Source organism: Phaethon aethereus, assembly GCF_964289735.1.
Source record: "Phaethon aethereus genome assembly, chromosome: 5".
In the NCBI taxonomy this organism is placed as follows: Eukaryota; Metazoa; Chordata; class Aves; order Phaethontiformes; family Phaethontidae; genus Phaethon; species Phaethon aethereus.
The window spans coordinates 19,142,001-19,286,179 of NC_138579.1; the positions used below are offsets into that span (position 1 = coordinate 19,142,001).

The following is a 144,179-nucleotide window of genomic DNA, read 5'->3' on the forward strand; positions in this document are numbered from 1 at the left end:
TATCTGTTGCTTTGATCCTAGCTGGCTCACGCCTGCCTAACCATACCGCAAGCAACATGACTAACCCAACAGCTGTTCCAAGAAATTCAACATTCCTTGTAATTTACTTATCTGGTGAAAAAATCATACACTGCATAAGCCTTTTAAAGGTGTCCATAGCAAATAGGATGTGCAATGGTCTGTAACGGTGCTAATCAACAAGCACCCCGCTCTATTTGAAGATGTCCCTGCTCATTGCAGGGGGGTTGGACTAGATGGCCTTTGGAGTTCCCTTACAACCCGAACTATTCTATGATTCTGTGACACCACTTTAAACGTTTACACAAGCCTATAACCCACCCTCCTGCTTGCTGGGTCAGTGGGCCTGAAGGGACCCTCTGGGGGTGGTCAGTCACAGGCAGAACCACCTGGCCTCCAGGACGTTTTCTTAATGTAATTGATTGCCAGTTAACACCAACTTCTGATCACTGACCCAAGTACTGGGGAGAAGCAGGGAAGTGCATAAACACACTCATGAGCAGCCCTCCTTCCCCTTTTTAGTTACAACTTCTCCTGCATCTGCAGCTGGTTACGCTGGGCCCATCCCAACCCGCCTGGCAAGGCGATGGACAATGCAGGCAGTTGGGGTAGCATGGTAATGGTCTTGCCACAATCCAACCATCTTGCCCGCTGCTCTTCGCTTCCTATTGTTTTTCCATCGCCACTACGTGTCTTTCTGTCCCCATCCCAGTGGGGCACCCATGGCTGCCAACCCTCACGGGTTACGTCCTCTGGGTGGGTCACCTTCTTCCAACAGCAGCTGTCCCCTCAGCATGGTGTCTCCGGCCCCTCATGCTCAGATGTGTCAGTGCTGGTGGCCATGGGCTGCCTGCACCGGTCAGAGCCAGCCGGCACCGGCACGGCACAGGCAATGGCTGCCTCCCAGCAAGGGCGGCCCGAAGTCCCCGCTGCCCAAACACAGTACACGGCCGTGCAGCCACAAGCTGCTCTGCATCACACAGCTTAAAAGCATTAGAGTCAAACTATCTAAAAAAAAAAAGAGTCATCTCAGTTTATCCTTGCTCTTACACCACTAGATAAGTCAAAATATTGAAATAATATTGAAGTAGAACAGCGCTAATATTCCAGCCGTCTTTGACATAAAATTGTGGAAAACCCTCTCATGATTTACTTCATGTTTATCTGTTCTAGCTTTGGGATATTTTCCCCCCTGCTGATTTCCATTTATTTCAGCGTATATGCCCAAAACAGGTGCCTATTGCTACGCAACTTGTTTCATTCAGCTTTCTTTTAATAGCTGCTTTTGTCTCAAAGGCTTGCATAACTTGCTAAGGAACTCATGCTTTAAAAATATACATACTGAAAACAAATGAACATTTTCAAATATTTGTACAAAGGGAAGTTAATAAAGGAAAAGGCTGTGGATGTTGTCTACCTGGACTTTAGTAAAGCCTTTGACAGTGTCTCCCACAGCATTCTCCTGGAGAAACTGGCGGCTCGTGGCTTAGACAGGTTTACTCTTCGCTGAGTGAGGAACTGGCTGGATGGCCCAGCCCAGAGAGTTGTGGTGAACGGCGTTAAATCCGGCTGGCGGCCGGTCACAAGCGGTGTTCCCCAGGGCTCAGTTCTCTTGTTCAATATCTTTATAGATGATCTGGATGAAGGAATTGAGTGCTCCCTCAGTAAGTTTGCAGATGACACCAAGTTGGGTGGGAGTGTGGATCTGCTGGAGGGTAGGAGGGCTCTGCAGAGGGATCTGGTCAGGCTGGATCGATGGGCAGAGATCAACTGTATGAGGTTTAATAAGGCCAAGTGCCGGGTCCTGCACTTCCGTCACAACAACCCCATGCAACGCTACAGCCTTGGGGAGGAGTGGCTGGAGAGCTGCCCAGCAGAAAGGGACCTGGGGGTGCTGGTTGACAGCCGGCTGAACATGAGGCGGCAGTGTGCCCAGGTGGCCAAGAAGGCCAACAGCATCCTGGCCTGTATCAGAAATAGCGTGGCCAGCAGGAGTAGGGAAGTGATCGTGCCCCTGTACTCGGCCCTGGTGAGGTCGCAGCTTGAATACTGTGTTCAGTTTTGGGCCCCTCACTACAAGAAGGACGCTGAGGTGCTGGAGCATGTCCAGAGAAGGGCAATGAAGCTGGTGAGGGGTCTGGAGCACAAGTCTTATGAGGAGCAGCTAAGGGAACGGGGTTATTTAGTCTGCAGAAGAGGAGGCTGAGGGGAGACCTTATCACTCTCTACAACTACCTGAAAGGGGGTTGTGGCGACGAGGGTGTCGGTCTTTTCTCTCAAGTAACTGGTGATAGGACAAGAGGAAATGGCCTCAAGTTGCGCCAGGGGAGGTTTAGACTGGATATTAGGAAAAATTTCTTCACCGAGAGGGTGGTCAGGCATTGGAACAGGCTGCCCAGGGAGGTGGTGGAGTCGCCATCTCTGGGTGTTCAAAAAACGTGTGGATGTGGCACTTGGGGACATGGTTTAGGGAACATGTTGGTGCTGGATTAATGGTTGGACTTGATGATCTTGAAGGTCCTTTCCAACTTAGTGATTCTGTTAAAAAATTACCCTTTTAAGTGGGGTATCAGCAGTGAGGCTTTTTAAGTTACTTAGAGATTATAATGGAGCAGTTTGTTCAGACACAGAATGCAATTTCAAACACAAAAATATCATTGGTTCAAATTACGTACTTTCCCCGAAAAGAGACTTTAGTTTGGACACAGACACACACATACATCCTGCTTTTCCAAAGAAGCTTCTTTATGACCACACTGAGCTGCACCATCGATGTCCTGCTTTGGCCTTCAAAGCTCCAGCCTCAGACCACCGCCGAGATCCATCGTGTGCCCCGCGCCCGCAAGCGCAGGGGCGGAAAGGAACCTGAAACTGAGGAGATGAACGTAGCAGGCAAGGCACCACACCCAGACATGGCAGACGGACAAATAAGTTGGGTTTGTATGACAAAGGATTGGTTTTCAGTAACATCAGCCACATCGGTTTTTATTTCTGCCCAACTGTAGAGTTGGTATCACAACACCCCCCCCCCTTGTTTTTTTAATCAAAATGGCTTGCATTTGCAGTCATTTATATTGGGATTTCTTTTCAAACACAGGAAAGCACAGAGGAGGTGTTTGCACTGAAATTCTTTGCTTACTTTCATCTGACTGTAGCAAGAGAATTTACTTTTCATCTCTGAATTATAATGCCTTTTACCATATTATTAAATGATGCGGCTAGTAGTAACTAGCAAAGAAGATTCTGAAATTAGTTATTTCTCCAGCTACTGGATAGGATGAAGAGCACTCAAAAATATCAAGGATATTCTAGATGGTTTATCACTCAGGATGGCAAAAGACGATTCCACATTATCATTAGGAATGCTATGTTCTGAAAAGACTGTTCGTTTTAACAGTTGCACAGAAACTGGCTTTCCAGAAGCCATGGAAAACAAGACATGTTTCTTCTTCAGTTACGTTTTTCTAGGACTGAAAGACTTCATGGTTCAAACACTGCATGATAGTCTTCATAACTTCTACAGATTTTGTGACTAGGTTACTGGGATGTTTATTCTATGAATTGCACTAGTTTAATCAGACAGCAAGGTTAAAGAACAAGCAGCGATGCAGAGGCAGACAACTTCCATCAGCCTAATATCCCATTTCTTGAGTGAAGAATTCAAATTGAGAACTGCCTTGCCCCATACAGGCATCCATACCTCCCTGAAGAACAGCAACTCCTCTCTCAATATGAGTCAATACACTGCAAGTGTTAAGTGATAACCCCAAAGCTTTCTGAGCTACTGAAACTTTACATCCTAATTTAGGCTTGATTTCAGAACTACCACTTCCACAAGCTGAAAAGCCTAGAAAAGTGGAAGCAACAAAGCATTGTTGTCTGACTAATACAGCTCACAGAAAAAACATAAAGCAGAGCTGCAGAGCATCCCAAAGGAACCAACAAGGTGTCTGAAAAAGCCAGAACGTATGGAACTGTGAACTGGAGTAAGAAATTCTGGGATGCTGCTCTAATGTACTCTTCTCTTAAGCTTAGCCCCCTACTTTAAAAAAAAAAAAAAAAATCATTTAAGACAACCGTCCATCCACTGTATCCACGAGTGATTAGAGACTCCTAAGGGGAAGAAATGCACAAAGAACTCAGGAGACCTGGTGCAGAAACCTAGTTGATACCAAGAGAAGATTTCAGGTTCTTATGTTCTGAATCTCATCTTCCAGTTTCCATAGGCAGCATGGGAACAGTAGGCTCCTATTCACCTAAATGACATACCTGGTGTTAGTAAAAGAATAACTGCTCTTCTCCCTGCACAGTGTAGCAGATCAAAGAGTGGAAGACTTGTACAGTTCCAACATAGAAAAGATAAGGTGGCCCTGCACTTCAGAAGATGGTTATGCTAAATCAGAGTATTATAAATCACAAATAGAGTGAAGCTGATGATCCAGAAAGTAATTCTTAGGCCTATTTCACAAAAGTATAATTAGACAACCAAGTAGGAGCCTGCCTGTCTTCACCACTTCCATCTTTTCCCCCTTGTCTTCCCTGAAGCATACCATTTTGTCAGCATAGACAGATATCCAATCAGACCAGACATTAAAGGTACCTTGCTAGCTAAATCTCGGTTGTGTGCATAGAGCCATAAGCTTGTCACCAACGCCAGGGCTACAAATTTGCTAGACAATGAAAGAAAAGACCTTGGAGTCAAAGCTAAGCAGTTGACTTGGTAATTTTCAAAACAACATAAATAATGCTGTACTTCAGCATTTCTCATCAGTCACACAAAGGAAGTCAAAGCTCTGTGCAGTAAGAAGTGTGCTGCAATACTGACAGGAGAGAGGTTTTACACTTGTATACACATCGGTAAGCAGCAGACTTTCACATGCAATACTCTGTTCAGAGACTTCCATGCATCTATACTTCTAGAGCCACAATACACAGAAGATGTGGCAGAGCACTTGCAGTAAGAAATCAAGGCTTACAGAAGTATACATTTAGGAAATTAGTATTGAGCAGGGGGATGCCCAAAGGAGGCTGTGACCCCATGGGAAACCTGTGCTAGAGCAGGCTCCTAGCAGGGCCTGTGGCCCTGTGGAGAGAGGAGCCCAGGCTGGAGCAGGTTTGCTGGCAGGACATGTGACCCCATGGTGTACCCATGCTGGAGCCATCTGTTCCTGAAGGGCTGCACCCTGTGGCAGAGACCTAGGCTGGAGCAGTTCATGAAGAACTGCAGCCTGTGGCAAGGACTCACACTGGAGAAGTTAGTGGAGGACAGTCTCCCAGGACAGGAACCCCACGCTGGAGCAGGGGAAGAATGTGGAGTCCAGCCCCTGGTGGGGAGAAGGTAGAGAATTTGGGAGTAAAGTTGATCTCAGGAAGAAGCGAGGGGTGGGGAAAGTGTTTTTAAGATTTATTTTTTATTCCTCATTATCCTACTCCGACTTGATTAGTAATAAACTAATTTCCTCAAGTTCAGTCAGTTTTGCCTGTGACAGTAATTGCTGACCGATCTCTCCCTGTTCTTATCTCAACCCATGAGCCTTTTGTTATACTTTCTCTCCCCTGTCCAGCTGAGGAGGAGAGTGACAGAGCACCTTTGGTGGGCACCTGGCATCCAGCCAGGGTCAACCCACCACACAAGCAAAGGAAAATTCCATCCACAGATCAAAGAAATAGCTTCCAAATTATACAGTTATTTCTTTCTTACAAAGCAATCAGCTAAATAGTCCTGCAAATGCAAAAGTAAAATCACCAGAACTGTGAAGCACTCAAGTTCTGTACTCCTAAGTATATAACTATTGACTCTTGTATATACAAGCTCACACAATGCACTCTCTAGCTGGTTTTGAGATCGTGCACACATGCGTTAAAAAAATAAGCTTCGACTTCATATTAAGAAACCCACCATGTTAATTACCCATTTCTGTACATCAGTTTAAAAGCACTCATTTTCATATATAAATAGCAGCAATGCTACTAATCAAATGTTCAAGGAACCCATTGGAAAGACTGAACACAAAGCTCGTAACTTCCTTCACTATATATTCTAATACGTCAATTACCAATGCAGAGTCTTGTTTTTTAAAGCTAACTTTTTATGACAAGCTGGCAGGCTAAGACATAAAAACTTGTGCACATGTGAAATTAAGACCACGCATCTTAACTGACCAAAGGCAATGCACAATATTGCAGAAAATAAGGTCCTTAATATATAATGGCACAACTTCATGGCTTTTTCATAATAATTAAGTTGTTAAAACAGTAAGAACAGGCTACACAGAATGAACAAACAGGTGTAGTTTTGCAGGATGAGGCTGTCATTCGGGTATTTTACAGCTGTTCAGTCTGGAAGGTACAGACTTCTACTTTTTCCAGTTTAACATTTCTTTTTGCCTCCTCCATACAAGAACCAGAAGAATTTAACACAAGTTAGAGTATCAGCAGTCCCCTCCTCCCAACCAATGGAGCAGTAGCCTATGGGCTACTCAAATAACATTTTAAAAAGTCAAGAATTAATGAAAACAATGCCCAAAAGTAATTAAAATCACATTTCACACAAGAACAAAAGTAGTATTTTGGCACTTCTGCAAGAGTAATCAGAACTCTGAAAAGTCACTACTGAATTTCTATGATAAACATGATGTTAACTATTCAAGTCATCAGTACACAAAAACAAAAAAGCTACACTGAAGTTGCCATTAACTCCAAGAGGAAGCAGATTAGGAGCATGGTTTGCAATACCGGAGTGTTTTTTCACTGCAACAGAAACTAAATTTAGACCCAGTTACATAAAAAATACTAATAGCCTTAACACTTTTAATCAGCATAAGAGGGTTAGAGACACACAAATGATTTAGAGTCTGTTGACTAGTTTTATACTGCATTTGCAATATTGTGCATTAGTAAAATCAGGGAGATTATGAAAGAAATACTGAAGCATAATAAAATTACATAAAACATCAAAAGCAGGCTATACAGAGTGACTCCAAACTTTGATACTAATATAAATTTTACCAGAATACATCAAGAACATAATTCCTCTATAGATTCCTGCAGCATGGGGACTAACGTACCCAGGTAATGCAACACAAGCACCTGGTAGGTTCAGAAAACACGTTGGACTCCTCCTAAATGGTGCATTAAGTCGGGTCATCCAACAAAGGGCAAAAAATAAAACGCTTACTGTCTTCATACTGATGCACACTGCTGATCCATGGCTAGCGCAATAGCACAAAGCAATCTGGCAGGCTTTCAAATGCCAAGTCTGGCATGGTGATGGGCAATATGGCCTGCCAGCTTTGCAACTCCTTCAGGGAAAAAAAAAAATTCCCTGATCATTTTTAAGGGTATTTCCCTTGTGTTTGCTTGTAGAGCGCCTGCCAATAATTTATGAAGTACTGATCAGACGATGCTCAGGGTTTTTTCTCTTCATAGCAGTTAAACAAGTTCCCTGAAAACAACAGAAGACACAACAATATTGCCCTAATACAAATAATTACTTGGATAAACTAAAACTGTTGCCCCAGGCATGTGGTAAAATTACAGAACAGGTGGCAATGTTATGTGTCCCATCTCCCACTTTTTGATCTGTAATCCACACCATGAAAATGTTTTCAGGTTCACATCTTGAAGCATCTGCAACAGACCAATTCGCTAAATGCGGATCTTTTTTTTTTTAACTTGATTAGTTCATTGCACAACGTCATCAGAAAGTATTCCTTAAAAGCCTGTTTCTATCACTACGTACTAGCAGATGCAGAAATTAAATAGTTGACAATTCTACTGAGTTTTAGTAATGACTAAGTTCTATCTATGTTCTATTTTTTTCTTTCAAGGGTCTTTCAGAATCCTCTCGTACAATTTTTCTACACAATTTGAGTGTTACTACTGATAAAGACGTATTACCTACCCCCTTCAGAATTATTTCTGAGTAACACTGGTAGTAAAAGCTGAGATGAGCATACTGTAAAACTTATCCAGATGGATTTAAAAGACGAAACAAACCCAAACTACTAACTTTAAAGCAATTACTGTAAAATATACCTTAAGGCAAGTATTATCACAGATACTTGGCCAGTCACTTCTGAAGCCAATTGCTCTTTCTACAAAAATATACAGATCTGGAGAGGAAGCCAGTTTCTCCAGATTAGATTAACTGCAATGGCTTTACATAAAATTACAACTTTAAACAAACCCCAGTAAAAGACTAGCTTTCAACTTCTAAGCTGTTAATCTTTTTTTCTTCACAGGAACTCATTCTCAGTGATCACTCAAGAACTCTAATCTAGTTCCGATTTACATAGCTGTAAAGCAATCTAGAAACAACTGTGCTCTATGCCTCAACACTGTGGTTTAGAACTGGTGAGACAACTAAACCAGACAACTAAATTGACTTAACAGACAACTCTGAGAACTATCAATGACAACACCATCTTGAGAAACTGATCACTCCAAGTGTTGTTGCTTAACAATTGTACTGCCAGGAGTTCATTCTTCATAACTGATACCTAGCTATTGCTATAAACTCACTAGCCACAAACAAAGAAAAAAGTAGTTTTGGTCGTATCTAAAAAAAATCCTTTAATACACTGGAGATAAAACAGTTACACAGCTGCAGAAGTTCTGACATTGTTACTTGACATTAAAAACTTTGCTTTATTTTCTACATCTTAAATACCAGAAGGGGCACCACATGATGAACTCTTTCCATTGATTTCCCTATGTAATTTTACAAAGTCAATTTTATGAAAACCAGTATCAACCTTGGGCTGAGCTGGACAGAAAGTTCGTAGCTTGGATTTTTTTTTAAAACTGAAATTACCCTCACTGCAAATTTCTTTAGAAGTTTGTCAAAAATACCATTTAGAGAAGTTTTCAGCACTTCAGAAAAACTGCACTGAAAATGAGAAACATCTAAGAGAAGCCTACAGAAGTGAAATAATGTATTTGCTCTTTATCAAAATTTGTGCATCCCAGATTGCAGTTACAAACCATACTTTTTGGCAGATGTTTAGCTCATTATTATTCAGCTGCTAAATCACAGATCCAGCCTACATCACTAATGGGATTATGCAACAACAGGCAGGTTATTACTGCTTAAAGCTCATATATTGAACTTGCTTATTCGTAACATTTTGAGCTTCTATGGATACTTCTTTTCAAGGAAAACAGCTAAATGGCTTATTTGGAAGTTCCACTCAAAAATGCAGGTTTGTTTTGGTTTTGGTTTTTTTTTTTTAACTTCATATCACAGTGGTAATATATAATCTATCAAAAAGAATAAAATTTAAAGTGCAGTGCATGAAACAATCTAGCTCTCCCATATCTTTGTATCTCCCGTATTTATCAAACTTCCACACTCTCACTATGCATAAGAAAACATACTTGTCAATTAATAAATATTTAAAATACTACATCTATATTCCTCTGCTACCACTGTGAGCAAGTGTTACTGAGCTGAAAGGAGTGGTCAGTTCACTTACCACTGAACTGCAACCATTCTTCAGAATTTCTCTGCCAGAAACACTAAGACACCTTTTAGGACAAGGAATTAAGAATTTTACTGATGTAATTGAAGTAATTTAGATCAATCCAAAACAACACGCTCTTTCATCCCCTCGTTAATATAAGTCAAGTGCTGTGATGTTTACTAACAGTTCACAACATACAGTGCTTACCATGCAGGCAGGACTCAATTTTAGACCACCCAAAAACATCCGATGAAAAAATTGCCCTGCTGGCAAACTCCATGGAAGATTATTTTCTACAAAAGCTTGTGTTGTTATAATGGAAGCTTTCAACTTCACTGGAAGGAATAAAAGTACTCTTTTTAAGATGAATACTGCTGACATCAACTTTGACTAACTACCCCTGTTCTGTATTTGCAGCAAACAAGCCATGCAACAGACTCCCATTTACAAAATAAATCCTAGTGATGCAAATTTTGATCTTTGTGTCGTATCTCTTTTTCCAGTCAGAAAGAATCTCAGAAAGGGCAAGACTTAAGACTATTTAAGGCATTATTTTTTAAAAATAAATTTCAACAGGCAATTTTAAAGATTCTTTTGATCTAGTTTCGTTATCCCATTTTGAACTACCATTGCTTCCTTAGTTTTCAGATCAGGACCTAAAATTCTGTTTAATGGATAAATTTCTTTATCAGATTTGACTGCAAGATCATCTTCCCCAGCACCACTTTTTTAAAACTATGAAAACATACATAAAAGCCACAAAACAGAATATTGTGCAATGTTCAGATCCTTACAGTTAAGATTCCTTTTGCCAGTGTCTCTAAAAATTTTAATGGTTTAAGTGTTTTCCCCAGGCATTACACTCCCCTTTCCTAACTGAAACATTAATATATGTCATGCCTTACCAAAGTAATTTTGATTATACACACTGTAAGTGTTTTAGGATACAACCATCTATATAACAATTACTTAGATTGGGGGGGGGGGGGGGGCCACGGGTGTTTGTAGGGTGTCTCTTTGCTTGTTTATTCCAAATGAATAGTGTTTGACCACAATTAAAAGCTAGTACAGATGCAGGAGGGTTCTTACCTTTCCAAGCAAGTATTACCAGCAAATAGATCTCAAATACTGTCATGAGACCATCACTCTGATTGAATGCAGGGCACATTACATTTCCATTAACAGCATGTTTTGATAAGTGGATCTGGTTTAATCTAAATATTGCTCAGTGAACAAAAAGAAGAAAAAGGTTTTCAGCTTTGCCTCACCTCCAGTACATACTATCAAAGTAAAATGATTAAAAATGAGACTGTCACCCATATAACATTATTTAACTTCAGGGTAAAGCTGTGTTTAGACAATGGGAACAGCTTAATAATAATAAAAAAGAAAATAATTTTAGAACTAATTGTTAAAGAGTTCTGCTTCTACATTCCCTTAGTCTTTGAAGCATGTCTTCATATTCTACTACATAGGCAGAGGACAAAGAGAATACAAAAGCTAGGATTTACCCACAAATACTATAGACTTTGGGGATGGGGGAAGGCAAGTTTCTGCCTTTCTGATGTCTCCACCCCCCCTTGGCTCTTCCTAGCTGAGGAATCTGAATTATTCCAAGATCCTTGGAAAGAAATATTTTTAAATGGTCACTAAGTACCAAAACTAGGTTTGACCTGAAGTTAATATCCTTGCCCTCAAGAGTAACAGAGCAAAGAGTAAGAAATGGTACTCCTTATCAAATTTTCACTGCTAATGAAGAAAACGCAGAAGTCAGAAAATACAGCTTACAGTCCATGGCAGCACTGACATTTTGCAAAGGTAAGGGGAAATAAATCTTTCATTTCAGACACAAAAAAGAACCACATTAGTAACTCTGAAAATTACACAGATAAATTCAATTATTGATTAAAGTGCATCACAGTTAAGAACAACAACAAAAAAAATCAAATAGAAAAGAACAGTAATCTATCAGAGAACTGATTGCAGACTAGGTAAAATTCACAGGAATTTGCTCCAGTTGCACACTGCTTACAAGTAATGAATGCATAGCTGGGGAGCACACCTGCCCCACAGCACAGTTGCAGCCTGTGATATTTTTACTACAGATTTCCTGTATTCCTCTTCATCCCTCTCACCACCAGAATTGTCCACAAACCCAGCTTTTTCCAGTCCCAGCATTCAGATGACTATTGCCCTGCACATCTGCTTTTTAAGTCTGATTTCAAGCCATGCTCATGCTGAACAGTCTAAAAAAAATGTTAGCTGTTTTGCTCATACTTGAGCCTTTTCCTTAGTGACGGCACTACTTTGAGGTCCTCCTCTTTACCAGAACACACAGGAATTCAGTGACTGATAACATTAAACTTTTGTTAAACTTAGCTGAATTTGAATCAATAGGTTAAAAAACCAAACAGAACTGATAAGTTTACGATCACACTATCTTCTCTTTATCCCTTAAAAACAGCACTATTTTTAACTTGATTTCCTAAGGGTTGGGTTTTTTTATTAGTATATTCCATACAGGCATGTGTGATCTCTGCCCACCCTAAGCCCTCAAGTTAAAAGTGCTAAGGCCAATATGATTATGTACAAAATAACTCACTTTTATAAAAGTTCATTAGTATTAGCAACAATAGTAATACAATAGTATTCACCAACAAGCATCCAGCATCATATAGCTTTACATAGCATTGCTACAGAACAGCTACAAACACAGAGCATTCTATGAAGTTCTAGCTGTCAATATAGTGGAAAATAAACATTTTTCTATGCTGTTGGGGAAAAAAAGGCATTGAGACATTCAGTCATTTCTAGCCAATATTTTCTTTGTGTAACAAAATACATTCTCACTCAGAATTAAATTTTCAAGTTTGTACATTTTTAGTATATAGCTCTAGCACATTGTTTTGTTTTTGTTTTTAATACAGACCAGTTTTAAGTTACTATTTTAAACAGAATAAATAGTCTGTAGATCAGATAGAAAACTATTTGTCAAGAATGAATTGCAAAGTAAATTATCTTTCCATTGACAGCCCACAGGGCTACTTTTTGCCACTTTTTCATGAGGTTTTATTTAAACATAGACACAGAGAGCACATATTACATTGCTGTTGTATGTAAAAACAAGCAAGCAACCCTCCATCATCAAAGCTGATGGTTCATATGTGGATAGGGGAAAAAAGGATTAAATAAACTCTCAAGAGGCCATTTGTTTGCATAAGTTGATTTCTGAGAAACTAAGGCGCCCAAAACTGCTCACCTTCACCTAAAAAGTAAAGTCAATTCCTACCATCAGCAGCTACAGTAAGTCCACTGTCACCTAGAATGAAAAATGGCATGAAACATGCAACTAGAATGAAACATGGTACAAAAGCATTAAATACATCACATGAACTCAGATTTCAAGATAAAGGACCTTCTTGAACTTGGCTCATAGCACTCTGAACAGCAATGCATGGATAAAGGCTTTATACCTTGAAAGTCTTAAAATCAAAACTCAGAAAATGTTTTGTAGTTGGCATGATTTTGCAAAAGCTAGAATTTACAAATTCTGGAAGTTTTACAGAAGTTACTCTGAAGCAGTCAGTTACTAGATTTTAAACTGCCTGACAATATCATCCAGTCTTCCCAAAGTACCTTTCCAAAGTAATTTTTTGATCCTGCAGATTAGTACTTTATATAGAATATGAAATGCTATTCTGGAACAAATTGGTAAGATGGAACAGATACAACATTAAGATGCAGCCTGGGGAAAAGTTTAGGTAGTCTAGCTTTAGGTAGGTTATTTAAAACGTACTTTACCTAAATTCCATTAAAAAAAAAAAGAATTAAGACTGTCCCCTAAATCAAAGTTATTAAAAAAAAAAAACACCCCCACAAAAAACCAAAAAGAACAAAACCAAAGAAACCCACAGTTCCCTATGTAATCTTATTTTAGAACAGAAGAATGACTTTGTATATTTTGTACTCTTTGGCAGGGAATCTATACAACCAAAACATGTCCTGACAAACTGAACCTTTCCTGAGAAGGGTCCATAGCCATAAACTCATTTGCAATATGTTATGGGGGAAATGGCAAGTGAAAGAAGTTTGGAAGTCAACAACATGGAATGTACCAACAGATTTATGAAGAACAGCAGCCGTTATTTACATGATCAGGGTAGTTACTTGTTCTTTATGAATTAGGTTTTCCATGTATAAATTAGAAAACTACAAAAAGTCAAAATTGGGATAAATCTCCCTGGTCTTTAAAAGTTCAAGTACAAACATCTTTGCAGCATCTTCCTCAGACAATAGCATATTGCTCGTATAAAAGGTCTCTTATCCTATAGAAGTCCTGACAGAGACAGCCTTCCAATCCAATGCGCCCTGTTTCAGTCTGAAACAAAAGACATGTTTCATTTTATTATCTTTATATTAATGAGAAACTTAATTTTCATTTAGAATATTATTTCCCAAAGAGTTTAAGACATGGAACACCTACCCTGCGAACAGCCACCAGATTGTTGCACACGAGCACTCCTCCTACAAATTCAGCTTGTATACCTTCTCGCAAGAGAACTTGCTTGAAGTCAGACAGTCTTGGCTCATTCATAAATACAGACTGATGTCCAAGAACCTTTAAACAACACATGCAATTTTAATATTTCTGCTACTTTAATACCTTCCATTTCTCCAAAGATCTCCTCAATATTGTGCTGGCAGCAGTGTGGCCTAGACTACAGGACTACAAATGTGAAGACTGGTTCCAGTTCTGTTCACCTGCAGCAAGACATTTCCAGGATAGGAAGGCCTTAGAAGTTATCTGTCAGGTAAGGAAAAGTTCCCCTTTTTGCTCACATATTGAAGACAAATGGAGAGCTGTCATTGAAGATCCCTCTTCCAAGCCATGTTATGCCAGGGATAGAGCTGCAGTAAGCTGTACTGCTGATCAGTCCATACTTCTATGACAGTTGTCATGACTCTGACCAGAATTTTAGCATTGTCTCCACATTTATCTAGCTCCTAGAACAGACTACATTTAGGACTGTGCAACAGTATCTTAAAAAGCAATTCTAGGATTAGGAGGCATCGTAATCATTCATTGAAAAGATAAAAATATCTACCTACATGCAAAGTATTTTAATTTAAGAGTAAAGATAAATGTATAGAAAAAGATTAATTTAATGAACTCTCAAATCACTACTTAGTAACAGAGACATATGAATTTCAAAGATCTGTATCTCAAGTATATGAAGTATTTTCCATAGCATCAACAGGACATAATAAAATCCAAGAGTGACTAAAGGCCAAGTGATTGCCAAATCTGCAAGTACTAACTACAAGTACGAAACACGCTAATTAAAATCTTATCTTCACATATGGATGGTAGCTGTATGCTAGATACTGTTAGCAGATGCAAGAGATCATCCTTGCTGAAAAGCACAAAAACTGAACAAAGAACAGCACCAGGTTTAATAGAGAAAACCAAACATGAAACCCCAGTTTGAATTAGGCTTTCATTTAAATAAGACGACAGTATCAACCTCTAAGCACTAGAAAAAGACAAATTAATACAGAGCTCTGCGAAAAAGCCCAGATCAGCATAATTTCTGTACCTCATGAGGTGGCAGAGGTTCCAAAGTAGGAATGATCTCGCTCTCCTCACAAATCTCCTTGTCATCGTCACCAAAGAGGCTTTTCATGGCCTTCTGTTGTGCAATGACACTAGAGTCTGAAGAAGGCATATCCACTTGCATCTCTAAGTCTTCCTCTTCCCTCAGCTCTCCCTCTTCCAAAATAACTCCAGTATCCACTTTTGAAACCCGCATGTCCAAGACACCATCTATCCAAGCCAACTCAGCATCTTTGGCTTTACAGAACTGAAGGGAGCTGACAAGTGAATCTTTTAACCTGACCTGGGTTACATAAAAATGAAAGTACTATTAGTTTGATGGAAAAAACAGACAGTTCTTACTTCAAGCTTTAAAAAAAATGGCAGTTTTCCTTTCACTGTCTCTCCACATAGGTTTGATTCATATTCTTTTGAGGATGGAAAGGAGGGAATTGGTATCACCAAAGCAAGATGTTCTACACTTTCAAAATATAAATTTGTATAACCCTTATGTCACTACTCAATTTAAAAAGCTGCAGAGATCAATACCTTTCTTGTCTTGGTTAAAATAAGAAAAAAGAACCTGTACGACTGCAACCTTGAGTTAAACTTACAGCAAGAGCAATCAATTCCTTTTAAAACATCAGAAACCTTTTTTGAGGCCAAGGAGTTCCTCAGCTGGCCTTAGTAAATTTAAGGAAACTTCCTATAGATACATGTAGGTTACTGAACAGCAGTTCCAAATTTAAACTCTCTAAAAAAATTATTTTATTTTAAGAATGGATGTTGTAAACATCAGATTTTAAAGTAACCAAAACATTACCTTACCCTGATTCCTCTGGTGCATTCCAGGACTTTAATCCATTAAATAAAGCCCTACTCTGCAAGACTCCTATCCACATGAGACTATGCATGATCCCCATAGCGGAATCAAGGCTGCAACTGTATGAAGGACACTGCAACTACCTACCCATCCGCAGCAGTCTACTCAAGAGACTGGGATTCTGATGCCCACTTACATCTATTATTTTCTAATTCAATGTCTCTTCATCTGTTCAGAAAGCTTCAAACAGAAAACCAAACTACAGTCTTGCAGAAGACTGAATTTCCCCATTATTAAAAAAAATTCAAATTAAATACAAAGTGATTACAATTTTATTCAGATAAATATTCTGTGAAAAAAATCACAATTGTGTCATTTCTTACACACTAGCTATCCTCATAGCTTTAAAAAAGCCAACAACTAACAAACCAAACGCAGAAAACACCACTGTTTTAAAACTGTTAGAACTGGATAGTTTTGAACAACTGGAACTTTCCACTTCTACTGGGTAACAATTTTCTCTGGAAAGAAGCAGAAATACCTCTTTCAACAATTCTACTGATATTTTTCTATTAACTTTAAAAGGACAGAGGAATAAAGGGCTAATGCCTAAACGGCATGTGAGAGACTTTCCTCTAAACAACTTCAAAAGTTGAATTAGGACCATACAGGATTTTCACATGCTTCATACAAGTTACCCAAGTTTTGTCATTTAGACCTTAACCACAAAAATTAAATGCAATATATTAACACAGTGCAACACATTATCATAGCCTCTCTTTCCAAGAGCCATCAAGTTAACTTTTTTGGGGGGTAGGGGTATCTTGTTTATTTTGACCATTAACTTGCTCCTAACTTTACATGTTCATTTGTAGGTACAAAACATTTTTTTTCCCCTTTGCTCTCTAAGGCTCCCCTTCAGATTCCAAAAAGAATCCTGAATTGCAACTTAGCGTACAGTGGTACTCTAGACATAGGCATTATAAATCCATTAAGACTTAAGTAAAGTAAACTGATGTTCTCATGGACATGAACCTTGTCTTTTGCACCACAGGTAAAAACGTACTGATCTCATGTTTAAGCTTTTAAATACTTCTTATGAGTAATAAGCATAAAGAGAATGCTTACCTAGAAGACAGAAAAATGCTACTAATGTCTTGATCACACAAAACCAAGTGTACACATCAGTAGTATCATCTCTCCTCTCCCAAAGGACAAAGGGCCAAATCAGAGTCTGCCAATACAGGTCTACTACAGTTCACAGTAGTTACTCAGCTAACAATTCCAGGACCTTACCTGGTAAATGTGAGTTTCACTGGTTGCATCTACAGTTTCATGCAGTTTTGGCATGTACACTTTAATATCTTTTCCACCAAAAGCTCTGCAACATTCTGCAAGGTCCTGACTGGCCTCAGGTGGTCCATGGACAATGATCAGTTGTCTTGGTTTCATTTGGTTAATAATTTTTTTAATTGAGTCCCCATCTGAACGTCCTTCATAGTCAATGTATGTAACTCTGGCTCTAGTTTGAATTCAAAACCAAAGAATAACATTTCTTAGTTTAAAAGATTAAACCTTTGTGTGCTCCAAAACATTTCATTTAAAAATGTAAGACATTTTGAAATTATTCTACATTAGCAAAAGCTGTCACCACAAGGTATATTATGGATCAGTAAAATACAGAACTGTGAAATATCAGCATGTATGTCTATTCAACACTACAAATTCCCAAAATTCACTTACATAGCTATCCAAAGCATGAGATAAGCATACCTGAATAAGTTCTTTTTTGAACAAAATACACATTTATTATTATTATTTTTATATATATAAATTATGTAATTATTACCTACTGTATCCATTTTATAATAATTGTTATATAATTATTATTTGTTATTATTATTTAACAAGCACACACATAAATACACATTTCAGTATGCATGCTAACACACTATTATATTGTTTGTTGTTCCTCTTTCACTTGTCTCCACCAGACAGGGAGCAAACTGTGAATTTCTTAAGAGTGGGAGCCATAAGACTGTACTGTGTTCCCGGAAACACGAGTAAAAACTAACTTTGGCAGCTTGGGGAAAAAAAACACAACCAACCAACCTCAAAGCACAAGTCCTTTCCCACTTTCTTAATTCCAAGCTAGCATTTTGCTCAACTTGCACCATACCCATGCCACCATTCTAGCAGAACTGACAAGAACAAAGCCACTCACTTAATTTCCATGGATTCTGTTGCAGAAATACATTTGGTAGGAACATCCGATAAATCCTGGTCCATAGGCTCTTCTCCATTTGTCAAACCAGATTCTAATTTGCTTTTTTCTTCTTCTGTTGCTTGAAGTTCTGGAACTAGAAAATCTTCAGGTCTAAAGAATAAAAGGCATTTTGCTTTTAATAGTCTTACAGTAAAACCAAAGCACTACATAATATAAAAACAAATGATGCTGACTACTACTACTGAGATGTTTTAAAACTGCTATTACCAACAATTTTATTATACTTGCCTTCAATATTTCCACATTTGAACAGAGCTCATTTGGAAAATATCACCTTCCTATCTTAAAAAAGAACTTTGATATCTTGGGAAATACTAGCAAATTGAGTTTTTTCTAGCAAGTATTCCTTACGCAATAGGACAAGTATTGCTAGATTTTTCTCAGATGAACAATGCTCTTTCCCCTCATTATAAATTTATCAAAATTATGTGTAATTTAAAGCAGAAAAAAAAGAGTGTGGTAAAAAAAATAATTAAGTCTTCTATCTTACAAGATAAAAGCAAAAAAAAAAGAAACCCACAACCAAAAAACCTGGAGTGGAAACACATCCTAAGGAGTATGAACACAGGTCAAGGATCAGCACTCTGCAGCCTCAATCCTATCATAAGCTTCCCATGAGACCCAGCGCAAACCATCCTAACTGTTGAAAAGTTACTGCGGTTGGAAGAATATATGAGTGTTGCAAAAGAGACAAAATGATGACTTTTATTACTCCTATTTTTTAATTATTTCATAGCTACTGCATGTTAGTATAAATTACCACCACATACTTGATAATCTCGCCATATTCATCCCATTTAATTCTTTCTTCGGGGGCTGGAAACATTGGATAAGATTTCTTTGCCTGTTTGAAGAAGCTTCCTTTCCGGCTACCTTCACCTTTCATCATCAAATCATGTTTGGTCTTATGTACAGTTGGCTGATCAATATCTTCTTCAGCATCACTCTCATCACTGGAATCAATATCTGCCCTGAAATGACATTCAAAAAAACCTAGCATTTTCTTTCTTTCTTCAGGTTTAATATTACATACACACACTGACTGGAAAATAACAGTTGCTATAACAGTAACCAAGGATAAGGGCAGTTTGTGTATCTGAGAATGAGCTCACAGTCAAACAGCAGATGAAACGGGTCTGTCATAACAACAGATTAAAGACAACCATTCCCAACTCCTCAGTGCCCTCAGACAAGTCTATCAAAACTATGATTTTCATTTATCCCTGTAAATGGTTGAAGCAACAGAATGATCAAACAGAAATCTCAACTCTGACCATTACAACAGAATGCAACAACAGACAATATACCTACTCTTTAGACTGTTCTAACTTCTTAGCTGCTTCTTTCTTTAGCTTCTCCTTTTCTAGGTATTCTTCAAGTTCTTTTCCTTCCAACTTGACACGTTTTCTCAACTGCAGACAGAATTACTAATATTATTTTAAGTGATTTTAATACTTTTCCTAAACACAGCTGAAAGAATTTGTGAATTTAAGTACCAAGGACAAGTACAATTTGTATGTCACACAGAAGACAGGATTATGCACCTTGTCGCGGCAACATCATGACAATGTTATCAATTAGCAGAGTCTACTTTAGAAGAAAAGCATTTCTAAAAGTATTAAAATCAATTAGCTTCACAAAACTTTCTTAAAACACTTTCAGGAAACATCTCTCCAATAACTGGATCCAAATACTCTGAGATGAGCAGTGTTTTTTTTCATTCTTGTGTCACTAATACCAAACCAGAACCAGGCAAAGTCTTACTAGCAGGCAAAACAGTGTAAGTTTTGTTTCATGTTTTCTGAAAACCAAATCAGAGTATAGGTCACTTTGAATAATACTGAATTCTAACACTGTAATTCAATGCTTCCAGCCCAATCTAAAACTAAAATAAAGCTGCATCATCAGGGTTGAAATTATCACTGCAATCACAGGGGACTCCCATAAATTAACAATGTTTACCAGAGAGAAGTAGACACAGGTGTATAAATTATTGAAAATAACTTGAAAGCATGACTAACAATTAATTGTCTTCTAATTCCTAGCTTTTGCTTATCCTTCTAATTCTGGTGCGATACATTATACTATTTTGACTTGATTCTCCTGTCATTCTAAACCAAAATATTTTCCAGCAAGAATAATCCATTTGTGTATTGTGATCTGTATGTCAACTGCAAGCAGAATTTTTTTCTATTAGAATAAAAACACAAAGGAAAGTGTTGTCTATAGGTAAATATTTAAAAGCAATTTCATGCTCATCTCTACAGAGTATTAATTTTGCCACACCACCAAACAGCATTTTCCCGTTCCTAATATAAGACCTATTTTTACATAAGTTTATCCACAGTTGGTTAAACATGCAACTTCTTGATTTCAGATTTCCCTCTGCCACTAGAAGCATTTTCAGTAGATCAAAAAGGAAACTAAATTCAACTTTGCTCATATTCCCCTAGATGACCCACAATAGAAAACTTTGAGATATACAGACAACTCTTACCTCAATATCTATAACTTTTTCAGAAGGATTATCAATCAGGAATCGTGCTAATGTTCCGGGTGTAGTGCGATAAGTTAAAATGATAGAGTTTTTGGAATCCTGGCACCACTGAATGAAAAGATCTCTAGAAAATCCACACTCTAAGTCAGGTTGACTGGCAAGAACAACTTTTGGACTAGGCACTCGAGCCAGATCAGACAGACTATGACATAAGGAGAGATGGCGGAACTGAAAAGGATTATTTCTCTTGTCTTCAAAGCACCTCATCAACTTGTCACTCATCCATTCAACCTAAAATATGTATTAAGAAAAAGTTATCTCTAAGAATAGAAGTTCTACAATAATGTACAAACCTGATATGAAGTACAGGATGCAATATGCACATGATTACACCAATGTTTCTCAGCAAGTGTAGTAATAATGCTGAGTGTAATCAACACAAAAACAAGTATTTTAAGTCCCTTTTTTTAACAGCTATAAACTATGCTAACAAATATTGTGATAAAAACAGAAATGAGTATTAAGAAACACACCCATAGCCATGACTGTGTTACTTGATCAAAAGATCCGAAACACAAATACACACTACAGAATAAGGACAACACCCACTATTCAGCCATTTGTTACTGTTAAAAAAAAAAACCAAAATGCTTTTGCATACATGTTCCATTACCCTCTTCATAACTGCATTTTAAAAATCAAAGCAAACCTGTGATTTAGAGAACTCCACTACATTGTAGCTGACGTTATTCAGAAGTGCTAGAGAATAGACTCCTAATCCTGCATCTTTTGTTCTCCAGATCTGATCAAGAAGTTGAGCAAGTTCCAGAACTCTGCCTGCTGTATCCACAGCTATTAATACGTTTCCATCACCTCGTAATGTCTCCAAAACATTAGCTACGAAGAATTAAAAACACAACAAAAACCTACTTATACTTTGAATCAAAATTAGCATGTTTGCAGCTTGGGTTTTTTTGTTCATTGTATCACACTAGCAATCATCATCAAAAACAAATCGAACACAGAAATAAACTTCAAAAGAGATCCAAAACCACATTTCCACCAAAATTAAAGGGAGCTGGAGTTTTCTTGGTAGCTCTGAAGATCTCACTGCCTTGATACTACTTTTCTTTCTTTTTCATTTTTTTATTTAAAAAAAAAACACAACAGTAAAATGCAGTTTAAAAGGGAACGTGCTGAAGGTCATTTAAAAATCCCTTACGAAGACATTAATTGATACTGCATAAAATACACTTTTCAAATACGTTTCGTTGTCTTCAGGAAAATGTTTAACACACAGGGTCAGTACCATCAGAAAAGAGTAATTCAAAATTTGTTAAATTGTAATGAAAGTTCTTAGTTTGGATGCTTATGAATTTCTCATAGAAAAACAATTTACAGTGGCTAATAAATCACATTACTGCTATTTTCAAGCCCAAACAGAATACATACTCAGTAGTTGTTCATCCCTTTGCTTCCTCCTGGGTTGTACATAGGTAGCATTAAATGAATCTGTAATGAGCAATGAAGGCCTGCTCAACATTTCCAAGGAACATCCATTCAGATGGCTGTGGAAAAAAAGATGCAAAAATCACTTTTTGCATTTCTATTTTATGAGGAAAAAATAAAAACCATCTCACTTCCAGAGGTTCGCATGTACACAAATCAAACTGCTCAGTAGCTTAATGTTTCCTGCTTCAATCTTACAAATCAATAAAACTGAGTGGAATGAAAAAACCCAGAGCTAATGCTCGTTTCAAACTGATTAATCTCAATGCAAGTGAAACTAGTGGTCGTCTTAGAGCTAGAAAGGCACCGCTACTTCCACACTTGTATCAGACACTAAATGATGCACATTTAACACAACATGTAAGAAATATACATTGCTATGTTGAACTTACATCTCCCTCTTGTGGTTGAAATCAACCGCATAAACAATTTCTTCCTCTCCATCCTTGACAATCTTCCAAATTGTACCTCCTATCATGTGGCCTGCTGGCAATGGTGTGATTGACAAACCATGTCCTTTGCCTACAAAAGTTTTCAGTATTTTAGGTACATTACATGTATTAAACCCCATTACTCTGAATAAGAGAGAGTAATTTTAAACAACTGAACACCAATTCATTGTTATCTTTAAATTCAACAAGAATGAAAAGCTGCTGATTCTCCAGATGCCACAGTTCCTAGCAATAAGCTACACTAAGTACCATTCCCAGTCAGTGAAGACCTCCTCATTAAATCATCCAAATGCTGTAACTTAATCTCAGCAACCTAGTGATTCTCTAGAAAGCTTTTCTCTGTGTTACTGGTTACTGAAAAGTTCTGAGGTATCTACCACCAGGCATGAGTAAATGCTTTTGAGACGCATGAGCAAATTCCAAGAAAAGTTACAAAAACACAAAAAAGAAACAAATGTCTAAATAGGCTTTGGCATGGCCTCCTCCTCATTAAGTGGAAATTCTACCCATTTCCACATACAATTACTGAGGCAAACGTTCAGCTGACACAGGGCTACTGAATTCAGCCCCGCAAAATGCACAACATTCCAAAACTTACTTCCTTTAAAAAAAAAATTACTTTAAGTCTCAGTGACTCTGTTGCCTTTCATTAGAAGTCATTTATTGAAAAGTTCAGTGAAAACTTTACCTTTCAAGTTCACAATCTGAGAAAACTTCAGCTGTTGTATTTTATCAAAGGCTGCATCTACATCATCCAATGTAAAGAGTGTGAAATCTTCAGTATTATGGCGGGACTAAAACAAATAAGAAGTACAGAGCGTTCAAGAACCTGAGCACTCTACCGTATCAAAGATGTTGTGTACAAAAGTATCAACTTAAACATACCTGGTAGAGATCATACATAAACATCTGTCCCATTTTATATACAGGAATAGTTGCATAAATGGCACAATTCAACCCCAGTTTTCCAACGGCATATGGAAGAGCACCAAGGTGTAGAGGATCAGGATGAGAAAGAAGCACAGCATCAACCTGGTGTACATGTCTACAAAAAAAGGAACAACAGAAGTTGGTGAAAAGAGTTCTCTATGGTGTTATATAATTCCTATTATGGCTATTTTGAGAATACATACGCAGTCTGAATGCCATCAAAAACATTAAATCCCTCCAGGTTTAGAACAAAGCTTTTAAAATCAAAATTATAAATTACACATATTTCCAAACATTCAAGTACTTAAAACTACAAGTGACTTCTGAATACATAATTTCAAGGTCTGGAAGACCTAAGGTTCACATTAAATCCTTGATTAGAAAGATCTTAATATATACTTGGACACCAGAAAGTACATTAACTGAGAGGCCAAAAATATTATCAGTGCAGACATGCTACAAATTGTTTATATATCTAAAAACCTAAAACAGACAACAACTTTTTTTCTGATAAGAAAGACCAAACAACTGACCAAAGACACATCAATCCTCAAATTGATAAAGATTCAATCAAAATACATTTATTTAAAAATAGAAAACATCAAGTATATCATTTAAGAAAAGTGGCACATAAATTTTTGAGGTTTTATTAATTTTTAAAAAACAGAAGATTTTTTTTTTCCTTGCAAAGTGTTCCATAAAATAAGAACTTACTACCTATCATGATTGGAAAACTTGAGGGCATAAAACATACACAGCAAGTGAAAATACAAGTTGGGCTGAAAGCTTTTTGTTCCCTCACGTAGTAAGTGGAACACACACATTCTTCTTGATAGCTGTTATTAAAAAGGGAATTTTATCTAATTGCTTCTCAGATAAGACACTACAAAAATTTTATAAGTTATCCTTAGTATATAACAATCCTCACTTAAGAGACCTTTATTAGGATTATTATGGTTGAAAAACTACGAGCATGTCAATGCTAGAAAGTGCATTTATAAAAATAGCATCACAAAGCTTAGCTTCTTTCAGGAATTTCCATGTTTCTGTCCTAACCTTGTCATCAATGTTCGCATAAGCAAAGCTCCTTGCTGTAAACCTGCATAAGTTCAGTATCAAAGTCTAGATGGGTTTATTTCTTTGCAGGGCTGGGATAACTAACAGAAACTGTTTTCCTAACAGTCTATTCAACTTGAAACAAGATGCAAGAAATTAACCACTTTGTATTCAGCCTACATACACTAAGGATTTAAAACTTAGTTAACCATTCTAAATAAGTTTAGAGCCAAGGTCAATCTCCCATAAATTCTGCTCTGTGTCATGCTTATGAAAAAACCAAAACATCCAAGCCAAAACAAGCACAGAACAGTTTGAGAATTACAGTTAATAGATGTAGCTCATTAGACTCACAAGAAAAAAACCCAAGTTTTTACTGGAAGTGTTTCAGCAGTGTAACTCCCTTCATGTAAAACATGCTTCAAATAAAAAACGAATCATTTTGCATTTAACATCACCATACACACACCATTGCATGATATTTCGAAAACTTTCAGAAAAGAACAAGGCCTATTAAAAAAAAGTGTGCGAATTGAACAACTTACTTCCTCAGGGAATCAATAATATCCATAGAAAAGTTTTCATCCCAGCCACAGTCCAAAAGAAAACGAAATTCATCTACTTGCAATAAGTAGCAAAGGGCAGATTCCTCCTGCACCCCAGAAAGCGTAGTCAACTTGATAATCGATGTCATTTTCTTCTCCAAGTGTTTAATCTCCAAAAGAACTAATCTGAATGGGGGAAGAAAATGTTTCATTGACTACTCCAAAGGAAAAGCCTGTTTATTTAGATCTAGCCTCATACGTTTCTGAGGATACACAGGATAACAAGTTGTGAAAACTACTCAATACAGCTTCTAGATATCAATTATTAAGTTTCAGACACTAATTCTTCATCGCTGTACGTCTTTTAAAAAGCGGTTTTTTACCTTATAAAAAAAGAGGTCCCTAGGAGCAGTGCAGCTAACAACAGCTCCCACCCCGGGGGCCGGCTGCCGGCTCCCGGACACGGTGCATGCCGAGCTGCGGCCCCTCAGACCCGCGACTGCCCGAAGGGGGTCCAGCACAGGGCGGGGGCTCCGCACTGCGGCCCCAGCGCCCCTGCCGAGCCCCGCCGCCAAGACAGCGGCCCAGCCCTGAGGGGGGGGTGAGCCTTGTTGGCCGGGCCCCGCGTTAAGGGGGCGAGCCCCGCGCCTTCTTCAGTCCCGAGAGGAAGAGAAGAAGAACGCCGAGCTCGAGCGAGGACAGGCCGAGCGCCCCACGCCCCAGCACTGGGCCGAGCCCTGCTCCCCGCGGGCAGGGGAGGGCCGTTCAGAGCGCTGGGGCCGGCCCGCGGCGCTTCCCCCCGAGCCGCCGCCACTACCTGCCTTGCGGGCCGCCCGCGCGCTGGCCTGCCCTCAAGCCCACCGGGGCGCGCGCGCGCCGCCTCCTCCCCGTGCGGCACTCTCCGCCATCTTGCGGGAGGCGGGGAGAAGGAGGAGGGAAGGTGGAAGTGTAACGGACGGCACCACCGCGAGGCCGCCGGGGGTAGGGTCCTCCTCCCCCTCTCCCTGCGCAGACGGTGGGCTCTTCCGGTCTGCTCGCACCACCCGTTGCCCTTGGGGTGGCCGCTGCGCAGGGCCCGGCGGCGGCGAGGAGCGGTAACGGCTGGGGTCCGCGTGGGGGGCAGACGCAGCCGCGAGGGTGTTTCCGTGGTACCGGTGTCCGCCTTCTCCGGCAGTGCCTCGCCCTGTCCCCTATCTCTTCGGCTGGGAGACAGGACCGGGGCGGTCCAGGGGGGAGGGCGCCACGGCGCTCTCGCCGCTGCGGGCACGGGCGTGCGGGGGACGGTCGGGTGCCCATGCGGGCTGGGAACAGCGTTTTTCCGCGCCCGGCGAGCGGGGAGACTGCCAGGGCCCTCTTGTGGGTCGGTACCCTGAGCGCCGGCCGGAGGCGCCGTCGCGGCCGGGAGAGGGCAGCGCTTCCCGCCGTGCTCCCCTGCACCGGCTCCGGCGCTTGGCGTGCCGCTGGCCTGCGGCGGCTGAGGGGAACGGCGCCGTTCGTCTCTGTCCTCTGTAATTAGTACGTGGTTTTGAGCTCCCGGCTGTGTGACGTCCTTGCGGTCTGTTAGAACTTCCACCAAGACGCTAATCTGAGAGCCTTTGGTTAGTGAGGTTGGAAAAGGCTCGCTGGATTGTAGAAATGTCCTTTCTTCCTTATCTGCCAGTTCCCCACTGAATGTATGTCTTATCTTTCAGGCTTGTTGGAGATAATAAAGCATCCATCTACATTCGTAATGTTTTACAGAACGGCAAAGTTCTGTATCGTTAGGGTTATTTTAATGAGTCAATTACTCTAGAACATTTAAATGGAACTATTTCTCCAGTGATACTTTAAAAGAGATGTTCTATTTCTCTCCGGTTTTAGGATGAAATCCTATTTCCCAGGGCCAAGAGTTAGAATTATTTCTAAGAAACCTGTGTATGGATTTAAGAACAGCATGTGTCTCGTAGAAAGTGTTTGATGGCCCTCATGTTTATTATGCTGTATTAGGATCCTGTTAGGTGAGATTGAAGGTGCAGGGTATGCAACAGTTTCTGTGTACAGATTTATCAATAACTCTTATCTGTTATGGTTTTTTTTTCTAGCAGTCATGGTGAATTTTGCCCAAGCTGTGCGTGATCACTGGGTTCACATCCTTGTTCCTTTAGGATTTGTGATTGGATGCTATTTGGACAGAAGGAATGATGAAAAACTGTCAGCCTTCAGAAACAAGAGCTTATTATATAGAAGGTCTGCTTTATGATGCCTCATATATATATATATATATAATCAGTTATTTTGTAAAGTGCTTCTCTGTTCTTTTTAAGAGTCTTTAAGTATGAAAAAAAAAATCAGTGACGCTGTTAAAGTATCAGAAGAAGAAAGCTCTAAAAATTTCAGCAAGCATTCATGAAAAGTTTTAGGTCCCTAATGCCCTCTGAAAATTGGGACTTTAGTAGGATCCTTCTTAGTCATGAAGGAAAGGACGTGTAATTCTATCAGTTTGATATTTTAGTAAAACTGTTGGTTTAAAACGATGAATTGCACCAGTGAATCAAAAGTGTTGATGTTAATAAATTTTATCTGTAGAAGCAGGATAAATGAATGCAGACATTAGTGAATGTGACACTGATTTGTATCTAAATAAACTTACTAGACGGGTGCACTACACAAGTTAAAAAATATAAAGTAAACTTATTTAATATGCAAATGAATAAGAAAGTCATGTTGCTAGGAAAAAGTCCTGAATTAAAACTTAACCATTTGCTTTCACTATACTTTGCCCTTTACAATGTAGTTAACTGAGTAAGAAAGTAAGCTTATGATGTAGTTCATACCACTGTTACATTAACTTAGTCTTCACTATATAGGAATTTTTAGAGCCTAGCACTGTTGTTTTTAAAACAAAAATAAATTTGCAATGCTACTAATAAAATTGGAATTTTGAAGTAAAAAATGTGACTTCAAACTTTACTAGAAAATGTACTTTCAAGGAAAATCTCCAACATGGTTTGGAGGGGCGTTTATAAATTAGTCCAGGAGAAAATGTGTGAAAGTATGTACTTAACAAAATAATGTTAAATGTGTGTTAACTGGGGGAATAGAGCTATAAAATGTACTTTAATGTAAAAATACATGACAAGTTAGGGAAGTATTTTCTGCAGGTATGAATTTTCTTATTCTCCATGTTCTTGAAGATTCTACAGGCGGGAGAATACAATGTCTTACATCTTATTGTTGTTTGTGAATTGAAAATGGAGAATTATCTTTTTTGGCTCCTTATTAGTTTTTAATTAACTAATTCATGATTTGAAATCAAATAATTTTGAAAAAAGAAGGTACTTTCACATTAGTAGAAAAGGCTTTGGCTCTCCAAAGTTTATTAATCATTAACTGCAGTCAAGTTCTTAGTCATGAAATGTGGAAAACATTATTTTCTCTCTAAAACTTCATTGGGAAATACAGTGCTTGAATTTTAATTTTCAGTTTTTCAGTGGCTTATAGCAAACTTCTGTCTTAAAAACTGCTGCTGATAATTTTAAATTTAACTACATACTTTTTAAAATTTGTGTCATTTTAAAATACTAACCAAGTTCTGAAAAATTAATACAACATCTTTAAATGTTTTATATTGGCAACTGCTGTATCTTCACTGAAGGATATGATTATATACACAAAGCAGTTTGGGTTTATTGGCTAACTTCTCGGGGAGAATTTAGATAAATTAATGCATTGCCTCATCTGTATCAGTTCTCCTAATTCTGTTTTAACCATAGGGTTAATGAAACAACAGGGAAAAAAATCATACTGCATAGCATGGACTAATAGATACTAGTCCAATGTTGTTACCAGTTTGCAGGTGGATTTCTTTTTAATCTGGTCTCACCTAAATTAGTTGTGAGTAAGAAGGTAAGCTTATGACATAATCCAGCCCACTGTCACGTTAGCACTTTTCTTACTGCAGTTGCCTGGCGAAGTTGGGCTGGTATCTCAGCATATTGCAAAAATCCCCTCTGCTGTCACACCTAGTTCTCTTCCCACTGAAGTAATGCATTTTTGTATTTGATTGTTGTAAATTATTAATTTAAAAGAAGTAGAAATTTTCTTTTTGGATCCCATTATGTAAAAGTCTGTTAACTCCTTCGAGGTCAGCTGTTTTGTGCTTCCATTTAAATTAATGGTAGTTAGGAGGACTCAATCCGTTGACGTTCTAGAAAGAAGAGAGGAAGTTTATCAGTAGTGAAAGGGTTTTAACTGACAAGGATTGCAAGGAAAAGTAAATTTATACTTGGCTCTCACAATTAAGGTATTCTAGAATAATTAATTACATTTATTAATTATTCTACAAAAATTATCCTAATTTTAGTCTCTTTCCTCTTTTTTTCCTTTCCTCACAGAGAGTTGAAGCCTGGTGAAGAAGCTACATGGAAATAAAGGCTGCTGATGAAATGGAAAATATTTTCATTTGATTCACCATCTTATAGGATGATGCTTTTTATCTTGAGAGAATATGTGAAGCTATGTATGTAAAGGATACCTGCAATTCATCAGTGCTAGTTTAATTTTCAATCTTACATTTGGAAGATGATTTAATTACATGACTAATACGTGTCCAGGAATTTATGTAATAAACTATGCAAAAATAATTTTTGTTGTTAGTGATCTGTATAGTGTGGAATTAATGTATTTATAGCTAATTTATGAACTAGCCTTCAAAGGAATACTTAACATTAGACCTGGAACATGGTCGAGAATTGTTTGGGTTTTTTAACGGAATCTCACCAAGTTTCTTTCCAGATTTTCTCTGCGGACTTGCTTGGAATGGCGGCAAGCGGGGCGCTGCAGAGTTGTCACCGAGTGGGGGAAGGGGACAGTGGGTGCGTCTGGCGGCTGGTGAGAACGTGAAGGCGACTGGCGCTGCTGAGCGTCTGCCGGGCTCGGTGACCCCGGGAGCTCGGGGCTCTCCGGGCGGGGGCGGGGGCTGAGGAACTGAGCCCTTGTATCAGTCGCGCCAACAGCGGCGGCGGGTCAGCCCGGAAGGGGGCGCCGCCACCGCCGCCAACCTCGGGCGCGCCGTAGCCTAGCAGGGGGCCTGCGCGGATTGGCTGCCGCGGTTCGTCGAGCAAGGGAAGGTTTGATTGGCTGGGGAGGTCACGTGAGGCGGAGGCTGCTGGCCGTTGACAATAAACATGGAGTCAATCTTCCACGAGCGGGTGAGTGAGGGCTGGGGTTCCGCTCCTCGCGGAGGCTGGCCGGCCGCCCGCCCGCCTGGCGAGGGGAGAGGGGGGCGGGGGTTGCGCTGTTGGTTGGCCGCCTGGACCAGGAGTGCTTTCTCTGAGGCGCTGTTAGGGGCGGCGGCCGGGTCTCCCCCGTCCCTGTACTGGCCCTGGACAGACCCCGGTACCCATGGGGTACTCGACCTGTGCCCTGCCTCTCTCCGGTATCCTTACAGCGGCCGGGTGAGGCGGCGGCTCGGTTTTCTCTGTCACGGAGGAGAGCTCGGGCCCTCTGGCGCGGCCCAGCTCGGCTCTGCCAGGCCTGCCGTCTCTGCGGGGAGAGGAAGTGTCGTTACTGAGATCAAAGAGGGTCGGGGCTGAGCCTCAGCGTCCGCGCTTGCACGGCGACTGCTCTTCTTGGGCCTTTAGAAACAGACCTCGAGTGTCGGAAGCTACAGGCTACAGCTGCTTCTGTTTCTTGAGAGAGGACTCGCGCGGCTGAGAAATGAGCGTGAAGATGAGCAGCGGCAGGTAGGGCTGTAGCTCTATCTCAAACGCAGCTCTTCATCTAGCCTGGCTTGGCTGGGGTTGTGTAACGAGCAGGGAAAGGGAGAGCTGTTAAGAAAATCCTAATTCATGTCCTGTGCGCTGAACAGTGTTTCCTGTTTTGGAGGACAAATGCTTCTATGAATTGCTGTGATTTATTCAGGTTTCCAAATATGAGCTGTTTATGCTTTTATGCTATTAAATATAATTGTCTCTTTTTGCGTACTTTGCCAATGTCTTTTGTTAACAAGGTTAACACTAGTTTTTAGATGCTGTTCTCGTGCATAATGGTTGGTTTACTTAGCAAATAAATCAAGATAACTATATAACTTTCCTTTGGAAAAAAAAAAAAAAAGCCAAACAAAACGTTCTGAAATCCAGAGGACCTGAGGCGTGTTCTTTCAGGCTAGGTTTGGGTAGCAAAACTTGGCAAGCATTGTGGTGTTAAACAGCTGCTGTTCAGAGGATGAGTGTTAGATTTCAGCCATTGTGGCCTCTGCTACAGTGACCTTGAGTGCCAGTCTCGATTTGAAAATGAGTTCAAAACAAGTGTACCTTTCTCTTACCTGTGTTAGCCTATCACATAGTGAAATGATAACTTTTTTATGACTAGGTTGTGTTGTAGTTTGGTAACAAAACTCTGCTGAAATTGAAGGGACAATGTGATATATTCAAAGTTATAAGCTAATTGTGATTTGTAGTTGCTACAGGTTTGGGGAGGGAGGCTATGGTCTTGAGTGTCTGATGTGTGAAACATAACTGTTCACTGGTAAGTTAGTTACACAGTTACAAAGCTGTACCTGAATGCCTGTTTTAAATTGGAGTATCAAATATTTTTATTTTGTTATCAAATTATTGTAGGGAAAATTTAATTTAACATCTGGCTCTTTTCTTAAGCGATATCCCCATCCCACATCCCCAGTGCACTATTACTGTTAGTTCTGGTCAAAATATTTAGAGGGCTGCATGTACATGCATATGCCCCACTCTAATCTGCACACCTCAGATATTGCAATAAAAAGGCATGAAAAACACTGCATTTATAAAGGAAAATAACAAAGCAAAGACCTAAGTAATGTGGCATTTTTAACAAGGGAATGACAGTTGCAGAAAGTAGGGCTTAAGGATAGGGCATAAGTTGGCCCCTTCTTTGATAAGATGCAAATGGTTGAAAACATTGAAAGCAGGGAGGCAGTTGATATCAGGACAGGTTTCAATGAGGGGATTTTTAGATTATGGAAGGATGTGGCATTGCACCCACAAAAAAAGTTAACGTCTCTTAAGAAATGTAAGATTAGCTTTCTTCATTTTGCACTTAATATGCACAAATTGTGCATATGAAAAGATAAAACTGTATAAATGCAGAAAGGTCCTTTTAGTGAAATTAAGATTTAAGGCTGTCATACAGCTCATTTTCAAAGGTATTTTAATATTTCTGTTTCTAAATCATTTTCATATAATACTGGTGGAGAAACCTGTGATTCTTGAGCAGGTTCTTCTGTTATTGTTTTATCATATGACCACTAGCAGAAATGTGGTCCCAAAGCAACAGGAGCTGGTGTTTAGTCTTGACTTTCTTGTTGTGGGAGGGACGTGAGCTAGAGAAGGTTACTGAATTCCAGTACAGCCAGTCCAGCTTTAATAACTCATTGCTCAATGAGTGATGAAGATGCAGGAAGATTCTGTCATCTGGAGTAGAGGGAGTTTTTGAGGCTCCTGCTCTAAGGGAGATGGTGGGAGACTTGTGCACATGATTTATATGAGGCTTTCATGGAAGTTTAAAGAACATTACTCCAAGGCATACTCTTGTATTCTTAGTTTCTGTGGGTTTGGTGGGAGGGAGGGATGTTCATGGGTTTTCATTGAGGGGTTTTAGTTTTGTTTTTAATGGAGTGCATGCATATTAGAGTTCTTAATGTAAATAAAAATCAGGACTGATTAAAACAAAAGAGAAAAGCAGGACTTTAAAATGTGTTAATCTTTCATTTGTGATTTAGTTATTTGTAAAGAAAGATTGTTTTTCATGGGAAACTAATTTGGTTATTTTGTGCCTACTTTTTTTTTAACAAGGCAGTATTTTATCTGCACTTAGGAAAATTATGGAGTCTGACATGCATTCAAATTAGATATTTTTTTAATTTGTGCTACAAAATCATGACTGATTTCTAATTTAGTGATTTTTAATTTGGGCTGACAGTCTATATTACACTTCAGTTCTCTAATGTGCTGGATATGTAACAAAGTATATAAAACATTTTCCATTTAAATGGTTTATCAACAAAAATATTCTAATTATTTAATATGCTGAGTTTAATTTTTTTTCCTTGTCACCTCATCATTGTCATCAAGATCTTAGAACCAGCAGTATTAGCTTCTTTTACCTAGTTCCTATACATAAATTGCATGTGGAAATAAGTTTTACTGCTCCTCCAGCTTCTAATCACTTTCTCAACAATAAACAGATTGGTTATAACCTGAACTTGGTGCATAACCTGAAATGAACGAAATAAATTCTGTAGATGTATACTTTTAAATCTCTCCAAAGTCCTAATTGTCTGCTTTTCTTCAGCCACATGTGGAGAGCAGATTGCCAATATCCATACCTGGCAGGAAAGAATAGTTAAAAAAGAATGAGAGTATCTGTTGCAGAAGACATTTGTTACTGGGAAGTAGAGATCCAAACCATTTCATTTGCATGTGGTCATGACTTGGAAGAGGACAGAATCCATTGTCCTTATGGTTGCAACGTCCTTGTCTGATTTGGTCAGGCCACTAGCAATTTTTACAGTGTTTTCAAAATAATGTTTTTACATGGAATTTATTTCCTTTGAGTAAATAAAGTAGTATGTGTGTTGTTTTTTTTCCCCCATCAAACTGATGAGAGGGTTGTATTCCATAGGTTGCAGTGTAACACATCTGAAGATTATGTCATTCTGGGTGAGTGGGTAGGGCAGGAAGTTTGCCAGAATGAAATGATTGAGTCATTTTACAGAGTAAAACATTAATGTGATATTTGTTGTTGTTGTCTTTTTTTTTCCCTCTTCCAATGTTAGCAAGAAGGCTCATTGTGTGCTCAGCACTGTCTGAATAATTTGCTACAAGGGGAATATTTTAGTCCTGTTGAGTTATCCTCTATTGCACAGCAGTTGGATGAGGAAGAAAGAATGAGAATGGCAGAGGGAGGAGTGTCTAGTGAAGAATATAGAACGTTTTTACAGGTAAAATCTTCTTAATTTGAGATTGCTTGATATTTGCCTGAAATCTAATTTGTGTAGCACAGGCCTGCTATTCTTGCATAGCTAGAGAAGGTTAATTTCCTAGTGCTATAAGTTCTTAAATTTATAGGCCTTTTTATTCATGCATCTTAAGTTTGGCATTTTCAAATATTACTATTACAGTGTTACAGTAATTCTACAAAAAAGCTACATTATCTTCATCTTACAGGTAGGCAGGTCAGGCATGACAAGGAGGAGGATCAGCGATTTACCTTTTGTTTTTGTAAGCCAATGGCAGAGATAGGAACAGAAGTTCCTGTGCTTGTCTGTCCTTTAAGCACTGAGCATTTCTAATTTAAAGGTTTGAGTTTTTAATTAATAAGCTTATTTTTGACATTGTAATTAGCCTTATAGACTAGGGCATACTTAGTTGTTCTGTTAAGTATATGCAGTTATATTTATTTTCAAAATGGAATTAATTCTGACCTTTTATGCTTACACCTTTTTTCCCCTTTTCTCTTTCCAAACCTCACACTGAGCAGCAGCCTTCTGTAAATATGGATGATAGTGGATTCTTCTCAATTCAAGTAAGCACAGCTGACATAATTTTTTATTTATGCAATATATGTACTCTCATACAATTTAAATGGCATCGAGCTTTTTCATTTAGTTTCCAGTTTATAGGCTTAATGGAATTAAGTGCTGGACTTCTAAATCTTCAGAGTGTTTTCCATTAACAACAGTGACTTGCAATTCTTCAGTTCATGGGCCCTTAAACACATGGTAGAAGCATGGACTCCTGAACTGTGAAATGACACCTGCTGGCAATAAGCTTGATTTCTAAGTAGCTTCTAATGGGCACTTCAAGTATAGACCTTGGCTCCTGTAGACTACAGGTGAGAAAGCAGACTTGAGATTGTTTTCTCAAATTGTAGACTGTAAAGCCCTTGGCAGTGGTTACAGGGTTATTACAGTGATCTGCAGAATGGAAAAACTGCAATATCTGCATTCCAGTTTTTATAACACACTCCAGACACTTTAGAGCTGGGGGGTTTTTGTTGTGTGTTAGTTGTTTTTTTTTTTAAGGACCATAATGGAAAAGTAAGTAATAAGAAATACTTAAACCAGAACAACAGAAAAAAGGTATTGAGCACCAAATTGGGGCTTGTGCCTAGGCTAAAGCTGTAGGCAATGCTTTGCACCTTTGGCTGTTCCCTGAGCTTTCAGAGGCACTTGTCAATGTTCCAGAATCCCTTGAGAGCCTCTCTTCCTTATGGCAGGACAGGACGGTTTTTCTATTCAGTGAAAAATCATTAACAGTTTGGCATTTCTTGTATTCTTGATTGTAGTGCTTCAGTATTGAAGCTGAAAAAAAAATGCTTCCTCATATTCTACTTTTTTTGTCCTGTCATTGCTTTGCTCACTACATAGCTGGCTTGCCGAAAGGAAGATGAAGTCTTGATTTAAAATTTCTTACAGCTTTATTTCAGATAGTTTTAAACAGCTATTGTAAAAGAGTTTGTGCTAATGTACTTGACAGACCCTGTGACAATCCAGTGGTGTGATATTTCCAGTGGTTACTGTGGGGAAGGATGACATTATGTTGGGGAGGGGAGAGGGCAGAGCAGTACATTGGGAGCAGAGAGATGACAATTTAGAAAGTACCTGTGAGAGGTGAAGTTACAGCTTTGGGGGAGTAAGCTTATTAACACATCTCAGTTAAGTCCTAGTTTTGTTACTTCCTCTTAGATGTATTATGTTTGCATGTAGATTCATGACAGTTGCATTTTGAATAACGTGATTCTTAGGTTTCCTAGCAATGTTTTGAAACCTATGTTTTATGAAAACAGTATATTGTTTATAGCAGCTAAGGTGGTTGCATTGCTTAAATTTAGATTTGACTGGTTTGACTCATGAAAAGTGCTATTTTTTGACAGGTTATAAGCAATGCCTTGAAAGTTTGGGGTTTAGAACTAATCCTCTTCAACAGCCCAGAGTATCAGAGGCTTGGGATCGACCCCATGTAAGACTTTTTTTTTTTCTTTTCGTCCCTGCTTTGATTTTATAGAAAAATAATAATCTTAATCTATGATTTAGATCTTTAAAATTACTGTTTCAAGCTCTGTTGCATTCTGATGTTTTTATTGTCCCCTCTGTCTTTAATTTTTTTTGTTTTGGGGGTGTATATGAGCATCTGTCCACTGTGCCTTGATGATACCTCAGTATCTGTGGCATTACAGGTTTATGGAGATCTCAGTAATGTTGACAACTTCCTATATGTTATAAAAGCAGTATGAGTACTCTATAACATCAACAATTGTATTACTGAAATTTTATTGTTTAAGCTTAAATTAGTGGTAGCAAAGAACATCAACATTAACATGCATTCCAGTATTAGAGTATTTAATTTTATCTATACCTTTTGTTTTTCTTTTTGCAGAAATGAAAAATCATTTATTTGTAATTATAAGGAACACTGGTTTACAGTTCGAAAGTTAGGAAAACAGGTGACATTGTCTCTTTTTTTTTTATTTAAAATTTGACTTCAGAATGGGGGTGGAAAAGTGGTTGCGAGTAGATCGTGTGTTGGCCTTTTGCAAGCTTTTGCTGCAATTTGCTTTAATAGTATCCCAAAAAAACCAGGCAGCTTTTTATGAATGTTAGCCTGGGATTAATTCCCCAGTGAACCTGTCCTGTAGGGAGCTGCAGCTCTGGTAGAATCTGTGTGACATCTGAAGCTTTTTTCTTTCTTTTCTGCATGAAAAGTAGCAGAAAAATTGTACAGGTGGGGAGGAGGGAATCCTGGAGAAGGATTAGGATGCCTATAGAATGCAAACTTCTTTTAATGCACTGAATTATTGCTATTGTAAAAATAATTTTGGTCATTTAAATGGACAGTAGGTATAAGAAAAAGCTGAAATTTCAAATGTATTAATATTCATGATTGCTAGTATTTAAGAGTATCCATCAAGATAAGGTTAGGAAAATAGAATCACAACTTTGCACTATTTTAGCAAACTTTCTGAAACAATCGTATTATAAGCAGGAAATAGTTATTAAAGGTAAGGGATGGCCATATAAGTATATGGTACCTATATAATAACTCAATTCACATCTGTCTCCCTTGTAACACCAATGCAATGTTTCATTTCAGTAGCCAATCATTGTTCTGGATCATACTGCATAAGCTTTTATACAAGATAAGCTGTTTTGGCATTTGTTTTTTTCAGGTTTATTTTTGTCATAGAAAAAGTTCATTAAATAAGCTTTTAGATTCTACTTGCAGTGGACAGGAGTCTCTTTACCTATTGGGTTCATTTTGCAAGTGGTAGCTACCTATGTTGTCATCCAGATTAAAAAACCTAAAAATTTACCTGTGGTTAAACAGACTAAACTCTGCTGTTCTGCTTTAGTTTAAAAGTATGGATAATGTTTACAGGTAATTTTTGTATATTTGATATCGAAAAGGCTGAATGGTCTCTTAAAAGTATAGGAATGTTCCTTTATGTATACAACTATGTTAGGTGGAATTTTGTGAGAGAGCATTCTAGCCCAAAATGTTCTAAGTTGGAGAGGGGATGTTTATGGCTTGTACATGTGGCTTGTAGCCACATGAAGACAATACTAGGTGTCTGTTACTTAGAGGGTAATGAGAAAAGATAGACAAAATAGGTTGACTTAGATTTCACCTGCTTCTTTTCTGTCACAGTTAAAGCAAAATTAGTTCACCAAACCTTCTTCCCCCATATTCCCCTTTAAAAGTTTGACTGTAATCTGTCCATTGTATTTGTTTAAATAATGTTTTATTCCCTACCTCTTACGCTGTTGGTTGTCTTACCCTTTCCTAGTGGCAAAGGTATTTTTGACAATTTAAGTGACTGAATGACAGAATGGTAGATAGTCACTTACCTGTATTCCAGGTGAATTCTAGTATGGGCCTAACTGCAAGTGTATGATTGCATATGTGGAAGTTTGAGTAGATAAATGCATTTTAGTGAGAATGTAGATAGAACTGTCCTTCTGATATCTGAAATGGTGCTTCCTGGTTAAAATTGGATAATATTGAACAAATATAGTATAAAAACATTCTTCAGATTGATTGCAATATATATGGGATTTTGAAGGTAGAATATTTTGTTGTCCATGTTGAATATATTTTCTCTCTAGAAGAAGTATTATAAATAACTAGTTATCTTCTTCAGGGAACTAGAAATGATCAGTGTTTATTTATCTCAAGTGTCCCCTACTGTAACATTACACTGTACTAGCAGCATATTAAATTTGAGCTCATTTTTCTTAATTTTTAGATTTAAAAATTATCTCAGAGAAAAGTAAACAGTAGTTTTTCGGCATCATCAGCTATTAAAGGCAGCATGTTTAATGAAAGTGGAAAGAATTCAATTTCCGTTTATCTATTAATTTCTTAAGATAAGGCATTAACTTATGTAGGGTTTCTTCCTTCATTAGTCTCTTAACAGATTTAAAACTGGGATTAAGCAGAATTTTAGAATGATGTCTGAAGTAATTCTTCTACCATTATATTTTATTTGTTTTAATCTGTTTGCCTGGTACCAGTGTTCAGTAATGGGAGACAGCAGGCAGTAATTTTGCCACTTCAGATCTCCGGTTAGCTGAAGCATATTTGAAGGGTAGCCTTTACCAGTATACGTGTTGTGCTTCAAAAGACTTTTAATTTGATAATTTATTTTACTAGATTTATTCGGATATTCCATCATAGAAAATTACCACAATGTACAGAAATGGATTACCGAGTAATCTTTATGCTAATTTGTTCTCTCAAACCTTTTTTTTTCTTAATTACAGTGGTTTAACTTGAACTCTCTCTTGATGGGTCCAGAACTAATATCAGATACATATCTTGCACTTTTCTTGGCTCAATTACAACAGGAAGGTAATAGTAACTTGTAGATGTTAAATCTCATTAATTAAAAGTAGGTAATAATCATTATTTATTAGAACTTATGTATTCAGTTAACTACCCTTAGTTTTATGATTGAAATAGTGAAATAACCCAAGTCCTTATAATGAAAGGTAGAGCCTTACATTGTAATAAATTGCACATCGTTGTGTTCCATATAGTGTGTGTTTTAGAGTGTTTATGCATGCACCTTAATGCTGTAGACTTATGATTTATTTTCCTCAGGTTATTCCATATTTGTAGTAAAAGGTGACCTGCCAGACTGTGAGGCTGATCAGCTATTGCAGATGATTCGGGTACAGCAGATGCAGCGACCAAAATTAATTGGAGAAGAGACAGCACAGTTGAGAGATCAGAGGTAAGGTAAATAGAGATTTTATTTTAGTAATGTTCAGTATGATTGGTTTCTGTGATAAATGCCTACATGGAGACAACCTCTTTAGGATATAATTAGAAGTACCTGTAGTGCAATATGCTTACTACTGTTACACCCAGTAAAAGCAAGTTGGTAGAATACAAATGATGTACTTTTTAAGTCAGCAAAAACTACCTTAATAAGGATTAAATCTTGCCATGTGCATAAGTGGTGTATCGCGCAGATTTCAAACTTCATGATTACTCTGTTTTTTCAATTAGAGTAAAATGGTTTAGAAAATCTTACCAAACTATGGTTAATAGTAATCAATCTATAATTAAGACTGGCTTGTGCATTCGGTCATAAGGAGAAAAGAACGAAAACCCCATACCTGAATTCCACATCATGTAAATCATACAATATTCCCTTTTGGAATAACTTAATTGTAAATGTTGTGGTGCTGCTCTGTTGTGATGCATACTGCTAATACAAAACATCCTTGAAAGCATATAAAGTACTACTACTGCAATAATTTTATCACATTTTCATAGTGAACAAATTGCATACCGATAAAAAGGATTAAAGTTTTCAGAGGCATTAATTCGTTATTATTTCTTCCACTTTGTAAAGGTAAACTGGTGTTGTAAATTGATGGAATAAAAACAAGCTACTTGGCAGTGACATGGAAAGTGTGTATAGTTTACAGAGGATCTGTTGCTCTAGTGTGGTCATCAAAGCTTCATGAGGAGGACACCACATGCACTGTTTTCTGCTGGTGTAACTGTTTAAATAGCAGTAGGTTTGAATAACGTGTATTACTGCTTTTTGTAGCCTTATTGTTTTTGAAGTTTTTCCTGTCAAACAAATTGTTGTCAACATGTGCATGGGTTTAGAATTGCAGTATTTTAATTTTTACAGCTGCAAGCTCTGCTTGCACCTCTTTTGTGCTTTTTCGTGTAGAAATTGAAATATTTGTTTATATAACAGATTTTCTCAATAGAAATGTGCTTTGTCTGAAGTTAAAGTAGAGTTAAATCAGCAGAAAATATATACTTTAAATCTCACAGGAGAAGTTAATGATTTCTGTCTGAATTCTGCCATAAATTTATCAATTTCATAGGCTACCCAGAAGTGATGTGGACCAAGCAATAGAAGTTAACCATCCTTTTGACGGAACAGGCGTATTAGATGAAGATGAAGAGAATTTTCAGAGAGCCCTGGCTCTAAGTAGGCAGGAAATTGATATGGAAGATGAAGAAGCCGATCTTCGCAGAGCCATTCAACTCAGCATGCAAGGTGCAGTGGTCATCTAAATTTCTCTTACAATGTTCATGTCGCTTAAGCTTTAGGTAGCTACTGAAATTAGTTTCAGTTAGCCACTTTGTTCAGCGTGCATCAAGCTTTCTGGGAAGACTGGCTTTGAGGCATGGAAGGACAATCTGGAATTTCCTGTAACCATCTCCTTTCTGTTTCTTAAAGTTGCAACTTTCATGTTAGCATTGAGCATTAGGAGGCAAGAACAAATTGGCAAAGGGTGGCAGGAGAGAAAGCAAACAGTCCTAAGGTGAGGAGGAGAGATAGTATTAAGTGAAGTTAGCCTAGAGCTTATTTCTCCAACAAGTCTCTTCCTCTCAAGTTTGAAGACATTTTCTTAAGCTATATTTAATTTACTTCATTTTACTGTAATTAGTAGCATATGGCGTATTCTGGTTTTAGGTAGTCGTCGAAGTGAGTTCTCAGACTCATTACCACGGGATGTTCCTCAGTCACCTCACACCAGTCACACAGGCTCCCTTTCTTCAGAAGAACTCCGAAGGAGAAGACAAGCCTATTTTGAAAAGTAAAGTAGTTGATAGAAAACTGCATGTGGAAGTACATGTCATTTTTCAGTGCTTTTGTGGTGTGGATGGATTTCTGACTAAGGTCCAGCTTAACTTTTACCTCTAACATGTTTTCCTAACAGTACCTGAATTTTGCTATTCCCAGGTGGTTCCTATGAAGAAAAGAAAGCTGTAAATAAGAGGGGATCTGTTACTAATGCAATATCAGTCTTGTGAAGAAAGAAAACATAGAATATGTTTTATATGTTGTGGAAGTGTTTTAAATGAAATTTTTTAAATGTCTGTGATTATTTTCCTGAAGAAAAGTATTCTTTCTCTGAGACTCTGCTTCTGGTAATGATGCCTCTAATGTGCATCACATGAAAGTGTTCTAGATGATATTTTATGTTGCTGTTCTGGATTATCTTCTTAATACATAGTTGGTGTATTGTCGCAGCTTTTCCTTACCTCTGTTTCCTAGTGATGGAGGAAACAAAGACCAGGGAGAAATGCTATGGATTGGAGGAGTTAGGCTTTGCATGAGAAGATAAGAATGCAGAACATCCAAATTCTGGGAAAGTAGTAATGTGGCTTGGAATATAATGTTGGGAAGATAGGTGTCTGAAGGTTAGTAGGGTGAAATGATTGAAGAGATTTTAGGTGCAAGGGTGTTACTGTACCAAACAGCTTCTACTTCTCATTCCTGGCCTTCCTTACAACGAAACAGACTTGATACAGGTCTCATACTGATGTTAATCTTATTCTCTTATAAATTCGTAACACTTCCAGGCAGCAACAACAGCTACAGCAGCAAGATCAGACCCCGAATGTACATGACAAGCCAGCTCTAAGCTCAAGCACTCCAGAAGCTGACCCAGGTATTGTTTTCTTAAAACTTATTTCCAACACTGAAATGTTTATGTTGTTTTCACCTGTAGTGCTCTTTCCTAACTTTCCTTGTCTTCCTACTTCCTCGCTCTGGCAGCCATTCAGACTGTATCACAGCCATTATTCTTTCTGGCGGTGAAGCAAAGGATCACTTTCTTGAAAAGCCTGTTCTGCTTTGAATGTCAATATCCTGTTTCAAAGAGAAGAGCATTACTGTTAGACCATTTGAGTTCTGGCTTTGCTTTTTGTTGTTTTATTTGGCTGGAGCATTACAAATTGTAATATCTGTGATTTGTGCCAACAATTTGTTTTCTAAATGACCTTTAAAGTTGTATGACAATGTAATAAACTTGGAGTAATATTGGACAAAATTACTGGAACTAGTTTTCGGTAGAACGTAAGTATGTAGGCCTTACCAGGATTAAGTAGAGGTGATCCAAGATTAATGTGTATTACTTGTTACAAATTGACTATTGTGGATGGAAAGCTAAGTGCAAAATGTTCAGTGATTTTTTTTTTTTTTTTTTTAAAAAAAACAAACTTTTTTTGGGGGTGGGGTGGAAACAGGTGGGTGTGGACTAAAGGAACAAAGAAAGCATTTAACTACAGTTGAGAACTAGTTCTGTGCATTTAATCCAACTTCTATGCATTTATTCTCTTTAGGAGGTGATATGAGTGAAGAAGACATGCTTCAAGCAGCCATGAATATGTCTCTGGAATCTGTTAGAAACCACTTGAATACAGAAGAGGAGAAATGATGTAACTTTTTTCCCCCCCTCTTACTGTCAAAACACTAAGTATCCATTAAAATTTTACTGTGTGGATGTTGCACAAGCAGGGTTCATTTCAGAGTTCTGGCAGCAGGAATGAAAGGGGGGCTGGAGGTCAGAGGTTAGAGGGAATCTGCAAATACAAAAAAGTTTGCACTAATTTAGAAAACTGTAGCACTCCTACTACAGAACATCTGTTCACAAGAGTAGCTGTATTAAAATTACTGAAACTATTCACATGAACAAAGTTAGACATGTGTAGCAGCTTAACTTTCATTTAAAAAGCAAGTTTAAATCATTTTGAAGAATTCTAAAGGTGCCGAGTACCAGCATCAACTGGTACTAATGGAAAAATAGATACAAGTAATAAGTTGTGCTCATAAATTACGAAGTTCTTTATAAGAAATCACTTAAAATGGGAAAAAGAATTAAATTCTGTTTATCCTAAGTAACTTATTTTGTGATTTTTTTTATTCTCAATGACTTAATGTCAACTTTTTGATCCTGCTGTCCACTTTTGAAATGGCCCATTCTGCAGGAGAAACATGAATCCAGAAACTTCATACTTTGCAATTCAAGAGAAAATCTTCATTGTATTGTTGATGATGATGTTACTCCTGAATCTTTTGGTGACTTCTGACGTTCTAACACTTTCTGGCTTTACTTTTTAGTTCCAACTGTCGGTTTTACTTTTTAGTTCCAACTGTAAAATTTTCAGATCCATGTTTAAAGAAGGTTTTTTGCATTGCCCTGTTGTCTTTTGGCAGATAACTTGCCGCCTGTGGGTTTTTATTTGTTTTTGTTTTCTTATGCTCTCCCTAGTTATGCCACTGTCTTTATTATAAAAGTAGCATATAATCAGTTGGGTTAAACAGGTTTTCTTTTCTACCTCTTCTGGAGTCTTTTTTCCTATTCCAGCTCAACCCTTCATGCTGGAGTTTCAGTATGAAAGAGCTGTAACTGAGTCTAGGAGAAAGGAGGAGGGGATTTAGGTGCCATAAAGTCAGTGCCACACATATAAGTTGCATTTCTGCAGTCTGAAATGACCCCTGTGCAAGTAGCTCCTTTAAGAATGAATATTTATGTCTGTGTGAATGTTCTTTCTGAAATGCTTTTTATGAGTGTCTGTTAGAATGTTGCAGCTTTTTCAGGAATGGCCTTTATTCACGCACCTTACAATTTTTACGCTGTTTCTGATCCTGAGAAAAATTGCGGAGCAAAGTATGTGAAAGAGCTTATTCTATTGGTTGTAAGACATTGTCTTTGATATCCAGGATGAATGTGTAACAGGGTGACCAAACCTGACTTTCAACTTCAGTGCAACAATTGAGATGTTTCATTTTCCTAAATGGTGCTTGAAATACAAATTCTGTTTACATATAAATTATATGGAAATATGTCATAGATAGGGTATGTAAGCTGTAGTCCACTTAATGCATTAACAGTTAGCACAGGCATTTTAAGAATCTTTTGAAGATAACCCCAAATTTCTTTATTAAAATATTCTGAAGTTATATTCATTGCACAATTGTAACATTTAATTAAAATTAGTATGAAATGAATGGTAGCTAGATGGAAATACACATTCAGCATCAAGTAGTACTGTACATGAAAGGGCTCTTACCTCTCAGTAAAGATTTGTTTACAGCAATGGTTTCTTGATAGCTTAGGATATTATTATATTATACATAATTGGGATAAATTCTGTTTTCCTTACCTGTGTGATGAATTTCCACCAATGTCACCAGAACCACTGGTATGTGTAAGACAATATGGATTTTGACATGAGACAGCAGTACTTTTTAAAAACTTTTAAAATTTTGTCTTTTTTAAATAATCCTGTCATGCACGTTATAATTAATATCTGTAATGCCTCAAATTAATACAGCTAAATAGTAGCTTTAAAAGTCCATATGTGCATATGCCATTTTGAAATGCTATATTTTTCAGGATGTAAATTTCTGCTTTCAGTTTAAAATTTATATGGAACTGAAAACAGGAAAGGAATCTCTAAAGCACTGAATTATTTCTTTGCTTGTCTGTAAATTATCCATAGCTTTAATTTTCCTTCTTTTGTTGTGCCATAAACTGATTCTGAAATATGACTCTCATTCTTATAAATAGGTATAGGCTGGCAATTTCATACCAGTACTTGGAACTTGGACCTCTTATCCTCTATTATAAGAATATAATAAAAAAAGTATTATTTCTATAGGTATATAGTGTAGCAGCCCTATATTAAAAAAAAATCTAAGCCCCTTGAATTGCATTAACTGTAACCTGTGACAATTACATGTTTTTATAATCATTAGAGCATGGAGGTTTGCATTTGAACCTTCGTGTCACTTTGTAAGTTACTTTATCACCCAAGTGTTCTAATAGATAAGGAATATCAAGTAACAGTGCCTGAAAAGCACAACTGTGTCAATCATACAGGGCTAACTGTATTCCTTTCTGTGTAGAAACATTGTCACTCCAGCAAAATGAATTTGATAGGTGTATCTGCCCAGTCAAGCAGTTAAGAGGTAGCAATTTAAGCTACGTATGTTAATTGCACCAAAGGAAAAGACTAATACTAGTTGCTGACAGTACATATTTTATAACTCGGATCTAAAGTTCAAAAGCTGTGGACCTGCAAAGAAGCTGTCAATAAAAAGGTGATCTCATTTTTTTGGTGTGCATTCTTTCAGTGATAAACAGTTCTCAACGTGGCTGAACTATGCTTGTAAGGCATTTACTAATTTAGAGCCTGGTGTTATCTATTCTTGTCAAGCTGAGGGGTTTTCTTCCCATGTTGTAGCTTTAGGCTGAAGTCCATTGTAAAGGAGCAGAAATTTATTTTTTAAACTTTTTTTAATTACAGTATGATATTTGAAGGAATTTTAGACTTCATTCAGACGGATTTTTACAGTGTTCCTTACAGTGAACAGTCAATGTGATACAATTTGTGTTTTTCTGCCTATAGAACTCAAAGGGGTAAGGAGAATGAGTGATACTTACATTAAATATCTTCCCAAATTAGTTCTGTAAGTATAATTCTGTAAACTGCTTTCATGTTCTTGTAATGAAGGCAGGAGGAAAAAGTGTTGTAATGCAGTCATGCTTGAATGCGATTCTTGTTAGGCACAGCTGGTATAGATACGAGCTATTTAAATGCTCACATTTTTCTGGGCTTGAAACTAATCTGATACAGTACTGGCTTAGTCTCCAACATTTGGGCTCCTTCTGCCCTTCAAACAACTTCAGCAAGTCTAAATGTAATTTTCAGCTAATGTACTCTTCTTTTTCATACTTAGTTACTTTGCAGACTACTTAAAAATAACCAATACAAAGTTAAATCTCCAATGTGTTTTAATGTTGGACTATTGCTTCTATTACAGATTTATAAAATGGTAGGGTGTTTAAAATAGCTTCTGCACGTGTCTAGTAAACTATCCCATTTCTGTTTCTCGGACAAATGTTGTCATTTGCAAGCTGCTTTGTTTTACTAAAAAAATTATGGTTAGGCTTTTAAAAATGAACAAGAACGTGTTACAGTTCTAAAACGCCTGTGAAATTTTCTAGAATTTAGTTATTGTTTCAAACACAATGATGAAAACATGCAAATGGAAGCCTTTTTACTGAGAAATATCATGGGGAATAGGATTGGAGACCTCTAGAACTCAGACTTATAAAGAAGTATTATTGTACAATTCATGTTACCAGCACATAGTTTTAAAGGAATTGAAGAAAGAATCCAAGGAAAAGAAAAATCGAAGTGGAAACTTTTTTTTAAGGTCTTAGATGTAAAATTATATTACTCACTTGTCAAGCCATTACTGTCTTGCATAAAATGAACTTTGCTCCTGGGAAATCTTCATAGTTACTCACAAATAATTAAAAAAAAAGTCTAATACATAATACGTATATACCCATTTCCTCCCACACACACACAATCAGTTGTTTAAGTAAGAACAATACTTCATATTAATACATTTGAACTGGCCTGGTCCAAATATTCAGTTCTTCAACTTCAGATTAGTAGCTTCTTTGTGTTGTATCTGGGTTTGCATCTTAAAAGCATGAGCTGTTTTGCAATACGATTTTTTTTTAACCTGCATACACACATTTTGCCTTATTTGTGGTTCAGGCATGGGGAATGCTTTAGTACTTAACCTGCCAGTCACCTTCATCCCCAATTACAGTTCTTCAGAATGTTGAAGTACATGTGACTTTTCAACTGATTTTACCCAATCAAAATGTTTTTACTTTAATTTATTTGTTAAGAAAAGCAAATAATTGTTACTACACTTAATGGTTTATTGGTTGTGGGTTTTTTTAATCCTCTTCCTCTCTGACCAGTACAGCCACTGTGTAAATTGAGGAAGGCAAACTTAGAAAAGGGTTTGAACAGAAAGGGATGTAATATTTAAATGCCACTACACAAAAACAGGAGGAAAAAACCTTTATATTGTCTTTAAAGCATGCAAGCATTGATAAAATTTTATTTTTTTGCTACATGAGACCCTATGTGTACAAAACAGTGTAGAGTTAGGATTTTGTAAGGGAATAATTTTTTTCATCTCTTGCCTAATAGCTGTGTATTTTAGAAATCACTTTCAGTAATAAATTTTTCATCTTGAGACTCTGCTTTCAGTCTTTGGCTCTGGATTCCTATACAGTTTTTTGTCTATTTTGTGTATATAGAGCATATAATACTGAAAAGATTAAAAAAGAAAAACTGAAATGCTTTGTCATTGTTTTGACTGGAAAATGTCAGTGCTGTTTGATACTTTGAAAATGCTCTCCAAATAGGCACGAATATATATGGTTGTATTTGATATCACTTTTTTAAATAAATACGATTATAGCTTCTAATGTTTCTCTCGTGATCTGAGTGTTTGCATATGTGCTTTTCCTTATATATGGAAAATATTTGTCATTTTTGTCTTTTCATCTGTTGGTATTCCAAAATGTATGTGAAGGCACCCCTTTTAGGAAAAAAGTTGGTACTGATTATAGTTATGCTACATCTTTAAGAACTGTATGCTTTCGAATTTTTAAAATAAGCTAACGTTTCCTGTTTTGCTACCAGAATACACATTCTCTTTGTGGCATAGTGCACACTTTTTGTAGCTTAGTCAATCCATGGAGTGTACTGGATGACTTCTGTGTACCTTTATCAACAGTAGATGAAGGCAGTCAGCTAAAAAACAAGAGTTGAAATGCTGAATAGTCAGTTTCTAGTTTTTGAAAGGTAGTAATTAAAAAAAAAAAAGGGGGGGGGGAGCCCTCTGTGCTACTTTATTGACTTCTTGCCTTAATTGGCATTATAAAATGAACCCCAATAGGAGACATTTTTAACATCTCTATTTTTAAAAGTCTGGAGGACATCTCTGATGTTACTTAAAAATGTTAAGACAATTTCCCATACAAAATGAATTAACCAAACACTATTGGAAAAGATGATCCATCTTTTATCTCCTCTGGACGCATAACTGTTTTTGTTAAACTATGGTATAGGGTGTTTTATAAACATTTTGTCTCCATTAAACCCCATGTTTTAAATTAAAATTATCAAAGACAGTTAACAGATCTGTGATATAGCATGAAATGTAAACATCACTAATACTTTCTACAATTCTGGTACATGGTTTTTGTGGAGTTTGGTTTTGGTTTGAGCTAGAAACAGATTTGAAGTGGTGTATGATTGTTTTTATTATGGATGGTGGTATTATCACCTCTGGAAGAAGGGGCAGGCAACTCACGAAGAGTACAAGGATCTCCTTAGGTTGAGCAGGGACAAAATTAGAAAGGCAAAAGCCCAGCTAGAGCTCAGTCTGGCCACAGTCGTAAAGGATAATAAAAAATGTTTTTACAAATATATTAACAACAAAAAGAGAGGCAAGGAGAATCTCCATCCCTTACTGGATATGGCGGGGAACATTGTCTCCAAGGATGAGGACAAGGCTGAGATACTTAATGCCTTCTTTGCCTCAGTCTTTAATAGCCAGACCAGGTATCCGCAGGGTATTCAACCCCCTGAGCTGGAAGATGGGGATGGAGAGCACAATGTACTCCTCATAATCCAGGAGGAAGCAGTTAAGGACATGCTAAACCACCTGGACACCCACAAGTCTATGGGGCCTGATGGGATCCACTCAAGAGTACTGAGAGAGCTGGTGAAGGAGCTTGCCAAGCCACTCTCCGTCATTTATCAGCAGTCCTGGTTAACGGGGAGGTCCCAGAAGACTGGAGGCTTGCCAATGTGACGCCCGTCTACAAGAAAGGCCGGAAGGAGGATCCTGGGAACTAACAGGCCTGTCAGCCTGACCTCTGTACCGGGGAAGATTATGGAGCGGTTGGTCTTGACAGTGCTCGCAGGGCATGTGCAGGACAACCAAGGCATCAGGCCCAGCCAGCATGGGTTTATGAAAGGCAGGTCCTGCTTGACCAACCTGATCTCCTTCTATGACCAGGTGACCCGCCTGGTGGATGAGGGAAAGGCTGTGGATGTTAACTACCTGGATTTTAGTAAAGCCTTTGACAGCGTCTCCCACAGCATTCTCCTGGAGAAACTGGCGGCTTGTGGCTTAGACAGGTTTAATCTTCACTGGGTGAGGAACTGGCTGGATGGCCCAGCCCAGAGAGTTGTGGTGAACGGCATTAAATCCGGCTGGCGGCTGGTCACAAGCGGTGTTCCCCAGGGCTCAGTTCTGGGGCTGGTCTTGTTCAATATCTTTATAGATGATCTGGATGAGGGGATCGAGTGCTCCCTCAGTAAGTTTGCAGATGACACCAAGTTGGGTGGGCGTGTTGATCTGCTGGAGGGTAGGAGGGCTCTGCAGAGGGATCTGGACAGGCTGGATCGATGGGCCGAGGCCAACTGTATAAGGTTTAATAAGGCCAAGTGCAGGGTCCTGCACTTTGGCCACAACAACCCCATGCAACGCTCCAGGCTTGGGGAGGAGTGGCTGGAGAGCAGCCCGGCGGAAAGGGACCTGGGGGTGCTGGTTGACAGCCGGCTGAATATGAGCCGGCAGTGTGCCCAGGTGGCCAAGAAGGCCAACAGCATCCTGGCCTGTATCAGAAATAGTGTGGCCAGCAGGAGTAGGGAAGTGATTGTGCCCCTGCACTCGGCACTGGTGAGGCCGCAGCTTGAATCCTGTGTTCAGTTTTGGGCCCCTCACTACAAGAAGGATGTTGAGGTGCTGGAGCGTGTCCAGAGAAGGGCAACGAAGCTGGTGAGGGGGCTGGAGCACAAGTCTTATGAGGAGCAGCTAAGGGAACTGGGGTTGTTTAGTCTGGAGAAGAGGAGGCTGAGGGGAGACCTTATCACTCTCTACAACTACCTGAAAGGGGGTTGTGGTGAGGTGGGTGTTGGCCTCTTCTCCCAAGTAACTAGTGATAGAACAAGAGGAAATGGCCTCAAGTTGCGCCAGGGGAGGTTTAGATTGGATATTAGGAAAAATTTCTTCACCGAGAGGATGGTCCGGCATTGGAACAGGCTGCCCAGGGAGATGGTGGAGTTGCCATCTCTGGAAGCGTTCAAAAAACGTGTGGATGTGGCACTTGGGGATATGGTTTAGGGAACATGTTGGTGCTGGATTAATGGTTGGACTTGGTGATCTTGAAGGTCCTTTCCAACCTAGTGATTCTGTGATTCTGTGATTATGGTAAGGGTGGTAAATATACTATTAATTTTAAAATTTGGTAATGTATCAACCTGATGGATTTTTTTTTTCCCTGACGAAGAGGGAAAGCAATCTTTATTAAAAAAACCTGTTGAACATGAAAGCTATTTCTGTTACTGCTAAACTCCTGGTCACTTACTGTGCCCAACCCCAGAGTTGCTTCCGAGTGACAGTGAACAGTAAAACTAAAAAGGCAATCCAGTACTGTAGGCCAGCTACAAAATTGCTCTGCAAGATACAGTTTGGGAAGCAAGAAGCAGCTTTTTCCACAGCTGCCTTGTAATATTTGTCAGCTTCTACCTTCAGAACATGCATTTTGTGCCTGCTGCCTTCTCAGCTCCTCTCTAAAAATGTTAAGACTTTACCTGTGAAATGCTCTTTCTTCTCCACTTCATTTCACGATTGATGTGGTGCTTTAATTATTAATTTTTATGTAGTTGTTAATTTGAAACTAGCAATGGGCTAGCTGTCCTGTATTTTATTTCTAATATTGGCAATTAGTTATATCAGTATTGCTCTTACTGTTTAAATAGTGTATTTTCTGTAACAGTGCAAGACTCTTGTAGTCCCTAATAATTTTGAATACGTCATCTGAACAAAAACAGAAGAACTTTGAACTCTGCCGGTGTCAGGGCTGTGGCTGGAAATCCAGCTAAGCATCCATTGCATCTACATCCAAAGCAGGAGCGACCTGGTGTTTCAGGAACTTGGATACTTAGTAAAAATACATTTTCAAATACAAAATGTCTCTAGTCTCGTAGCACTTAGACACTGTGTTTTCCTAATGATGCATGACCTAAGTATGCGTAGGTAACAAGGGTCGGGTTCACATCAACTGCAGGGCGTTACTGCCTCAGCTCCAACCTTGGCTGATGGAGCCACCGTGCCCAGGCCTGCCAGCCTGCCCCACCACTGGCCACCTGCTGCCTGACCGGCACAGCTTTATGTGGCGGCTTCTGGGCTCCCCCAGCTTCACTTTAATACAAATAAGGGCTGATTGAGTTACTTATTTTTCACACATGCGATAAGACACACCACCGACGAGGTGGGCACAGTGGCAGAGCTCAAATGCAACTATGGACTGGGGTTTTGGTTCCGTCGCTCTGACGGCAAGCGCATTTCAAAACCACGCGTCCCCCCGGGCCCGCTGCTTGCCGGGGGTGAGGCATGTCAGCTCGCAGGGACGCTGCCTCAGTCTCCAGGCGCCAGCCGCACCCGCCACCGGCGGCCGCCATCAACCGCCCGGCACGACACGCCCGCGGCCCCGCCCCACCGCTATCCCGACATCCCCCGCTGCCGCGGACACGTCATAGCGGCTAGAGAGCCGGTTGCCGCGGCTGTCGATGGTGTTTCGGTAGGGTGTGTCATGGCGGCCGTCGAGGTGGCAGAGGCTGGAGCCGCCGGGAGGAGCCGCTGAGTCGGGTCGTGTCGGGGGGATGCGCGCGGCGCTGGTGGAGGGGTCGCCGAGACCGGTCTGCTGAGCCCGCAGCAGGAGCCTTGACCCTCCCTAGTGAGAAGGGAAGCAGGAGGCCGCATCTTCGCCCGCGGCAGCCGGCGAGGCCCAGAGCCCTCTGAACGGCGGCGATGGCGTCGTGGCTGGGTGGGCTGGGCTCGGGGCTGGGTCAGTCCCTGGGACAGGTAGGGGACAGCCTGTCTTCGCTCACCGGCCAGATCTCCAGCTTCACCAAGGACATCCTGCTGGAGGGCGCGGAGGAAGTGGGCGGTAAGGGGGGCTGAGGCGCCGGGCCGGGCGGGCGGGGCGGTGCTTGCCGGGGCTGCCTGCGGCCGGTGCGTACCTGCTAGGATAGGACTGGTTGCGTCAGGGAGCCCTTCCTCGGGCCGCCGCTTTCCCCAGGTATGCGCAGCGGCGGGGCCTGCGCTGCCGGCACCTGCCGCCCGACTGTGAGGGAGCTGCAGGGTCCCACTAAACCGGGGCTGGATGCCCTTCGGGAGAGCTGCGCGCCTTGCTGGCTCCGTATTCGTTTTTATTCCGCCTCTGTGACCTCAGGGTCTGGAGAATAAACATATTCCTAGGCTGTAATAGCAGCCTTTTCTAGGTTTATTATTCGGGAGTTTCTGAATTGCGTGAAGCTTTGTGTTGATCAGTAACGAAAATACACAACGCTGCTCTTCCATTCTGTTTACTTGTTTTATCTAAAACCACGTTTGATTAGCCGCTTTTAGAGCGGTTTCATAAAACTGCAGAGTAGCAGTAGTACAGAGGGTTTTTTGCCACTGGTGTGATCCAAGTCTGACGTGTAACACAGGCAAAGGTCCAGTGTTTCTGATGTTTTTGTTACTTATATTTCAGTTGGGCCCAGAGAAACCTGTATAGTTCTGCCGTTCTCCTACAGCCAAGTAGGAGAACATGGCCCTTGTTTTATAGGGATTAGCTATATTTAAAACAGAAAGTTGAACCAAAAAAGCTTAAGACATCAGAGTAATATATTCAATAAAGTAATAGTAAATTTATTCTATAGTCCTTTCTTTATACCTTTAGTAATGCCTTTTTGTTATCAGTTTTTGAAGAAAACTTTTGATTTTTCTAGTAAAGCAATTGTATAACATGGTAATAAATATCACTAGGTTAATACCACAAGTATTGTTTACCATCTTGAAACTGTAACTTCTTGGAATAAATGAGCATTCTCAAAAGAGTGTTAAAAATAGCAACAAAGAATAGGTAAGACTTCCGAATACTCATCTTAAATGTGAAATTAAACAATTCTACTTTGTTTGCAACTTCACAACTATGAACCATTCTGAAAGTATTATATAAATCTTGTTGGCAAGCTGGTACTACTGGTATCATATGGATGGGTGTTTTTGGTATACAGGTAAAATGCTTGGAAGAGAAATCTATTCTGGTAACTTTGCAGTTACCTTCTTTTTTTTTCACATTTCTGAAAGACTTGCTTAGATTGTCTTAAATTCCAAAATCCATATTAGTTTAGACTGGAAACTTATTTTATGCTTCTAAACCGTGTAGTCATCTAGTGCGTTTGTTTTGCCTTTCTAGAAGATAAATTGAGATTCCAATTCACGTTTGTTCTTTAGTTTGTGCAAGAGAGATGTGCTGATGTTCAGTAGTTACTTCCAGGTGTACTTGACTGCTAGATACTGCTGTGAACAACTTCTGTTACCTAAAAATTTCATAGTAGTACGTTTTTATGGGTTACTAGCCTTGAGAGTGTAAAATCTAGTGGCATCTAGGTACTCTTCTGTAAAGACCTTTAAATACTGTGTGGCCTAAAGTACGTTTTTCAGGCAGTTCCCTACATTCCTTTTTTAATTTCCTGATTTTCTAATGTTTCCTCATTTCTTATATTATCGCTTACATTCACTGCTTTGACGGCCATTTGAACTGAAGATTGTGTTTGTGGATTATGGACTTCAGTTTGGCAATTTTTATGGGTACATTGTTGCCTCTGCAGCACTTGAGCTGCATCAGTTTTAAACAGCACATAGGACATAATGAAATACAGAATTTACTGGAAAATTATATTTATTTCAAATTTTGAAAAATTGTCAAGCTTGCTTTATAGTCAATTCAGCATTATTTCTCATTAATAAAAGGAAATGTGGTATTTCTGCCCATTAGAAGTAGGACATGGGAGAAGGAAACATAGCCTATTTGAGGAAGGCTGGCCATGAAAGGAGGAGTATCCAGGGACAGAATTATGTGGGTTTTGTATTAGATAAACTGGTATGGTAGATCGTGTCACCTTTGTAAAAGAGAGTGAGTCGTAAGGGATTTTTATGCCTTTATGTGGTGGGCAGGGTTGGTGTTTTGTTGTGTGGGTTATTTTGTGGGTTTTGTTGGGTTTGGGATTTTTTCTGAAAATTTAGTCACTTTTGTGTGTATTTTATAGAACTTAACTCTTGTTTTGAAACTTCACGTGAGATTACTGAGGAGCACCCAACTGTCATGTCAGGAGCAAAGTCCTAAATGAAAAACAGATTCAGTTACATGAAATAGTCAAGTAAAAACTTTTAATTTCCCTTATTTTAAAGCTTAAATCATTTTTTAAAGCTTAAAAAGTTAGTTTTGTGATCTGACTTAAAGCCTAGATAAGAGAGAACTAAATTGGGTTCAGAAAGACTCTCTTATCAGAACAGTCAGAATTATTTTTCAGACAAAAGCAGCTTTTGATATTTACCTAGGAATGAACATTGAAGCAGTCTAAAGTAAGATACTTATTAATGACTGTGGTCTTAACTGATGTCTTCTTAACAGATTAAAAGTAGTTTAATAAAAATTTAAATTTCCACTTTCTTTCAGATGCAGCAACAGAACTCCACGTGTCCAATTCTAGACTCAGAGAACTAGAAAATATTAATGCAGCACAAAAGTGTGAAGTAAGAAATTTTGGAATACTACTGTAATTAAAAGCAATATATAACACTTGTTTCTTGTAAAGGTGCAGTATTGCACTGCAGTTGCTTGTCCCTGAGTAAATCTAGAAACAAGGGTGACGGTGGTGGTAGAATGTGGTGTTCTTTTTTGGTGACAAACCCCCATTGCAGTTAAGGGGGCACATTTGTCTATTGCAGTATGCATGTGGTACGAGTTCTAGGTTTTTTGCTAACTGCTGCATCCTGCAACTGTTCCTACCTACCATGTGGACTTGGACTGCAGCAATAGACTTGGCTCTGAAAAGCTTGCAAATGCAGAAAGTTTGCAAATGCAAAAATCTTTTCAGTTTTCATAAATTTTAGCTGGTAAAGAGTTAAAATTGGTTTATAGCATTTCATGTATGACCACAAATAAAAGCAGATCTAGAATGCCTGGTTAGGCTGGACAGCATGTCTTTTGCAGCAAGCTTCCAAGTGTAGAGTGTGTGTGTTCCCTGGTGCGGTTCTCTGTCGGTGTTGCCCTACATATGGTCATTTTAACATAGCTACGGATGCTCATGCTCTTTCAAAACTGCTTAAAAGTCCCATGTGCCCTTGCGGAAAGTGGCTTTGTGTACTTTTACAAAGGACTTGTTGGTCTTGCGACTTTATGGCTGTAAACTTTGATGTATGTCTTCAGCCCTCAAGAGCACTGAGAAGTTAAGATAGTATGTTGGGGAAGTAGCTGTTCCTGCTTGTCCTTTTCCTGTACTCTTGCCATCTGCTGTTGGCCAATGTTAGAGAGAGAATACTGGTTTGTGTGGGTATTAGCTCCAATTTGAACTCTGTGGCTGTCCTCAAATTCCACCTGTGGATCATGCTAAGATGTAATTCAGCCCTGAATTTTTCTTGTTGACATTTACCTCTGGCCACCACAAACCTTTTTCTGAAAGTGAGCTAGAGTCCATGCCATATGAAAATATGGCTTGGTCGTGAACGTGACTTTTGGACTCACACTTGGAAGTTACTGTGTGTTCTGAGTGAAGTAATAGATTCTGTGATGTTCATTAGACTAACGCTTTTCTAATTCTGTAAGTACTGTTCCAAATTTACTAACATTCATTTCTCATTTTTGCTAGAACGACAGACTGAAAAAAGTTTGTAGTGATTTAGAAGAAAAGCATGAAGCGGCAGAGCTTCAGATAAAGCAGTTATCTATAGAGTACCGAAATCAGCTTCAGCAGAAAGAGGTAGGATACAGAGTAAAATATTTGAGTATGTCAAATAAACTTACGTATTATGCTGTTTAATCTCTTTGTTATAGTATCTGTGCTCTTTCAGTGGAGATATTGGTCACAGTTATGGTTTCTTGGTTTGTTAATGCAGACACTGAGTGTCGTGAATCATGTAATATAAACAGAGCTGCCAGGAGATATTTGAGATGAGAAAACTCTCTGGAAATGTCATGTACATATCAGAATTTCTGTTGTTTCTGGAATCACTGTGAGAAAGGACACTTAAACTGCTTTATATTTCTGATTCAGTTATCTTTAAGGAAGGCAACAGGAGCAAATTCTTAGTTGAAGCAAGTTATCCACAAGTTATATTGTCTGTGGATATCATAATAATTTATCTTAACGTACACAATTAAAGGGAGCAGAACTAGCTTTCATAGTTTCAGCAGTGTCCCTTTGATGGAAACATCAGCTTTATAATGTGTAACATGAGATTTCATAGCCTTTTAAATGAAGGAAGTTGCCAGTATGCCTAGAATTACAGAAAAGGAATTTTATTTCTGCTTTTTTGTAGATGTAAATGCATGTGGGAACTAGAGGAAGCAGAATTTTGAGATGTATAGAGTTCTGCTTATTAAGGACAATAACAGTTGTTATGAGAAAATTGCATGCAGCTAACTGCAGTTTATTGTAAATAAGTAAATTTTCAGTACATTGGGTTGTTAAGCATCAAAGAAATCAAAAGTAATATAAATAGTTGGGAAAGCATCATTGCTTAATTTTCATATCTGAATACCCTCTTTAAATTTTTTGTACAACCTGTTAGCCTGTACCTTGCTATAGTACTTAGGTGCCTTGGCTACTGAAAAAATCAGCGAACACTTTTACTGAAGTTTTACTTAACTGAAAACCACTAACACTTATAATATGTGTCCTTGCATGAAATACTTTGTAAAATATCAGCTAAGACTGCTTTTCTCCATCAAGGGGTTTTTTTCCTTTACTTTTTAGTGAAAGTGATCAGTAATTTGTGTGGGACTTGGTTGGTTGGTTCATATTTCATAAGGCCACAAGGGGTAGAGGGTATTTTGATATTATTCTTATTGAAACAATGCATTTTATTCTGTATATTCAGGTGGAAATCAGCCATCTAAAAGCTAGACAGAATGCATTACAGGAACAACTGCAGAAAGTACAGACGGCTGCTCAGTCAGCACAGTTAGGAGCTGGTGTTTTGCCACCAGTCGCTACATCAGCTTCCTATGTTCCAGTGGTCAGACATTCCTCAGGTTTTGAAGGAGATGACATGGATTTTGGAGATATAATCTGGTCACAACAAGAAATAAACAGATTGTCCAATGAAGTTTCTAGACTTGAATCTGAGGTTGACCACTGGAAACAGATTGCACTGGTGAGTGGTTCCTGTCTTTGTTACCCTCCCCTCTTCCCTCTAAATTAGTGTTTTCATTACATTTGGTGTTTTTGGAGTGGGTCTTTTGAAAATTCGTGCTGTACAATATCTAGAAGCAACATGATTGAATGGAAGAGCTGAAACATAATGATCATTTAGGTCATTTTAGATCATTAGTCATTTTCTTGCTGTGACATGACTAGGGACACATTCAGTGACTAACTTCCAAATGCTTTTTCATTATGCTTTTAAGCATGATTTGTGAAGTTAGGAAAAGGGTTTCATAAACATTCGCGTTGAATACAACTTCAGGATTTCATTTTTTTGCAGCCATTCAAAAATACTTTTCTTCTTCCTGGCTGTGATAGTGGTTATTTATTCACAGCACAATACCGTTCAAAGTGATAGTTGGATACTTGCATACTGTTTTTACTTTTCTCTCAGTCCTTGATATGTCAGTTGTAATTCATGGTTTGCTGAGACAAGAAAGAATATAAACTTTCAAAGCTGTTGTTGATGTGAGTCGTCATTTTTCAAGCTATAGCCTGATTTCAGAAGTATACTTCTCCCACGTGGAAATGTTCAAGTAAAATTAAGCAACCTTGTTGTCCTACTAGGTGCAATAACACCCCCCCACCCCAAACTTTTACACGTTTGCATGTAATCATTAAAAAAAATCCATAGAAAATTAAAATGTTTCCATTAAAATACCTTTTTTGATCAAAATTACTGTAGGTTTGAATTTTGTTTCATGTTAACTTTGTTGTTTTCTACGTTTGAGTATAAATAGACGAAGCGCTTACATGGAGAATACACATATTTATCACAATTTTCACAAGGATATGTGATTTTTATTTTCTCAGCCTTCCAAAGTGCAAGGAACAAATGATGCTGAACAAAGTGAAATATGCAAACTGCAAAATATTGTTAAGGTAAGATGACAGTTTTGACAAACTTGTCTTCTCTTATGCTTTATTCTTGATGGTTTTGCATATGGTCCCGTGTCTTGTGAATGTAGTTAAAATATTTACAACACTAGCACTTATTTTCTCTATTAAAAATGCACATGGACATGTAATTGTACTGCTGACTGAAATGTTGCTGTGCTATATGTAAAACCAGTCAGTTATTCTGAGAAAGGATATTTATATGATCTGATGAATATAGTATGTAAGCTGAAAAGAATGACATTAGTATTTATAAGGGCAAATCACTTTCAGAAGCTGTTGATGACTTAGGAGACTGAATTTTAGATACACAAAATAATTTCTTCTCCCTTCTCAGAAACATCTTGCCTTTTTTTCATTGAAGATGCAAAATACGGATTTGCATGTCATTCTTGAAAGTTACTAGAAATATGTCCTAGTGTACCCACTTCCTATGAAAGGGTTGTAAACTCTCTACATTGGTTTAATATTTGTTGTTGTGTAGAGCGTACTGTTTGTGTAAACATATTTTAAAAGGAATGTCTTTTAACATCTTTAAAAAAACCTAAACCAACAAAAGCCAAGAAACTTTATCTCTCTTGTGAGAAATCCTTTAATAAATCCTTTAATTTTACTAGGGAAAACTTTTTTTTTCCTTTTGTATTTTTTCTTTCTTAAGCTTCTGTACTGTATTTTACCATTCTGTTTCTCTGATGGTATTTTTAGGAGCTCAAACGGAATTTAAGTCAAGAAATAGATGAACATCAACATGAACTTTCAGTATTGCAGGATGCACACAGACAAAAGCTGGTAGAGATAAGTCGTCGACACAGAGAAGAACTGAGTGAATATGAGGAGCGAATAGAAGAACTTGAGAATCAGTTACAGCAAGGTCTTTATTATCACATGCCTTCTTATTTATTTAATGTAGAGTGAATTTTGGTTAAAGGACCAAATATGTATGTAACAGTGTAATAGATATCAAATACATGATGTTTAACAATTTGAATTTCAACTTTATTTCAGCTTCTTGTTTAAGATACATGCGTGTTCTAGTATCTTATATTCACTGTGGTTAGCTTGGACACTGGAATGATAGCATTTAATCTTCTGGTCTATATCAGTCTAGAGGGTCGTTTTCTGTACATATCAAATGTGCTCTAAATTCTACACTTCCTGTTTTTTTTTAACTTACACTGAATATAGGTATGGATGAGGCATACAAAGTTCAAGATTAGAAAATGTTATAGAATGTTAGCACAAAAAATAATTTTGGTGAGAAGTATTATGTGCCAGTTAGAGTTACTTGATAAAAGTTCAAAGACTGCTGTAAGGATCAGCCTTAGTCTGTGGCATGACTAGATTGTAGGAGAAGCTCAGGAGTTCTCACAAGGAGCTTTTCATTGCCTTGTAGGTATTTCGTATTCCATAAAAATAGTCATGTCAGTTAGGTTTCCTTTAGAGGCTTCTTTGCACAAATACATAAGATTTGCCTGTAAGCCTCTATTTTATTATCTGTAAAAACTCAGACTTCTGAAGAGTGTGTACTCTCCTTTTTGAAAGAGTTTCTTTTTCTTCTTGGAAAGAGGGGAGATATTTTCAGATCCTCTTAATTTCTAAGGTGGTACTGATAGGGCATTTATTTCTTAAAATCAGATGCCTGTTAAGATTTAATCTGTCTTTTACTGCACATACTATATGTACTGCATGCACGTACACCAGCAGGACTATTTTAATGAAGTGAAAAAACAGGAATCCCGTATCTTTTTTGCATTACAAGTTATCTGTAAAATAAATACTGCTCACAGCTTTTGAAGAATTAGAGTATTTTATATTTTTATTTTGTTGGTTCTGTTTGATAATTTAATATGGACTGGGGTTGGGTGAGGTGCTAGAGCTTACACTGAAATGAATTCACAAGCAGTGTGCTTTCATTTAACTTTTTTTCCTGTACATTTTTGATTATGCCTTCTTGTACTCTGTAACTTACACGTAATTCTATTGTGAGGATTGTACAGAACTGAATGTCATGATAATGTGGTAGATCTGTAAAAACATCAATTCTGCAAAATAAGATCTTTAGGTGTAAATCTTTGTGCATCATTTAGCAAATGATGCACTAATTTGTAGCAAATTGTTCTCTAAAACAACCATTCAGCAAACCTTTGAAATTTAATTAATTAAATTATAAACATATATTTTGCATCAGGCTGAATTAGATGGGGTTTGATAAATTATTCTTAGAAAATTGAGGGATTCCAAATACTGATAAATTATATTCTGTCATCTTCCCACCAAGAGAAATGGGGGTCAAGTATATCTTAATTAAATTGTGAACAATGTATGTCTTGCAACACTTACCTTTTAAAATTATTTCAAGATAGGGATGTGTAAGTATTTGAAAAACTGCTTATCAAACCAGCAATATGTATAGCACTGCTTCAAATGTTAGATCTATTTAAGCTTTCTGTTGATGATGGTCATGTCTTTTGTTTAGACTCTGTCTGTCAGGAGAAGGGGTGGAAGAAGAGACTTCCAAGCAAAAGATCTACAGTCCTGGCTTTGGTTAATACTGCAAACAATCTTTTTTGCTTTTTAGATGGTGTGAGCACTGATGCTGTGAATGACTCTGAAATTAGTGAACAGAAAAACAATGCTCAAGGCCTAGAAGGAGGAAAAGTAGATGAGTTGCAGGTTGTAAAGGACCTAGAGGACGAAATAAGAAAATTAAATCACAAATTGTCTTCTGCCAAAGAAGAAAATAAGATTCTTCTGAAAGAGCAAGAGTTGGCAAAGGTAGAAAAAGTCCAAATAATGCAAGAATATGAAAATCTTAAATGTGACTTTAGTATGCTTCAAAGTTCTGTTGCAGAGCGAGATGCTCTCCTGAAAGAACAGGAGAAAAAGCTCCAATCAGAGACATCACTACCAGAAGATGTTGTCAGATTACAGCAAGCACTGTCAGGTACAAAGATGATATTTTTTTTTTTTTTTTCATTTTAGTACATCTTCACAAGTTTTCTACTTTTAATGTTCAGAATTTGTTTTAAGAACTTGGAACTGAATATGAGAATAAGTCTCTTTTAAAAGTTGCTGCTTTAGAAAAGGGTTGTAAGGCTAAGTAGAAAAAGAAACATAATTAGGACTAGTGTGTTTTATTATAGGGGTTCCTGATTAGGTAAGTAATCATGTCTGCCAACTGTTTGGTTTTTCTTTCGTTAAAAGTAAGCCTTAACAGAAGTTGTTTGTTTAAATTCTAAAAGTACTCTTTTTGTCTGTAAAGCAGTCTGTTGGTATTATCGTCTCCTTAAAGAAACGCTGAAACAGACTGTTAAAAGATTTTCTGCATACATATATTTATGTATTGCATAACTGATACACTGTAGTACCAAACTCCTCCTAATGTGGACTCAGTTGTCAAAGTAATGCTCTACTTTGTGGTGGTTGTTGATGGTGCATGTGAATCTTTTATACCACTGATGCTTATCAGCAGAGTTCTATGGGGGCAAGGTAGGAGAATGATTTAATTGTTGTTTGGAAAGTAGTAAAACTGTTTTCCTTTCCGTTACAGAAGCAGAAAGTGAAATAGCAAGACTTTCAAGTTTAAATCAGGTAAAGCAATTTCTAAATTAAGCCAACAAAAAAGTTCATAACAATATAGTAACTGATGGAAAACACATGTTCTCGCACTATATTTTTTTTGAGCATTCACACTTCTACATAAATAGCCTTGTAATCAAGGAAATAATTGTGGATTAATTCTATAATTACACGTGGAATTGATAGAATTGATACATTTTGACTTGTCAAACTCCACAGCATACTCTGCTGAAGAAGTTCCACCTACGAAGTTCCACCTATCCCAGTGCTACTTGGGCTGCTCTAACATACATTTTTAAAGTATTAATAGTACATTCTGTAAAACTTCTCATTTTTCATCTCTTCTACTTTGGCACATTTCGGTTTTGACACTGTTACCAGTTGTAAAATATCTCTCTCCTTCCATGTAGTACTCTAATAATATCACGTTCCATCTTACTGATGAATTTAAGCAGTGGAACATACAGTTTCTCTGGAACACACCTTTGCTTTTAATTGCTGAGGGGAAAAAAGAAACCATTTCAAATACAAACACTTTATAACTTCAGCAAGATAAAGTGTAATATTTAGACTTTCTTTTTTTAACTTGAGGGACTTGAGAAGGAACTGACAAGTGCACAACATAAAAATGAGAATATTCTTTCTGCATATACTGAGGATCGGAATTCAGAATTGAGTCAGCTAAGACAAGATTTGGAACAGAAAAAACATGAATTAACTGAAAGTATTGCTGAAAGAGAAACATTAATATTGGAATTGGAAGAACTAGACAAGCAGAATCAAGAAGCTACTTGGGTAATAAATATTGCAGCTAATTATTGAACTGCTAAAATAAATGTTTAGATTTGTGTGTTTGTGTGTGTTTATCTTTTAAGTTGATCTTTGAACACAGATAGTAGGGAATACAAGTTATTCTCTGAGGCTTAAAAAGAATATTGGGACCATTCTTTCGCTATATGTACCGTCTCAGTGTGAAACTCTGAAGTGCAAGAAACCCCCCTTGTTATGGACAAATAAATAATATAGCATGTCAGCTATCCGTAGGGGATGTTACTTTCCATAGTTCTGTTAAATGTGACTTGGTTTCTTTCCTTGCAAGACTTTTGACAGTTTTTATCCTCTTAATATTTTGACTTCTATCTCATGACAGTATGCATAACATGAATTTTTTTTTAAACTTATTTTCTTTTCCTTTCATTATTTTTAATTATGTTGAATAATTAAGTTACTTTATTACAAGTTCTTCATAATACAAGCATTTGTGGAGGAAAAAGGTCACTGGTTATATGTAATCAAAATGGAATTATACCTGTTTCTCACTGTCCTATCTATTTGACCGTTAAACGTATAGTTGCAAGCCATGTGTTCTCTTGTTTTCAATATTGGTTTGCTTTATGCAATTGAACATTTAAAGTGTTTTCCTGTGAAATGAATCCCAGCAAGTGTGTTTAAGCTCAAACAATAAATTGAAAATAGAACATACAGATATGCATCCACTTAAAACAAATATGCACACACTTACAACAAAACTGTAATTTGTTATTTTAAATTTAGTTCCTCCCTGTTTTTAAGTAATGGGTGTTTGCTGCATACCCATTTCAACTGCTCTGACAAATTCTGACAGTTTTTTTTTTTTTCTTAGGTAATTCTCTTTTAGTTTCTTGATTTAGATAGTTAGGGTTCTTTTGGGGGAGATGGTGTTCTTGTTTTTACTAAAATGTAACCTATCGTTATTTGATATTTGGTTTAATTAATTTATCATGGACTAGTCGATACTACTTGCCAACCTGAGTTGACAACTAGGAAACATTTTTGTTTCCTTTCAATTTTTTTTTTATTGTTTGGAGGATAAAAATCAATGAAATGTGTAGTTTGGCTAGTTCTCCTCTACTAATGAATTCTTGTTTGTGTTCATTTCAGCATATGATTACACTGAAAGAGCAACTATCGAAACAACACACAGAAACTGATTGTATCATCAAACAGCTGAAATTTGACATAGATTGTGAAAGAAAGAAAGTATCAGAATTACAAATTGAGAAGGTGGAAACTATTAAGGAGTTAAATAGCCAGAAAGAAAAACTAAGCCAGTGTTCATATGCGCTTAATGATTTGCATATAAGTAAGCAGCAGCTTCAAGATAATATTAAAGATCTTCAGGAACAATTAAGGAAAGCCCAAGACTGTAATTTGCATAATAAAGAAGAAATCGGAGAATTGCAGCAGAGACTAAAAGAAAGAGAGGAGCAACTTTCTATATCCGTGAAGTTAACAGAAAAAAGTAATGAGGAATCTAACTACACTTGTCAAGATCAGGTTTTGAAAGAAAGAGAAGTAGAAATTGCAAAACTACAGAATGACATTTCAGAAAATAAACAACTAAGTGAAGACTTTGAGAAATCTCTGTCTGATCTCAGAACAGAAAATGGAAAGTTGATAGCAGCCATTGAAGAACTAAAACAGGAGTTAAGTGATGCCATTTCTGAGAAAAAGAAAGTTTACTTGGAAAAAGACACTGTTGTGGAGGCTTTGAAAATGGAAAAAAGACAGTTAGAGAGTGAATTAAACCAGACAGAAAAGAGGCTTCTGGAACAAGCACATAAGTATAAGCAAACTATTCAGGAATTATCAAATGCACGTAGTATGGATACCACTGCATTGCAGCTTGAACATGAGCACCTAATTAAACTCAATCAAGAGAAAGACTTTAAGATTGCTGAACTTAAAAGGAGCATTGAGCAGATGGAAATTGACCATCAAGAAACAAAAGAGATGTTGACTACTAGCTTAGGAGGACAAAAGCAATTGACAGAACTCATAAAAGAAAAAGAGGTATTTATTGAAAAATTTAAAAATCAAGCCTTACAGGTGAAGCAGGAACTCGAGGAATATATGAAAGTTTCAAAAAAGCAGGATGTCTTAAAACAGAACTTGGAGGAAAAAGACAGAAGTCTTGCAGTGATGAAGGAAGAAAATAATCATTTGAAAGAAGAAATTGAACGCCTTAAGGATCAGCAAAGTAGATCTATGCCTGTGGTTGAGCCTAAAACTCTAGATATTATTATTGAACTTGAAAGTGAGGTAACACAGTTAAAAGTGATAAAGAATAATCTTGAAGAAGAAATAGAAGTTCACAAAAAAACAATAGAAGATCAAAATCAAACAACAGTGCAACTTCAGCAGTCTTTGCAGGAGCAAAGAAAGGAAATAGATGAGTCTAAATTTCAGTGTGAGCAAATGAATGTCACACATGAAAGACTTTCTTTAGAGAAAGATGAGGAAATTAAACATTTGCAGAAAACAATTGAACAAATTAAAACTCAGCTGCACAAAGAGAGACAGATTATTCAGACTGATGCCTGTGATCTTTTTCAGGAAACCAAAGTTCAGACTCTTAATGGAGAAAATGGAAATGAAAAACATGACTTATCTAAAGCTGAAATTGAAAGACTGGTAAAAGGTATCAAAGAACGGGAGATGGAGATTAAGCTTCTAAATGAAAAGAATGTTTCTCTCAGTCAGCAAATTGATCAGTTGTCTAAGGATGAAGTTGGCAAACTTACTCGGATTATTCAAGAGAAGGATTTAGAAATACAAGCTCTTAATGCTAGAGTTTCTTCAGCTTCCTACCGGCAGGATGTTCTTTGTCTTCAGCAGCAGCTGCAAGCTTATGTTATGGAAAGAGAACAAGTACTAGCAGTTCTAAGTGAAAAGACAAGAGAAAACAGTCAGTTAAAAACAGAGTATCGTAATATCATGGATATGGTCGCTGCTAAAGAAGCAGCTTTGGTAAGGTTGCAAGAAGAGAATCAAAAGTTATCGAATAGATCTGAAAACAGCAGTCAAGACATGTCTAGAGAAACTATTCAGAATTTATCCCGTATCATTCGAGAAAAAGATATCGAAATAGATGCTCTTAGTCAAAAATGCCAAACCTTATTGACTGTCTTGCAGACATCCAGTGCAGGTACTGATAACGGGTCAGGAGGTGTTAACAGTAACCAGTTTGAGGAACTTTTACAAGAACGTGATAAACTAAAACAGCAAGTAAAGAAGATGGAAGAGTGGAAGCAACAGGTAATAACCACGGTTCAGAACATGCAGCATGAGTCAGCTCACCTCCAAGAAGAGTTACACAAGCTTCAAGCACAAATTTCAGTTGAAAGCGATAGTAATTCGAAGTTGCAGGTAGATTATAATGGCTTGATTCGGAGTTACGAACAGAATGAGAAAAAGCTGAAAAGTTTTAGTCAGGAATTAGCACAAGTTCAACACAGCATAGGACAACTTCATAACACCAAGGATCTTCTCCTGAGTAAACTTGATCTGGTAACACCATCTGTGGCAACATCTTCCACTGTTTCACTGCTTTCAGGTGTTCAATATAGTGCTCCTGAAGTACTCAGTGATGAGTCTAAGCTCCTTCAAAAGGAGTTGGAACAACTGAAAAAAAAGTTGCAAGAAAAAGATTCAACTATTAGGACTCTTCAGGAAAACAATCAACGATTATCTGATTCTGTGGCTACAGCATCGGAGATTGAAAGAAAGAGTCAGGAAGGGACTGAGTCAGAGATGAGGCAGATCAAAGAAAAACATGATGTCTTACAGAAATCGCTTAGGGAAAAAGACATATTAATTAAATCTAAAAGTGATCAGTTACTTTCTGTGAGTGAAAATCTTAGTAACAAAGAAAATGAAAATGAACTTTTGAAGCAAGCTGTGACTAATCTTAAAGAAAGAAATTTAGTTTTAGAAATGGATATTCGAAAACTGAAAGAAGAAAACGAAAAAATCGTTACAAGGTGTAGGGAAAAAGAAACAGAATTCCGAGCACTTCAGGAAACTAATATGCAATTTTCAATGATGCTGAAAGAGAAAGAGTTTGAGTCTCACTCAATGAAGGAAAAAGCTCTTGCTTTTGAGAAGCTGTTGAAAGAAAAAGAACAGGTATGTACATTCATATTTGTGAATATCTTTTAAAATTAGTCACATGGTAATGCATTTTTGTGTATATGTAGCCATCAAGTGTTTGCCTGAAATCCATTTGTGACACCTTACTGCGTTACACTACAACAAAAATCCTCCCCCTGCAAAGTTAAGAAATTAAAAGTCAGCAAGTGAGTGGGTTACAATGTTACGTGTTAATTGTGCAGCCATAAATTAAATTTTTCATTTATTTGGAAATGGATCATTTACTGAACAGCTGCTTAGTATTTTGCTTTGGCCCTGTTGTTCATTAAGTGCACTTTATTATTTTTAGTGTATAGTGCTCAAACTTCTGCAGAGTTGGCCAGCAGGACTAATTTTCCAATATGCTTTCCTCTAGTGTTTGTCACCCAAATGTGATTGCTTCACAACATCCCTGTGAGATGAATGGGTTTATGTATCTTGCTTTCATGGCTGGAGAAACTCCACTAAAAAAAAAAAAATTGGACAAGCTAAATTAACAAATTGACATATGAATAATTGATACTTTTTTCAAAGCAATGTTCAGAGAAAAGTTGCAGTGGCTTACTAATTATCACATATGTAACTTGAGGAAGAAGAATCTTTTTTAAAAGAGCGAAGAATTATATGGCATCATTGAAACACAGGTCAGCAGCATGTTTTATGAACTGCTGCTGCTGGCGTTAATGAAGTAATGTGTGAATTGGCATTTCCCTTTGAGAAACAGGCATTAAATGCAGTGCAGAAGTCTTCCTGTAGTTGTGACAAACACTTGACACCAGAACTCCAGGTTGTAGATATTTTTGGTTTTCTTTGTAGGCTCTGAAAGGGAGTGTGTCCTAGTGGGTAGTCTTTTCTGGTAATTAACTCCAAACAGATAATTCTGTTTCTTTCCTCTGTACTGTCCAGGTCACCATTCTCTTTGCCTCGGTGGTTCTGGTCACACCATCAATCTTTTCTTACAGTTGTCTCCCTCCATGCATACTGTTCTTACTTTCTCTTGCCTTTAGCATCTGTTTTCCTTTTCCAAAGTTACGAGCATTGCCCATTGTCAGACAGTGGTATTTATGCAAACCATTGCGAAGTAACCTGTCATTATTTATTTTTCCCCTGCTATCAGTAAAACAAAAAATATCATAGAATGGTTTGGTTTGAAAGGAACATTAAAAATCATCTGCCATGGGTGGGGATACCTTCCACTAGATCAGGTTGCTCAAAGCCTCATCTGTCTTGGCCTTGAACACTTCGAGGGATGGGGCATCTACAACTTCTCTGGGCAGCTTCTTCCAGTGTCTCGCCACCGTCCCATCTTTTTGAAGCATTTTCAAACTACCAACTAAATCTGCAATGTAATGTATTTGGAAAAGCAAAATATTAATTACATTTCACAATATGTGCCTTTATCAGTTGGAAGTCTTAATTTTGACATATGTGGAAAAACTGGGAATTTTTTTGTTTGTTTGTTTTGCCTTAGGACAGTTGTTTAGCTCTGTTTGCTCATAGTATAGGTTTCCCTGTCCTGTACCATAGAAATACTATACAATGAGAAGTTTTATTGTCTCAAAGTACAGTTACATTGTGAAAAATAGCTTTGAATTACCATTGGGACTTTTCATGTTCATCAGTCTTGCCCATATGAAATAAAATAATACTTTACAAATTCACACTATTTTGGCTTTCTTTTTTATTGAACTCGTGGAAATCTGCATTGCCTAGCTAGACATCCTCTGTATTGCATTCTCTGTGTCTTTGGCCTGCAGACTTTCACTCACTGGTGGCTTAGGCTTTCAGTTTCACAAGCATGGAACATCTGTCTGGATGTTTTCTTGCACAGATAGGATAAGTTCCTGTTACACTCTTTGTGTTCACCCTGGAGAGCTACAAAAATAGTATTCAAACCGTTTTGTATTTTGTGTATGTGTCAGAAGATAACATAACATAAAAAGAGAAGATTTGCCTGCAGGTTTATGGTTCTACTGCAAAAAGAATTTGACTATATTCAGTTTGATTAATAAAAATAAATAGTTGAAGCTCATAAGTATTAGTGATAAAAACAAAGGTGATTTACTTTTCTCCCACATACTCAACAAAAGTAACTGCTTTCAATACAACATATGAGACAAAAGGTGAAGAGAATGCTGAAAAGTTTCAAATAACTAAATGCGTTCACATGTACACATGAATTCTGTGTAACTGACATACACTTCTCCTTTATATGCTGATGTAAAGTAGTAAATTGCATGTAAGTGGGAACATTATTCATTGAAGTTTGACATCTGAAAATGTGATGGACATTGCTGTGATTCATTGAAGGCTAATCTTTGGGAGTGCGGTCGCCTTATGGTTTGTTTTTAAAGATTTCTTCATGTGTTTTAGTCTTCCTAAGTTCAGACAAATTGACCTACCTTGTCTGATGCTTTACATGTGCAGGGTCTAATAAATGGGTATGACAGAGAACAGATTCCAAACACTGGGGGAAAAGTGAAATTTTCAAGTCTGAGACACTATGTACATGATGTATATCTCATCTAAAGATAGGTAGGTATCTGTTCACAGTGGTCAATTAGGGCAATGCATCTGTATAATGTCTTTTAGCAATAACTTTTACTTTGTCTTGTAACATGTGAGTGAAATAACTTCAAAGTAATATTTTCCCTGACTGTTTTTCGGTGCTGTAGGGCCATGAGTGTCCTACCCTTTTCCTTGTTATATCAATATTGTCTTTACACTCTTCCGGGAAAAGACTGTGTCTGCTTTGGTAAAACTATTTGCCGCATTTGAAATGCTTGTTTGTGTCTTCCAACAGGGCAAGACAGGAGAATTGAATCAACTGTTAAATGAAGTTAAATCAATGCAAGACAAGGCTGTTACTTTTCAGCAAGAGAGAGACCAAGTCATGGTAGCACTCAAACAGAAGCAAATGGAGAGCAATGCCCTGCAGAATGAGGTACAGCACCAAATAATTTACAGGTGCAAGAAAGAAAAAGAATAAGAAATTGCATCTGTAATATTTTCTGGATTATTTTTGGTAGGAATAACTTGTAAGAAGCATTTAAAATCGATACATATGCAGTGTGCTTCAATGGACATGTTTTATGTTTGCTTAAATTGTTTTTATGAAAGGTGATAGTACGAGCAACTTAAGGTGTGTTTTACACAGATACAGCATTTGCGTGAGAAAGAGCAGCGCTTAAATCAGGAACTGGAGAGGTTACGTAATCACCTTCTAGAAATGGAAGACTCCTACACGCGAGAAGCTTTAGCTGCAGAAGACAGAGAGGTGAAACTAAGAAAGAAAGTTTTGATTTTGGAAGAAAAGCTTGTGTCCTCATCTACTGCAGTGGAGAATGCCAGGTAGTCTTTTAATTTATATAGCAGTGACATTGGCTATAAATATCAGGTAGCTAGACTGGTACTGATGGCATTATTTTACTCAGTGTTCTATAACATGTTCTGTAATGTGCTAAGCACATTAGAAAACAAAGATACAAACTTTTGTTCCTCTTAATCAAGAAAATGTTTTGAAATATACTTGGCTACTATTGAGAACTTAAGGAAGTATTTGTCCATTTAGTAGCAACTATTGAAATCTCACATCTTTGGCAGTGCTTTGAACTAGAAACAACGAAAAGGCCTCAGTCCACCAATTTAGTTGTCTGTCAAATCAAAAAAAGATGGACTCACCTTACTTTTAAGTCAAGGCTTCATTCGGTTTGAGAGAGTCTTATTTGCACACTTCAATGCACAAATGTGACTGTTATACTTTGTGAATTGCTTTTGAGACAAGTATGCATCCTTACTTTATACCTGGTACCATGGGAAATACACACTGCTGTGAGCTTTTTTCTTTTTAGCATGTGTGTATATATGTACATATAAAGCAAGATGCATTGAAGTTCTGATGGGTAGCAGAATCTGGGAGGCTAGAGCCAATTGTGGTTTTTTATTTGCTTGCCATAATTGCATTTTTCAGCCAGAACACTGAAAACCCAAGTATTAAAGTTACTCAATGCCTATCTTGGCTGCTTTAATACTGTTTTATCTAAAGGCATGTTGGTTACTTTGGGCAAAATAATTATTTTTTCATCTTATTACAGTTGTCCAAATGAACAAGTATTTTAATAAAAAGATATATAAGTGCCAAAGATGGATTCTGCTCTTAATGCTCTCAGCAAAGATATTTCTGAGTTGAGCAGAATTTGTTGTGGAAAAAAGTGTGGAGACAGTGGAAGACTCAGAGAATGTTGTATAAAAACTGTTCATCAGAATGGTTCTTAATTCTTCATCAGACTTGTCAAATACCTTTCAAAAAATACTGCCTATTTACAACCTGAGATGCACTCTAAAAAGACTGGCGTAGGAGTAAGTCAGGTTCATAATATTTTTGCATAAAGGGAAGTTAAATGGGGTGTTCAGTGGTCAGTATGAAGCAAAATATACTGAGTTCTTGGAGGATTGCTTTAAAAGTAAAAATTGGTTGAAAGACCTATTGATTCATGTAGTGACTGAAGCAGACAATTAGCAAGATACAGATTCTTTTTTTGGTAGATACTGTTACAATAACGAACAACAAAGATTAGTTTTTAATTTTTCTAGTGCACTTCAAACAAAAGCAGGTTGTTTTATGATTGCCAAAATTTTATTGCCAGACTTACTTAAAAACTGTTGTTACATTTTTTGTTGTTTTGCTGTTGGGTTTTTTTAAAGGAATCAGGGGAAAAAAAAAATTGCTGCCATTTTTATATGTTGAGCTGAAAAACTAAACTAAAAACTAAAACTAAACTAAATTGGGGAAAAAAAAAACTTGCCGCTATTTTTTTATGTTGAGCTGAAAAACTAAAGTTAGGGTATTTTTGCTGGGATTTTTCTGTGATTACTTCTGCTATTGTCTCCGTAAATAACATATTTTATTTTCATTAAGTCATCAAGCTAGTCTGCAAGTTGAATCTTTGCAAGAGCAATTAAACCTGGTTTCCAAGCAGAGAGATGAAACTGTGCTACAGCTCACCATCTCACAGGATCAAGTGAAGCAGTATGCATTGTCACTGGCCAACCTGCAGATGGTACTAGAGCAATTCCAACAGGGTAAGTTTTGTCAAGAAACAGGAGTTTGCAACAAGTGTTTTTCAGCTAGGATAGTTACCATATTTTGTGCTTTTTAAATATTAGTTACCTGGTTTCCTTTTTGAATTTCCGAATTTGTTGTCTTTTTAAAAACTTATAAAAACAATTCTGACCCTGTGAAAACTGATGGTCAATATCCCATTTATGAAATTTGAATTCCACCTCTACCTCATGAAGACCAGATCTGATAATGCTGAGGTTTTGCAACTGCATATCCCAAAAAGAGTTACATGTTGTGTTGTGTAGCAATGGGGTCAGGAAGGCCAAGGCGTGGCTGGAGCTGAACTTGGTAAGGTAGAAGAACAACAAGGGATGCTATAGGTATGTTAGCCAGAAAAGGAATATCAAAGAAAGTATACCCTGCCCCAATGAGCAAGACTGTCAGACTGGTAACAACAGACGAGAAGGCTGAGGTATTCAGTGACTTGTTTGCCTCAGTCTTCACTGGCAACCTCACTTCCCATACCTCTTAAGTGCATGGACTGCAAGATGGGGAACTGGAGGAGCAAAGTCCCTCCCACTATTAAAGAAGATCAGGTTCGAGATCACCTGAGGAACCTGAACATAATAAATCTATGGGACCTGACAAAATGCATCCCAGAGTCCTGAGGGAATTAGCTGATGTAGTTGTGAAGCTGCTCTCCGTGATATTTGAAAAGTCCTGGCAGTCAGGTGAAAGCCCCGGAAACTAGAAAAAGGGAAACCTTTCACCCATTTTTAAAAAAGGTAGTAAGGAGGACCCTGGGAACTACTGATCCGTCAACCTCACCTCTGTGCCTGGGAAGATCATGGAACAGATCCTCCTAGAAGCTATGCTAAGGCACATGGAGGACAGGGAGGTGATTTGAGACAGCCGCCATGGCTTCACCAAAGTCCTGCCTGACCAACCTAGTCGCCTTTTATGGTGGAGTGACCATATCAGCAGACAGGGGAAAAGCTACTGATGTCATCTATCTGGACTTCTGTAATGCCTTTGACATGGTCCCCCACAGCATCCCTCTCTCTAAATTGGAGAGAGATAGATTTGAGGGGTGGGCTGTTTGGTGGGTGAGGAATTGGTTGGTTGGTTGCATCCAGAGGGTAGTTGTCAACAGGTCAACATCCAGATGGCGATCGGTGACGAGTGGTGTCCTTCAGGGGTCCATACTGGGACCAGTACTGTTTGATATCTTCATCAGTGACATAGATGAGACCACGTGCACCCTCAGCAAGTTTTCAGATGACATCAAGCTGAGTGGTACAGTTGACATGCCCATGAAGGTTGGGATGCCATCCAGCAGGACCTGGACAAACTTGAGGAATGGGCCCTCCCTGAGGTTCAACAAGACCAAGGGCAGGGTCCTGCACCTGGGTTGGGGTAACCCCTGGTATCAGTACAGGCTGGGAGATGAAGGGATTGAGAGCAGCCCTGCTGACCAGGACTTGGGGGTATTGGTGGATGAATAGCTGGACCTAAGCTGACTATGTTTGCTCACAGTCCAGAAGGCCAACTGTATCCTGGGTTGCATCCAAAGCAGCGTGGCCAGCAGGTCGAGGGAGGTGATTCTGCCCCCCCACTCTGCTCTGGTGAGACCCCACCTGCAGTACTGCATCCAGCGCTGGAGCCCTCAGCACAGGAAAGACATGGACCTGTTGGAGAGGGTCCAGAGGAGGGCTGCCAAAATAATCAGAGGGGTGGAACATGTCCGATGAGGACAGGCTGAGAGAGTTGGGGTTGTTCAGCCTAGACAAGAGAGAAGGCTCCAGGGAGACCTTATTGCAGCCTGCCAGTACTTAAAGGGGGCTTCTGAGAAAAATGGGAACAGACTTTTTAGCAGGGCCTGTTGCAATAGGACAAGGGGTAATGGTTTTAAACTAAAAGAGGGCAGATTTCAACTAGATAGAAGGAAGAAATTCTTCCCAGTGAGGGTGGTGAAACCCTGGCTCAGGTTGCCCAGAGATGTGGTAGATGCCCCATCCCTGGCAACATTCCAGGTCAGTTTGGATGGGGCTCTAAGCAACCTGCTCTAGTTGGAAGATGTTGCTGCTCATTGCAGAGGGGTTGGACTAGATGACCTTTAAAGGTCCCTTCCAACCCAAAACTATTCTATGGTTCTATGAATCAAGGTGTTTTGTTTTATATTTTTAACCCTTTAGAAGAAAAAGCTATGTATTCAGCAGAGCTGGAGCAACATCAAAAACAGACTGCGGAATGGAGGAAAAAAGCAGAAAACTTGGAAGAAAAAGTTGTTTCACTGCAGGTGGGCTGAATAATGAAATTGAACCCTATGAAACTGAATGCTAATTCTTGACTGAATTTTTTTGTTTTTAACTATTCTGTTAAGTGTTATTGTCTAAGAATACATCAAGTTATGTAATTGAAATTCTCTCTTCCTTGGAAGAGAGGGGGCACTAAGAAGGTGAGCAAAGTAGCATTCCTCTGCTGACAGTATATTTTCTGAGGATGCTTATAGTCCAGTTATTTAAAATAACAAGTGATAGAAGTCTCTGCATCTGTTATGTTTGATCTGTGCTGCATTAGAGTAATTGTGACGGTGAACTCCCCTGCTTCTCTTTTTGTCCCTTTCCTGCCCTCTATTCAGGAAAGTTTAGGAGAGGCAAATGCTGCACTGGATGCAGCATCAAGGCTTACTGAGCAGCTTGATATCAAAGAGGAGCAGATTGAAGAGCTTAAGAAAGAAGGTAGGTACATGGGGTTTTTTTATCTCTGCTTAAAACATACCAAGCAGATGAGGAGACAATGTAAGATTCCTAGAAACTTACTAAAATTCATTTCCTATGAGGAAAAGTCATCTTGTGCCACCTTTTGAGGACTTCCTTGTTTATAAAGCAAATTTGGAAAAGTATGTTTATCTTCTGTTGGGGATCTTTCTCAAAAGAAAGCCCTGTAGTGGTTGGTTTGGTTTTGTTTGTTTTTTTCCCTCTGTAAGCCCTTGATTTAGCTCCGTAAGTGTCTTTTAAAAAAGTTCGTAAAATATCAAATGTTGTCAGATTTTCCAAAGTAATTAACCACCATATTTGACATAGATGAAGGAATACAGTGAGGTAGAGAGAAAGGGTGTGCTGTTGGTAAGAGATATAGAGGGAGCAGCTCTTGCACAGATGTGAGACTGCCTGAAGAGATTATGTGGAAAGACTTGGACACATCTTGAGATTGTATTTTTTAGATCTTACTTCAGGTAAGCTTCCTGATTGCACATATTTAGAAAGATGCCTTTCATATTGTTCTCAGATTAAGTAGTCTAATATTTGATTGTCATTATTTTGGATTTGAAGACAAAATTTGGCCAGATGGTAGAGGAATTTGCTAGAAGAAACAGTTTTGAAAAGGAAGAATAGTTACAGTGAGGGTGATCAAACATTGGAAGAGGCTGCCCAGAGATGTGGAATGTCCATCCATGGAGATATTCAAAACCCAACTGGTCATGGTCCAGGACAACCTGCTGTAGATGACCTTGCTTCAGCAGAGGGGTTTGACTAGATGGTCTAGAGGTCCCTTCCAACATAAATGTTTCTTTGATTTTGTGAATCTGTGAATATTTTGGGGTGTGGGGTTTTTTTTCCCCCCCTCTTTCTGACATGACTGAAACATGCATCTCTTACAGAATTGATAGCCTTCTCTTTCATAAACATGTTTAGCATTAAAACTGTAGGAACGCCTAAAAAGGCAGAATAACCTCTTACTAAAAACTGCTATAATTTCAATATATTTCTGTTTTATGGCCTTACGCTATTTAGTCTAATCAAACTGAAAAAAATAAGGGTAATTTCTATATAATGTGTTTGAATATCAAACATCAGTAAGATTTATCAGCTCAGAGACTGTCTTGGAGGTGACAAAATAGCTATATAAGTAACATAAGGTCACTTTTTTTCATTACTGCATTAATTTTAGTTTTCATGAGAAAGGAGTCATAGCATTAGCTAAAGCAGGATTTAGGACTAATAGTAATTTTGCTGGATTTCTGTACTTACATCTCAGCCCTGACTTGTAACTTTGTCTGCAATGTTTCACTGAGCCAAGAGGGAAAGTTACATCTCTTGTGTCTAGTTGCTTGACAGTTCTGATATGGGCGAACTTATTAACGGTACCGACTGCTGAGGGAATATTGGGCTTTTTTTCTTTTTTCTTTTTTTTTTTTTTACAGTTGTCTTCATCTGTCTTTTCCTTCTCTATTTTCCCAGCTGAGTCCTACTTTCTCTTTCGCTCTTTATTTCTGTGGGTTGCCATATTTTGCTATTACTGCAGCATCCTGTTATGGTTAGGCTTTCACTGAGGACATGAGATAAATCTAATATCAGAGGAAAACTTGTGACTGGTCCCTGAAGTGGCTATAAAAAGGGAGGCTGAAGAGCAGAGGTTTACTCGCTCTCTGTGATTACTTAGCTCTTACTTTCTGGATTTTTTTCTATGTCTGTGAGAAATTTTTGAATTAATGCCTTTAAGGTTTGCTGGGGGAACATCTCTGCTGGATGCAGTGGTAGCTCTTGCTCTGAACATATACAACTAATTATTTCTATTCATTTTTAAATTATAATTTGTCTTACTCTTGAAATAATAAATAATATTTTCTTAAAGCATACTTCCTTATGAGCAGATAGTTGCTATGAGAAGTCATTTGAAAGTCTTCACAATTTCAGCCAGAAGTCTACAAAAAAGTTACAACTTTTCTACTATATAAGTCAATGTGTAATTACTGAAATTTAGTTGTGTCTATGTGCAGTTTTACATCCAAGTGGGCGTCGTAGGAGTACTCCCTGAGTTCACATATGAATTTTACATGCTAAATAAAATTTCAAGCTGTTACATGAATGTACAGCTAAATACTGATTGATTTTTTTTTGAGTTGACTGATCTATCTCTGTCTCACTACAGACATTCACAGCAGAAGGTTTCAAACACCCTGCATGGAAATTAATTTTGGTATAGGCAGATGTGGCGCTCTCAAATGGGGAGCTCTTCATTACTGGTTAATTTTGATTGCAAACCTTTGCATATCAAAGCGGAAGGGGTTTGAACTTTGAAAGAAAACTGAGTTTTGGTATTTTATCAAGCAATGTTGTACTGGCAGGCGATTTACTTGTTAAAAAAATTGAAAAGGGATTGTTGTGTAAAGGAAACAGCACTTTAATGTTGTAGAATAAATCATAATTTTTATTGGCGAAAAAGAGACCACTCCATTTTCTCTATTTACACGAGAAAACATATAATGTCCTATTGAAAATTGGCCAAATACATTCCCAGACACAGTTTTGTTGGCCAAATCCTTTGAAGGATTTCTTTATGGATTTTTTTGGCAGGAGAAGTGATTTTAATAGAAAAGTGTAAGATGTACCAGATGCAGTTTCCTGGATTACCATAAATGGTTAACAAATTATTGGAGACTGCTGTAAATGTCTGATTTACAGCAGTCCATGCTGAATTTTGGCTCAGGTCTTTTTTGTTATTTGGTCTTTTCACGTAGTATGTGTTTTAAGTCCTTTTCAACTGTAAGATTCTATTTTAGAAGGAAATATTCCATTTAAATATGTTTGATGATGGAGCTGCATAGACAGTCTGGATGGAATGTAGCTGTGTAGCTGTCCTTAAAAGTTGATCCTCTTTGATATGCAATATTTTTGCCAGGAAAAAATAGAAAACAACAGTAAAATTTCATTTGAATTATTAATACATTTGTTTTAAAATTCAGCATGTGAATAAAAATTGGAAAGGAAACTCACGATTGCCTTGCTTTGTAGAGTAGTAGCAACAGCATGAGATTTACTTGAAACTTGTTTTAAGATGCTGTTTGTTTATCTTTTTGTGGCATTAGTAGTTAAACTTTTTTTAATTCCCTTTTACTCTGTGGAGAACCAAGTAACAACCCAACTTCCATGTGCGCTCCTACAACTGTTATCATTCCATAATTATGTTGCAAATGTTGTCCTTCAAGTATTGGGTCCTATTTAACCACATTTACAAAGTAGCATGATTTTAAGTAAGTTTGAACCTTGAAACCATGGATTAGTTCTCCTGTGCCTTTCCCTGGTGTTTTGAGAGAGAGGAGGGCTGAAGAGTAGTCACATTATTGGAATGGATTTTGGTGCATATGGATGTAGTTGTTACAAGATATATTGTTGTATAATATATATAACTTTGGAGTTTTTTAACTTGTTTTGAATAAGGAGCTTAATCCTTATGTTTGTTGAATAAGAACTTTCCCAGCATGACATTCGTTAGTTTGTTTTACTCAGTACTCTCTAAAATTCATATTTGTGAAGTAAAATGTTTATATAAAGATGTGGAGTATTTGAACAGGACATAGTAGGTTCTATCCATTTCACATCCTAGCTCTTTGATGTATATATACCAAAATTCTGCATGAGTTCTCATGTAGTTAGTGATGTTAATTGAGAACCATGTTGTGTCAACATAGCTGTGGCATGCATTTATTAAAGATTGAAAGTCATGTGGAAACTAGAGTGGAATGTTTTTCATGCATCCCAGATGATTTGGAGGGTATAAAAAATTATAAAAGTCGTGTTTCTTAGAGAGATGTTGAGGCTTTTTAGAAATGAACTACCAGATAGATACAAGAAAAGTGTTTCTTTTGTGGGTTTGGTTTTGTTTGGTTTTTTAAATGAAGCACTTTTAATTAGCATGAGCGCAAGAAGTGTTAAAATGATAGGGAAATTAAGTTGAATGCAGTTTTTCCATAGGGTTTGAAGATAAACCTTCAACCTTATAAAGGGAGGGGAGAAAGAGCTCATAACTTCTGCTTATATAACTGTAGTATAGAGTTGGTTGTCATGTGGACAGTCCATGTTATAATATGTTTGTCAAGCTTTTTTGTGTAATTAAGACTGACTTGGACTTTTATTAGGGGAAAAAAGTAGTTTCAAAGGTAGTATCTTGTAGAATCCCAGTTTGGTGAAAAATTATATTTTTGCTCTCTTGAGGTGAAGTTATTTCTAGTTTATTTTCTGAGAGTTGTTTGTACCTTGTAATTACTTGTTTTCTTGTCTGAGAACATTTTACTGCCACTGTTCTTAAATGCTATGTTTGGGGATTTGAGTGAGGTAAGTTGGGGTTTTTTCCTAGCACTTTTTGCTGTGTGTTTTTTGTACAAACTTGTGTAGACTTGAACACCAGGTACTTTTACCCAGTTTCTAGTATATCTGAATTTTTATAAAGAGAAAACTTTGTGCCTTTTTTCCTTACAATGAGAATATTGTAAAATATTTATGGCAAGTAAAACTTCTAGGAGAAATTTTTCCTTTATTATGAGCTTTATTTTTATGAGTTTTGTGGGAGGTCAGAGAAAGCCTGAGTTACTGACACAGAATGATTGGGGTAATAGGGTGTATTTCGTATTTGAGATAACAAGTAATTTGTGTTAATAGAATTTTAGAGTTGCAGAGAAGTTGGTGCTGCAAAATTACTGGGCAGTGAACATAACAATATCATGCCATGGCTCCTTTTAGTGAAATGGACTACTACATTTGTATTTCCCTCATTAAACTCTGATGTCATGAGGCTCAAGTGTGTAGATAGTCATTGATTAAGGTGAGGAATTTCAGAAAGCTGACAAGATACAGCACTAGTAAATGCAGAATCTAAACTCCTCTCTTACTCTTCTAATAGTTCCGGTTTCAGATTTGTGGAGAGGAAAAGCAGGGTCCCCTGTGGAGACCAAGAATGTCATTATTGGTGTTGTGACATCCTAGATGAACTGATTTCATTGCAGCCACTACAGAACAGTATCAGAACTTGGAGTCAGCATGCAAAAAAAGGCAGAAAATGTGTAGTGACTTGTAGCATACTCATAGACAACCTCATATTAATTAACTTATAATACTGGCCTATTCATTTAATTTGCAGGCCGTGATGCCTGACTGAAAGTGTCTGCCATTTTCCTCTCCATTTTGTCTTTGGTTCATGGTAGCTGTGGCATTTCACCTCTGCCATTTTTAACTGACTGCACTGTAAGATCCCCCCAAAAGTATGGGGGATCTTGCATAAATCTCTGCAGAGCCTTTCTTGCCAGTACACTGAATCGTGAAGCACAGCACTGGTTCTAGGATGCATTCGTGTGTCCCAGCATGCTGTTTCAAGAGCTTGCTTTGGTTAACAGGAACGGGAAAGGTCCTAACAGAAGAGACCCACAAGTTACTGGTGTTGCTCTGCTGGCTGGTAATTGTCCTGAAAGACTGGAGAACTCCTTAGTACTTCAAGGCTTTAGCAACCTGATAGTAGAGTATGCAGGAGCTGGGTTTAGGAAATATTTGAGGTTAAGTACTGAGATCAAAAAACCTGATGCCAACGTGCAGTTTGGTCAGATTATGAAAAAGATTGCCACCACAGGACCATAGACCTTGATCAAGAGTTTCTTTCCTGTTCTGTATTATCTAGGTGGAACAGAGTGTTCGTCAGACCTTCTGCAATTGATTTATTTTCTGTGTGTTCCTGTACTTCAGCATTGAGTAATGTTCCAGTAATTTTAGCTTATGATTTCAAATAATAATCACTTATTAAGTTGACACTTTTTTATAAAAAATCAAGCTAGTTTTGTTTTGGTTTTTAAAAAAGCACCATAACAATATTTCATATTTTTTATTTTTAAGTGTGTATTAAGTATTATTAGTAGGTTTTGCAACAAAGTTTCGGAGTTTCAATTTTTGTTTATTTGCTGTGACATAACATTTTATAGGTGAGATCCGAAGAGAAATGTTAGAAGATGTACAAAATAAACTAATGAATCTTATGAACAGCACAGAAGGAAAAGTGGACAAGTAAGTGTTTAATGAAAGACTTGGTGTACATTTTTGGGTTTTATTCCTCACAATGTACAGACATGTTACTAACACAGTTGCAAGAGTAGTGCAGAACTGGGCTTCTGTATGTGATCTTGTAATTATACTTTGATTATTTTGACATTTTACAATTGCTTGGTGGTTGTAAATAGTAATTTTGATTAGTAAAACCAATATGTATGTCAATTTGGATTACTGATGTGTTTCTTAAGTAAAAGCGCACGTCAGTAGCATGAGCTGTGCAAATGGAGATCAAAGTTCTTAATGAACGTCTGTTATAATGTCTAAGTTATGAACAGCAAGCCTTTTCATGTAGCTAGCATCACCTGGATGTTGTGTAAATATCTCTTCCTTGGTCTTTTTTTTTTTCTTCTATTTACATGTTAGAACTGAAAGGGGGATAGACAAATGGGTTCCCCTGTCCCCTTCCTTACATCTTGATTTGGGACTGCACATAAGTATTTCTTTAAATGGTCTCCTGAGTCAAGATCTTATAATAAACATTTTCCCTGGTTGTACTTACTTCAAAACTTGCTCATGTATGATTCAGTTTCACCTTACTGCATAAAATATTTTTAAAACTGTCCAAATTGATGCTTACTGTATAAGAAATGTTATAACTTGTAGGGGAAGGAAATTGGTGAGGTGCTCTTTTAGTTCCGTGTATTAGATTTGTTTATTTGGATTATTGTAAACTAGGCAAGAGTATGAGGAATAAATGAATCAGTATTACAGTATAAACTGTTACATAAGAGCAGATTGTGTAACAAGCTTCCTTTGTTCTGCAGGCTCCTGATGAGAAATCTCTTTGTTGGACATTTTCATACTCCAAAGAATAAACGTCCTGAAGTGTTAAGGTTAATGGGAAGTATCTTGGGAATAAAAAAAGAAGAACTTGATCAGGTAATACTTTGCAGAAAGCAAAGTATCCTTACCTGAAAATAGAATTACTTGCTGCTAAATTAAATGTGACTGTCCTTGCACTTCTTCTGGGGAAAGTATGTATTTTGTTCTCTCATTGGAATTCATTTTTTATGCAGGACATGCTGATCTTAATGGAAACTTTTGATAACCTTATTTTAATAGAATGGATCTCATTTTGCTGAGGAATGCTGATGGAAAAAAGAAGGGATTTAACTTTGTGCTGTTGTGTATAATAGCTGTAATATGGCAGTTACAGAAAAGTAAGCCAGTTTTATATGTACCACTAGGTATTGTGAAGAATGTGGGGCTTGTATTTTTAAATGAAGAGCAGGATTTTAGACTGCTAGTCTTTGGGAGACAGAGAGTAAGGTTTTTATATATATATATATATATAAAGTTTTTATTTATCTGTAGGATTCCCACATAGTTATGGTGAATAAATATAATGAGCACAATGCTGCAGTTTCTTTTATCTGCTGCTTTATTTCTTGTTTTCTAACTTATTTTTTTAATACTTTCTAGTTATTATCTGAAGACCAAAGAGGAGTTACAAGATGGGTGACTGGCTGGCTTGGTGGAGCAGCTGGGTCAAAGAGTGTCCCTAGTACACCTTTGAGGCCAACTCATCAGAACATTTTTAACAGTGTAAGAATTAATTGTGCATTCTCTATGTTTGAACGAAAGAAATGGGGCAGTTGCTTATTAATGCTGGTGTTTGGTTCATCAGTATATTTAGCTTCATTTACTGATGCTTCTGTATCTTGCGTTACTTGTTTGTTTTGTGCAACTGCTTTGGCATGAGGTTTTTTTCTGCACTAAATAAATATGTAGGCACTGACGAAAATAATACAATGCTAAGTGTTGGGCTAATACAGAAATCCAGTTACTGTTCTACTGGTTCCTGGGATCACTGACTTCTTACAGCATGGACTTTATCTTGCAAACTGACAGTGCTGGAGGTTAAATACTTGTGGGAGTCTGGAATTCTGCAATACTCAACAGTATAGAAGACCATGACATTGTATTTTGATGACTGTGTTCCCATATGTCCTTTAAATTTCATTTGAAAAGCTTTCTCAGCTGCTGCAGCTAGTGCCTGTTACGTACAGCATATAAAGTTGATATTTTAAGCTTTCAAATACTTTAAAGCAGCAGTTCTCATAGTGTGGTCCATGGGAGCAGTTAATCTATGGAACTTTCCATTTTGCAGACTACTAAATAATGTACTCAAGGATAGAACACTGAGGGATTGGGCTTTTTGGATTAACTTTGTTGTTTTGCCCATTGAGCTAGAAAAGCACATTGAGAATTCATTCCTGTAAATGATCTTGAAGTGTCGGGATCGGGTTTTTTTGCCCACTAAAATAATGCAGGCACTTAGGCCACCAGAGGATTGTGGTCTGATTAACTACAGGTGTAAAAGAGGAAAAGAAATGCTTTTGTATGTATAGTACAGGCTTTACTAAGCAAAATTTTATCTTGTGATGCTGCTGATAACTCAATCCTTTCTTGCCTCCATTATCCAAGACTTTTTGTCAAATAAAGCAAGCAGTGGGTTTTAAGAGAAATGTTTAAGTTTTATGTATTTCTGGAGTGATTTGCTTGAGCATGGAAATACTGTGATGTCAGTAGCAGCACAGGATTCTTGAAACAATTGACTTAATAATGGAACCATGGTGGAAGAATGTGTGTTACCTCTGGAGTTTATCAATTCCGTATAAATACCACTTACTGAGGTGACAAAAAACTGTGTATTTCAAAAATAAATTTCGCTGTCACTCAGTAAGGACTACTTAGTACCAAGTACTTAGTACTAGTACAAAATTCTTTGGAGGCTGTTGACAGCTTTGTATGTATGTATGTATTTTTAACTCACATACTTTTCAACAGAGTAACTGGTAGCCTTTTTTAGTCTTTTTCAGAATTGTTTGTGAAATTCCTTGAAACAGAATCTTGCCCAAGCCTTCCTCCACCCAAACTCTCTGTTCATGATATGAAACCTTTAGGAGCAGCAGGAACTGGTAAAACTAGCAGTACTCCATCCAACAGTCAAATGCAAGGTAACATTTGAAGGAAAATTTGAATCTTTACAGAGAACATAAATAACAAAAGGTAGAATTTTCAAGGGGATTTAAATGATTCTGTGCTTCCTCACTTGTGAACTATGAATTTGATTTCTCCCTCCAATTTCCTACTTTCTCATTTCTTTTTTTTCTCTTTCTCCCACCTTTCCTTCCCACTGCTTCTATACCCTGCTTCATAAAATCTCAATATGGAAGATTAGAGGGACCAAATTCCCTTTGATACAGAAAGACTTTAACAGTACCTGTTAAAGCCAAACTGATGCTGTGCAGACAACTTCATATGGCTTATCAGTGAACCCAGTCCTGATTTGCAGCATCCCTGTTGATCAGCTTGGGTCTCACTGAGTGAAGGGTGCAAGTAATACCAAGCCTGTAGTGCCTCTCTGGTATGTAGAACCTGGTTGCTCAGAGAGGACTGAAATAAAATCAGTTAAGTACATGGCCTGATTTGAAATCTCAGTAAGCCATGCATGAGTGTTAACTTTGGTTTTTCTAAGGCAGAGAACATTTATGCTTATATTACGCATGTTGAAATTGATGGGCTTTTGTCTAAGTAATGTAACATCCAAATCTTTAGTCTAACTGATCCAGTTTGTACTTACATTTTTATGTGCATTTAAGACTTCACCTTAATACAGTCCTTATTTGCAGATGCTTGTTTTGATTGACACTTTTAACTGTAAACTGAAAAAAAAAAAGCACCAACCCAAAAACCTATGTATTATATATATCTACAGAGATATATATGCTAAAAAACCTCTTTCAATTTGCCTAAAGTAGTTGGATGTTACACAGTATAAATGTCTACTGTGAAATACCAATTTATCCCTGAAAGCAGTATTTATTTTTTTAATAAACCTAAATTAAGTTTAATATTCTTTTTACTCTTCTTCCTTGTATTATAACAGTAATATAATGGGTAAAGTAATTATTTTATTTGGAAAAAAAAAAAAAACAATTTCCTTGTGTGGATGAACTAAATTCTTGGTCCTTTTATCCATTCAGGAACTAAATTGCCGCCTTGTAAAGCTAGACAACCATTATATATCTCCCTTTAATTGTTTGAGTGCTTTAAGTTTTTGTTCCTAGAAATGAACCATATGGTGGCAGTTTTTAAGTGCTGGACACAAATATCAGTATAATATCCACACAGAAATGCATTTATGAGAGTTAGGATGTTTGCATGATGAAAGAACTTTTTTAAAACAAAAAAAAAATTAATAAAATCACCTATCCAAACAGTTAGTAGGAACCTTGAGAACATGTTACATCTGTAGCTGAGTGAGGATTTGATGGGGGAAGGTGAGGAGGGCAAGTTGGTTGTTAGATTAAAAAGAAATAGATTATTAATACTTTATTAAAACTGAAATTCTGTTAGAATTTGACTAATGAGCAAACATTAAGTTTTTTTCTGAAGACTAAATTGTCACTCACTGTCTGTGATACTTGTTTACAGGGCTTTTCCTGGGGCTGACCCTGGGGAAGCTGTGCCAATACACCGTGGAGTGGGAAACCCACACACGTGCCACTTTGTAGCGCATGCACAAGGGCCCTTATGCCTTTGCATAGTGCTGGAGTCAACATGACACATAATTCATGTCTGACATTGCATGTGTCAAGTGGACCTTGGTAAAGGGTGCTCATGTTGCCTGTTAGAGATGTATAGATTAATTGGGGTTTTTTTGGGTAGCCTGAGCTCTTACTGAATTTCAGCTGCCAACAAGCACAACATGGTTGGCAGGTCCTGGGAGTGCCCTGATCTTTAGGTCAGTCTTGTCACTGGTGGCTTGAAGTGTAGACGTAGGAATTTTTCAGCAAAAGAAGTAGTGGCAGATGAGATCAAGGATGACAGCAAATAGAGAGAATGAAAGTCTCTGAGACCATCTACAGTCCATGGCAAGGAGATAGCATTTCCATGTTCCAAAGTAATAGGCAATTTTAGAACTTGTTTGTGAACAAATGCTGTAAAGTTGGGTAGACTTTATGAATGCTTTCTAACAAACTGTTTTTGTTGTTGTTTTGTTTGGGGTTTTTTGTTTGTTTTGTTTGTTTTTACATTTCAGATTCTGCAGTCTTGGGAATGAGCAGAAGACCAGATACAAATCCATTTTTAGCACCTCGATCTGCAGCAGTGCCTCTCATAACACCTGCTAGTAGTTCGGGACATTTGCTTATGAAACCTATTTCTGATGCGTTGCCTACTTTTACACCACTGCCGGTGTCCCCTGATGCCAGTGCTGGTGCAGTACTAAAAGACCTTCTGAAACAATAAATGATCTTGTATCAATATGATCATAGTAGCACTTTAAGGAAAAAGAGAACACTATGCTGTATATAATTTACCACAATGAGGCCTTCTGTAAAAAGTCATGTACTTGTTTGCAATTGTACCTTGCTTTTAATTATAAACTAACCAGTGCTTTGGAAATTCTAATGGTGGCGTGAATAACTGCGTCCTTTATAGCAGGCATTCATTTTGGATGTGGGTTAAATCTCAAACTGAGGAAAAGAAGAATCTTGTTTCTAGATTGTCGCAATTAGAAGGATTTTTAAACCTTAGTTCTACTCTGAGTTGTTTCCCTTATGTATAGACAGCATTAACTCTTTGGTGTTGAGATCTGTTTTTCCATTAAAATGATCTGCCATTGGCAGTGGGCCTTCAAGAACAAGAATTAAAAAAAAAAAAAATCCAGCTAAAATTGATCTTATTTGAGGTGTTCAATTAATGACACAAACTCCAAAGCATAAGAGTGAGCATATGGGAGTGTGATTATTGAGCAGCTGCAGTCTTCCCAGACATGATTGATGACCTTTACTTAATGTACACTAGGACATGTATCTCTTATTTACAGGATTGGTCACGTTAATATCTTTCTGCACAATGATTTGACATCCCCTCCACCTCGACTAATAACTGCTTGCAGCAGTCAAACTCATCAGCACCAAGGAGTTAACTGTGGAAGTGAGTGCTTCCTTTTCTAGAGGCATCCATGTGATTAAGAGTGGGTAATTTAGCAAAAGAGAGGGTTACATATATAAAGACACTGTACTGTAATGGTCTAAGATGTATTTTTAAGAGACTTTTTATCTTGCAGGATTTTGTAGATGCAAATATAGGCTTAAAGCTTAAACGTGTATAGAATTTAAAGGGAAGAAGATGCTTATCTCAAATGTGTAAATAGATCTTTGTAAGACCATGGCCAAAGTCAATTATACTGTAAATTTTGCTGTGATAACTTGTGCGTTTTGTTTGGCAGGTAAAGAATGAAGTTGCATACTAAAGGATAAAAGTCATCTTCATAGTGAATCTGAGATAAAACATCTTCAGTTTAAAATGTGTAATTTCTAAATCTTTTTTGTATGCCATTCCTTGTTTAGTCAGTGTTAAGGTAACTGTTGTGCAAGTTCTATATTAGAACTGTCAACCTTTACTTTTCATTTTTCATTAAGATCCTGGATTAAATTGTTGTAAGAATTATATTTAAATAAAATTTAATTACTGAAACTTGTACAGAATCAACCAAAATAATGCAAGAAAGCTTTGCATTTATATAGAGGTCAAATAGTTAATTTCTTTTGTTGCCTTGAAATCTAGTAATTTTCTTTTAATTACAGTATTTATGTTAAGAACTGCTTGAGTCCCTTTTCTCCAGTATGCTAATGCTTTGTGGAAGGCTTATGCAAATTTGGAAGTGGATTGACTATACTGAATTTTCATTTAAAATTTTTTATTCATTATAGACAAGTTAATTCATTTGGCAATTTGATTTCTGAAAGGTTAGCAGCCACACACAGCATACCAAAGTAAATTCTGCTTTATGTAATAAATGTAATAAGAATTTGAGATTACCTCGGCTGAGAACATTTCAGTGTGGTACTTCAAATGTACCTCTTCATTTAAACTGCACTGGAATAGATACCTTTTTTTCCCCCTATAACAAATATAAAGAAAACTGAAGTCAGATGGCTTTTGTGTGGTCTCTCTTGTTCTTGTAGTCTTGTCTATTTGAGGATATATAGCTGCCTCAGAATAAAATTGTCTTTTGGTAGCCAAAGCAGAAGGAAATGTTTCATTTCTTAAAATTATGTGACATACATACTATAAATTACAAATGGACTTATGCTGCTCACTATCATCTGAATATACTGAGCAGATCTTTAACTTCTTTTGTGCAAATTTTTTCTTTACGTGCAAAGAACTTAATATGTACGTGTTTCTTTTCTAGGAAGCTTTATAAATGCCAATAATTTTTTTTTTTTATTATTTACATGCTCTAAATCAGCTCCATTTATACAGTAAACTATGAGTTTGAGGGAGGGAAATCTGAACCCAAGCAAAGGTATTGAAGAACTTCAGAATTCCTCATTAAGCTGCTTTGGAGAGAAGAAAATCCTCTACAGGAGAGGTGCAAGAGGCTTCAGTCCTTAAGTCCTAAGAGGTCTGTCGAACTAGGAAAAAATCCCCATGGCTTAGACATTTCTGTTCTAGGGCCTATTCCACAACTGCATTGGTGGGTTTTGTTGCTTGGTTAGAAATCAAATGTGGTCAGTGTTCAAGGCAGTACTTTCCCACTGAAAACTTCATTGCCTTGTTTCTCTCTTGTTTCTTAGACTGTTTCGCAGGCTATTACAAACGTTCAAGATTTGTTTTTATTGAAAGATTAGTGGATGTATTTTTTCCTCTAATTTTTCTTCTGTGTTTACTTTGTCCTTGATAACTGTTTCATATATATTTACATTACCAGTTTCCCACATGTAAGTATGTGACTCATGTAGTCTATCCTGTGAATTGTGTCGATCTTTCACACAGCAGCAGGGGGAAAAAATTCTCTGTGGAATTTATGAGTAGGTGCAGTAGCTGAAAATTTTTGTTCTTCATTTAACTTAATTGTTCTCTTTCACCTTGATTTTGCAAGGAAAAAAGAGTATGGTCCTAGGTTTGGTCTAACAAGCCATTGGTTTGTTATCTTCATTGATAAGTCAACAGAATTCTAGTAAGGAATTAATTTTGCAAACTCGATATAAGGGGGGAAAAATAAGGGTTAATATTTTCTGTTCTCTTTAGACTCCCTCAGTTTTTGCTGTTCTTTGCTCATCCTGCTTTCTATGCGAAGAGAAGGAAGTAACTGCTTGATCTTTCTAATCGTTACTGTAAAAGAATGCACATTTTTTGTGGTTTTTGTTTTGTTTTTTTAATTAAACTCTCCTGCATTTTATAATTTGTCACATTATAGAGACTAGTGTAGGAAGAATTTTTTTTTCACCACCAAATGTCAGTTACCATCCTGCATTTTATTATTGCTTCTTATTCATGTTCTTGACCCATTTTGCATAAATAGTTACTAATAAGGCAGGCTACCTGGAATATATATAGCAGTGACTGATTGATAAAGCCAAAGAGACAGAATGGAGGATGCTTGCCTTGTAAGTATTTCATGTTATCACATACCTCCATGAAAGCTTTACAATTTTAAGCCTTGATGTCATCTTACTGGCAGTTTTGCTGACTTTATTGCCACATTATTGTATAAAAGTTCAAGAATAACTTTCTCAACTCATTAATCAGACATACTTGTAACCTCGATGTCACATCCTCCCAAACACTTCCAGTTTGTGAGTAGATTTAACTACAATAAAATTAAATTCTTTTTTTGTAACCTACCTGAAGAAGAAATGCGAACATTTGTTTAATGCAGAGAGACATTAGTATACTCTGGAAATAGCCGGAATAACAGCTTCATGCATTCTTTCAAACAGAGGGAAGTCTTTGATTTATCTAGACATTCAAACCAAAGTAGTCTTTGTGTTAGTGTACTTTTATCAATGTTAAAAAATTAAATACATAAAATACTCATGCGTATGTATACACATATGGCAGTGGGAGCAGTAAAGCTTGAGGAATTAAAAACATTGTATGTATGTTTTATTTTGGCTCTTCCCCCCGCCCCCCTTCCAGTAGGCTCAATAGTTTGTTGCCTTGAGTAGTTGTCTTTCAGGTGGAAAGCTTCTCATTAGCTTTCTTAGAAAACAATATATAAGAATTACCAGTCTACAATTTTTGTTCTATTGTGCCATTATATACAGCTGAATTTATTTGCAGCCCCGCAAAGCTTAAATATGAAAACCAGTCTTCAATAAAAAAATTAAGGAATAGACAGCTGCTGGCATTTTATTTAATGGAAAAAATAATCTGTATGTGACATTGTTTACAGCAGTAGCAACACTGAGTCTTGGACTATTGTATTAGTCTCAAGCTTATAGAAGAGGATGACATTCTAAATATCAGTATCTGAAATACATTTTGCAGCAAATAGTTGTTAAAGCGTGTTATCGGCATAAGCGCAAAAGAAATGTGCCTCTTGTTTGCTGGTTGTGTTAGATCTGTTGAAAGGCCAATTCAAACAAATTTATTCCAAATTGGGAGTTTTAGCCATGCTGCTAAAACTCTCAAACATTTTGCCAAGCAGAAGAAAATCGTATCACATGATTAAAGGCTTATTTTCCTTGTAGGAAATAACAATTGGAAGATAACTGTTAATCTTTTCATACATAAAAAGGTGCATTTACAGTTCTGTAAGTGCCTATGTTAAATCATTTGGGGTCATTCTGTGCCTTCTTGTTGAGCTTGTGGCATTGCTGGTTAGATCTAATTTCTTTTTTAAATGTTCACAGATGTTGTACATCATCGTTGAGCACTGATAGTGAATTAATCTGTCTCTACCCTTGTGTTAAGATAGCCATTAAACAGCTTCTAACAGATTAGATTTTAAAATTAATATTACTTGCACTCAGGTTTCTGGCAACCTGTGCCAAACTGCCTTGAATAGGTTAACCTTTTTTGGTCTGTGACGGTCAGCTAATAAATAGTACTGTGAATATCCACAGTAACACCAAAATATTTCCCAGGCCTCTTAAGCAGACTGCAAACACTCCTTTTTCTCTATTTGTAGCCATTTCGAGGTTTTTTTTATACTTTGGGTTGGGTGGTTTGCAGAGGATGTGTGTGATTGTTCTCGTTGGGAACCGTACATGAATGTTTCCCCCTTGGAGGAAACATGACGCAGCTTCCTTGCTACTCATAGTTCCAGTTGTGTGGAATGTTACACCCAGAAAGAAAGTGCTCCTTTTTTAAAGTCTGCCTCTGCCAATTCTGTTCCATTCCTATTACCACAGCAATATTTTCTTTGAATGTGAAAGTATGCTATTTAGAGTTCCCTCTATAAATTCTTGCAAATATTGTAGTGCCACAGCTGGGACAGCTCTTTTGGTTGCAGAAGCTGAGCATGTATGCTACTAGATCACCTAACTAGAGGTAAGAACATCTTTCAAATGTTTGCACATAGTAGAGTTCACAGCTGGAAATGGAGTGACACCTTGCTAAAAGAGAGATGCAGATTCACACCAAGTCAAAAACTCAAGGTAAAAAAAAAAAAAAGAGGGGAGATAGACATCAGATGACTCTCTTGCTGTATTGTTATTTATTAGGTGGCCTAGAAAATAGAGCTGTGAAGAAAAACATGAAAGTAGTGTCATGGTCCCAGAAGACTTGTGTTTGAGTGAAGTGAGAATAAATTAATCTGGTAAATTTAATACATGTTGATCAAAGTCATGATTACCCTGACAAATTCAAATCTGTTCATTAGGTTCATAAGATGAAAGAATAATTCCTATTCTAAAGATACAGTGTCGGTTGGTAGGGATTGGAGCTTTGCCACACTTAAAAAGGTCAAACTCTGCATCTTCTCAAGCTTGAAGGAACTTTGCTGAATACACAGATGAGGAAAGTTCACAGCTACAGTTATGCCTTCAAGACCGTTCAGCCACATGCCAACGGCGCTGAGTCCCAGAAGCCGACAGCAGCCCGGATAATCACATTTCCAGTAGGCAGCTACACAAAGCTCTGTAGCTGTTTTCCATTTTGCTGGAATTTTGCCCTAAGTTGATAAAGAAAGCAAAAGGTGGCTGCAGCTTCTTATTCAACAATAGAAGCTGTGGCCTGAGCTTTGTTTCCTTCCCTGAGATCATAGAGGAAGGATCCCTGGAATCCTTGTGTTCCGATTTCTTCTGGGAGAGACAACTTGCCATTTTCTTAAGTGACTGGCAGACTTTGGATCATACTGCATATAGCTAGTCTTCCTCAAACTAGCAATCTGCTGTCAAATATTAGGAGTATAAACATCTTACCCTTCGAAGTCTGTAGAAATTAGTGTAAACCCTTTTTTTTTTTCTACAATCCTAAAACCTGTACAAGTTCAGAATGTGGTTCTTGTGCCCAGTCGGCTGGAAGAGACCCAGGAAGGAAGCTTGTGTGTACACAGGAGTCCTCAATCATCTACTTCTAGCATAGTATATTTTAATAAAGTCATTTTGCTTTGGCATGACCTAGCCTATCTTGGGACTTACATGCCCTGCTCTGAAGGAACATATAGGGAAAAAATTCCCAAATTCTCTTGGGTGTTTTTATGGTTAACCAGCAAGTACCTGCAGAGTCAATGACAACACAGGAGTTAACACATGTTCCATGAAGGTGTGAAAACAAGTCAAACTGGCAAACAAGTGGGACAACGGATTTCCTGATTGAAAACACGTTAATGCACAATAGTGAAACCCAGCTATAATGTTTGTACAGGGCATACGTTTGGGTGGCTCAATCGCATATGTCTTATAGGGCCTGTATGCTTTTTGTGTGAGTTAAGTTTAACCTAGTCTGCTGAAAAAAGGAGACTCTGTGCACTTCCTGCCAGTGGATGAGAAGATGAAATGTGTTTGCTAGTGTGCTTCACTGAGGTCTAACTAAAACGTGCACCTGACAGCAGAAAATTTGAAGGTGAATTTTTTTCCAAAGAAAAAGGTGTTCTTTACCACCAAGACTAGAAAATGTCTTTGTGAATGTACTTTGCCATTTGTGAGTATCCTGATGAAACCAAAAATAACTAATGTAATTTGGAGCATGCAACGTGACAGTTGTCTTCCTACAACTTCCCAAAACTGTAAGAAAAATGGATATATAGAAAAAGATCATTTCTTGTGTGTCTTGCATCAAAACCTTCTGAGCTTCACTTTTGTCAGTACATTTGTTCCTGCTGAAGTGTGCGAGACAGGCTGTGGTCTTCTGCTCATACCCAGAGAAACACAGCTGGAGACTCAATACCTGCTTTTTAATAGTCCTGACAATATGCCTCTGGCTTTGAGAAGACCATTCTTGTTACCAAGAAAGTAGTGTTGCAGTTTAGTCTTGGTACTTCACATGGCTGCTGAACTTGTCAGCAGCAGAGCTTTGCATGTGCACCAGGTGGGAACTGTATGAATGAAAGAAATTGTATGCAGTGTTTCACAGGGAATAGACCAGAAATCATATTTCCCAATGGCACAGTCTAGTTTTCAATGCTTGCAGTTAACTGTTTGTTTTAATGAGAGAACCATTTAAAAAGTATTTGTCTGTGGAAAAAGTGGAAAAGTGGAAAAAGAGTATGATGTTTGAGTTATGGTCAACTATTATTAGAGGGTTTTGTCAACGATTGACAGAACTGAATTTAGAAGCACTGGCAGACCATGGATCAATGGTATCAGGGAAACAAACTCCTTATGTGTATTTCATGTGTGTGTTAACGAAGTGAGCGAGTCTGACCCTTGCTGTACGAACATGCCGGGATGCTGTTCTGTCTCCCTTAGTGTAAAGGAAGCCTAACTCTTCGGAGAGCTGCCTATATACAGTTTGGATATCAACCAGTACCATCAAGGTAAGGGAAGTCCTGGAAGTACTTCTGTGGGGTTGACCCTAAGATTTTCCTTTGCAACATCAGGTGCTGCCTGTGTCACCCCCCCCGTGAGCTTCAAGATGGTCACACAAGACAGACTGAATTGCAGCATGGCCAGGTTTGGGGCACAGACCAAAGAGGTGTTACAGATTTGGGGCAGCTAGGAACTATTTCTTTTATCATTGTGAAATAGTAACTATTAGCCATCACTGTAGGACAGCCACTTCGTATCTAATATTTGTTGATGGAATAATTAATAGTCCAAGGGGTCAGCGAAAAGAAGCACATAAGACTCAAAATGGTGTGTGTTTTATCGTTTGGCAGCTTTCTGCAAAGGCTATTCTATCAGGCGAGCAAAGTCAGATGATTATCTTGACCTAATAAAAGCAGACCGGTGGTAGCTCCTGACTCCCTGGGATGGGAAGCACTGCTAAACACAACCCTTGGAGAACAGGAAGCCAAGAGTGATCATGCTTCAAATCTAAATTTTCATAAATTAGGGAGTAGGGAGCTAAGGATGTGCTAAGGTTTTGAAAATTTGACCTTTGGATGCTGCCCAGAGAGACAGAAGCCCGTGTTAAATTTGGCAGAGGCAACTGGACTTACACAACTAAATAAAGGTACCCTGATTTATACAACTTGGGTAGCTGGAATCTCTGTGGTTCCTGAACAGTAAGAATAGTATCATCAATAAAAATACATTTAACCTACGCAAAAAAATGGCAACTAGGTGTAAATAGCGCACCAATAAGAGGTAGCAGCAGTTTTGAGCAAATAAGGTGAACTGGGTAAGAATATCAGTTCCTAAATGGGAACATGTATAAAAGATGAAAGCTGCAAACATTATTTCTCAGGAGAATAAGTAGTGACTGTGACAGTGACCCCGAACTTTTGGGGGCAGGTGTCTGAGAAACTGCGTATAGGAAGGGAAATAAAGGATTCAGCTAGTCACAGGAGGAGCCAGCCATATGAAATGTTGGCTGTAAAATTAACCTTTGTGTAAAAATGTTTCCCTATCTCCTGCAGCAGTTGTCTCTATTGTTATAAAGTATTAAAGTACTTGAGCGATGCTTTTGTTAATAATAAAAAGGTGTTTTCAGAATTACAAGCAAATCACTGAGTTGATTCTGGTTAATCCATATGTTTTGGTTTACATACCATTCCATGGATCCAACACTAAATTGTACCGGGAGTAAAAATATAGTAAAGAAAGTGGCTTGAACAGTAGACTGGAGCACTGAAAACAGTCATCAAAACTGAAACTTTTTTCTGGAAATAGAATTGGAAAATATTTAGTCTGCACATTGCTCTGTATTCTCGAGTAGTGGGTGCTAATAAAACTGAAGGCAGGCAGAAGACTGCCTTATTTGCAGGAACAGATGCGTTTAACAGTTTTCAGCTAACTTAGAGGAGACTTATTAAGAAACAACAAAAATTTGAGGAGTACAGGATTCTAAAGAAAACGAATGAGTCATAACTAGGCTTGCCAGATCCGTCTGGACCCAAACCCAGACTCTGAATAGCACACTGTCTGCAGACTACTCAGGATAGGGGACCTACAGAGTGCCACCTGCAGGCAGAGGTCTTGTAGATAGATGGTACCTCGTGTCTTCACCAGACTCTTGGCAGAACGACAGCTACGGCTACGGTGTGCTGCCCAGAGCCTGCCTACTTGGACTGGGGATTCAGGGAGCCCTCAGCACTCTGGCTGTGATGGTCTTCTCCTGAACTCAATCAGTGGCTCCAGCTTCCTTGTAGTGATACTTTCAATAGTCAGATGCTTTGCAGGCAACCTGAAGCCTGCACTGCCCTGGCCAAATGTGACTAGTAAATCCGGTTCATGAAAGAAAAGATTTTCATTAGAAACTAAAATGGAATAGGGAAACATCAGAAATCATTGCAATTGATCAAAACCTGAAGCGCCAACCTTCTGGTTCTGGAGGTGTAACCCAAACCTGGAGAAAGGCCAAACTGAGACTCAATTGAGCCTGTAACTCCCAGGAAGAAGGTTATGTGTACTCTGTCACAGTGACATGGTCTTGACTTTGTGCTTGGCACTGAGTCCCTCAGTTGCCCAGGGTACTGATGCATCTATGACTGCCACCAAAAATAGGATGTGGAGGAGAGGAGATGGGAAGTGCTGAGAAGTTCCACTTCAAAAAGCAGTTGGACTTACCTTCTTGGGCCCATCCCTCTTTCCCCACTCCCTGGTCTTCTAAAGGTACCTCAGCAGATCTCCTAATGGCATGTTCCAGTGCCAAGACCCTTGGGAGTCTCAGCCACAGCTAACAGCTTCAGTGCCTATTTCATGATCCCTTGCTTGGGCTACCAAGGGTGGCTACAAAGGCTGTAGATGAAATCATAGACTCAGAAAGAAATGGCAACTATTATACCCAAATTCACAAGTTTTTGATGGGAAAATGTTATGTTTGCTATTTACAGACACCAGTTGGGAGTTGGCTGGAGCCAGTTTCAGTTGCATGGATTAACAGAGTAAATTTTAAAAATAAATCTGTAAACCATGGATCAGAGCTAGTTTTCTGAGATATATGATTGTTAAGAATAATCTTCAAGAAAATCTATGCCTAAAAGATCAACTCTAAGTCTCCTGTGCTGTGTTACTGATTTGCCTGATATATTGGATTTACTGTTCTCTCTTTCCGTAAGCATTATATGGAAACCTATTAAATACAGTATCTTATTTGGTACCTTCTGTTCTTCTAGCACTAAAGCAATTTTGTAAGAGGTTACACTTAAGATAAATGATTCAGCTGTTACATACCTTCATATTTAATTCCATTACAACACTTACTTTCTAAATGTCAAGTGAGTTCTGATGAATTGCTACTCTTCATTTTCTTGATTTGTTCTACAGCGTTTTCTGCTGGCACCTCAATTTTAGGCAGATCCTCCCAGGTATGATTTTTTTGTTGCTTTTACTACTTTATTTTTTTTTAAAAATGCCACTGTGGGAACCTCTGGAAGTTCCTCTAACAAATGCAGATGAAGAAGAATCACTTAACTTTCTACTGTGATTTTATCTTTTCTAAACACTATTTTTATACCTTGTTCATCTGTTGGCTTTGCAGCCTGTTTGGCAGTTTTCCTGCTCTTGGTGTGTCTGAAAAGAATTTATTACTAGCTTTTATGCCTCTTTCGATTTGTTTCTCAAACTTTCTTGGCCTGCTTTTCTGTTTTTTACATTTAACCTGTCAGAGTTTTTATTCCTTTCTATTTTCTTCATCTGGCACCACATCAGCTGCTTGAATTTTGCTCTGAAGCAGTGGACAAGATGGGGACCGATTGCTTTATCAGGCTCCAGCTCTGAGCTCTGCTAGCAGTACCAGTGCCTCTGCTGGGAGGGGGGTCCAGTTCCACCGACTTTTCACATGGCTGCTTGAGGTTCATGTTGCCCACAGCACCCAAACTGCCCGGAGCCCCTGGGAGCTTCCAAAGGGGAGCTCCCGGTGCCGCTGAGCTCCTTGTGCAGGGACAACCCGTGCAAGTCAAAGCGAAGGCCAGCAGACTTAAAACAAACAAACAAACAAACACCAAAAAAACCCCAAAACAAAAAAAGACCCCACCAATCTGTGCTGTCAACTGCATCCTTGTGCAAGACTTTGTAAGCACTGCAGCGCGCATACGGCGGAACTAGCGAACAGGAGTACGTCCCCTGCGCGGTGGAATTGCTACCTGTAGCATTCTGAATCGCCTCCTTGTAGCAGCCCTCGTTGCTGCAGAGCAGCGAATAACGAGTCTGAAGACAGACGACAACGCATCGTTTTTATCACCCAGGTTCACAGCCGATTTATTTCCAAATAGCATGGTGAACTTGCAAAACCCCCAAAGGAAACGGGTAAATTGTGAGATAGTGTAGCCCCTGCTATGGATTATATAAGTAAATTAAGATTAGTAGTTTTTAAATTAAAGAAATGCTTATAAATGTCTTTTGGGGTTAGGAAAGCAGTTGAGTAAGTACAAAACAGTCAAAACTATCCCTCTCCTTATACGAAAGTTTCTGCCACTCCTATATTTGCCTAACATATAATCTTGGAAATCATAAGATAAGGAAAAGATCAAAAAATGTAGGCATCTTTGCTGATTGTTTTATTGGAAAAAGAAACCAGATATGTACACCTATAAGAGTGGAACATGTTTAAAAAGGGAATGTTTTCCACTACTTGGAAAGAGAAAAGCTCTGGAAGACAGGGCTGATGTCAGATATTTTTCTACTCTGGATTCATCAGCAGGGTTCTGGCAGGTGCCCTTACAAAAATAGTGCGCATACTTGTGAACATTCAGACATCCCCGTTGAGGGATGGCATTTCCACAGACTTGTTTGGGTTTGCTCAGAACCTGAAGCCTGTTAATGGAAAATGCAGAATGTGCTTGATTTTACAGAGGGCAATCTTTTGCTCTGGGTAAAAAAAAAAGTGAATTGCCTACGCAGACTAAAATAAATATTAAAAAAAAAAAAAAAAGAAAGGGGAGAAAGGATGCTCAACTAAATCTGAAATAAAAGAAAAAAAAAAAAAAAAGGAAAACCTACCCAAAAATGTAAATTCCATGCAAATCAGGTACCTGGGAGAGGAGGGAGCACAGGTGGAGCCGATGGTTTACCAGCACCCATGCCCCAGCAGACAGGGACGCTGCCAGGTTCACTTGGAAGGGTGAACTACTCTCTCCAGGCAGCTGCTCTAAGGTGCAGCCTGATGCTCTTGTGCCAGATGTGCCTGGTAACGTACATGGTGTGGTGCACAAGTTAGGAAAGAACTTGAGAAACTGCAAAAGACACTGCAGTCTTGAGGCATTTAAGCGTAAAATAAATTGGTCCTGAATATTTCTAAGGGTGGTTTTAGTACATACTTCTAACTGTCTGGTCATAATTGGAGACCAATGTTTGCTGTATCCCAGGCGCTTGCAAAGACTTAATGTCGGCTTGCTCAAAGAGCGAAACAGACTTTAGTCTTGGTCCAGAAGTATTAAGAGTTTTAGGTCTTTATTTATGGAAGGTCATTCTTAGCTGAAACTGGCCATAAAGGATATACGCTTGTTATTAAAGGGGGCTGGTAAACATCTTGTCACAAGATTAAAGAGCATTGTTTTCAACCACACTGTCTAGACCATTTGACAAAAATGCAGAGGAGAAAAGACCACAGCCTAGCTTATATACATGTCAGTCTTATAAAATAAACAAAAACAGACTAAAACGTCTGTCTGGTCTCAGGCAAAATGTGAATTGCAGTTACCAGAGCTATGCTCAAGGATGAGATTCAACAGAAAAAAAAGTTAAAGCATTAACAGTGGCTGGGCCATCATGTTCTAGATACCTCCAACAACTCAAGGGGGAGGTGTGAGTTCTCAAGGTGATCTTTTGCCTTTAGCTACAGGATGATGTTCTATACACTCTTTACAGGGAAATAATTTTAAAAGCATTAATGCTGATCATTCCAGAATTGAGAAATCAAGAAGAATGTTGTATACTGTTGCAAATTGATAGTAATATGAAAGGTCTTGCTGAGAGTCGTCACGTGCGCCAAAAAGGCTGTGAAAGATTCTGTATTTTTCTAGGGAAAGTTATGAAAAAGCTTTTAGTTTGCTTGCTTACCTTACTTATGTTGAGGGGAAAAACCCTGGGCCATACTTCCAAGAATATTACTATTCTTTGCCTCAGGTGGCCTTCCTAGACCTTCCTAGAAAACTTTATAGCTAAGCAGGCAATGATGAACGTCAAACGTGGTCTCGCTAAAGGAGCTATACCTGGAATAGTTTTGTCTTACAGCAGATGCAGTTCACTGGGCATAGGTTTAACTTGTCAGGGTTTCAGTATGTACCTGATAGATCCCACTATTCCTCATTTAATGGGATGATTAATATGTTTTCAAAGCAATAAAGTGGAGTCAGATACCAGTCCATGTTTAATGTTGACACATTTCAGAATGGATCCAGTGGTGCCTAGATTTCCCACTGATTGCTTTTTTCCTAAGAGAAAATGTGCTCTTGGAAAACAGAATCAGAGTGACCACAGACCTGTAAAGATAGTTACATCTGTAAGATGTAGAGTTCGATAAGGTAAAACAAAAACTTTAAATTAGTGATCTGTCTGGTAGGGTACTCTGAGACCATCTGCTGCAACATTAAAGGGGCACCCTGTGTATTCTTCTTGGGAAGCGGTGATATCGTCAGCAATATTGTCATCTCAAAGAAACGTGTGCTTCAGCCAGGTAGGTGACACCCCCATACAGGAGGGAAGGAAGAAGTGCTGCATTGGCTCTTTTTCCCATGGATATCTCACACAGGTGGTAACTATACAATGCTGAGACAACTAAGCCCCAAGAGACAGCAGCACAAGGGGAACTGTTATGCTTTCTCCTTCCTAACGACAGTAGCATGAGCTGCAAATCAACAGGACATAACAAGACATCTCAGAGGCTCTACATTTGCAGTACATTTTAGTTAGCACCAGTGATGTTTTTAAAATTACATATTATGTTAATTTTCACTGTTAATTCTTGCTTGTGTTATGTTTGGCTAAGAAAGGAACACATGTGTGGGGCTGTGCTTTCGAGCTGCTGGCCGGAGCCATCTGGAACAGGTTATTGCGTTGTTCATGTTATGAGACGGCAATTACAATTCAGAGATTGAATGAAGCAGACCTCAGCTGATAGTGTAAGGTAGTCCATCTTTGAAAAAGGAGAGGGAACCCTCCCCGAACACCAAGAGGTTGCAATCGGGATTCTGTCCTGGGAGGTGGAAGAAACAAGCCCTTCTTTTTTTCAGGCAGAATTAGGGTTTGAGACCAAGTTTCCCATGTGCTTAGTCCTATGTGGCAGTAGGGTAAGATGTGTGTCTTTCAAATCACTGCCTGTCATGTATTATGTCCACATGTGACAATATCAAAAGCTTGCTTGTTTGTCAATCTCCAAGAACACTTAGATCAATCTCCAGGAGAAAGCCCAACCTGTGAACCTCATGGAGCTTAAGTACTACCAAAATGCAATTGTTTCTGTGAATGCCCAGCAGTTGTGCTCTGTTTTATCAGTTTTGCTGGTAGAAATATTTGGTTCCATAGGGTTTGGTAGGAGCAAAATGGATGTTTTAAGCATCTAAAGCTCAGACTAATAGGCCCTTGAAGTTCTAGCTATTGTCAAAGTCCTTTAGGGAATTTAGGTCCATATGGCTGTGTAAAAGATGTCTGACAGCACTTTCCATGGCTTTGGGCTTGCACACCTACCGCCATGCGGATCTGTGTGATTTGACTCTGCTCATGCAGCTTGACAATGTCCTTGAGAATGTTCAGAGAGGATGAATTTTAAAAAATCCCAAGAACATCTAAGAAGGGTCTTTGGCAGATATAGTTCTGGAGAAGTGTAAGTATAATATCAGAAGTAAAAAAGGAGATGAAGTCTTGTAAAAGTAAGTGGATAAAGAGTTGTTTTTGTGAAGCAGTCTTTTTGTTCAGGAGTGCTGAGTGTAGTTAACCCTTGTTCAGTTCCTGGACCTAAACACAGCTTTTGTCTTGGCATTCAGAAGTCATTAGATTATCTTCTTTAGTTCTGAGGGTCTCCATTAACCCAGCGTTGTGCGTTATCTGCAGGAACATGGCATAATTCATACATTCGGTTGTCTCATCCAGGGAGGGTAGAGGTAAGGTTACACGATCTAGTTTATGTGCCCCTTATGATTATATATTACACAATTTTCAAAATCCAAGTCTTAAACATAATTAGAGCTATAGTTTCAACCCTCACTGTGCACAAAGCAAACTTTTAAGACATACTCAATTATTTATTGGAGCCCCATTTTATACTGGGGATTGTTCTGCACCTCCTTATGAAGACAAAGAAAATGTCAAGGCAATCTAAATAAAGTAGTGGATTTTATAACACGAGGAGGGGGGATAGTTGAGACCATTGAAGTGAGAGTGCTGCTAGACCTGAACTTTAGCCACCATCCTAAGCATAAATGGTGAAGATGTCAGCAGATGGTGTTGAAAGATATGTTGAATTGCCCATATTTTTATAGGGTGAACAAAAGGGTTTTTATGTACCACAAACATTTTCTTCTACGCAACTCTTCATATCACAGTGAGCAGTAAGAATGGTGGGGCTGCATCTCATTATTTTGTGGCTGATGGTAGTTACAGAAAGGTGCTGCAGAAATTCCACTTAGCCATAACATCAAATCCTTTTATTTAGGAAAAAAAGTCACCAGAATGTAAACTAGACCAAGTTGTGGTTTGGTACACTTTTTATACTCTGGATTTTATCCGCTCCAGCTGTCAGATGGAGACAGGAAAAATCAAAACATTTGCATAGTATCCCTTCTTAAGGGAGCCTCTTAGGTGGTCAGGTCTGGATTCACCTCCTCTCTCCAGTGCTGGAGCCTCTCTGCCAGTTGGTTGACATATCAGGACTCTTTAGTCCGAGGCAACTCTTTGGGAGCGGACTGGTGCTGCGCTCATGAGGTGATTCTGGCATGCCTACAACGATTTTGCCATGTGATGGTGAGAAAAATTCAGTGGATCAGCAAGGGAAGTATCAACAAGTGTAGGAAGCAAGCTCTTCATCCACCCGAATGGAGGCTCAGAGCATCTGCTTCACTGTAGAGCTGTTTCTCATAGCTTCAGTAGATCTTCACACACCTAACATACAGTAAACACTGCTAGTTCTAGACTTCTTAGTTCTCCAGATCATTGAGGTATTGAGAAACAAAGGGCTGACTTATGGAGTAATGAGAATACTCACTTAACCTTTTGCCACAATGAAAATTTGCCCAGCCTTTGCTTTCTATCTCTTGCCTGTTTTCTGTCCCATGACAAAACCTTCCTGTCACAACACGCCCAGCAATCTTCTTCAGAAATCCCTTGTGTGAGTTTTTATTAAGCTTTTGGGAAGTCTATTTAAAGTAAGTTAATTAGTTGTTGTTTATCTGCAAATGTATGACACTTTGAATAATTCTAGGAGAATGTTTAATTTTCCATGCAATGGAAGTGATGTAAGCAAGGCACTGAGAGACAAACTGTCAGAAATGGCACTGAGCGTCTGGTGCTGTCATTTTTGAAAAGTAATTTGGACAATTACAGCCAGTTAGCGAGGTACAGAACTCTTGCACTTCCCGTTGGCACCAATACGACTTGTGGGTGCTCAGCAACCCTGAAGCAGCTCAATCTTTGTATCTCAAGCTGGGTATCTATGCTTAGAGGCCAATTTTATGAATATGTGTTATAACAACTCTGTTTCTCTGATTCTCATTCTGTAACGGAGAGATGTATGATAGATTTTTATCTTGTCAGACATTTCACGTTCCTTAGGAATAAAAGGTTTCCTCAAATGGAATACTCAATAGAAGTTCAAAGTGGTCATGTAATGTCTACGTCTGTATTTAATTTCAGTGTTCGTCTTTGGTTCTAGCATAATCTCTGCAGCATCCGATTGCTTACCTCTCACATCTCATAAATGTTCCGCTTGACCTACTAAAGCTCTGCCAAAGTTGCAAAACACCTGAAAAAGTACTTTCTTTCTTTCCTCTTCAATCATAACTGGAGATTTGCAAGATATGTCTTTCGTGAGAAATATTTCATTTCACAAACAGCTTCCTTAAGTGTGGGGTCATTTTAAAAAGGGCCAGTGTTTGTAGAGAAGCCATTTGTTTTCCTTTGAACGTTTAATTTGTTTATTCTTATTTTCAAATAATCCCCAAGCAATATAGTTCCTGTAGCTGCGATTGTCATGAATTCAAGTTATTCACCTCCCAGAGGGTCAGACCTTTCATCAGTACGCCATTGGCACGAAGCGGCAAGTGTTGCATATTCAGCGCCCGAGACACCGGCTAGAGGGGCCTCCAAAAAGCCTGACTTTTTTTTTTGTTCTCAGAGCAAGGAAAACAATCCCTTCCCTTCTCCAGTCCCTTGATAAGGGTTTCTGTCCAATAACGGTGCTCTCTGCTCTGAGGCACATTTAACTGTGAAGTTTGCAGCGGGAGAGGCTTTCCTTCAAGCTGTTAGTGTTTTATCCTGGCAGGCTCCTCGAGGTTGTTGTGAGGAGTCTAGCCAGTTGGTGAGCTTTGTAATCTAAACCAGCTGTCCCAGGCTGAGGCCCCCATTTGCATTGTTTAACATACTTAGAAAATGAAGTGTTCATTTTTAACATTCCTCCTCCAATTGGTTTAATGCTGAATTACAGAAGAGAACTAAGCAAAACCAGGTGCTTTCTCTGTATTCTCTCCAGTGTCTGAGGAGGTACAGACGGCTCCCGATCTTCTCCATTACTTGCTATTTCATTCTTTGGACTATAAATGACTGAGGAACTGAAGTGCTAGCAGAGGGTAATGTTTGGAAAAACTTTCTAGTTTTTCATCAGCACAGACTCTGGTTTTTTTCCACCTTTCCCCAACGGTTTTGGACATGCAAGGATTAAAAAGGTAAGTGGTATGCATGAAACTTCTTTACTTACTGAAGGGAAAACCTACTTGTGGAAAATATCTGTAGCAGGGGTTCGGTATGCCAATCCACTTGCTAAAGCCATTTGCAAAGAGACAGGATCTCAATGGTCAGAGGTGGGGAAAGACGATCTGTCTGTTATTAAAGCCGTGCTGTCTCTGACGAGTTCCTTCTTGATCTGTGCTTATACTCCGCACTTGAGGAACCCCAGCATCCACAGGAATGCTGAACTGCAACAGCAAACGATCCCACCGGCTGCAGTGATTGATTTGAAGCTAATTAGTTACTATTGCAGAAGTTAATTACTGCTGGGCAAGCTACCGTGACAAGCTGAATATAGTGTTGATAGGTTATGCTGCGTGTCTGTTAACAATCCTTGAGGGGATTTGAGACCTAAAGTAACGAGCAAACGGAGACGGTGGTTGCAGGCAGAACACGTACGAGGCAGTAAGGTCACCCCCCCACCAAGAGGAAAGAATATATCACCTTGTAACAGCGGAAACCAAAGACCGTCTAGAAACGCATGAGTTTTGTCTGACCAGTTTTATAGGGGATTTTGTTCGTGTGCACTGCTCTGCAATAACGTAGAGCATAGCCCACTTGCTAGGTATGCTAATGCTCAGCTATAACCTGTTGTATTTCCTTCTAGTGCTGTTCTTACTACGTGCGAAGTGAATATGCAGTCTTTATACCAGTGCATGCTTTAAAATCTCTTAAAAAAAGATTTTAGGAATCAATAAATGAAGTGCACATCTAAATGGATAACTTGGTACTTTGAATGCTGTGCATCTGACTCTAAGAAAAAGTCTGTGCAGAATTTGCCTTTCCTTGTCACTCAAAAGCTGCCAACAAGCACAATCTGTCTCTGCAGCACTATGAACAACCATTTTAGGGTTTATATTTACTTTGCAGAGATTGTGCTTTTCTCCTCATTTGAAACAAATTCATTCAAACGTGTCGGTCACTGTTGGTGTGTGGTGGTTTTGTCTGATGCATTTGCAAGTCTTGTTCAGCAGCTCAATTTGCACTGGAAATCAGAGACAGCTCTAAGAGAGAGAGTTGGCAGCTTGCTTGGGTAGCAGAACTAAGGCTACCTAAAATATCCCTTCCTTCCTGTACTGGTTTTGTGGGAACGTGTTGTATACAATTGCCATTCAGAACTAGAATCCAAGATAAGCAAAATGTGGGTCTAACTGTATTGAGAAGAAGTTTTATATAAGTCAGCAGCAAAACACTGAAATCCATTGTACATAGAAAAAAAATAATATCTTACTGTCCTTTCCTGGTTTTCTGTCAGTAAATACTTGGGGGTGGGAGCTTAGTTGACCAGAATTTTTACACTCCAGGTAAGGAGTTCCAAAAATAGCCATGGACCTCTGTTAGCGAGGGATCTTCTTCCAGTTGCAGTGAAGAGATCCAGTAGGTCCCACTAGATGCTAAGATGATATACCTGGGGAAGGTTCCACTGAAGATAGCAACTTCTAGTAGCTGATGACCTGGCACAATGTGTCTACTTGCAGAGCAACATATTGCTCAAGATTGAGTAAAGGGACAGAATCTGGCCCTAAGAAAATGGATTAATCTCAGATATAGTCTCCTGGGGATGAAATGCGGTTTAGCGGTTAGAGCAACTGGCTTGGATTCAGGACCTCCTGCATGACATGTCTGCAGCCCTGCCAATGCGTTGCACTGTGAGCTTAGGCAGGACCTGTGCTCTGGTTTACCCATCTGTAAAATGTGCATAATGTGCAAGAAGAACTTTTATATTCTCTAAAGAAAGGTGTCAGAGAGGGACGAAAATACTTTATTGAATATTGCACACTAGTTCATTGAACAGCTGCTGCATGGGGTGTCATCAAAAATAGATAAATTAATAGACACGTACAGTCTGATCCCAGTTGCATAAAACCATAGTAAAGTTAGTGACTCTGAGGTCTGAATCTGGGCCACAGTCGCGTTGCTCCTTCTCCAGAGGCCAAATTCACGTTAGCAAAACTGTGGAATACACTGAAGTGTCACTAGAAATTAAGTTGTCCATGTGTATTTAATTCTTTATAATGAGCCTGGATGTCAGAAGGTTTTCAGCCTATTTTCTATGCACATTACAGGATACTGACTGCTTTCACACTGGCCGCCTGCCTTTCGAGCCCCGGAAAAGCACAGGTGAGAGGTGCACGCAGAGATCTCTGTACTGTTTCGTATTGAAGCGCTATATGGCATGAGGCTTAACTGGCTAGCAGGTGAACAGGAACCTCTGTGGTCTGGGGCTTACATGAAAAGGAAGCTGTGTGGTCTAAGGGTTTAGAGGGGAGAACTTGGAGCCAGCAGGATTCTGGAGTTTAACATGGGCTGAGCTTATTGACTCACCCTTGCCAGCTCAGCAAAACATCCCTGTAGAAACCTGGACCTCACTGAAAACCTGATTCTGCCTCTGAACTGAACACTGCTGGAAAAGGAAATAAGAAAAGCCTTCCCACGAGAGCAGGGACAGCTCAATTCTGTGGTGGGGAACATTCATGCTTGGAAAACATATTCATATAAATAGGCATTTTCTGTGTATAGCAGAATCTTGTCTTAAGACTGTTTAATTTTGGACTGTGATCCTGAATGACTGTATCCTGGTTTTCATTTTAGTTTATGCCCAAAACCATTTTTGTTCAAGAGGCAGGTCTTTCAAGGGTGGATGGAAGTAAAGCAGTCCAGTTCCTGAAATAGCAGAAGCATTAGTTCTTTGTGTTCTTGGGCTCCATGTGGGCTTTAAATTAGGAAAAACAGTTCCCAAAGGCATGTTAAGTTTTGGATTCCTAGTTGATAATCCAGATACACTCAGTGTGCAGAGCTGTGTTTCTAAATACCTTTGCCAAAAGTCTCTGAAATGTGGTTGTTTTTTTTCTATTACATTGAAAATTTCCTGCACGTGGCATGCTTATTGATATTTTTGTGAACATTGGATCTGTATGTGAAATGCTTTTCATGCCCCTGGAGAATTTTTGAGAGGTCTTTCAGGGTTTGTTTTTATAATTTTAAAAATATTGTTTCCATTGTGATTTTTATAAAAACATCTTGTACCATAAATTGATTTTTGAAGTCTAAGCAAAAAGCAACTTGAAACCAAAATGATAGCAATGAATTCTTTCCAAAGATATTGAAACTGGTCATTTCGGACAACATTAGAATCTTTTCTCAAATAAAGTTCTAAAAAGTTGATGATGCCAGTTCTACACTAGTTTCAGTGCTTCTGAATCATCATTTACATTTCATTAAAGAAAATAATTTTCTTAAAAACTACCTTAACTTTTTCTGTTAACCTAGGTGTAGTGTATATGCCACAGCACAGAAAAGGGAACAAAAGGCAGAGTCCGTACATTCGTTAAAACATGAGGCTGATTATACATTCTCCCATCAGAATATCTTGGCTTTCCACAACATGATACCAAAACATCTCAGAATGCCAAAAGAAATGAAGACAGAATTCCTTCATACTTGCTTGACATCTCTAGCATTGGTTTTGCATATTCATATATGCAAATGAAGGCACAGTCCGAACAGTGCCGTGCGTTTCACTTCATGCCCCCTCCCGAGTTCCGCAATGGCGCACTTCCACTGACTTATCCCTCTAATCCCTTGTCTCCCGTCTTCAACCTACCGCTTTTCTAAACATGAATAAAGTACCTTACTCTTCCACTGATTTCTTCCACAAAGTCCAAAAATAAGTGTCTTTGTCACTTAGCAACAACAAAAAAAGGAAAACCCCTGAACACGCTCCATCCCTCTGCCCTCTCGTTACTTCAGGGGTTTCTGTTTTCTGGATATCTCTTGCTTACATTCCTTAGTACAACCTATTGACTGGCAGGATCCTGTGCTTGTGTCAACTGCTTGGTCCGTTGCTAAACAGCTGGAGGCCCAGTCAAAAACTAGGGAGAGCAGGGAATCTTTTTAATGGGTTTTGACACAGTCATGACCAGGACTCTCACTGGTTTAGAAACGGTGAGGATCACTGATGAGGTGCTGAAGGCTCAAGGCTGCGGCCCTGATAATGACCAGCACCGAGGAATAGGAAGGAACAAGGCTTCCAGTAACCTTGCAGGCCTAGAACATGTGTCATCTAAAGTTTTATCCTCTAAAAATCAAAAGGTTTGGTGTAAACGAAAAGCCTTACTTTTATTAAGCTTGTTATGTTTTAACTGTGGCTTCAGTTCAGTCAGGTGGCTAACATGTTGAGATGTACGTGTTGAATGGTCTATCTGTGGAGTTTTAGAGCCTGTTAGAGACGTTAGCTGGTACCTTTTAACTGACCCCTTCCTGTTCTGGCAAAAACAAGACCCTAAACCAGTGTGTTAAGAAGTGGTGTGGAGCCCATCGCACATGATGCGTTGGCTACCCCTCAGGAGAGGAACAGCCTGACGCTGTCACCACCTGTGGGAGCTACCTTCTGAGTTAAGGGGCTGGCATACGTGCTGAGGCCTCAGGTACATGCCTTGCTGCCTGTCCTTTGGGGAAGGGACTTTATTTTGGTGTACTGTATAGTGCTGAACAATTGTACTAAGTATAATAATCCAGATGAGCGTTTGACTCTGTAGCCCTCTCATTTCACAGTCACTGAGTGTCCTTTGTTTTCTCATTTTAGCAACAATGCACTAATGGGTTTGACCTGGACCGTGCCTCTGGGCAATGCTTAGGTAGGACCTTAATTAAATCAATACATTTAAATTGGAGTTCAGAAATCCTGACTTTATTGAATTAACGTTGTGCTGCTGTTAGTATGTTTTAGTTGAAAAATTCTTGCTGTGTGACAAATATGTGTGTTTGTGTATATGTATATACGAAAATATATATCTGTGTATATAAAAATACGTGTGTGTTTACATAGCACAAGTATATACCGATCTTTGACATTGTTGAGATACTAATCGGCTGTCAGTGCTTCTCAGACAGCAATGGTGCATTTTGATGGCAGCTCAGTCTAGTTGCCAAATAGCCAAAGGTTGTTCACCCTCCTTCTCGTTCTCCTCCAAACTCCATATTTACTGTCTTTGTTGGCAGCCTCCACCTGGAGGCTCAGATAAAGTCTACCATTGCTCAGCATTGAAACTCAAGTAAATTGTTGAGGCAATATAGGGAAACACCCACTTTGCCCTATAGCATCTTTTTATCAACGGCATTTGGTCTCCAGGGCAGCATCTTCTGCATGCATTAAAGTCACTCCAACGACAAGGGAAAAACCAGCAAGAGATGGCTTGTCCTTTCATAGCAGCCCACTGCTTCTGTGCCCTGAGAACCAGGTGAATGCTCAGTTTGGCTAAACTATTTGTATCTTTCTAAATTTAATTCAGCAACAATCTCAATCAGAGCAAGAAAGAGGCCTGAACTGCATCCCCAGATCTGAACATCCCTGATTTTTTTCTGTGGGACGGAGCTTGGGAGTTCCAAATCAGGATCCAAGTTTCACAGCTGGGCAAACCAAACCATCAGTGTTTGAAATCCTGATCTGCATGTTGTGGTTTGGACAGACCCTGTAGCAGGAACAGGCGGTAGCATGCTGTAGCCATGTGTAAATCGGTGTTTAAACCGAACATTTATGGAATAACAAAGCAGGCTTTCCCCTCTCCCTATTCCCTCTAACAGTGCAGTAAAACAAGTAGAACACAGGATATGTTGAATATATGGGATATTTCCTGTTTTGGTGTAATCTAACATCAAAGTGAGGCTCCACAAGGAAGGATTAGCTTTTCCATTCAAAGAGAGTATCAAATTTTTTAGCAAAGTCTTGAGAAAAATATGTTAACTATTTTTTGATGGGTGCCAGTTAAGATGCAATGGCTCATTTAACTTTTGCAATTTCCTTCCAGATATTGATGAATGTCGGACTATTCCTGAGGCCTGCAGAGGAGATATGGTGTGTGTCAACCAAAATGGTGGCTATTTATGCGTACCCCGAACAAACCCAGTGTATCGATCACCATATCTGAATCCTTATTCAAATATTTATCCACCGCCCCCAGCACCAGGCCCCGTTCCCAACTACCCTACTGTTACAAGACCTCTGATGTGTCGATTTGGTTACCAGTTGGATGAAAACAATCAGTGTGCTGGTAAGTAGTAGGAATCTTTATTCTATGTTTTTATTTATAGTAAAGCTTGTCTGACCTGCAGAAACAATTTTTCTGCAATTGTCCTTTAGTTATTGCATCACTCAAGCCCTGTATTTTGAAGTTCAGCTACATTTTTTTTAAAGGATGTGAGCTGTACATTTCACATAGTCATTATTCAGTGCAAGATAAGATATGATTTAGTCATATTATTTAATCAGGAAACCAACTTTTTATGAGAGAAGTAATGTTTTTATGAGATGAACAACCATCTGAAGGCAGGTGATTTATCACTGCATCCAAGTCATGCCTTTTATGCTTATAATTCTGTCCTTGAGAGAGAAGATGGCCCTCCATTGAAGCATTAGATGGGGACCGAGGAAACCTCGATTCAGTTCTTGGTCGTACATTACCTTGTTCAGATTTCCAGACATTGGGCTTCCTCCTTAAATGGTATATATAAGAGTTGTTTCCTCCCATGCTTTGCGTTCTTCACTTAGACCATGAGCTCTTTGGAGCACAGATGTTTCTTGTCTAGAGGGTGGTACATAACTGTTAGCACTGCCATTGCGTTAATGACTATAGACTTCAGCTGAAACCGGAACACCCTTGTTCGAGGCTCTGCACAAACACATGGGGAAAGAATCACTGCTCTAGCAGAGCATTGACGTTGTCTTAGCACCTTGATATTCCCCAATCTTCAATACAAAAACCAAAGAACCCTATGAAAAATTCCTTGTGTTGGTAATTTTTGTACTTTTGCATCTTTTGTTAGATTCTGATTCCACTTACTCCATTTTATACTGTGTTTAACTTAAATATAAGCTGCTCCTGTGTTACTCAAATGTGAGGGAGATTTAGATTACATCCCTTTGGTTTGCTTGCTTTTGGTAATGTCATGTTATGACATGGATGGAGAGGAATGCAGAGAAAATTTCTGAACTAAATGAAAGTAAATTCCACTGGCCAAAATATTTATTTTGATGCCAAACTAGGGATCAAGAGATCAGGATCAAACTGATCACTGGTGGCTGCTCAGGGTAAATGCTGGAGATGTAGCCCACAGGTCTACCACAAAGTTAATCTATAACCACTACTTACTTCTGTCTCTCAGTTGTCCTAATGATAAAAGTGAGTTTTTAATCTGTTATTACATGTAGCTAACTGTCTGAAGGTTTTTATCAAAAGCTTTTTTTAAATAGGACTGGTCTTTGACAAGAAAAAAAGCCCAAACCACAGAAGATATGAGCTTTCAATAGAGAATTTTGCCTGTCTTTCAACTAAGGAACTGCATTTAACTCAGAACATTTCTTTTTTGAATGCTGCTACAGAAAAACACAAGAGCTAAAACCGACTTGTCTTTTGGGCTGATTCTGCCCCATTGTCTGAAATTTCTGGCAGGCCTTGTTTTCAGATGATGTACTTTGTTTGCTTCCCTAGTGAGGATACCATGATGTTTCATGGGAGCTGTGAGAGTCTAGATTTAAATTCAGCTACTTTGCCGCACATTTTTCTGTATTTGAATCAGAATGTTCCAAAGGTGGGAAAAACGTATTTTCTAACCAGCTCTAGTAGTAACATCTACTGGAGGATTAAAACCCCTGTTTTTTTAATGAGGAGTTTTGAAATCCTGGAATAACTGATGAGTTTGCTGTAAAAATAAGCAATTATACTATCCAGTCCTTTGAAAATTGCAACTAGTCCTTCTCATCTTAGCAAATTGGTTAAACTCAGTTATCTGTAGATTTCCAGGAGTGTTTTCATTTTGCTAACTTTGATGTAGATGAATCAGGAAATGGGGCAGCTAGTGGAATAGAAGTGTTGAAATCAAAGGGGAAATGAAACCCCTATATTTTACTGTGTCTGGCCTGCTGTGTGCAAACCATACTAATAAAAACAGGTGGATTTTGGAAACTTTTACAGTAGACCTTCTAGACTGCAAAGGGCATATATGTTCCTATCCATGCTGGCAGAAATGTGAGGACTAACGCTTTCTTCAGTCAGAGCTGTTCACCTCTGTCACTTTAGCTTTCAATTATGGGAATTTAATTGTGAGGGAAAGTTTGGTCAATAGAGACATTAACAAGAATAGATGGGAAAGGACAGACTGCCATCTGAGTGCCACAGTTAGCTGGGAGCAGTTTTTGGAAGTCTACATCAGGTTTGAATTTGGGCAGATGATGGATCATACTTGTGTTAAAGGAAGAAAACCAAAACTTAAAGAAAACAAGACCTGTCAGAGCCAAGGGGTCTCTGCTGGGGTTAGATTTCATTTTTCATTTAGTGAAATCCTCTGGAGACATTCACTGTCTGGATGCAGTATTTATTTTTGTATCTATGTGCCCTTGGATGGAAAGTGTGGACACCAAGGGAAGTGGTACAAGTACATGTCCCAGTCAGTGGTGGTAGAAAGGCCGGATCTCCTGTTTCCAGGACTTCTGGTGCAGTTAACGGGGTGATGTGCAGTTTCGTGCTTGAAAGCCTTAGAGACAGACACCAGGGAACCTTGACATGGTCCTCAGGAGTGACCAGAATTTTACCCGGGTCATTCAAGAAAGTCTGAATCACATGAATCATGGCTCCATCCTATTATGAGCTAATTATAAGCATTGCTCATGTTAATGGTATTTCAGTTGCTCTGTGCTTCCCTGCTTGTCAGCATTCAGCAGGCTCTTAGGATATGAAGCACTTCAAGAGTTAATTTTGTGGTGGAATGGTTGAAGAGAGTAAACTGGAAGCTATTTTGCCCAGTAGCCGAGCCACTATATAACTTACAGGTTTGTTATGTGGATGTTCTGGCACCACCTTCCAGCACCTTCTTTCCAAATAAAATTAGTCACAGGTATTTCCATTAGAGATGATGAGACTTTTTGCTGTTGACTTCAGGGGAACCAGAGCTATTCTAATGCCAATGTTTCTGAGAAATCTCCAGTTTTTAACAAAGTACACATTTTTGTCTCGTCAGATATGGGGTTACAGGTCTGGGCCACATTTTGTATTGCTAGGCCAACAGAAATCTTTACTTTCTCTTTGAATTCCAGTCAAAACAGCTTATTAAACACAGGAACCTTCCCTGGGAGATTTGCAGCCTCAGCTTTGAAACACTGAGCTTGTTCAAGGGGCTTCCAAAGTGAAACAGGATAAAAATTTGATCTGAAAGCTGTATGAGATTTAACAACATTTTTTTAATAACTTTTTTTTTCTTTTTTTTTTCTTTTTTTTTATCCGCCCGCCCCTTTGCTCGAGCTGGCCGAAAGGCAGGAAGGCTGCAAGGGGGTCGCTCTGTCCCAGCCTGGCATCTGGCCTGCAGGCCAAGGCTCCACATTCCCTGGCTCTCAGAGGAATGTGCACCCCGGGTGGTTCAAATAACATTCCCCCTTCTGGGGCTGATATATTCCAACACAGGGGGGGAAAAAAAAAAAAAAAAAAAAAAGCCATTCTTCTCCCTTTCAAGCTTTTTTGAAGCTTTTTTGGCCTCATCCTTTCTGGTCTGGATGGCCGTAGACAGGGGTTAGGTGTCCACGTTCCCTCCCCACCCTGTTCACCACTCAGTCTTAACAAGACTCTTTTATCTCCAGATCTTTGTGAAGACAAAACCTTTCCTGGCACAAGTGCCTCTCAAAGACACCTGTCAGTGACCACTTTGCCCACTCCGGTGTCCTCTGTGTGGTGCAGAAGTAGCTGTAGCCATTTGTGGAAACAGGGAGAGAATTATTTTAATGATAATTTCTTTGTAAACCTTCTGTGGGTTTGATTCCTGATACGTGGTATTTTTACCCCTGGAGCTGCTGAATGCTTTATATCTTGTATGTATAAATGTACTGTGTTTTCAACAGCACGAAGTCTATGTAAACTCATTCCAAAGCAGGGAATGATTTATAACCACAATTAACGCTGGAATAAAAGACCACATACAGGAAAAAGCAAAGAACATTTAGCGCAAGAGCACTGCTTGAACTGTTTGTCTTCTAAAGCTACTTCTCTATAAATACAGAATGGTTAGTCATAATAATGACTTTTTTTCAAGGAACTTGGTCTAATAACTGCTGGCAAGATTAAACTGGAGCGAGGGCCCATGTTCTTGCATTATACATTTGTACGCTGAGAGCTCTTTCCAATTTCCCTTCACTCCACCTCACTGTTTCCTGATTTACAATGATCTTTAAAACATGTCTCAAACACAGATCCTTCTGGGCATTGTGGAAAGAACTGTAATGGGTGGGCTCTTATTTTTGCTTTCTCTCCCATTAATGCACATGCACAATGTGAGGAGATGATGGGTGTGGGGAGGCATCTAAGAGGGTTGAATGGAGGGATCGGAGAAAGCAGACGGCAAAGACGGAGAAGTAGATGATAGGAAAGGTATAAGCATAAGGCAAGATGAGTATGACTTAGAAACAGAAAGAAGGGAGGAGGCCAGAGGAGTTAATAAAAAAAAGGCATCATCTTTATTTGTAAAACAAAAGCTAAAAGGAACAAGCATGAAAACAGAGGGAAGTGGAAAGATGCTCTTTCCAAGTGTAAGAAAGAATTGTTCTTCAAGGCCTTATCTGTGGAGTGGTCATTGCTTTAGCTTTCCTCCTTTCTCAAAGACTGCCAGGACGTCCTACATTCCCCACCTACAGGTCCCCAGTCCTACATTCGTCAAGTGAAACTCCTTCCTTCAAAACATTACCGTTGCACAGATGGGTGTTAGATCATTACCATTTGTACGGCAAGCACACCTAAAACCCACACCCAAGCCTCCAGTTGTACTGACCTGCCCTGTGTGCAACCTCGTTAAGAATAGCCTATGCCTATGCCTGAGTTTTCAAGCAAAGTAAAGGAACCACGTGGGAGTGTCTGGGAAGAGGGAAGGGACCTGAAAGGAGGTGCCCGGGTTTTGCAGCAGGCCCATGGCTGTGCTGGGGGTAGAGCCTGGAATTCCTTATCCAATGGCTTAGCCACTAAGCCAGGCTGCCTCCTAAGAGTGACTTTTCTAGTGACCTCTCTGAGCATATAGAAATAGGAGGAGGAAGAGGAGGGAAATGCAGCAAGGAGATTATGCCCTGGAAGGAGTTGTGTAAAGGAAAAACAGATGGAATCCACTCCTGCCATTTTCTTTTTTAACGATGTTGGTTTCATCTCTGTGTCTTTCCCTTTTCCTCTTGGTCTATGAAACAATCTCTTTTGCTATTCCAGAGGGCCAGTTCCTGAAGACTATGCATGGTCCCTGTTAGGGCAGCACTGCCATCATGTCCAAATTAACTAGAAAAAAAAAAAAGAAAGATTGTATGAGAATAGGTTCTGCAAGGGGTTGAGGGCAGCCCCCTGAAAGGTTATGTGATTGATGACAACTCCTGATAAAATTAAGAAGGGCCATGATGTGTAGCCTTTATCAGTAAGATGGTTTGTATGGGGAAATAAAAATTTGAATTCATGCTGCTGTAGCAACAGAAAGGGTGCCTCTGAAGCACCTCAAGAAGAAGCTATAGTTGGTGGCTAATGCTTGGGTTGGAGGATTTTTCATTCAGTTCTTGACTTTGCCATAGATAAACGTGCTGGGTACTTTGGGGCTTCAGGTCGTTCTACGTAAACAGAAATAATAATTCATTTTCAGGATTGTACAAGGATAATTTCACAAGTAGATGATAGGTGCTAAGATAAGTCCCTGACATGTATTGTGTAAAAATATATAAACAGGAGAAAAAAGGCCCTGTTTAATATTCCTACAACAGTGAAGCTCAAAGTGAAACCTGTGGAACTTCCCTAGTGCACTAAACTGGTTGGAAATCACTGGGCACTTTTGGCTATGTTTCTGCATAGATCAGTGGAGAGGGGAAGTCTCAGTACTTTATCAGTATCTCCCATTTACTTCAGGAATATTTGTGCTACAAAAGCTTTCATCCTGGAGTTTTTCAGTCATCGTCTACTTATGCTGTTCTCATTTCTTGTTTTAGCACAATTCAAGATGGTTGACCCTTGATTATCTAATGTAATGAGACTAGACAGGCCAGGTAAAATAAAGATGTGGAAAATACAAACTATGTACATTAAGACAGAAGGCCATATGCCAGGGTACTAATGGAAGAAGGGTCATAAACATCGTAGTGTACAGACACACTTAACGTAGCCCTGTCCTATTGGATAAACCCACATTGTACAGCTCCAGACAAGCAGAACTATAATTCTTCTGGGTCCAGCCTCAGTGCTTCTGATCTGATGGCCTGATGTATTCACCACCCCAACAATCTTCGTAAAGGTAATCACAAGTTGACCGTGAAGTATTCATGCATAAAAAGGTACACCTGAAAGCACTCAGAGCTCCTTCCTCTCTCAGAAAACCATTGCATCAGCATGGAGGATGGGTCAGGGCTGAGGAAAAGCAAGATTCAGCTAGTCCCTACAGTGGGGTCCATAAATAGGGTCATTCCTACAGAAATTTGACCATTAATTAAGGTATCGTCCCCCAGCAGAATGACGAGGAGATGCTGCTTTTCACTGAAGTGAATCTGTTTGTGGTGGAGGGGTTGGCTTGATAGAAAAAGTTGCTGTGCATATCTGTCTGTAGCAGGGTAAACTGAGCCTTCTGTGGCTTGGATTACTCCTTCTTTCATTCCTTGCTAAGTGCAGTGTGGGAGGAGTACGGTCTGGTGGTTAAAGCACAGGCGAGTGCTTAGTTTATTTGTGAAGCTTCTACTACTCACAAAGCAATGCATAAAATTGAACCAAGAAATATAACATGCAAGCCAAGAAGGCTGGCATGTTATTAAGAAAACTGGCCCCTCTGTGTGCTGGAATGAGAAATAGCAGGCTCCTGAGTATGGCAAAGTGTAACAGTAAGTGCAAGTCCATCATTCTGCATGTCAGTGCCTTTCAAGCATCACTGACCAACTGTGTTTATGTGTGATGATGTGAGAAGGGAAAATAAAATAAACATGACTACAGGATAGCCACAACCGAACTTGACTGAACTACAGTCATACTGGGTAGATAGCTGGATAGTCAACTGGAGACCAAAAGCTCTTAGACCTCTGATTATGGTCCCCATTGATTTTGGTGAAGATTTTAGGATCTTGGAGCAGAAGTTCTTGCAGTGAATTTATTAGGTTTAAGTTAGTCTGTCTTAAGACTAAGCCACTGACCATAAGTAGCTTATGGTCAGGGAGTTTTGTACCATATTTTCCTCCTGCCAGACTCCTGATACCATGATAAGAATTTCCTAGACATTGTGAGAGAAGAACGGACAGCTGGTCAGAAGATCACCTTATGATTAAAAACTGTGGCCACCAGGAGTGTTTGAATTTGCTTTCAACTTTAGCTTGAGCTAAACTGATTCTGTCTGTGCAAGTGTCTTCACCTGCTTGTTAGGGGTGATTAAAAGTTTTCTGGTCTCTTCTGTATGGAGGCTGGGAGCCAGGAGGGAAGCACAGTGGCATACAGTGCAGGAAAACTGAACGAGAATGTGTCACGTTACAAAACATAACTGGCCATGTTAGATGTGCAGGCCACAGTCCAGGCACAGGAAGGTTAAAAACTCTCTAGGCTGTGACCTCTCTATTTTATGGTGTGTTTCAGTTTTCCCTCTTTCTTGGAATTGTATGATACTTTGGTACACCAGGTGGCAACAACCCGCGAATCCCATCTCCCTTGCGCTTTGTAGACTGCAGAGGGAAAGGGTATACGAGGCGAAGAGGTTTAACTGATACTCTGGCTTTTGGTTGGTTTAATGGCCCCGGTGAAGCTTGGTCTCTGAATTGGGGGTTATTGGTCACTGGGCTCTAAGCCAGACAATACATAGACTTCAGTTGTCACCAAGAGCTAGTTGGCAGGAGGTTAGATCTGACTCACTTCAGAGGAGCAGTAATCGTGCCCAGCCTGCCATATCCTCAGGCATGTGCTGGCCAGGGCAGGGCTCTTGCCCCTGCTGTTAATCTCCGAATGATTCCTTAGACTCACTGCTAACAGCGGTTTGATACGTGGGGCTTTGTGGCTGCCTTGCCTTTATTATGTCTTACTTCCAGGGATTTCAGCAGTGCCAGATCAGTTAAAGCCACTATGTACCGATTAGCTCTGTCTGCTCTCGAGCAGATTTCGTGAGCTTTGTGGGATAGCTGTCATGCAAGGCAGTCCTGCCAACTAGACAATTACAGGGCTTAAAAGAAAATTAAGTCACTTAATGGTGCTGGAAGATTGACAGACTTCAAGAGTACCCTTCCCCAATCCATTGGCTCTGTGGCTTGTTCTTCTCTCATTTTCCTGTGGGTGTCTGTTTTGGCTGTGGATGTTTTGGCTAGGATGTCCATGCCTCACTTTCTGCTGGGACCCTCAGAGACTTTGGTTGCATGACTGACACCTTCTCTACCTCCCTGTGGCATAATGTGCCGAGTTCAGTACATGATAGAATGTCTCTCCTTACCTGGAAGGCTTATTTATTTTCAGTGCCCTTCATGGCACCAGCAGTCTGCTCAGGCCTATGTTACCTTTTGCATACGTTTGCAGCACCCACAGTGCCTAGAGATGGCAGTGTTCTCAATGACTTAAAAGTCACCATTTTTCTTGGCCTCTCGCTTATATTTCTTGGGTCAGCTTTGTGTCTTTTCCCTTGGTTGCAGACTGAAATTGGCCATGGTTATATGTCACAATCAAGATGTTAAGCCAAAATATATAGAAAATGTGAATCGGCTCCTTTGCCAATATAAATCAGCCAGATGGACCGTATATTTTGCCAGACTCTATAGGCAGAGGTAATGTTCTGGCATTGCTTCTTTGTCTTGTCCCTAAGACACCGGACCCATGACAGAGCTGCCACGCAGAAAACAGAAGACCTGCCTGATGTTGTGTGGAGTTTAACATGCTCTGACCCCTTCATCTGTCAGTTGACTGGCTTCCTATTTTAGTACTTCAATGAGATGAGAGAATTTTTCAAAGAAAATAAATCTACCAGAAGGTGAATGGGAGTTACACATCACCAGCCCAATTCCGGGGAGTTTCAGCTTTCTGCCTCTTGGCTGGGCCGTGCTGCCCCTTGGGGATGACAAGATGTGCTGAACTCCATCTGCAGTTTTAACACCAAGAAAACCCTTTCTGCTTCTAGTTCTTTTCAACCATAACTCATGGGTGCAGGTGCCCTGTGGTATAAGGCTATGCTGCAGTGTGAGGAGAAAGATGGTCCAGATGATAGGGGAGTATATATAGGTGACAGGATAGCTGAAATGAAGGCCCAGGTCCTCAAAGCCTGGTTAGGTCCCTTGCTCTCACTAACCTTCATCCTCGAAGTTTAGCATGTAAATGTCCATAGATCTGGCCTGCAGTCTTTGCCACAGGCTGCCAGTATGACCTCAGACCTCTTTGCTCAATATTGTTTTCAGAATTGACTACTTATCTGAGCAATCTTATTATCTGAGCAACCAGCTGGAAAGACTTGAGGGTATTCAAGCAGAGGCATTCATCGCTTTCTGAAAGTCAGGGTGTGTATGGTGTCTTCATTTGAGCAAGTGTGCATGTACAAACTCTTAAGTCCTCTTGGAAAATTTCCTTAGCTTTCCTATGGCTCAGCTCTAGATCTGTAACATGCCACTACAGTGAGAATAAATTTGTGTTCATGAGGCATTCAGACACTGAAAGTACAGGAAATGCTTCAGCTAAACAGGGAGAGCCTAGGAAGAGGGGGGAGAGTGCATCATAAACTTGCAGGGTCTGAATGAATCCATGATCTACTGCTTGGTCTGACGCTATGTTGTTTGGTTTGGGTTTTGGTTTGTTTTTCCACAAAAAGAAATAATTTTAATGTCTGCTTTGTTCTAATATTTTGAGCTTGTTTGCATTTTTTTAGGGTTTGTTTTTTTTGTGAAGTAAAATTCTTGTTTTCCAGCCAGTGTGGAAATGGAGCATTAGCTGTTGAGCCAGTAAATTGCTGGTTGGATGAAAGGCATTAACTGGTTTTGTGGTACAACCCCAACATATCTGTAGGTGACACTGAACAGGAAGATTGTACAAATGGTAGTACCCAGAAGTCTAGAAAAGCTACAATTGTGGTCAGGAAATTAAGGGACTGGAAACCCAGCAGTAGAGGAAAAGATAAGCTAACACAAAGCCATCTGATGGAAGATGAACAGTAGAAGGCAGTGATGCCAAGAGCAGTGTAGCATGGGGCAGTTTCTGGCAGTCTTACTAAGACTTCTCATCCCAGAACAGAGAGGGAATAGTCCTTCAATCTGTTCTGCTGAGGATGCAACCAACCTATTGACATTAAGTATAAGTACTTTACTACCAGATAAATGTAGATAAGTTTATGGAAATCTCAGTATAGAGCAAAACTGGGGGCATTATTGAGGCTGACTTTGATTAAAAGAGTTAAGTATACTGTAAAGCTTAGGGCAAGATCACAGCAATTGGAACTGTAGATGTCAGAGAAACAGAAGTTGTGTATGGTGGGTGGTACAAAAGAATGATAATTCCTGAATAGGATATAATTTGCTGAAAGGAAGGAAAGTTGCTTTTAGACTGAACATAGTAAAGCCCTTTACGACAGTGCAGTGTCTCAGGTTATACAAGAATACACTAAGTATGTTGTAGTGGAGGAACAGCACAAAACGTATCAGCAGAAGCATTTAAAAACTGCCTGGAAAAATTGTTGGCAAGAAAGAGTCTTGCACAAGTTGGGGGTAGGATAGATGTTGTCAGGTATCTTTAAGTTGCTGTACTTTTGAGTCCTTTGATGTATTTCCAGCTTCCAGTGTGCACAGAGGCATAAAAGAAAACTGTTTGCTTTATCTAAGACTGCAAAGTTCATAGCATGGGTAAGAGCCTCCACCCATTAAATAACAGTTGTTGTCACTATGGTCGAGCAACGCAAAGCTGAGATAGCTTAAACAGGCAGCCTGACATCCCCTTTCCGAAGGAGGAACCTTGGAGCAGTGCAGAGCCAGTTTGCCAGACTGCCACTCCTTACTCCTGGAGCAGGAATCGGGCCGGAGAGAGGAGATGCGGTCCGACAGCTACAGCACGCTGCTAATTTCCTGCTATCGCAACTCCTGTGGGGAATCCCAAACCAGGCACAGGCTGGAGCAGCCTTGGATCATGCCCATGTATTTCAAATTTAATCTGTATGACTGCAGCAATATATGCAGCACTTGTTGCCAGCAAATCGCTAAGCACTGCATCTGGAGCTTTAATTCAGAAGCAGATTGAAATTATTTTAATTAAAAGCAGGGCTGACTTTGTGATGGAATAGCCCAGAACTGTGCATTGACGGCTATCAGTTGGTTTCATGCAGTTGTCCCAAAAGATTGTGGCGTGCCAGCTTTGGGAAGGAGGTGTTCTTCCCCACTAAATCAGTGCTATTTGAAGATGTGGTTTTGTAAAATCTGTATTGTATTATTCAGGTAGTACATTGCTTTTTGGGACAAAATTCTCAGTGAAATCAGTGATTTTTTTTTTTTTTGGCTTGCAACATGACACTTTGGCTCATTGATGTTTTCAAGAGGTTTAATGAGTATAGATGAAAAGTGGCATAAGAGAATAAGACTTTTTTTACAGAGTTACACATAAGACTTCCAACAGTGCCTATGATTTTAATTGAAAAAAACAAAAATTCAATCTTCGTATTCCCCAGGCAATTTTGAAAACCTGAGTGTAGATTTGAGGTCAGAGAGCTATGGCATAGATGTGTCCTACACGAACTGGAGAATACCTCTAAATGTAATTAGCAGCTGACAATTTGCAAGACATCCATTAATGGCCCAGCAGGTCACGTGCATTTTGAAGCTGATAAGGGATGTATATCATCACAAGACACAAAATACCATCACACTCTGCTCCACCAAAATTTCAAGCTGACGTCTAGAAGCTTGGGACATGAAACCATTCCAGAAATGCATGATCCATCTGTGGTTCATTCCCTCTGACCTGGAGAGGGACATGAAATACTGAATTAAGCACTGTCTGCAGTATTTGTTTGGAGACGATTAGAAAGACTACAAATGGTAAAATGCTAATCATGCTAAGGATTTGCTAGGCATGCTTCCGTGCTGGAGACTGCCTTCTAAAATGTGCCTGCTCTCTTGCATGACTGAGTATGGCCAGAGACCTTGTGCTAAGAAGGGGCTAATAAAGGAAAGTACTATGATAAAGGAAAAAAACGTAATTTAGCTTTTCACTAGAGCAGGCCCACATGATGGAAAATTCACTAGGATGTGCCTTCTCGAGAGTACAAGCAGGAGTTTGCTCCAGGAATAACCACAGACATTAAATGTTCCTGCTGGTTGGGAACATTGCCTTTTTTGTTTATTTATTTTCTTTTCTTTTACTTTTTTTTTTTTTTTTAGTTACCTGAACAGAACACGTTTTTCCAGGCCAGGTTATTTGGAATTGAACCATTTGGCCTGGGAATGCTCAATGTGAACAAGTGTCTTTCTGAGCTTCCATGGGTACTGTGACAGCTGGTGGGACTGCGTGTGACAGTGGTAATACGGCTGGCCACGTGTTCAGCCTTTAGTGCTAGCTGGCAATTCTGAATTCTGGTGCAAAGAAGACAGACTTACCTTGAAGCTTTGGGGACAAAAATTTGCAGATCTGTATGTGTGAGTAGGGCAGTCCTGGTTCTAGAAGTGTCTATACAGCATCCAATGAAATAGTTCTCCCACCTCAACAGTTTCTAGTAAATTAAGCAGAGATTCACAAAATACTGCCGCTGTGATGAACCACACTGCTAACCAGGTTTGCAACTAATCTGTATATGCAAGCATTCTAAGTATTTTCTCTTAGCTACCTCCAGGAGAGAGTTCAGTGTGCAGTGGATTCCTGTTGCCTTCATAGGCACCCAATTCTCCCAGCCATACTGGTCCCCTGGTATGAGAAAGACATGGGCATACTGAAGGGTATCCAGGAAAGGACTACCATAGAGGTTAGAATGTGGGAGCATGTAACGTACAAGGAGAGATTGAGAGAAGTGGGTTTACTCTGCTTTAAGAAGATGAGGCTGGTGAGGGAATTGTATTGCTTGCTGTCTTCAACTGTCTAATGTGAGACTGTAGAGAAGATGAAGCCAAATTCATCTCAGAGGTGCACATGGACAGGAATGGGCAAAAGTTGCAATATGGGAAATTCTTATTAGATGTAAGGGGAAATGTTATCAGTGTGAAAGTGGTCAAACACTGGAACAGAGGTTCATAGAGTTTGTGGCTAAAGGTCGTATCCTCGGAGAAATTCAAACCTCAGCTGGAGAAGGCCCTGAGCAACCTGCTTGAATTGCCCTTGCTTGGACCAGATGTCTTCCAGAGGTCAACTCCAACATACCTTGTGCAATGGTTCTGAGACTGCAGTGCCTGAAGTGCAGGAGCCTGTGTCTGATACTGGTTCTGGTCTTTAATTTATCAAAGACTCCACTAAAATGAAAGTGGTATTCTCTTTGTCACATAGACTTTGAGTTTGAGCACTGATTTTAAAGTGTTGTAAGATCTTTGGGTGGAAACTGATATAGCAAAATAGAAGCAATAATCAGCAGTGAAGGATTTTATTCTCAGCTTTTCAGTGACGTGAATCTTGAGTTTCACGGAGTGCAAATTCAGTCAGGACCATCCAGATCAATACATCTGTTTTACACCAGGATTGGTACAGGGGAAGATCTGCCTTATGTCAATCGATTTATTGATTGTAGGCAGGGGCCAGGACTCCTGCAAGTGTTAGGTAACTTTTATTAGAAATATTTTTCGCTGCAGTTTCAGCCTCACATCTTTTCCTGCCTGGGAGTTTCACAACCATCCAGAACCTGTCATGGTCCTGCTCAAAACTGGCAGTTATTGGGGCTAAATGAAACACAACTTTCTGCCTCTAAAGGCTCAGCACATCTGCTTTGAGGGCTTGTTATCTCAGGATTTCACAAATCTTGAAAGTTTCCGTCTTAATTGATACATTAAAGGTGACTAAATGGATTTTAAAACAGAGAGAGAGAGAGAATGAAATGGAAAAAGCCCTTCGAGATGAAACACCTCTTTTTCCAGGGAGCCATGAACCGAGAGTAAGGAGAGCAGGAGAATTGCCAGTAGACATCCACATCACACACTAATTGGAACAAAGTAAACCTCCCATGTCCACAGAGTTTTCATTTATCCAGGAAGGTTTGCAACCCAGTTGGCTGGCAGCAATTTTTGGAACATTGCAAGCAAATGTGGCTCAATCATTATAAAACAGTGAATGCCAAATCTGAGCTAAAGCCAGTTATTTGAGCAGGGATTATAGGCATTTTCCAATGATCACCACCACAGAAATAAATAAATAGATGGCTTGTTATGTATACACTCAAAGGGGAATGTTGCCCAACATGCATAGCTCTTTGCTATTAACAGTAATGAGGACACAGCTGTCTGAGCCTGGAAGCCAGTATTTGCAGAGAATAATTCTCAAAGATTTTTCTTCTCTACTGGCTTTTGTCCACTACCCATTCTTACAAAACAGTCCAAAAGACCCTAACATTAATACAAGAATTACCTTGGCTTTGTGGTGCTTTTGAGACTGTTATAAAGCATGCTGACACATGGACAGATTTGAAACTCAGATGAAATATGAAAAAGAATTTTCTCCCCCGATAACCTTCCCAATGCCCTTACTGCCAAGCATAACACTCTCTTTGTAGTCAATCACGACAGCTCCTAGAGCAGCTGGCAAGAGTTGCTGCCACGGGCAGAGGTCTGAAGCCCTCCCTTCCTATGAAGGACTTCTAACACCCACTGCCTGCAGAGCTTGTGGCTGCACCTGGGCAGACTAGTGATGTGAGTGTTGAGTCATGCATAACTGGTCAGCTCTACAGAGCCTCTAAAGCAAATATGAAGCTGCCCCACTGCCCAGACACACGTTCTGCAAGCACTGGTGGTGCAGCCAGGCTCTTTTCCCTGGTTTTAGCAGCTAGGTTCAGGGAATAAGGTCTAGAGTTCTGGAGTAAGACAAAGCACTGTAGCCTCCATTGCACGTGTGTTTTGACTCGCACAGTTCAAGTGACGTGAGGCAATCTACAGCCATGCCACCTCTGGCTGGAGCCTCCTTGCATGCTCAAACCAAGCAGCTCTGAATCCAGTACATTCCTGAATGAGACGCTGGTGATGATTGCTGAAGCTTTGTGAGAGATTAGTTAGTGATGAATCTCATACTACTATTCCAGTTCCCCATAACGGAGTTCCCTTGTTTATATACATGCATAGGGTCTTCTTTTTTCATGTGTAGTAAAGATTTTAATGTATCCTGTGAGAGTGACTAGAGCATCCATACTGAATTCTCTCTAGGGGTATGTACATATTGCACACCTAAAATCTCTCTTGTATTTTCAGGTCTCCAATACTTCACTCCCACAGTTGTTTGCACAACACGCTTGAGCAATGGTTAAAGCTTTTTTCATGTCACGCGCCCAAATTTTAATGGAAGAAGTAACCCTTGCAAGAGAAGTTTCTGTTCTATTCTGCAGGTGGATATTTGCATCCCTTTGTTGTCATTGCAGCTTTAATTTCTGGATCCATTTGGATCAATTTCTTCTGCTGTATTAAAAGTAGGGCTGTTCTCCTCTTTACTAGTTATTGTGGTCTATTCACAGTCTCAGACCTCTTTATCCTGCCAAAACACTTGGAAAAGGAGCTCTTAATGACTCAGTTAAAATGTACGGTCAAGAAGTTCATTTATTAGAGGAAATGTAAACTGACCACCAATTGGCTAAACCAGCTGGCTGGACTATTTGTGCTAGTGATTTCTCAAAGCTCCCAGGGGAGCGAAAGTGGGAATAGCAGTTCTCTTCTTTTAGTTCTCTTATGCTCCGTACCCTAACAGAAAAGTCTTTGAAAGAATTCGCTGGAGGAGAATCCAATAGGATTTCACAGACGTGCTTAAAAGCTTTATAAACAGTGCTTTAAACTCCTATATTTTTAATATATTTCTTCTTACAGGGTCTTTATAAACTATCCCATAGAACTGCAGAGAAAATATACAATTCAGCCATCGGAAATTCACTTCTTCAGTGTTAACGGTTCTACTCCTCTTCTGTGAAATTTCATGAGCTTTTTCTAGGGTTCTTGCACGAGACTGTTTCGTATCATGCAGCACAGGGAGGACTGTAAGGACTTTTTGCTGGAAGTATGTTTTAATTTCTTAGTGTGCGTTTCCTGGCTCTGACTGCACATCTTTTTCGTAAGTGTCACTTACATAACCTCCCAGCAGCTGGGAGTATTCTCAGTAAGTGCTCACCGGCTCCTCTCACCACCCTACCAGCAGATCTCAGTGTAGCGTATGATCATACAATATAAGTAATTTTGAGAAATGGGTAGTACAACAGTAACGTTCCATTTATTCAGCTGAAAAATATTTTTTCTGCTGACGAAGGTGAAACTAGGTTGAGCAGCAACTGCTTGGTACCTCCTAATTCAGCAGGTTCAGTGTCATCAGTGGGATGCTAAACACACCTCCACCCCACTCCAGCAAGATACATGGGTCACTCTTGTTCTGCTGTCCCACAGCTACTTGGAATAGCATAAGTGCAGTGGGGAAGTAACTGAGATTCCCAAATCACATGCACTGACCATTTCATAAGTTGTACAGAACCTGCAACAGGAAATCATGAATCCCGAGAGAACAGTTATGTTCCAGTCTGTGGAATTTCCATGTTTAAGCAAAGCCCTTAACTGAAATCAGTAGTTTGCCTCATTTCTGATCCCAGAGTTAACATGCGGGCTGTGCATTTGTGCAAAAGCTCTCATGGGACACCGGGAATAGTCCACACAACTGCGTGTGACCTTGTACCAACAGGGAGCCCTGGGAATTGGTGGGAGTGAGGAGCTATGGTCATGCAGGTGAGGCCACGTGTATAAACCATGCACAGGTCTGTTCTGAGCAGAAGGGGAAGAGGCTGCTGCCCCTTTTGTTGCCTTGCTATGCACTTATCTGCATGGCTGTCCTGTAAATCTCAATCACAAAAACAGGACTAGAACTGCGCTCAGCGAGCGAAGTTCTTTCACAGTTTAGCTGTTGTTTATCATCTTTGAGTAATGTTAAAAGTGTGCTAGCTAAGGAAAGGCTCAGATAGCTGGCGGGAGATCTAGAACCTGTGACACATATTGAGCAATTTTCATACCAGGCAGAAGGAGCAGCATTACAGATTCATGCCTCACACTATTTAGTATCCACTACCAGGCTGACCTTCTATGTGAAAAAGACACTTTAATCCTTGTTTAGCAACCGACCAACAGAATGCATAGGGATGCAGATAGAAAATGAATTCGGCAATCAATGGCCAGTCCTCAGACACTGAAATATGCAATTAAACAGGTGTTTAGGGAGTTGATCTTGGACTGTGCCCAAGCTCAGCAGGGTCAGTTGTCCTTGGAAAAAACACTGACCCCACACAGCAGCAGTTTGAATTTGGCTTCAGTCTGCACTTTAGGAATGTGGCATTGTTATTTCTCCCCTTTTCTTATCAAATGTAATTATCTTGAGAAAAAAAAGTTTTAAGAAAACATGTGATTTCACTGAGTAAAAATCTACTACTGAGGAAATTATTTCTCAGTGTCCAAATAAGGAGTCGGGGAGAAGTTTGGGGAAGGTGCTTTGTTCCAAGTAATCTTGGAACTGATACCCATGTTACTGAGCTCGGATGTTTAGTCCTGGCCTGCAATTATTCCGGTAAAAAATAGACATCCAATCTTTGTATCATCTTAAAATGGAGCCCTGAGGGTTATAAATGACTGACCGAGCTTCAGCGTTTGAGCAAACAGAGATTCTGGAACAAGCTCGCAGCCTTGAGCCTCTCTGCAAGAACTTTGTATCTTGAGAGCAGGGTGAACTCCTGGGGTTGTGATGGTACAACAGCAGGACTGAAATACATGCATAATAAAATAAAGAAGTAGGGCCCTAAAATCACCCACACCTCCTAGTAGAAGGGGGAAGAAGACCTTCCATGGCAAACTTTTTTTTTTAACAGCAAGACCTCTGCCCTCACAATTGTCAAATTAACCTTCAGCCTTACTGTGTTGAGCCCCATGGTGCTAATGGCTCTTAAATAATCATGATGGCAAAAACATACCCACTTTTCTCAATGGTTGATCAAAAGAAGGAAACACAGCCATAGCTACTACTGCGACCCACAGAAATTTGTGGCATGACTATCAGAATTCATTACTTAAGAAAGGAAGTCATGCATGCTAAATATGTTCCAAATAGAACAAAATGTAACAGTCCATCTGCGAAACAGCACACATTGCCAAGCAAGTCTTGGAAATCTGCTGTCCACATTGGCTTCCCTCTTGAATACAGAGTCCAAGCAAAGTTTCTCTTCTAATCGCCAAAGTGTCCAAGAACGTGGTTCTAGCTCAGAGATGGTAAGTCCACGTCCTTCCATGAGAGCTCTCTGCTAGGGTCATTACCACCTTGCCAGCCAGCAGAGAAAGGAGCTGTCACAGAGGGAGTGGAACAGTCACAGCACCCTAAGCATGGACCACATCTGTGGAGGGAGAAGCGTAGTCACAGATCCCACCACTTTCAACACCAGTGGATGAGCTTAACAAGGCAGCAGTCTCCCTTGTTCCTGTAGTGGCAGGTGCAAATAATCTCCTTGGGATGGAGCTTCTTTGGTAAGCTTTCCACATGCATTTACTCTGTCATCTGGTATGTAACCACAAGCTCATAAATACTAAAATGAAACTCATCAATATATTTATGTAACTTTCTTCTTTCTTTCAAAAGCAGCTTTTTGTCAAGAAAGTCTTTTCCTGAAGGACTCTGATACTGTCCCTGAACTGGTGGGCTGATCTTAAGGACTGTTTCCTTCTGTATTCTTTAATACATAAAGTCATGTTTATGCACAAAGTCATGTTTTTTTCTGAGCAGAAGAAATGCAAACTCTCTTTGCTTACAGTTGTTGAACCTCACTTTCCAGTGGGCAGGTTCTTCCAGTTCCTAAGCACCTCTGCTCCTTCACCTCTTAAAGTGAAAAAGAGACTTTCCACCTCTTAAAGTCACTTAACTTGCCAAACAATCTCTTTATTTCCTGCATGTCCACTTCCCCTAACCTGCAGTTTAGTCCCCTCTGGGCTCTTTGATTCAAAAAGATTGTCTGTGGTAATAAATTGGATTCTTCCTCTTTACCTTGATTCATGCTTCATAACAATGCAATCATTCTATGTGTCCTGAAAGGAAAGTGGTTGGCATGCCCAACATCTTTAGGCTGGTGACTCAACATCTTCTAGCATAAGAATGTTATCAACATTTTCTAAGTTTTCCATATTTTTTTCTGCATTTACTACAAACATTAGAGGTACAATATCTCTCACTAAAAATCAAATTTATTGATGAAAGTACAAACAAAAAATTAAAAATTGCACAGGCATACATTTAAAACTTTGCAAAGGAGAAATCACTTGGAAGATCCCCATTTTCAGTAGTTTCACTGGCCAAGATAAATCTAACGGCCTAGGAAATGAAAAAAGATGTAAGGTAAGCAGAAAATCTCAGGTGTGATGGTTATGGATATAGACAAAAATAACTAATCATTGAAAGATGTTAAATCATTCAATGAAGAGTTTAAGACAGCACTTTGACCACATAATCTGGTTTTTTTGTGACACAGGCTGTAGAACCTTACCCAGAAATCGGTGTTTCAAGCACACAGTTTTTGCTACAGCATATTTCAAAGAAGAAATACTGTTTGGGTATAAGGCCCTAAAGAACATCTACAATGTGCTTTATTATGTTTTTCAGATGATTAATCAGTGGTACTACTAAAGTTTGTGCCTTACTTTTATTTTGAATTTGTCTTCTAAACACTGAATTTCATCCCGTTGTCTTTTGCTGGCTTTAGTGACCATCTCCAGCTAAAAACTTTGTGTCCGCATAGATATTTATGGATCACAGGCAAATATACCTCGAACCTTTTCTTAAATAGACTATTAAATGGAGAATTTTCTTGCTCTGAGACAAATTTTTGTGACTTGGAATTACTCTTTGGAGATTTCCTGATCTCTTAGCAATATTGCTTTTTGAAGTGTTGGCACCAGAAATGTATTTCAGTAATTATTTCACTAATGCAATATACAGTGGTAAGAACAATTTCCTGTATCTACTCAGTGTTCTCATGTTTATGCTTGTCCTTTCAGCAACACTGTGTCAGGAAAAGTTTGTGTTCAAGGGATTATCTTTAATGACCCCAGAGTTATTTTCATGACCAACATTTTTTACTCTTGTTATATGACCCTGCATTTGTCTGCCTTGAAATGCACTTTCACATGTTCCCACCATAGCTAGCAAATTACTTTTATGTTGGAGTTCTGTTCACTTTTTAGTTCTTAAGTTCAGCAGTTTGTGATCCTCTGCATTTTATCCCAAATGTGGAAAACAGTGGACCAAAACCAGATCCTCAGGATCCTGTAGCCACTCAAAGCATGATTCCACATTTATGATTCTCTCTTGAGATTTCTGGTGTCCTAGTTTTAGCCTGTTTCATTTGAGCAATACTGAATATGTCTGGTCTTAATTTAATGGATTAGAGTATAATTTTTTGTTTTATGCTGTGATTTCTGGTGATATTATTGATACAAATGAGAGTGGTGTCAGTCCCGCATTCTTTGTGGACATGAGTTGGTATAAAAGACGACTATGTTTTCTGATAATGAGATGTGGTGTTGTGCTGCGGTTTGCCATCTAGGTTTTCTTTCTGATTATATTAATATGCTGCCCCGTCCTTTTGTATGCATGGCTTTAAAATTATTTCTTTTTTTTTTTTTCAAATGTATGGGCAATGAATTAAAAATTTCATTCATTGTTCTATGATGTTGCTAAATTCTAAAGAATCCATGAAGATTACTGCTAGCTTTTACAGATAATAAAACACAAAACAAATAATTTGCATGCTAAACACAATTAGTTCATTTATTTGTTTTGATATTAAAAATGATATCTATCCAGTCACCAGGCATTCTGCCATCCATTAAAAATACAATCTGGACCAATAAAAACAAAGCATCAGCACATCACATCCCACAAAAGGCAGCCAGGAAGCCAGAAATATAAAAAAACACTTTCCCCACCCTTCCAATCCCCAGATGAAACCCCATTGCCCCAGCCGCCTCACCTCTGTCAAAATGTCAAGTAAACAGAACGTCACACCCCAAGGTTGTTAGACCAAACCACCACAGCCATAAATTTTTAAGGCAGACACACTGACCTAAGAGAGAGGGATGTTGTTAATTTTGAAGTATTCGGGCTCAGGCTTTTGCAGCAAGGGCTTCCTGACAAATGGATATGGAGATGCCATTTACCTATTCTCTCACTCAGTCAGAAAACCAAAGACCTTTAAAACTCATGGCTTCAAGCCGTGAGGCTCTGCATTCGTTCTAGGTGGTACTCCTTAGGAGGCAGAGAGCAGTGGTCTGGATGGGCTGTGTGGTTGCTCCCAGTATTCAGCTGGGAAGTGACAAAGCAAATCATTCCCACTTCAGGTCAAATTTTAATTTCAGTCTGGACTTTTGCCTGAACTTCTGCCCTTGGAACTAGCTGTGGGAGCTATAATGTGAACACAACAACTGGAAGGATGGATGACAGACTATAGATGACTGCTAATTTGATAGCACACAGCATCATAATCAAGAGCTGAGACACCCAGGGCCAGCGTTGGCCAAGTGTTCCTTGGCAAGAGAAGTTTTGAACAGGGGCCCATTCTGCCCTTCCTTGCTGCCCTGGTGTGGTTTTAAGTCCTGAACAGCTGCTCTCTCAAAATCAGGAACCTCTAAAGAGTCACCCAGAGTCACCAGTCACTTGGGAAAATTTGGACTTATTCAAGAGGTGTGATAGCTAGACAACTCTTTCAATTTGCCACTGACTGTGTTAATAGTTTTTTGTTTCAGAAAGAAATATTCCAGAATACTGGAAACTTTGAGGTTCAGTGCACCATTAGGGTAGAACAGTAACATTGTGAGTAGCATAGAGTCTAGCTGAAAGAGCTTTTGATCCTCTGAGGCTTCCTAGTAGAATATAACGCTTTCAGAATTATGGTTAATCTTTGGCTAATGAGATCAAAAGTAAATGTAGAGGCTGCACGAAATTTCTGAAACAGTCGCATCTTTAAGTGTTCGTATAATAGGGGCAGGCTGTATTGGGCTACGTGCAGGGCTACAAGTCAGAATCGTCTGTGACCCGTTCTTGCTTCTGTTTTGTTGAGTGGTTGCAGGGTAGTCCTTTAATTCCTTAGTCTTGACTTTCCTGGTTAAAATCTAGGGCCACTGATATTTTTCACCAAGTGGGATGTTGCCAGGTTTCGTAGTACAGTTTGATTTGTGTGAGGATTGGAAGGCTTCAAATAAAAGTGGACTAATCATGAACTGGCTCTGTATATAAGAGGACAGGCTCTGTCCTGAATAGTTTTAGATGCTAAACAGTGAGGGAGGCTGGACTACGACAGAGATTTTTTTATTCCCATTTTTCAAATAGGAAGCAGGGCAGTGGAAGAATGAAGAGCAAGGATGAGCTCCCACAGGGTAAATTCTCAGCACATGAATTACAGTGTGGTCACTGCTGCTGTGCTGGTTCCTCGACCTGCACAACCACTACCAGCTACCTTAGTCTTTTTTCACTGAGGACAGATCTAATTTATATTTGTTTCCCAGTTCACCTCATGGCGATTCTTGCAGCGACATACTCAGTAATCTAGCCAAAATCGCAGTAGAATTATTCAATAATGCTAGCTATTAGTAAAACCTAGACATGCTCTTGGGATGCAGGCAATGTTTTCTAAGGATCTTGGTGATGAAAGGTGCTAAAGGCAGGTTCAGTATAATGAAAACCATCCTTGGATACCAGTGATGGGTGACACCATCTGATGTTTTCATGGTACTGATGCCAAAATCATCAAATATCACAATCTGTTTACACCTTGAATGGGGAGCAGTGTGGTTTCTAGGGTTTCTTGTTGGCTTGCTCCACTTCAGTAACTCTTCTTCTCTCCACCTGATTAGACTTTACTTTGGGGCTCAGACCACTCATTGTAGTGGCAAAAGCCCAGCTAGAGCTCAGTCTGGCTACAGTCGTAAAGGATAATAAAAAATGTTTTTACAAATATATTAACAACAAAAAGAGAGGCAAGGAGAATCTCCATCCCCTACTGGATATGGCAGGGAACATTGTCTCCAAGGACGAGGACAAGGCTGAGATACTTAATGCCTTCTTTGCCTCAGTCTTTAATAGCCAGACCAGGTATCCGCAGGGTATTCAACCCCCTGAGCTGGAAGACGGGGATGGAGAGCACAATGTACTCCTCATAATCCAGGAGGAAGCAGTCAAGGACATGCTAAACCACCTGGACCCCCACAAGTCTATGGGGCCTGATGGCATCCACCCAAGAGTACAGAGAGAGCTGGCGGAGGAGCTTGCCAAGCCACTCTACATCATTTATCAACAGTCCTGGTTAACAGGGGAGGTCCCAGAAGACTGGAGGCTTGCCAATGTGATGCCCATCTACAAGAAAGGCCGGAAGGAGGATCCTGGGAACTACAGGCCTGTCAGCCTGACCTCTGTACCGGGGAAGATTATGGAGCGGTTGGTCTTGAGAGTGCTCACAGGGCATCTGCAGAACAACCAAGGGCTCAGGCCCAGCCAGCATGGGTTCATGAAAGGCAGGTCCTGCTTGACCAACCTGATCTCCTTCTATGACCAGGTGAGCCACCTAGTGGATGAGGGAAAGACTGTGGACGTTGTCTACCTGGACTTTAGTAAAGCTTTTGACAGCGTCTCCCACAGCATTCTCCTGGAGAAACTGGCGGCTTGTGGCTTAGACAGGTTTACTCTTCGCTGTGTGAGGAACTGGCTGGATGGCCGAGCCCAGAGAGTTGTGGTGAACAGCGTTAAATCCGGCTGGCGGCCGGTCACAAGCGGTGTTCCCCAGGGCTTGGTTCTGGGACCAGTCTTGTTCAATATCTTTATAGATGATCTGGATGAAGGAATTGAGTGCTCCCTCAGTAAGTTTGCAGATGACACCAAGTTGGGTGGGAGTGTTGATCTGCTGGAGGGTAGGAGGGCCCTGCAGAGGGATCTGGACAGGCTGGATCGATGGGCAGAGGTCAACTGTATGAGGTTTAATAAGGCCAAGTGCCAGGTCCTGCACTTCGGCCACAACAACCCCATGCAACGCTACAGGCTTGGGGAGGAGTGGCTGGAGAGCAGCCCGGCGGAAAGGGACCTGGGGGTGCTGGTTGACAGCCGGCTGAACATGAGCCGGCAGTGTGCCCAGGTGGCCAAGAAGGCCAACAGCATCCTGGCCTGTATCAGAAATAGTGTGGCCAGCAGGAGTAGGGAAGTGATTGTGCCCCTGTACTCGGCACTGGTGAGGCCACAGCTTGAATCCTGTGTTCAGTTTTGGGCCCCTCACTACAAGAATGATGTTGAGGTGCTAGAGCATGTCCAGAGAAGGGCAATGAAGCTGGTGAGGAGGCTGGAGTACAAGTCTTATGAGGAGCAGCTGAGGGAACTGGGGTTGTTTAGTCTGGAGAAGAGGAGGCTGAGGGGAGACCTTATCGCTCTCTACAACTACCTGAAAGGGGGTTGTGGCGACGAGGGTGTTGGTCTCTTCTCCCAAGTAACTAGCGGTAGGACAAGAGGAAATGGCCTCAAGTTGTGCCAGGGGAGGTTTAGATTGGATATTAGGAAAACTTTCTTCACTGAGAGAGTGGTCAGGCATTGGAACAGGCTGCCCAGGGAGATGGTGGAGTCGCCATCTCTGGAAGTGTTCAAAAAACATGTGGATGCGGCCCTTCAGGACATGGTTTAGGGGGCATGGTGGCACTGGGTTAATGGTTGGACTTGATGATCTTGAAGGTCCTTTCCAACCTAGTGATTCTGTGATTCTGTGGTTCTGTGACTGCAGCACAAGTTATGCTGGGTCAGAGGCACTCTTCCAGGCTCCAGAAAACCTCATCTCAGGGACTTCTTAGCCACACATGCTATCCTTGTATTGAGCAGTCCTTACAATTTTTTATTCTCTAAATTAATCTTATTTGCTTTGAACCTACAAAACTATTGACAATTTAGTATCACATACATTTAGCATCACAGTTTTACTCTAGTATTGTGTATGACCCATCCGAAGGGCAGAGGTGGTATGAATGAGCTGTGAAGTGATATTCCCAGGGCATGAACACACCTAAGATTTCTGTTTGAACAGAACAGAAATAAGATGTGTAACCAGAATAAGAAACGATTTACACATTATTGACCAGCTACTAGGTTGTTTCTGCTTGCAATTTTCCACTCAACCAAAAATGCCCTGAGAGTGTTTTGATATAGTTTCTATGCTGGCACTTAAGTCTAGTGCATCCATTATAGGCAATCTCTCGAAGTTTTATGGCTAGTTTTCTCCCCAGTGGAAATAATTTGTTTCATGTTTTTCTTTCCCTGTCAAATGTCTAGTTTTGATTTTATCAACCACACCAGTTTTCACTACATGCCGCATCGTGTAAATGGGCTGGGCAAGGCACCCTCTGTCTCCCAGCTCTGATATTCTTCAAGAAGATACCTAACGATTAGCCAGTTGTTGCACCGACACTTTTCTCAGTGTGCAAATGTCACCTTTCACTTAGTGAGCCTCTGTAATGTAAATAACACCTGGCAGACACGCTGGGGTTACACTACCTGCTTCAACTGACAAGGCTGCTTGCAAAAAATAACTGATTTGATTGCATTGGCTGGGTCTGTCAGAGTTCAATGGCGCATCATGGTAAGGGGCAATCTTAGAGGAAGCCAGATACATGTAACGTAGAACTCTGTGTGTGTGCTCAGGCCCAAGCAAAAAGATTTGATGCTACCAGTAAAGCTGTTTATACCTGTTGGTTGCATAAAACTTCATTAATGAAGTCAGTGAGGTAGCATTCAGTGTAAAATGTGGGGAGTCAAGGCATTCTGCATACACAACTTCAGGTTGATCAGGTTTCCTAGGGACAGCAGAAGCTCCACAGGTAGCCTCCATTGTCAAAAATTTTGCGTTCGAAAGGAAATATGCCTCCAATACCACCACAAAAGGTGAAAACTGGGAGTCAGCAAAGAAATCTGCTTGGTAGATAGCAAAGAAAAGAGAATTGATGTCTTACTTTTCTGGAACGATTGTACTGCTCATGCAACTGCTACAAAGATGACTCGGGAACAAAACCGAAGCCACCCGTTGCTTTTGGTGAAGGATGCATATTGTACCCCTGCTAGAAAGATGCACCACAGAAGAGTGGAGAATCGATAGTCTTCAAACAGCACTGCTGCCATATGTGGTCGTAAGGCCATGACCCTCATTTTGTCTCTTCTGTGCTTCACATTAATATTAATGGAAGCAGGTAGCATGGAAAATTAAAATCTCCTTTTTAAGCTTGGGGTAGGCTAGAAACAGCAGAATTGGCCAGAGCCCGAGGTCCCACTCCTAAAACTATAAGCAAATGTGACAAATAGAAAGCTTTTTCATTTAGAAAACATTAATGTCCTTCTTATGAAATCTATGGTTAGATAATATCTGTGTTCAAATACTACCAATTATGTGTGGAACACTGTATGGGGGGAGGATTCAGAATTTTTAGCCCAATCACAGAAGAAATAGCTGAACTGAACAACATATCTATGTACCTATATAGTCTAGACTTGTTATCTTACGCCTTCCCCACTTCCCCCACCACTTTGCCAACCTTCATCTGGCCAATAAATATGTGGGAACTGATTTCTGACAGAGTTAATTACCTCTAATTGTGCCACTCTTGTTACCTTACCAGCTTCGACTGACCGTAAGTTGCTCTGGTACAGATGTTGGCAAGATAAGAACTCTAGACTCTCTCCATATATATAATATGTATATATTAATTTATATACCCAAACATGTTAGATAGGCTGCTGTGGTAGACTGCATCAGTTATTTCATGACTGCTGGGATCTTACAGCCGACTGGCTGTGCTATAGGTGCCTCAGGGGCAGATACTGGGACCCAATTCCTGCTCTCTGCTGCCTGCTCCAGCCCAGTGCATTTGTGAGATACTTTCAGTCATGTCCCAACAAAGACTGGGTTAATAAAAATCAGGGGGACATCAAGAGAGTAGCATCGGAGTAGCTTGGATGACACAGTAATTCAGCAAAGGCCAGTGCACAGTATGTTGGAACAAAAAATAGTTCAGGTATCAATAAATAAAACATAGAAATCTGAGTTGGCTGAAAAAATGATGCGATTTATCTTTTGATATTTCCATTTCTGACATCTAGAGGCAAACCCGATGCCAGAAACATCAGGGAAGAGATTGAGCGAGGAGGGATTCACATTGAACTTCTGACTCTGAAAGGCATTTTTAATCAGTTAGGATCTAGGGTCCTGGCTTATATAAATGTAGGAATGCTGTTCACCTCCTCTGCAAAAAAAAAAAAAAAAAAAAGGCCACAACAAAAACACCCTAAGGGGTTGTAATAAAAAACCAAATACATTAAAAACAATAAGGATGGTAAAAAAAAAAATAAAAAGAGCTTTATTGTCAGGAAATTGATTCCAGGGAAGTGTACATTTTTTTTGTCAGGTAAAGGTTGATTTTGGTTGAACCTTCTGTCAGAAGAATTACAATAAGATAATCTGCATTAGTGGGGGTAGGAAGTATTTTTTTGTTATATGTTTGAGTTGTGTTTCTACATCTCTCAAACTCCCATTCATCTCATACTGTGCAGTGGGGTTAAATAGCCCTTTTATCAACCTTTCCCTAGGGCTGAACACTGCCCTGTAGCATGGAAATCCCAGTTCAGTGACAACACAAATGTGGAACTAATAAAAAACTCGAGGTAATGCAATCTCTTTCTTGAGGAGCTCCGAGAAACACTGGGTCACCTGCAAAAGGGAGAGATTTGATGAGCACCCTCAGGTCTCACTGCCCTCAAACATTTATTATTACAAATTTTACTTCAGGTTATGGCCATTCTCTCTGCTCCACCACACTTTGGTTCCTCACACGGAGCCAGTGCACACATTGTGAACGCAAGTCCCTGTACAGTGTGAACGATCTTTTGTTGTTGCCATTTCTAATATTTTCTTGCTGTTTTTCTGTGTTGCAGATGTGGATGAATGTGCTTCAGATTCTCACCAGTGTAACCCCACCCAGATCTGCATAAATACTGAGGGGGGCTATACCTGTTCCTGCACTGAAGGCTACTGGCTGTTAGAAGGCCAGTGTTTAGGTAAAAACCTCATGCGATACGGTATTTGAGCATCTGTGTATGTGTACCTGTGAATAGCTGAAATAATGCCACTGATCATCTTGGTCAAGTACGTGTCAAACCTTTGGCTACGTGGAAACTGTCTTTCGTCTTTGTAAGTGCCAATGGTCTGCTTGGCAGAGAGACTCCCTCGCGGAACGAACGGGTAGATGTAAATGCCATATGACTATCCATATAAATGATGTAGATGTAAATGCCATATGACTATGAATATGAAAATCCCATCTCACGTGGGATTCCCTTTCATATAAGATCAATCACAAGCATGTATACAAAGAGATTTATTCCCAAACAGACCCGTCCTTTCTACACTATGACAGTGTGGACCCAAATGGATCAATATTTGACACCAAGAAACAGGTCAGTAAATCCCTAGATTCAACCAACCCTTTTGCTTGGGGGTGAGAAAAAAAAAAACAAACCTCTGAACTGGGTGCAGTTTCAGTAGCTTCCAAGCAGTTTTATTTCGATTTCAGTATTTTTCTTGCACCAATGTCCTGTTCATCCTTCTAGCTCAGCCCTGTTGAAGAAAAGGTCCCTCAGTAAACACCATGGGAAAACCTTCCAGCTCCCCTCTCCTCCAGCCCATTCCCCGCACTTGACATGCCCATGGGATGATGAAGTAGATATTAATTTTAGGTACACAGACAGGACCTAGGGAAGAGGATACAATTTTTTTTTTTTTTTTTTTAATTTGCTCATTATTCTTTTTTTCCCCTCGGCACAGGCTATTTGCCTGCCAGCTCTGCAGAGCTGGACCATCCTGTCACAACACCTCCGCTGGAAGGAGAACGGGCTTTGCCTGCCCATTCATCCCTGGAGCCCCTCCAGTTCTTTTCCAACTGTCTCCTCCCAAGTACCAGTTCCAGTGAAGGACTGGCTGACGGCTGCTTTCCTAACTGCTGCGAACAGCCGCCGTGTCACTAACTCACCTGGCAGGGACAGAGCTGAGCATCGTCCAGGCTGGGGTCTGTGCAGCCACAGCCGCTTCGGGGAGTCACTGTCTTGTAGTTCCCCTGGGATATGAAGTCTCTAAGCCCCCTGCTCCTTAACCTCTGATAATTCCTCTTCTCTTGGGAAAAAAAGCTTGTGCCGGGGGTTGTAGAGGCGTAGGTGATGGGGTGGGGATGAGGGCGGGCAGGAAGGGGCATTCTGCTCTGCATCACCTGTTTTGCCACCCATTTGCTTCTCCCAGTTACAGTCCAAATGAAAGGCTTGTGTGCAGCTTTCAGGATTTGGACATGGATCTAAAGTACTCTACTGCTTGATGGATATACCAGAGAACTGAAATGGCTGCATTGCTGAATTGATTTGAGTATCTGCTTATGCTACGTAAAACAGGCAATAGCATCCCAGTGTTGCCCGCTTTAAGTAATCATGGGGTGGATTATTACAAGGCAGTGCAAAGAGTTAAATGCAAATAGTGTTTAGAGTTGCTATATTTTTCTCTAAGTCTCTAAAAAGTCCCAGTTTTCCATACTTTCCACTGGCCTTGGAGAATTGATTTTTGCTGGCATAAAGCAGTAAAAGACCATTTACTGTCATCAGAGGACTGGGTTGTGTTTTAGAGATAGGCTTTTTTGGTGCAGTGTTAGTAAACCACAGTTACAAACAGCTACACTTCTATCTGTTGTAATTATCCCAGTAAAGTTTATAAGGAGGAGCCAGTACAGCAGTAGCCCCGCGACCCACCCACAGGAAGCAGCCCTGTAAAAGTCCCTATCCTCAAAACGTGGTACTCTTGAGGTAACAGTCCTGCAAAAGCCAAAGCATGTACTTAAAGTAATGCATTGTGTCAGTGAAAAGAGGTATTAATTTACTTAAAACCCATGTCACTTTTTGCAGGATTTGGGCCAAGCCTGCTCCTGATGTACGTACCATAGCTGACGCTGGCCTTTAGGTTATCTTGCTATGTAGAATGCAACGGGAAATACAAGCTAGTAAGGGTAAAACTGAGTGTCAGTCTCCTTGTTAGTTTACACAGAGAGAGTATTTCCAAGCCTCTTGACATTTTCAGAATGGTTTCTTGAGACTTTCTATGGCAAAACTGCCCCAATGAGGCCAACAACATAAACTTGAATTGCAGGATGTAGCTACTTATACAACAGTTTCACAACGTTGTTGTTTTTGTGGTATTACCACATCATGTAAATGTTCAAGTCGTTCAAGAATTCTGTTTCCCAACACATTCTTAATATTTAACACTAAAACAGGAAGCAGCCAATTTAGCTAACAAATAATGAACTGCTGGAATTCATGCAGATACATATGTATACGTGTGAATCATAGGGAGACTACCGTCATTTTGATTTTCATGTGCATTGGAACCTAAGGTGGGGGCCATTTCACTAAAATCTGTGCCTTCCTGCTTTGCTCCTTCTGGCAAACTGACTGGAGATAATGCACTTGGTTTTCTACTGCGCAAGTTAACTTCAAAGCTTTGAGAGTAGCCATTAAAAAAAATCTCCGTAAATCAAAAGCCAGTTGATACCAAAGGTAATGTACAGCCTTGGAAAGGACAAGTATTCCAGGTGTTTCATTCCAATTCTTAGTTCAGGGGCAAAATTCTTCTAGCACTTCCCATTTTACGTATCTTACAGCATTTTCTTGTGCTTATACAAGTCAGTTGCATGTGTTGCTAATGCTGCAATTCAGCCCAAACTGCTATTTTGGCATTAAATTTACTGTTTACATTTTAGAGTCTGTAAGTTGTCAGTTAAAAATTCATATAGAATGTGAATGTGACTATTCGAAAAAAAAGTCTTTTAAAGAATATCCACTCTAAAAATAGAAGTATGTAGTAACAAATGCTTATTGGTTTTCTAGTGAGTAGCTTTGGTATATGTGGAGGTAAAAAGGGTTTCTATCTTGATTCTGACAAAACTTTGCTACAACATTGGCTGTGCTTGAGCTGATGGGCTGTGCCAGCTAGCAGGTATGCTTTGAGGTATCTTCTTACAAGGGACTTACTCTGGGCTTCCTGATGATATCACATTAAGCTGAAGATTACAGCAATGACAATCAGTTCATAGGACATGCTGATAGATGTCAGCTTGGATAAAAACACATTACTACATTCTTCTGGGTAAAGGTGTATTTTAGCTATAACTCTGGGTCTGAACACCTGAAAGTTTGGCTGTTATAACCATAACCAGTATGCTGGGTTGTTTCTGTGTTATTGATACCGTTGACTCAGTGTGTTTGCTGCTTTGTACTTGCATGTTAAAATGCAGACCACGCTACTTTTCATCTTTCCCATCTATAGATATAGATGAATGTCGCTATGGCTACTGCCAGCAGCTGTGTGCCAATGTGCCCGGTTCCTACTCCTGTACGTGCAACCCAGGCTTTACCCTCAATGATGATGGAAGATCATGCCAAGGTACTGTGTGTGGTAAACCATGACTGAAATCTTTGATCCCAACCCAGGAACACCCTTAAAACTTGCTTAGTTTTTAGAATACAAGTAACCTTCCCAACACTGCTTTTGAAAATGTTCATAGGTTTGTCATCTTGAGATATTTCTGTAGTTTCACAGTACCTTGGAGGGGTACAGGTACAACATGACTGGCGTAGGAGGAGAAATATCATAGAATCATAGAATAGTTTGGGTTGGAAGGGACCTTCAAAGGTCATCTAGTCCAACCTCCCTTCAGTGAGCAGGGACATCTTCAACTACAGCAGGCTGCTCAGAGCCCCGTCCAACCTGACCTTGAATGTTTCCAGGGATGGGACATCTACAACCTCTCTGGGCAACCTGTGCCACTGTTTCACCACCCTCATCATGAAAAATTTTTTCCTTATATCTAGCTTAAATCTACCCTCTTTTAGTTTAAAACCATCACCTCTTGTCACAGAATCATTAAGGTTGAAAAAGACCTTTAATATCATCGAGTCCAACCATCAACCCAACACCACCATGCGCACTAAACATATCGCAACAGGCCCTGCTAAAAAATCTGTCCCCATCTGGCTGCAATAAGGTCTCGCCAGAGCCTTCTCTTCTCCAGGCTGAACAACCCCAACTATCTCAGCCTGTCCTCATAGGAAAGTTGTTCCATCCCTCTGATCATTTTGGTGGCCCTCCTCTGGACCCTCTCCAACAGGTCCATATCTTTCCTGTGCTGAGGGCTCCAGAGCTGGACACAGTACTGCAGGTGGGGTCTCACCAGAGTGGAACAGATGGGCAGAATCATCTCCCTTGACCTGCCGGCCACGCTTCTTTGGGTACAGCCCAGGATATGCAGGATGTGCTTGATACAGCAAGCACACATTGGCAGCTCACATCCAGATTTTCATCCACCAGTACCCCCAAGTCCTTCTCAGCAGGTCTGGTCTCAATCCCTTCATCCCCAACCTGTATTGATACCAGGGGTTGCCCCGACCCAGGTGCAGGACCCTGCCCTTGGCCTTGTTGAACCTCAGGAGGATCACATGGGCCCATTCCTCGAGCTTGTCCAGGTCCCTCTGGATGGCATCCCATCCCTCAGGTGTGTCAACCGCACCACTCAGCTTGATGTCATCTGGAAACTTGATGAGTGTGCACTCAATCCCATTGTCTGTCATTGATAAAGATACTAAACAGTACTGGTCCCAATACAGACCTCTGAGAGACACCACTGGTCACCAATCTCCAGCTGGACACTGAGCTGTTGACTACTACCCTCTGGGTGTGACCACCCAACCAATTCCTCATCCTCCGAACAGTCCATCCACACATGGTGGACAGAGGGCCGAGATGCACAGAGGCCCAAGATCCCTGAAATAGAGAGTTACTCAATTCACTGAAATTACCAAGAGTTTAGACACTGAATTTACTCTTCTGAGGCTGTGTGACCCACCTGAGACAGGAAAATTCTGTTAGATCAGTAAATTATATCTGAGTCTCCCCAGTTCCAGACTAGGGTCCTGAGCATTAGACCACCTTTTGCTGACATGTGCTACCTCAATCAAAGTCAACACACCCCCTTCATAAAGTCTCTCCCTAGTTAAGCACAGAGCATCTTCCTACATGTTCCAGGAAACAGTCCGTGCTAGAAGCTGCTAATGTCCTAAAAGAAAAAAAAAAATATTGGTTTTGTCTTAGCTGTAGGTTGCCATGAGGACTATTCCTCATTGCATTATCTTCCTCAGGAACATCGTGCTGCATTTTGTCTCAGGTCTGTTATGACAAAACCAGTTCAATGGTTTTAAAATTGCAGGATAAAGGCAGAAGCATTTGTAATAAATATTTCATCCCCATCTTCGATGTTATTTTTTTGATTGAAGACATTCCCAAAATGCTTCATTTCCACGCATGTCATCTTTCCAACATGCTATTTCCAGGCATCAGCCTGAATCCCAGTAATACTGGGATTGATACTGACTTGTTTATATTTTTTCAGAACAAATCATTCTGATTGTACAGCTAATCTATTTGAAATGAATTGAAAATAGAGTTTGGGGAGAAGTCACTGATGCATTAGGCATTGATTTCCCGTAGATATGAATGAATGTACAAGCGAAAACCCTTGCACTCAGACCTGCGTCAATACCTACGGCTCTTTTCTCTGCCGCTGTGAACCTGGCTACGAATTGGAAGCTGATGGAGTTAACTGCAGTGGTAACTGTCTTTAGTTATTTATTGTTTTGGTTGCTTTAATTCTGTTAAGTTTTCTTTTCCCAATGTATTGTTTTGTCCGTGCTTTTTAAAAAGTTTTTTGTCTTGGTCCATGGTTAGCAGCAG

General features: G+C 39.3%; 5 protein-coding genes across 7 annotated transcripts in view; 4 read left to right on the top strand and 1 right to left on the bottom strand.

The window, feature by feature from the left end:
* Positions 1 to 12,697: 12,697 nt before the first annotated feature.
* On the bottom strand, positions 12,698 to 25,323 carry CPSF2 (cleavage and polyadenylation specific factor 2; the record flags this gene model as incomplete). 2 transcript variants are annotated; one of them, XM_082000030.1, is made up of 14 exons in its annotated part: positions 12,698 to 13,860; positions 13,966 to 14,100; positions 15,080 to 15,379; positions 17,195 to 17,420; positions 18,123 to 18,275; positions 18,956 to 19,156; positions 19,497 to 19,597; positions 20,683 to 20,973; positions 21,392 to 21,579; positions 22,135 to 22,250; positions 22,584 to 22,713; positions 23,332 to 23,437; positions 23,529 to 23,688; positions 25,175 to 25,323. In XM_082000030.1, 14 exons carry the CDS (start codon positions 25,321 to 25,323, stop codon positions 13,768 to 13,770), a joined length of 2,349 nt encoding a protein of 782 aa, XP_081856156.1. In that variant the 3' UTR covers positions 12,698 to 13,767. The 2 variants fall into 2 exon arrangements, with proteins under 2 accessions (XP_081856156.1, XP_081856157.1); XM_082000031.1 differs by lacking the exon at positions 18,123 to 18,275.
* A 1,937-nt stretch (positions 25,324 to 27,260) lies between these two features.
* NDUFB1 (NADH:ubiquinone oxidoreductase subunit B1) lies at positions 27,261 to 29,682 on the top strand (the record flags this gene model as incomplete). The annotated part of the gene is made up of 2 exons (XM_082000270.1): positions 27,261 to 27,400; positions 29,548 to 29,682. 2 exons carry the CDS (start codon positions 27,261 to 27,263, stop codon positions 29,582 to 29,584), a joined length of 177 nt encoding a protein of 58 aa, XP_081856396.1. The 3' UTR covers positions 29,585 to 29,682.
* A 657-nt stretch (positions 29,683 to 30,339) lies between these two features.
* Positions 30,340 to 42,982, top strand: ATXN3 (ataxin 3; the record flags this gene model as incomplete). Of its 2 annotated transcripts, none has more annotated exons than XM_082000534.1 (11): positions 30,340 to 30,363; positions 33,966 to 34,130; positions 34,670 to 34,714; positions 36,065 to 36,150; positions 36,568 to 36,634; positions 38,952 to 39,039; positions 39,292 to 39,424; positions 40,542 to 40,717; positions 41,138 to 41,261; positions 42,031 to 42,124; positions 42,774 to 42,982. In XM_082000534.1, the coding sequence occupies 11 exons, from the start codon at positions 30,340 to 30,342 to the stop codon at positions 42,885 to 42,887; spliced, it is 1,116 nt and encodes a 371-aa protein (XP_081856660.1). In that variant the 3' UTR covers positions 42,888 to 42,982. The 2 variants fall into 2 exon arrangements, with proteins under 2 accessions (XP_081856660.1, XP_081856661.1); XM_082000535.1 differs by having other exon boundaries at positions 42,031 to 42,119; positions 42,793 to 42,982.
* A 9,174-nt stretch (positions 42,983 to 52,156) lies between these two features.
* Positions 52,157 to 86,892, top strand: TRIP11 (thyroid hormone receptor interactor 11; the record flags this gene model as incomplete). Its single annotated transcript, XM_082000318.1, has 20 exons — positions 52,157 to 52,295; positions 54,855 to 54,931; positions 56,047 to 56,157; positions 57,278 to 57,553; positions 58,417 to 58,485; positions 59,206 to 59,371; positions 61,079 to 61,444; positions 62,051 to 62,091; positions 62,671 to 62,874; positions 64,000 to 67,026; positions 69,833 to 69,973; positions 70,187 to 70,380; positions 71,948 to 72,111; positions 74,287 to 74,390; positions 74,733 to 74,832; positions 80,841 to 80,922; positions 81,732 to 81,846; positions 82,390 to 82,512; positions 83,780 to 83,927; positions 86,015 to 86,892. 20 exons carry the CDS (start codon positions 52,157 to 52,159, stop codon positions 86,221 to 86,223), a joined length of 5,856 nt encoding a protein of 1,951 aa, XP_081856444.1. The 3' UTR covers positions 86,224 to 86,892.
* A 17,222-nt stretch (positions 86,893 to 104,114) lies between these two features.
* FBLN5 (fibulin 5) overlaps positions 104,115 to 144,179 on the top strand; it is a gene marked incomplete at its 5' end in the record, with an annotated part of 48,800 nt that continues 8,735 nt past the window's right edge. Inside the window, 7 exons of the mRNA XM_082001061.1 lie at positions 104,115 to 104,131; positions 106,259 to 106,313; positions 108,778 to 108,829; positions 110,000 to 110,242; positions 138,293 to 138,415; positions 141,720 to 141,836; positions 143,937 to 144,056. Coding sequence (XP_081857187.1) covers positions 104,115 to 104,131; positions 106,259 to 106,313; positions 108,778 to 108,829; positions 110,000 to 110,242; positions 138,293 to 138,415; positions 141,720 to 141,836; positions 143,937 to 144,056 — 727 coding nt within the window. The remainder of the gene's footprint in view (positions 104,132 to 106,258; positions 106,314 to 108,777; positions 108,830 to 109,999; positions 110,243 to 138,292; positions 138,416 to 141,719; positions 141,837 to 143,936; positions 144,057 to 144,179) is intronic.